General features: G+C 42.1%; 8 protein-coding genes and 1 long non-coding RNA gene across 10 annotated transcripts; 3 read left to right on the top strand and 6 right to left on the bottom strand.

The window, feature by feature from the left end:
* Positions 1–14,774: 14,774 nt before the first annotated feature.
* Positions 14,775–19,732, bottom strand: LOC306929470 (chemerin-like receptor 1). The gene is made up of 2 exons (XM_079510010.1): positions 19,710–19,732; positions 14,775–16,858 (listed from the first exon to the last, which is right to left on the bottom strand). Exon 2 carries the CDS (start codon positions 16,826–16,828, stop codon positions 15,773–15,775), a length of 1,056 nt encoding a protein of 351 aa, XP_079366136.1. The 5' UTR covers positions 16,829–16,858; positions 19,710–19,732; the 3' UTR covers positions 14,775–15,772.
* A 25,017-nt stretch (positions 19,733–44,749) lies between these two features.
* Positions 44,750–46,668, bottom strand: LOC306929909 (chemerin-like receptor 1; the record flags this gene model as incomplete). The annotated part of the gene is made up of 1 exon (XM_079510641.1): positions 44,750–46,668. The coding sequence occupies one exon, from the start codon at positions 46,666–46,668 to the stop codon at positions 45,619–45,621; it is 1,050 nt and encodes a 349-aa protein (XP_079366767.1). The 3' UTR covers positions 44,750–45,618.
* Positions 46,669–58,687: 12,019 nt separating this feature from the next.
* On the top strand, positions 58,688–60,111 carry LOC306929466. Its single transcript, XR_013790795.1, has 4 exons — positions 58,688–58,989; positions 59,311–59,577; positions 59,687–59,812; positions 59,993–60,111. It is a non-coding gene; the product is annotated as an uncharacterized lncRNA (long non-coding RNA).
* A 795-nt stretch (positions 60,112–60,906) lies between these two features.
* On the top strand, positions 60,907–65,779 carry LOC306929187 (receptor-type tyrosine-protein phosphatase C-like). The gene is made up of 10 exons (XM_079509633.1): positions 60,907–61,306; positions 61,628–61,894; positions 62,004–62,129; positions 62,310–62,432; positions 62,549–62,695; positions 62,875–62,994; positions 64,378–64,589; positions 64,688–64,748; positions 64,897–65,005; positions 65,642–65,779. Exons 1-10 carry the CDS (start codon positions 61,225–61,227, stop codon positions 65,709–65,711), a joined length of 1,317 nt encoding a protein of 438 aa, XP_079365759.1. The 5' UTR covers positions 60,907–61,224; the 3' UTR covers positions 65,712–65,779.
* On the bottom strand, positions 65,742–79,378 carry LOC306929186 (uncharacterized protein). Its single transcript, XM_079509632.1, has 10 exons — positions 79,051–79,378; positions 75,498–75,893; positions 75,183–75,351; positions 73,682–73,815; positions 71,968–72,234; positions 71,158–71,340; positions 68,826–69,092; positions 68,609–68,692; positions 67,803–67,934; positions 65,742–66,647 (listed from the first exon to the last, which is right to left on the bottom strand). Exons 1-10 carry the CDS (start codon positions 79,298–79,300, stop codon positions 66,373–66,375), a joined length of 2,157 nt encoding a protein of 718 aa, XP_079365758.1. The 5' UTR covers positions 79,301–79,378; the 3' UTR covers positions 65,742–66,372.
* Positions 79,379–81,005: 1,627 nt separating this feature from the next.
* trim107 (tripartite motif containing 107) lies at positions 81,006–86,970 on the bottom strand. The gene is made up of 3 exons (XM_079509341.1): positions 86,866–86,970; positions 82,933–84,508; positions 81,006–82,112 (listed from the first exon to the last, which is right to left on the bottom strand). Coding segments are annotated over exons 2-3 (1,566 nt in total). The 5' UTR covers positions 84,498–84,508; positions 86,866–86,970; the 3' UTR covers positions 81,006–82,111.
* A 2,899-nt stretch (positions 86,971–89,869) lies between these two features.
* LOC306929057 (phosphatidate phosphatase LPIN2) lies at positions 89,870–117,449 on the bottom strand. 2 transcript variants are annotated; one of them, XM_079509423.1, is made up of 19 exons: positions 117,330–117,449; positions 108,401–108,601; positions 108,216–108,311; positions 106,418–106,671; positions 103,312–103,425; positions 100,996–101,948; positions 100,600–100,693; positions 100,241–100,428; positions 99,093–99,186; positions 98,918–98,987; positions 97,777–97,869; positions 96,954–97,036; positions 95,929–96,079; positions 95,312–95,460; positions 92,640–92,726; positions 92,342–92,494; positions 91,891–92,005; positions 91,021–91,124; positions 89,870–90,135 (listed from the first exon to the last, which is right to left on the bottom strand). In XM_079509423.1, exons 2-19 carry the CDS (start codon positions 108,590–108,592, stop codon positions 89,985–89,987), a joined length of 3,141 nt encoding a protein of 1,046 aa, XP_079365549.1. In that variant the 5' UTR covers positions 108,593–108,601; positions 117,330–117,449; the 3' UTR covers positions 89,870–89,984. The 2 variants fall into 2 exon arrangements, with proteins under 2 accessions (XP_079365549.1, XP_079365550.1); XM_079509424.1 differs by lacking the exon at positions 117,330–117,449 and adding an exon at positions 116,697–116,806.
* Positions 117,450–120,177: 2,728 nt separating this feature from the next.
* On the top strand, positions 120,178–126,821 carry myl9b (myosin, light chain 9b, regulatory). Its single transcript, XM_079509205.1, has 4 exons — positions 120,178–120,286; positions 124,633–124,836; positions 124,970–125,131; positions 125,622–126,821. Exons 2-4 carry the CDS (start codon positions 124,653–124,655, stop codon positions 125,795–125,797), a joined length of 522 nt encoding a protein of 173 aa, XP_079365331.1. The 5' UTR covers positions 120,178–120,286; positions 124,633–124,652; the 3' UTR covers positions 125,798–126,821.
* A 343-nt stretch (positions 126,822–127,164) lies between these two features.
* On the bottom strand, positions 127,165–137,242 carry tgif2 (TGFB-induced factor homeobox 2). The gene is made up of 4 exons (XM_079509953.1): positions 136,812–137,242; positions 134,666–134,907; positions 131,813–132,121; positions 127,165–131,102 (listed from the first exon to the last, which is right to left on the bottom strand). The coding sequence occupies exons 1-4, from the start codon at positions 136,828–136,830 to the stop codon at positions 129,921–129,923; spliced, it is 1,752 nt and encodes a 583-aa protein (XP_079366079.1). The 5' UTR covers positions 136,831–137,242; the 3' UTR covers positions 127,165–129,920.
* Between the last annotated feature and the right edge of the window lie 6,937 nt (positions 137,243–144,179).

Raw genomic sequence — 144,179 nt, 5'->3', positions numbered from 1 at the left:
TCCAGAATGGAAGATGGTAAAATCATTTTTTTTAGTGGACAAATTATAAGCTTTCTTTTGAGGTATGCGGTGTGCTTCTCGCTATAAGAGAACATTTGCTGTCGGCCTTGGAAAAGGTATAGATGTAGATATGTGTGTATATGTATATATATATGTATATATATATATATATATATATTATTATTATTTATTTATTTTTTTGTATTGTAACTTATGTAAAAAAAAAAAATTAAAAAAAAAAAAAAAAAGGAAGGGAGGGAGGAAATTAGGCATTTGGGCGTTGGAGTGGGCGTGCGGATAGACACACATCGCACCAAAGGATGGTGCTGTTTGCTCGCACATTCTGTCGCCTAGATGTCTGTTCTGATGTCTGTTGTTCCTGTTCCGGTTTATACTTTTAAAATGAAATGCTTATACTGAGTGTGTGGTTTTGGGGGTGTTGTTATGTGCTTGCGGACAGACACACATGGCACCAAAGCATGGTGTCTGTTGGCGCATGGCAGCACCTTCAGAACCACACACTCGGTGCTCATCTAAGTATTTGTTTCTGAATTTGTATGTATGTAACTTTGAAAAAAAAGGAAGAGAAGAAACCCTTTTGTATTGAAATGCCTTGATAGATTTTTTGTACTTTGTAATATATGTATACATTGTAAAAACCCTGAATAATTTTCAATAAAGTATAATATAAAAAGTGAAAAGGTTGGTCCACCAATGCTATCAGCATCAGAGCTTCCAAGGCTGCGGAAATCGTTGGCAAGCTAAGTGTTAAAATATGTAGGGTGGCATTTTATCCTTGGCCTAGTGGGAATGTGTATACCATATACAAAAGGAGGGACTGCACATCCGAGAAAAAAAAACGTAGAATATATACAAGTCTAGTCAGAAGGCATAACTGTAAGAAAAGGACACAGAGAAGAGATGGGCAACTTACTACTGTATTAAAGGGATAGTTCAGATTTTTTTAACTTAAGTTGTATGAAATACTTGCCATTAATATAGTGGTTGCAACTGTATTAATTGATTGCCCGAGTCCCGTGGTGGGAGTTCTGCTCTGGTTTTGGTCAATATTAAGTAGTTCTGGTCATTTTGTGGGGGGCACTGGGGCCACGCAGTAAAAGTAAATTAATCCACAAAACGAACGTAATTTGTATTGTTGACCTATTTCTAAAATATTAGCGCGACTTTCGTTCAACTTTGACCCCTCTATCACATGGAACTATTTTTTGGGCGTAGTGATATGGACACAAAAAACATAGTTCTGGGTGATAGAGGGGTAAAAAAAGAACGAAAGTTGCACTAATATTTTAGAAATAGGTCAACAATACAAATTACGTTCGTTTTGTGGATTAATTTACTTTTACTGCGTGGCCCCCAGTGCCCCCCACAAAATGACCGGAACTACTTGATATTTCACCAAAACCAGAGCAGAACTCCCACCACAGGACTCGGGCAATCAATTAATACAGTTGCAACCACTATATTAATGGCAAGTATTTCATACAACTTAAGTTCAAAAAATCTGAACTATCCCTTTAAGTGATTTTTAGCAATTGTGGAAAAACTGGTAACATTGCTGAAAAAAAATTACATTATTTATTTTGACATAATCCTTTTGAAACACATGTAAACTAAAATAAAAATAAAGCTTAATAGGTGAAGGCCCGAAAGTATACAAACAAATAATAATGTGCAAGTAAGGATGACTCACCTCACACAAGACGTCTGCCTGTTGAGAACAGATCTGGGTATGCAGTAGTAAAGAAGAAGTAGCCTATCTTATCTACTTCTCAAATGGTTCACTTCTCAAAACACTTCTATTTGTATAGGACATTTCAACAACAAGGCAATACAAAGTCCGTTACATAAATCAATAAGCATGATTAGGAAATATATTATTCAGGAATATTCAGGAATCATTATTAGGAAATATATATTGCATGTATAGAGGGTATGCACGTGACATCATCATCATACCCGGAATTTATGCGGGAACGCCTACTGAGTGGCAAAAACTACTTTCTGGCCTTGACAGCCCATACATCCACACAGAAAAGTCATATTTGATTGCATTAAATTACTTTAAACAACATTAAATTCACTTTGTCACTCACTTTGCCACTCGATCTGCCATTCACTTTGTGCATGCGCATACCCTCTATTGTGTGTACTTGACGCTCATACAATCAGTATATCAGTTAATTTTGTGCTTTCTGCGTTTTTGTTTATGTTATACACCGATGACTGTCGCAGTAATCATGACAACCGCTTCATCATAAAGTACGCGGACGACTCAGTCATTGTCAGCCTTCTCGACAATGACGAGGTCGGGTATGGCCAGGTCACAGATAGTCCATGAGCCAGACAAGTTTTCATTACGAAATGAGTGGGCAAAACCATACCTATATTAAATTGTTTAGAAGGTCAATATAAGTAAATTAATATATGATAACACTTCCACAGGAGCAGCTTTTTCATATTTATCACACATTTTGTTATTTTCACCTATATACATGATGGGTGAATAGGATGAAAAAAATTAAGAACTAGTGATCACCATGAAACTTCCCTAGTTGATTAATTACATGAAAACAATGATTTATTGTATTACAAGTTTTCTGAAATTGTATATTTAAATATGCAAATTAGGCATTATATAGGAAAATATGCCTGATTTTGCCTGACTCTGTCAATTGAATATTGTATTGACAGAGTCAACATTCTTATTTCATTTTGTTAACATGTCAAAGTCAAAGGTTTTAAATGAGGGAATATTCAATGTCCATTTCACTAGTTGGAATGAACACACATTGTGGAAGGTTTAAGATTTTATTGAATGAAAGAATGGAATGATGAGGAGGAGAGTGGGGGGAGCGGGGCGTGGGTTCCGGGGGGGTCGCCGACCCTGGAGTCTTTGGGGAGGGGGTCGTGTGGCGGTCAGCCCGCGGCACACATGGAGGCGTGATCCCCCCGTGGGAACTCTGAGGAAGGGAGGAGGTGAGGAGAGAGGGAGGAGGAGATGGAGCAGTGGAAGTGCTGCTGGTCCTGAGGTGGTGATGGGGATGGAGGTGGGATACGAAAGCATAGAGGATGCTGGGTTGTATTGGGCGGGTATAAGTAGGCTCAGGTAGATTGGCGTGGAGGGCGGAGATTGGCGTGAAGGTGTGGTCAAGGTGTGTTCCTCCGCCTCCTGAACATCAGTTGTTCCAACTCCATTTCACTAGTTGGAATGAACACACATTGTGGAAGGTTTAAGATTTTATTGAATGAAAGAATGGAATGATGAGGAGGAGAGTGGGGGGAGCGGGGCGTGGGTTCCGGGGGGGTCGCCGACCCTGGAGTCTTTGGGGAGGGGGTCGTGTGGCGGTCAGCCCGCGGCACACATGGAGGCGTGATCCCCAAAAGGAAGACGGGGGACGACCACTAGGCCAGGGAGTTGTGGGCCTGTCTGATGTCGTGGAGGGAGGAGCGGATGTAGGTCAGGTAGGCTTGGGAGGACCATCTGCCGAGCAGGCGGACAGTGTGGTCCTGGAGGCCTCGGCTGGCGGCGGTGGAGGCGGCGCCGATGCGGAAGGAGTGGCCGGAGAAGTTTTCTGATGGGTAGCCTGAGGTGGTGAGGATTTGGCGGAGGTGGAGGAGGAACCAGCAGCGGGTGGCGACGGTTCCGTGTTCATTGGTGAAGAGGGGGTCAGTGGGGAGAGCGTGCTGGGATTGTCTGAGGCGGACATGGTTGACCAGGGAGTCGAAAGGACTGGTGGGGGAGTTGATGCGGAAGAGGTAGATGGGAATTGGGCGATGCTGGGAGGACTTGCTTCTTTTCAGGGTGAAGACCAACGTGTCGTGGTCGTGGGAGGTTAAGTCGGAGAGGCAGGGGTGGATTGCGGGGTCGAAGTTATGGTTGGCGGCCGTGAACTCAGAGCAGCGGAGGAAGCCGTAGAAGGCCAGGAGGAACATGGATTCGAGGGTGGAGTTGAGGGTTTGGTTGGCGTAGCCGGAACGGATGGTGTGGATGCAGGAGGCCAGGATCTCTATGGTGAGGGGGAGGCGCCGGGGAGGAAGCCGCGGTTCGCCGCGCTGCAAGCCTTTGAGTTGGAGGATGATTTGGGGGTGCTGGGTGAATGGATGGGGCGAACCGGTTAGGAGTTTGGTGAAGAAGCTGATGCCGCATAGGTAGACTCTGATCGTGGAGGAGCGGGTGGAGAGGGTGGAGGCGCTGTAGCTGATGAAGGCGGAGAGGGAGAGGAGATCGAGTGAGGGGAAGTGTAGATTGTGGCGGAGGTGGAAGGACCGGAAGTTGTGCCATGCTGTCCTGTAGGATGAGAGGGTGGAGTCTGCTACGCTCAGCAGGATGGAGCGCTGGGACTGGAGGATGAGGTGGTGGAGAGGGTGTTCTAGGGGAAGATGATGTCGGAAAATGGAGGGACCGGGACTGGAAGGGGATCGGATAGCGGGGCCAAGGTCTTGAATTTCTGGAACAGAAAACGGGAAAGGGAGTCAGCGATGGAGTTGTGGTGGCCTGGGACGTGGGCGGCGCGGAGGAGAAACTGGTGGGTGACGGAGAGCCAGGTTAGGCGGCGCAGGAGGGACATGACGGGGAGTGAGGAGCAGCGGCCTTTGTTGATGATGTGGACCACGGCCTGGTTGTCCGTGTGGATGAGGACACTCTTGCCGGTCCACTCTGAGCCCCACAGGGCTGCGGCGATGATGATGGGGTAGAGCTCGTGTAGGGTGGAGGACTGGGAATGGTCGGGGTCGAGGATGCGGAAGTCGTCGGGCCAGGGGGAGGAGAACCAGCGTCCTGCGTAGTAGCCCCCGAAGCCTACTGAGGGGGCCGCGTCCGTATACAGTTGGAGGTCTTCGGGGGAGGAGATGAAGTCGTCATAAAAGAAGGTGATTCCGTTCCAATTGGAGAGGAGGAGGTGCCAAAGGCGGAGCTCCATTTGGCAGGGGGTGTCGAGAGTGACCTGGTGGTGAAGGGAGGGGACTGAGGCGGAAAGGTGGAGGAGGTTGGAGATGAAGGAGCGGCCTTGGGGGACGATGCGTATGGCGTAGTTGAGATGGCCGAGCAGTGAGAGGAGCTGTTGCTTGCTGCACTGGGGGAGGTTCAGGTAATTGGAGAGGAGGAGTGTGATGCGGTTGAGCTTGTCGGGGGGTAGGGAGGCTTGGAGTGATACGGTGTCCAGGGTGATTCCCAGGAACTCAAGGGAAGTGGAAGGGCCCTCTGTCTTCTCTAGGGCGAGGGGGACGCCGAGGTCGTTGAAGACGGAGGTGAGTGTGGTGAGGCCGGAGGCGGGGGGTGCGTGAGGGGGAGTGACGACGAGGAAGTCGTCTAGCAGGTGGGTGACGTAGGGGAGCTTGTGGTTGTTATTGAGGATCCAGCAGAGGGCTTCGGCTAGTGTGTCGAACAGCTTCGGGCTGCTCTTGCAGCCGAAGGTGAGGCGGACGGCGAAGTAGTAGGCGTCCTGCCAGGAGACCCCAAAAAGGTGCCAAGAATCTGGGTGGAGGGGGAGGATCTTGAAGGCTGCGGTGACGTCGGCTTTGGCCAGCCAAGCGCCTTGGCCGGCGAGTCGGATGAGCCTGATGGCGCCGTCAATGGTGGCGTACTGCAGGGAGAAGGGGGGGCTGGGGATGAGGCTGTTGACGCTGGGGGTGGAGGTGCCATGGGGGGAGGAGAGGTCGAGGATGATCCTCTTCTTGCCTGAGTACTTCCTGGTGGCGATGCCTAGGGGGTTGATGCGGTAGGTGGGGAAGGGTGGGGTGGAGAATGGGCCGATCATAAAGCCGCTCGCCACTTCCTTGTTGAGCAAGGAAGTGACGGAGTCTGGGTCAGTGAGGGCGGACTGGAGGTTGTGGCAGGTGTGGGTGGTGGTGGGGAGGGTGACGAGGCCGGGGGAAAAGCCATAGTTAAGGCCTCCGAGGAGGAAGCAGGCAGTTGCGGGGTCTGGGTGGCGTGATAGTGCAGCGGCCAGGGCGGGGATGTTGATGGGGGTGGAGAGGTGGACAGAATGTCAGCTGGGTTTGGAAGGTTTGGTGGGGTGTTGGGGGCAGGTGGAGCGGGCATGGGCGCCCCCGCAGTGGGTGCAGACGTGGAGGAGTCTGCAGACAGCCGCGGCGCACCCTGCCTCGTTGAAATTGTTACAGATGGCTGAGGAGCCACAGAACAAGACAGGGCGGCCGCGTCTGTCGAGGGAGTTTTGGGAAGCTGGGTAGGGTTGGGGGCGTGGCGGGGGTGCGGAGATGGCGAGGAGGGAGGGGGGGCCGGGAGTTGGTCTGTTGAAGGTGGGGAGGGAGGAGGGGCCAGGAGTTGGTCTGTAGGTGGTGGGTTTGGCGGCGGGGGGGGGCGGCGTGGACGCACTGGCTGGCGGGGTGGGTGGGGTTGCCGCAAAGGCTGCAGGCGACGGCGAGCCTTCCGGCGAAGATACGGCAATACAGTTCTAGGTCCAGTTGGCCCCAGTAGGTATTTGTGTTGAGCTGATGGAGTCTGGCTGCGGCGGTGGCGGAAAACTGGCGGTGGTATTCTAGGAAGAGGGAGCCGCCGAACCTCACGGCTAGGTCGAGGATGATGGTATGGTAGTCGTCCAGCTCCTGGCGCCGAGCTGGGTAGGCGGAGCAAATCACGTCTCTGAAGATGGAAAAGGCCAGGCCGAACTCGGCGACGGTGAGGATGGCGGAGCGTGAGGGGGTGGGGTTGCGGAGCTGAATGGAGATGTCTCCGCATTCAATGATGCGAGACTCGGAGTTGGTGATGGAGGGGCGGAGGAGAGTGGCTAGGTCAAGGTCGTTACCTAGTAGGATCTGGGTGCGGAGGGCGGCGCCGATGTTCTGTGGGTTCCTGGCGGGTGCGTTGGACGGGGCGAGTGCCGGGGTTGCTGTGGAGAGAGAGAAAAGGGGGGGACGGGGGGGAGGGGGGAAGGAGGGGTCGGAAAAGACGCTGGGGGGTACCAGCGTAGAGTGAACGCTGGGGAGAGCCAGCGTAGGGTGGTGGGGGGCCGGGAGGGAGGGGCAGGCGGGCAGAGCCTGGGGAAAGGCGGGCAGAGCCTGAGGGAAGGCGGACAGAGCCTGGGGGTAGGCGGACAGAGCCTGGTTCAATGTAGCCACGAGGGCGGCGAGGGATGGGGGGACGGGGGAAGTTTGAGTGGGGAGGAGGGACGGGGGGGGGGGGGGTTGGGGGGTGGTGCAGCCTGCGAGGCAAAAGAGGACAGGAGGGACAGGAGGGACGTGAGGTTGTGGGGGGCAGGCGCTGAGGTGGGGGGGTTTGGAGGGGTTTCGCTGATTGGTGAGAATGTACTGGTGGAAGGGAGGGAGCTTGGAAGGGTTGCGCTGTTAGAAGAAATGTGCAGTATGGGGGAAAAGTGGTGGGGAGAAGTGGCGGGAGTGGAGGGGAGGGGAGGGAGGAGGTGGGTGGTGTTGGGTAACTAACACTACATGGGCTTAATGCTTGGCAAGTTAAAGTAATGGCAATACATATGGCATATGTATTACCTCATATACAATATATATACATGCATATTAATATACATATATATAATATATATATTCCAAATGTAATGTAAGACACCCGACGCTGGAGGGTGGGTAACTGACACCACATTAAAACTTAAAACTTGACAAGATTAAGTAATAGTAATGAAGTATGTTCCAAATATAGTGTAGATACCCAAAGCTGGAGGTAGGGAGGGGAAAGGAGGCTGTGTTGACTCTGGAACGTCTGGAACGGCGGGTGACGTCAACAGCAGTGGTGGTAGCGCGAGGAGCGCGCCTCGTGACGTCATCGGGGAGCGCCTGGCTCGAGGAAGGACCCGGCTGTGTTGTTGTTGTTGTGGTGGTGGTGGTGTCGCAGAACAGCTTGAATAATCCCGCTTTGTTGGTGGAGCGGGCAAATGGGACATTGTGAGCGCGGAGCTGCTTGTGGAGTCCCGCTACAGTCCAGTCTGTGATGGCGGGTTGTGGCGGGCTTGGATTGCTGGGGAGGCGCGAGGCGGCGGAGCTGCGGTGAGCGCGCCTGGAGCGCTTGGTGCCGTCGGAGGGTGGTGGTGGTGGGAGGGTGGGTGGTTGGTGGCGTTCCTTCGTCTTGAAAGAGCGGTGTTTGGAACGTGAGGTGCTGCTGCTGCTTTGAGAGCCGGTGCGAGACCGACCTGAGGAAGCGCCGGAGGAGCGGCTGGAAGCAGAGTGGTGGGATGCGTTGGATGGCGGGGCGGCGGCGGTCTGGGAAGCGGTGGTGGGACTGTTGTCACCACTGTTGTCGTCTGGGTTGGAGGTACTGGATGTGTCGGGGACGAAGGAGGGCGAACGCCCGGCGCCGGCAGGCGTCGGGCTTCCCTGAGCGTCCCCGGGGGATTCGTCGCCCGAGTCTGGGGACAGCGGGACGTTGGAGGAGGCCATGGTGGCAGGTGAGCAAGTTGGTATAACTTTTTTGCTGTGGTTTTTTCTTGGCTGTGGTATGGGTACTGCGGGTACGAGCATACGAAAGCATAGAGGATGCTGGGTTGTATTGGGCGGGTATAAGTAGGCTCAGGTAGATTGGCGTGGAGGGCGGAGATTGGCGTGAAGGTGTGGTCAAGGTGTGTTCCTCCGCCTCCTGAACATCAGTTGTTCCAACTCCATATAGTAGCCAATGTATCATCTAACTATAAATGCAAAGTCTCTGTGTCTGTACAGCTGTACGTCTGTAATACATGTCACACGAAAACCGTTCGCCCCACCTACTTCAAATTCGACATACGCGTTCTACACCCCCACAGGGAGTGCAGTGCCCGGTGTCGAGTTGGTCGGACCCATGGTTGTCCAGAACCGCCGCAAAAGGCCTCTGCCCGGGCCACAGCTGACATCACAAGGCCTCTGCCTCTGCAACTCCATATTTGGGCATGCCTAAATACGGGTTCGTCCCACCGACTTCTGACATCTGCATAGACCCCATATTTGGCCATGCCTGACAAAGATGGGCATAAAAGGTGATACTGCTGACATCACTTCTGACATCACCATGACTTGACCAGCTCAACAGAACGATGAATTGGCTAATAGATGGCAGTTACAGATCACCTTTTTTACATGCCGGATGTGCGTGACGCACAACAACGTGCACAGAGAGATAACGGTCGAATCCGCTGGTCAGACAAAGCACGAGATGCACGCCTAAAGCTGCAAGATCTGTGGTTGGTGTCAATGCAGGATGCAGTCTCAGTCCACGGCCAAGCATCACCCTGTGTCCAACCAACATCATCTATCCATTCACTCTGCCCCACCAACAGTTTACAGTGAGACCCTGCTTCGGCATGACTGTCAATAAGTCTCAGGGCCAGTGTTGGGGTCTTCTGCATGAGGAACTTCTTCAGCCAGCCCGGTGTCGAGTCGGTCAGACCCACGGTTGTCCAGAACCGCCACAAAAGTCCTCTGCCCGGGCTCTAGGCAGGGCCCCTGCCCAGTGATCCCACGGGCACTGGCCCGTGGGAGCACTGGTAAATTCAGTCCTTTATTTCCGAGTCAGTCAAGGCTGCCTCTGTGATAATCAGGTCCTCTTCTTGGGGTTGGTTATTGCATGGATCATTTGTGTGCAGAATTTTGCATTAAAAAGCCATTTAAGCATATATGAAAGTATTGAATAAGTAAAATTACTATTCCAATCAATTACCCATACTTGAATTATGCAGAAAGGTGTGATTATAGGTCTCTACACAATAATGGCTCAAACGTTTATCATATATTTTTGTAATAATGTGGGTGCAGGTAATATAGGGGGCCACATATTCAATGCATGATAACGACCACTAAGCTATGTGTATGCAATGGTTATCATGCCAAACTGTGAAGTAGAGATGCACAACAAGTCAAAAAAATCACACCAGCTTTGCCCACCGATTTGATTCTATAGCTATGGCCCTGGCTCGTGTTATCACACTATAATAGTGTTTCTGATTGTATCTCTAGAGTTAAAAAACGTACAAACACATGTTACCACTCATATTAAAGCTTAGAATGGTGATCAGTTTTCTATAGCCATTAGGAACATGTTGGTTCTTAGCACACACTTCCAAAATATCCATATTTGCAAGCCTTATTTTAAATTTGTGTGTAATGTGTGTGCAAAATACTGCATTAAAAGCCCATTTAAGCATATATGGAAGTTTTGTGGAAGTAAAATAACCATTCCAATCAATTCCCCATATTTGAATTATGCAGAAAAGTGGTTTGATTGGTCTGCACAAAGTAAGGTTCAAAAGTTGATCATATATGTGTTGTCACAATTTGCATGTGGCAATATAGGGGTGCATGTACTCAATGCATGATAACTACCACTAAGCTGCTAGTCTGCGATTGTTATCATACAAAAATGTGAAGTAGAGATGTACAGCTAGTCAAAAATTCAAACAAGAATTTGCCCACCCATTTCGTAATTAACGCGCAAATTAGGGGGGTCTGGCTCATGGACTTGTTGCAATGATGCGTTCCTTGAATTAAACATCTCAAAAACAAAAGAGCTCTGTATTGACTTCAGACGTGGTCCCCATCCCACCCAGAACACCGATATCTGTGGCCAGCCAGTGGAAATCGTGCCCAGTTATAAATACCTGGGCACGATTATTGACAGCAAACTGAAATTTGATGTAAACACTGACATGCTGTGTATAAGAAGGGCCAGCAACGCCTTTTTTGCCTAAGGAAACTAGCCAGGTTTAATGTCGACAGAGACCTGATGAAATTGTTTTACAGTGCCTATCTACATTCTATTATCTCCTTTTCTATCATCTGTTGGTTTGGCAACCTCGCCATTAAAGATAAAAATTCTCTTAGAAGTATTGTGAAAACTGCCTCCAAAATGGCATTCAGTTGGAGAGCCTCGATCCTTTTTACAATAGACAGCTGCTCATGAAGGCCAGGGCCATTCGGCAGGATAATGCCCACCCACTCGAGTCAGAGTACAGGCTGTTGCCATCGGGCCGTCGTCTGGGTGCCCCCGTTGTCAAAAACAACAGATATAAGCACTCCTTTGTCCCTGCCTCGATTCGTGCAGTCAATGCTTAACCGCTGAACCATAGAATAAAGATAAAAAATAAGGAGGGCAAACAAATGGTAGATGCGACCAGACCTATGTTTATGCTATGGTGTCTCATGTCTGTTGTTGTCCTGTATTGTATGTCTGAAACCACTACTGTTGCTGTAAACACAATTGCCCTTCTAGGACATTAATAAAGACCTTGAACCTTGTCCCCAGGTTGATTCTTAGTCAGGGGGGTGGTCCCTGGTTAACTAACAATCAGTTGAAAACCCCTTGTAAAGTTGCCCGAACGGCCAAGGCTCCAAGAACAGTCAGAAATGCAGTTTAAGGGTCTTTATTGTCCCCCAAAACTCCTCCACCAAAGTCCAGTACAGATTCCACGGTATGAAGACAGGAAAATAACAATAATAATAATACTGAAAAATGAAATAAACACTTGAGCACACACTACTGAACAAAACCCAACTGGCTAAGAGCTCTCTTCAGGCTGTACCTTGCTTATACAAGGCCCTGTAGCTCTCCCTCAGGGATATTGCCCACTTCTAACTAACTAGCCTGTCACTGCCGCCTCCTTTAAATAGGAGTGGATCCTACCACTGGGCACAGACTCAATTAGCACATTTCTCCTCAAATACTTCACTAATATAAATACTTTGAATAACAAGTAACCTAAACATTCTCAATAATGTGTTACAATTAAACAAGTATAAACCTCTCCTGCATAGCACTTGGCCCCTTCCTCATCAAGGGAAATGCCACCAGCAGTGCAGGAGAGACAACTAACCAATCAGTGATTACAATTTCAATAAAGTTTGTAACAAGAGATATAGAACATCCAGAAGACATAATTGCAGTATATAAAACAAAAAAAAACCCAACAAGAACATGATTAGAATTATTGGTTATCTACATGATTAGAGAAAAGAAGAGATGATACAAAGAAATATAATTAAGTAATCTGGTCAATTAAGTGGGTCCTAAACTTATGTTTGAAATTATTCAATGAAGTAGAATTCGATGAGATTGCTGTATAGGTGTTCCATAGCTGGGCCCCCCTGTATCTGATGGAGAACTGACACAGACCAGTACGGAACTTTGGGAGATGTAAATGATTTGCCTGTCTCGTATTGAAATGGTGCACATCACTGTTGAACTGGAAAAAGTCTTTACATGGCAAAGAAAATGAAACTGGCTGGAACAATACTTTGAAAATAAAGTTGCAGGTTTGGTATGTATTTAAATTAAAGATTAAAGAATATTGAGTTGTTTGAAAAGAGGGGCAGAATGAGCAGACCAATCACTGTATGTGGCAATCCTGCAGAATCTTTTTTGACATGTGGAGTTTGTGAAGATGAGTATTATAAGTAGCTCCCCAAATGATATTGCAATATATAAGATATGGATAAATTAAGCTATAGTAAAGAGTTGGGAGACAGTTTTGATTTACCAGACTACGGCATTTGCCAATAATGCCAATAGATTTTGATATTTTCTTACAGACATGGCTAATGTGGTTTGTCCAGCTTAGTCTTTCATGGATAATTACACCAAGGAAGGTTGTTGATGTAACCTCAGAAATTGGATCATCTCCTATAGACAGACAGGTGTTAGAATTACAATACTTTTAATTTTTTGATGTAAATATAATAAAATTCGATTTTTTTATGTTCAGTGATAATTTGTTTAATTTAAACCATTTTGAAATATTTTCAAGATCGTGATTAGCCTTTGCCATTAGAGCTGAGAAATCAGTATGTGAAATAAATAAATTAGTATCATCTGCAAAAAGTACAGGAAACAAGAAGGACAAAGCCGCAGCCAAATCATTAATATAAATCAGAAATAAGAATGACACTTGAAGCTGCTGGTTCCACAAATGTGGCTTCGGAGGCATCCTGAACTGTTCTTGTTTTTCCACTGCCACCACATGTAAAGTTGCCCGAACGGCCAAGGCTCCAAGAACAGTCAGAAATGCAGTTTAAGGGTCTTTATTGTCCCCCAAAACTCCTCCACCAAAGTCCAGTACAGATTCCACGGTATGAAGACAGGAAAATAACAATAATAATAATACTGAAAAATGAAATAAACACTTGAGCACACACTACTGAACAAAACCCAACTGGCTAAGAGCTCTCTTCAGGCTGTACCTTGCTTATACAAGGCCCTGTAGCTCTCCCTCAGGGTCATTGCCCACTTCTAACTAACTAGCCTGTCACTGCCGCCTCCTTTAAATAGGAGTGGATCCTACCACTGGGCACAGACTCAATTAGCACATTTCTCCTCAAATACTTCACTAATATAAATACTTTGAATAACAAGTAACCTAAACATTCTCAATAATGTGTTACAATTAAACAAGTATAAATCAGGATGAAAACTCAATGACAATTACTCAATAACTCAAAGCATAGGAAGAAACTGCATAGCACTTGGCCCCTTCCTCATCAAGGGAAATGCCACCAGCAGTGCAGGAGAGACAACTAACCAATCAGTGATTACAATTCCAATAAAGTTTAAAACAATAGTCCTTGCATGTTATAGAAACCAGTTTCATGTGTGTTTGTATATAGGGCACGGGTTGCCCCGTGACACCCCTGGTCTGAATTAATGGGGAATTTACTTCCGGTCACTCACTGCGACGCTCTATATGTCACCCTGTTTAGCCACGAACCCCACAACCATTAGCCAAAGGGTGGTGCTACAGCGAAGGCAGCAGTGGTGTGGAGGTTGGGGCAGAGGCCCGGGAAACAGGCAATAGTTGGCATGCATGTATCGCCAGTGTATGGGACCGACTGATTTAAAACCCTAATGAACTTAACGACTACAGACCTTAATGAAATTAACTCATCAAAGGCACCGCTCACTTCACACTCAGTGTGATTTTTTATTATAGAGAGCACTGCCATGCTGCTGAGACCACACTCAACACACTTCAATGTCAGGAAACATGCTGCGGTTGCAACAGACGTAAGTGTAAATGTGACAGGAAAACCTATATCACGCTGCCAAGAAACAGTCAGCAGGCTCAAATAAGCAGGAGGACAACACACTATCATGTCACTTTACAGACATTTAACCAGAAAATTGGAATATGAAAGCACGGTTTAAAAGGTAATTTGAAAATAACAAAAATTAAAAGTGTAAAGAAAACAGAACATTAAAGAGCTCCTGTTGAGTCAAACCTGCATTACATTTTGCAGAGTTTGTATAAGAAAGAAGGAAGTAACATATGAGCAAGGGCTCCATCATTCTCATATAAGGATATTGCTAATGCAGCACAATTCTTGTTCGCCAATGCTTTTAAGGTCCTTCACTTCATGAGGATCAATCATTACTATTTAGACACACCGCCCCTATTTCTTGTCATCTAATGATGGGGTGTGAGAGAAGCAGATCAGTCCAGGTCACGTTAGGTCTACAGCTGTGCCACAGCTGTGCTGGTCAAGGCAAGGTACAAATGCCTGCCCTTAAGACGAGATGTAATCTAACGTTTCTATAACTGCTTATGAGAGAGGACTATATAGTATAGTATGTTTGAGTTATTTTAAATGTTCATGTTCACATCTCAGAATTCCCATCTTATGTTTGATGACTTTGCTTATATTGAATGGGCATGACTATATGTTATTTTGTTGCTTTGTCTAATAACAAGCTACTGTGTACAGAACATTACCACTAGTGTATGACCCATGTAAATTATGTATAGCCTCTATATTTGTATGTTTCACAATGAAAAAACAACAGCAGCAGCAACAATAACAATACAACATAATGCAAGAACATAATGGAAGAAATATTTTTTATTCTTGCCCTCACAGACCACCACTTTTGGAATGTAACATTTAAATGTATTGTATTTTCTATGCACTAAATATAATTTCATATGGTCCAATGAATAAGAGAAGAGATGCAGTATCATGCGATTTCAATGGTATGCATGGAAGACAAACCTTTTTATTCAAAAAGAACAAAATGTCATTGTTTCTATTCTGTAAAATGAACTTGATCATAATGTAAAAAAGGGAAAAAGTACATGCTTATCTCAATTACCCTGTCCAGCCACCACAATACTCTGTCTCTGGGTTGGTAAAGCAAGTGTCATGTATTGCATCACATCTTACAATAGAAGCATAATTACATCAGCAGCATCATTCAAATATACACATTGTTGTGCAGCTTGAAATGCATTGTATATGTGCCAAGTGCCAACGTTGTACACTGTTAGCACTGTACAATTGAAGAAAATAGTCTCATTAGACCATGGTATAATTGTTGCATTCATGCTATTGTGGTAAGAAATTGGTGAGAAATGTAAAATAATATAAAATGAATTCTCTCTTCACTTGTCAATACAGACAACTATGGCTTGGACCCAGGGGTTGGGGGAGTTTCAGACCCCCAGGAACGCACCCAGGGGCCGGGCCGGTGCCGGTGCCGCCCCGCGTCCGAAACGGTTGAGAAATGACAGAGTTACCGTGTGGCGGTCCCTCTACTGTACCCTCTACTGTATTGTACTGTACTGTCACTGTACTGGCACACCCGAAAGCATTATATATACAGTTAATACGTGCATGTGTGTTTGTGTGTGCGTTAGGTTGCTCAAAGGTGGTGAAAAACAACCATGCTGTTTTCGTGCTCATACCCAGACACCCACCCAGCCAGCTACCCACACACATAGCTCCGTAGTTGCACCACTCAAAAATTCAGCTATAGTCAAGCGTTCAACAACTCATTATGTATAATGGCAGACTGGCAGAGAGAATGAAAATGAATAACCTATTGAATACTTAAAGCTTGAGATGTAGATGTTATTTTACTTCCAGAGGGCGTGTCCTCAATGAAAGCATTTTCAAATATGGAAAGGAAGGAGTTCCGCAATTTCTGCTTAATGTCTTTGCCCATGAATGCATAGAGAAACGGGTTCATACAACTGTTTGCACTTGCGAGAGTCGCTGATGTTATTGATACAACTTGTGTTATGTTGTTACTAATACTGCTGTAAATGTCTAGTAAATTGAAGATGTGGTAGGGAAGCCAAGAGATGACAAATGTGACTATCAGGGCAGTCATGACTTTGAAGGGCTTAGTGGACCTGGTCATCTTCTTGTTCCTTAGCCTTACAATGATAATAGTATAACACACAGTTATGATTACAAGTGGAAGTACAAAGCCTAGAACAAAGCGAATGACAGGAATAAGTATTTCGCTGCTGGGTAGAATTTCAAAGTTGTTGTAACATTGAATAACCTCCTTATTGTCAGATGTAACATTAGGGACAGATGTATCACGAATCACTACGGCAGGAATGCTCATCAGCATAGAAAAGACCCAGGCAACAACAACTGCAACTCCTGCCCTTTTCAATGTACGATTGTTTTGGGCCCAAACTGCGTATATAACAGCCACACAACGGTCAACACTGATAAGTACCATTAGGAAAATGCTGCTGAACATGTTCAGGACCAAAACAAAGGAAGTGAACTTGCACATGAAACGTCCAAAAGTCCAAGATCCGCCTGTTGCTGTCAGAGTGATGTGGAAAGGGAGAGTTGCACAATAGATAAAGTCAGAGATGGCCAGGCTGAGGTACCACATTGTGGTGACGGTCTTCTTTTTCATCTTGAAGCCAATAACCCACATGACCAGGCCGTTCCCCAAAATCCCTAGCAGGAAGATGATCACATCTATCACTACCAGGATGACACACCATGCTTGGTCAATGCACAATGGTATTTGGGAAGGTTTGTTTAAATCGTATGGTTCTTCAGTCAGATCAGTCAGGTAGTCATAATTTATATCAGTGTAGGCTGATGGCGGTGGCACAGATGTCATGGTAGGTAATGGTGAAGGCACAGATGTCTCCTACGGAAAAAAAAATGTGTTCAAGTTAAGTAACATTTTGTCATACCACAATGGTGCATGCATGTGTAGGCTTAGGCTATCAGTTGCACATTTTTATATATATATATATATATATATATATATATATATATATATATATATTGTCACCTATCCTGTTTGTGATTTTCATGGACAGGATCTCGAGACGAAGTCGTGGCGGAGAGGGTATTCGGCTCGGTGACCTAAGGGTTGAATCACTGCTTTTTGCAGATGATTTGGTCCTGATGGCACCATCGGTCCAAGACCTTCAGCTCTCACTGGACCGGTTCGCAGACCAAGGCGCAGTTGGAGGAAATACATCGACTCACTGGCCTTGGAACGTCTCGGAATCCCCCAGGAGGAAGTCACTAATGTTGCTGTGGAGAGGGAAGTCTGGAGCACTCTGGTGGAGCTGTTGCCCCCGCGACCCGACTACGGATAAGCGGTTGAAGATGGATGGATGGATGGATATATATATACATATATATATATATATATCGGCGTTATAGAGCCACTATGAGGCTATTTTAACACTACGAACGCGATACGCGTATACGTTCTTAATTAGCCATGCGTCCGATGCGAGACACGTATCTATACGTTTTGAGCACTTTTGTATTTATTACTTTCAATCGCCTTTCTACACACCCGGACAATAGATCAAGCAGCCCCGATTCATACCACAACACTCCGGTCACTTGATCCAAAAAACAAATAGAAATGCCTATCCCCCTCCCTTCCTGAAAACAGGACGGGAGGGGCGCATTGTGTAGAATAGTCTCTGTAAACGTAATGGCGGCGCCCATGCGAGCGCGACAACTCCAGTCAACAGAATCAAACTGCATAACATTCGATCGGCTTGCCTCCACTTCTCCTCCTGTTTTTCCCTCCTCCCCTCCCCTCCTGTTTGTTTCAGGGGAAGGGAGGGCGTCTTGTGTGTAGTGTCTGTCGGAACATGGCGTCCCTCGGCGAACTTGGCGAGGGACGGTGGATGGTTATTTTTTATGATGATGATCATCGGTCAGATGGAACAATGCAAATACGCGCTGTTGTGTTACTGGAGGGGCACAGCAACACCACCGTCCCATTGGCGAACTCGGCTAGCCGAGTTGGAACGATACACAGTGACAGACACGTACATAGATGGATAAATAATGACAACGCGTCTTTGCATCGTTTCATCTGCCCGCCTGGCGTCTGCCCGATCCGTCATCATCATCATCATCATAACAAACGTAGCCCCAATATGTCCTCAGTCCCTATGCTCATTCTGTAGCTCATACAAAAGCCAATTACCGACGATGGGTAGATGGGATCAATGTGTACATTTTTCCTCGTAAAAGTAGACATTCAGGGCTTTCATTCGGTGTATAGTATGTATAGGATATTTTTTGTCTTCATTTTTATAACTGCCTGTCAATGTCTGACATAAAACGGTCCCTAACTTGGCTTTCTGTTCAAGAAGAGCACGTTACTACAAAAGCAGGTGTTCCAGAATGGAAGATGGTAAAATATTTTTTTTTAGTGGACAAATTATAAGCTTTCTTTTGAGGTATGCGGTGTGCTTCTCGCTATAAGAGAACATTTGCTGTCGGCCTTGGAAAAGGTATAGATGTAGATATGTGTGTATATGTATATATATATATGTATATATATATTATTATTATTATTATTATTATTTTTTGGTTGTATTGTAACTTATGTAAAAACTTATGTAAAAAAGACACACATCGCACCAAAGGATGGTGCTGTTTGCTCGCACATTCTGGCGCCTAGATGTCTGTTCTGATGTCTGTTGTTCCTGTTCCGGTTTATACTTTTAAAATTAAATGCTTATACTGAGTGTGTGGTTTTGGGGGTGTTGTTATGTGCTTGCGGACAGACACACATGGCACCAAAGCATGGTGTCTGTTGGCGCATGGCAGCACCTTCAGAACCACACACTCGGTGCTCATCTAAGTATTTGTTTCTGAATTTGTATGTATGTAACTTTGAAAAAAAAGGAAGAGAAGAAACCCTTTTGTATTGAAATGCCTTGATAGATTTTTTGTACTTTGTAATATATGTATACATTGTAAAAACCCTGAATAATTTTCAATAAAGTATAATATAAAAAGTGAAAAGGTTGGTCCACCAATGCTATCAGCATCAGAGCTTCCAAGGCTGCGGAAATCGTTGGCAAGCTAAGTGTTAAGTAGTTCTGGTCATTTTGTGGGGGGCACTGGGGCCACGCAGTAAAAGTAAATTAATCCACAAAACGAACGTAATTTGTATTGTTGACCTATTTCTAAAATATTAGCGCGACTTTCGTTCAACTTTGACCCCTCTATCACATGGAACTATTTTTTGGGCGTAGTGATATGGACACAAAAAACATAGTTCTGGGTGATAGAGGGGTAAAAAAAAGAACGAAAGTTGCACTAATATTTTAGAAATAGGTCAACAATACAAATTACGTTCGTTTTGTGGATTAATTTACTTTTACTGCGTGGCCCCCAGTGCCCCCCACAAAATGACCGGAACTACTTGATATTTCACCAAAACCAGAGCAGAACTCCCACCACAGGACTCGGGCAATCAATTAATACAGTTGCAACCACTATATTAATGGCAAATATTTCATACAACTTAAGTTCAAAAAATCTGAACTATCCCTTTAAGTGATTTTTAGCAATTGTGGAAAAACTGGTAACATTGCTGAAAAAAAATTACATTATTTATTTTTACATAATCCTTTTGAAACACATGTAAACTAAAATAAAAAATAAAGCTTAATAGGTGAAGGCCCGAAAGTATACAAACAAATAATAATGTGCAAGTAAGGATGACTCACCTCACACAAGACGTCTGCCTGTTGAGAACAGATCTGGGTATGCAGTAGTAAAGAAGAAGTAGCCTATCTTATCTACTTCTCAAATTGTTCACTTCTCAAAACAGGGGGTGGGGTGGTAAAAGGGTGGGCCATCAAAGCAGCAAGTTTATTTGTATAGGACATTTCAACAACAAGGCAATACAAAGTCTGTTACATAAATCAATAAGCATGATTAGGAAATATATTATTCAGGAATATTCAGGAATCATTATTAGGAAATATATATTGCATGTATAGAGGGTATGCACGTGACATCATCATCATATAGTCCATGAGCCAGACCCCCCTAATTTGCGCGTTAATTACGAAATGGGTGGGCAAATTCTTGTTTGAATTTTTGACTAGCTGTACATCTCTACTTCACATTTTTGTATGATAACAATCGCAGACTAGCAGCTTAGTGGTAGTTATCATGCATTGAGTACATGTGTAACAGAGTTTAGTGGGTTCCACTTGCTCCATCAGTAATGACGTTTCTTATTGGTTAGTGGGCGGCGCCTCATTGAATAACACTGGTGTCCACGTTTAGAGTGGTGTCAGTCTAACATGAGACATGCCCATGGTAAGATGTGTTCCTCAGCACACTATATTTTCAACAAGAGTCTGTATGTTTACTGTGATACTGTGATGAATACTAGGGGCCCTATTAAGCAAGTGGAATCTAATTACATATAATTTTACAGTTTTTAAGACGTGGGGGCGGGTGCAATGTCATATTACAATTATGGGCCAGGTGAGAAGCGCTTTCGACACCCCGTGGTGTGAGCAAAACGGCCTTGAATTAGTCATGGGAGTGTTTAAGGGAGTTTTGAGGCTTACCCAATGAACATGTCCGTACTATTCTCTTTACGACACCAGCTGATGTCCTCATGGAATGCGCCCTTTTCGGCAAGTGGTATTACATTTCTGCAGACTGGCACCATATAGACATGACATGACTTTGTCCCATTTGGGTTAATTATTCATATTGCACTGCATGCTGTCACCTTTATGCCTCAAAAGAACAGATCCACAAGCTGTCACAGCCATGATGTGCATAGCTTGTAGGCCTATGTCTCTATTTTGTTAAGTAACTTGCAGTTTTCATTGGAAAGTCATTACAGCGGCGCAGCCATATGCTAAGGGAGGGAGATATACACACATCGTCACTTAATTTGTTTCTGTTCTAAGCATGAAAAACAGCTGTAAAAATCTTTATTCTAGTTCATTTGATTCATAAATGAATAACTAAGACTTTGAAATGGCACCTACCTATACCTTTCAGATCGGAATGGAACTGCGAGTAGATACGCAGCATTGGCTGGCAAATTGGCAATCCATGCGTAATGTTCCCAGAATCGTCTAACCCCCGAACATACAAGTTCGTTTGATATTGTTTAATTCGATAAAAATAGAACCATGTACCATACAGCGAATGAAAGCAAGATTCCTAAGGAATATGGGGATTTTTACATTTTAAAAAACGGTTGAGAAATGAGAGAACCATGAGTGTTTATAATATCAAATATTATAAGAATAATATGAAAGACAAACGGGCTGTGAAGAGCTCAGCTCACCATCCCGACAAGGAGGAAATATAGCCTATAGTGCATGCACGTATATGCACTGACTGTTGCACACACGCTCTTTATTTGTTTCTATTGAAAAACACCAGTAAAATAACGTTTATTTTATTTTATTTCATTCGAGTCACGACGAAGGAATGAGTTGAAATGCCATACGTGCGCCATGCGTATTGCTGCGGCCCCAATGTTATGGTCTTCGCTCGTAGCATATTATTGAAGAAGAATTGAGTCGGGTGTGATACAGCGTATGAAAGCAAACCTCCCAATGAGTATGGAGATGTTTTAATTTCTAAAAAAGGTTGAGAAATGAGCGATATATGACCCTTTATAATCTCAACGAGAAAGCCAGAAAACTCGCTGTTGCCATGTGTCATAGAAACAAGTAAATAGGTCTATAAACATACTCCCAAAAGAATCGCATATAACAGGGGTCTACAACCTATTTTAAATGAAGTGCCATGTTTTTATTTTCTAGATAGTGAGTCTGCCATATCAAGATTCCTTTTAATGACACCACATTAAAATTTCCAGCATATTTTGATTGTCCACAAATATAAAGTTCTTCCTTCTTTTTACATATTTTCTTGCACATTGTTAGAATGATCATTATAAATATATATCCCCCTGCAGTCAGAGTTCATTGTTTTAATGAATGAATGTGATGCATTGTGAGCTGGTAGATCTGCTATTTTCAAAAGTAATCTTTGAAAAAAGTGACAATTGTGGAATATTTTTGAAAAATGTTATTGAAACATTTAAAAACACAAATCTGTCATGGGGGTCACTGGCTTAGTTGGGCAAATGCATTAATCTGGGGGTCCTTGACATGGGAATGTCGCTGTGTGAGGATCACTGGTTTAAACAACATTAGGAGAAAAGCCCAAATAAGCACTTTAGAAACAAGAAAAGCAACCACAACTACCAATATTTACAAGCATCTTTGCAGAAAAAGAAGCCGCTTATAATAAACAGACATGGCAACACTCCAGCAGCACTCCAGAGCCGCTCAAGTGTAAAATGAAACAGTGCTTTTTGCTTTTAAGACGTGGTCAGACCCAGGCGGAATCGGTATGCGCTGAGTGTTTTTAGGTCAAGGGGCTTAATAGCAAATTAGCGCAAAGCGAAAATAATTAACATATGGACACTCCCCCAATGCTAAATTATGCAGGAACGTGGTATTCCATATGAGTGAGCGCTCACCACGGCTTCCATAATACGAAAAGGCGCAGAGCGAGGGCGAAATCTGTATTACCGCATGGGTTTTTCGTCTTGCTTAATAGGGCTCATCATCACTTAATTTGTTTCTGTTCTAAGCATGAAAAACAGCTGTAAAAATCTTTATTCTAGTTGATTTGTTTCATAAATGAATAACTAAGACTTTGAAATGGCACCTACCTATACCTTTCAGATCGGAATGGAACTGCGAGTAGATACGCAGCATTGGCTGGCAAATTGCCAATCCATGCGTAATGTTCCCAGAATCGTCTAACCCCCGAACATACAAGTTCGTTTGATATTGTTTAATTCGATAAAAATAGAACCATGTACCATACAGCGAATGAAAGCAAGATTCCTAAGGAATATGGGGATTTTTACATTTTAAAAAACGGTTGTGAAATGAGAGAACCATGAGTGTTTATAATATCAAATATTATAAGAATAATATGAAAGACAAACGGGCTGTGAAGAGCTCAGCTCACCATCCCGACAAGGAGGAAATATAGCCTATAGTGCATGCACGTATATGCACTGACTGTTGCACACACGCTCTTTATTTGTTTCTATTGAAAAACACCAGTAAAATAACGTTTGTTTTATTTTATTTAATTCGAGTCACGACGAAGGAATGAGTTGAAATGCCATACGTGCGCCATGCGTATTGCTGCGGCCCCAATGTTATGGTCTTCGCTCGTAGCATTTTATTGAAGAAGAATTGAGTCGGGTGAGAAATTAAAAGGTTGAGAAATGAGCGATATATGACCCTTTACAATCCTAACGTTTGAACGTTTGAGACAGAAAGCTCGTCTCCTGCTGTTGCCATGTCTCATAGAAACAAGTAAATAGGTCTATAAACATACTCCCTAAAGAATCGCATATAACAGGGGTCTGCAACCTATTTTAAATGAAGTGCCATGTTTTTATTTTCTAGATAGTGAGTCTGCCATATCAAGATTCATTTTAATGACACCACATTAAAATTTCCAGCATATTTTGATTGTCCACAAATATAAAGTTCTTCCTTCTTTTTACATATTTTCTTGCACATTGTTATAATGATCATTATAAATATATATCCCCCTGCAGTCAGAGTTCATTGTTTTAATGAATGAATGTGATGCATTGTGAGCTGGTAGATCTGCTATTTTCAAAAGTAATCTTTGAAAAAAGTGACAATAATAATATTTTTGAAAAATGTTATTGAAACATTTAAAAACACAAATCTGTCATGGGGGTCACTGGCTTAGTTGGGCAAATGCATTAATCTGGGGGTCCTTGACATGGGAATGTCGCTGTGTGAGGATCACTGGTTTAAACAACATTAGGAGAAAAGCCCAAATAAGCACTTTAGAAACAAGAAAAGCAACCACAACTACCAATATTTACAAGCAACTTTGCAGAAAAAGAAGCCGCTTATAATAAACAGAAAACAGACATGGCAACACTCCAGCAGCACTCCAGAGCCGCTCAAGTGTAAATCAAACAGTGCTTTTTGCTTTTAAGACGTGGTCAGACCCAGGCGGAATCGGTATGCGCTGAGTGTTTTTAGGTCAAGGGGCTTAGTAGCAATTAGCGCAAAGCGAAAATAATTAACATATGGACACTCCCCCAATGCTAAATTATGCAGGAACGTGGTATTCCATATGAGTGAGCGCTCACCACGGCTTCCATAATACGAAAAGGCGCAGAGCGAGGGCGAAATCTGTATTACCGCATGGGTTTTTCGTCTTGCTTAATAGGGCCCTAGTTGTTCTAAAAACATGCTCTTGGTCACACTGTTAATTCTGTTATAGACGTGCTGAGGATTGGGTGTGTTACACAGACAGAAACTGACCAGATACGTCTGTGTATTTACCAGGTACATTGTGTTGTTATTTCATTGAAAACTGTGCGGTATGTTTATTGATTTGGTCAGTCTAACATGAGACATGCCCATGACGTGCTGAGGATTGGGTGTGTTACACAGACAGAAACTGACCAGATACGTCTGTGTATTTACCAGATTAAACTGCAGTGTCAACAAAGAGAGAAGTCGTCCGGAACTTCATTATTCCACAACACAACGCAGATCACACGTTACACATGCACCCCTATATTGCCACATGCAAATTGTGACAACACATATATGATCAACTTTTGAACCTTACTTTGTGCAGAGACCAATCAAACCACTTTTCTGCATAATTCAAATATGGGGAATTGATTGGAATGGTTATTTTACTTCCACAAAACTTCCATATATGCTTAAATGGGCTTTTAATGCAGTATTTTGGACACACATTACACACAAATTTAAAATAAGGCTTGCAAATATCCCCATTTTGGAAGTGTGTGCTAAGAACCAAAATGTTCCTAATGGCTATAGAAAACTGCTCACCATTCTAAGCTTTAATATGAGTGGTAACATGTGTTTGTACGTTTTGTAACTCTAGAGATACAATCAGAAACACTATTATAGTGTGATAACACGAGCCCACGGGCCAGTGCCCGTGGGATCACTGGGCAGGGGCCCTGCCTAGAGCCCGGGCATAGGACTTTTGTGGCGGTTCTGGACAACCGTGGGTCTGACCGACTCGACACCGGGCTGGCTGAAGAAGTTCCTCATGCAGAAGACCCCAACACGGTGTAGTGTCTGGCCCTGAGACTTATTGACAGTCATGCCGAAGCAGGGTCTCACTGGAAACTGTTGGTGGGGCAGAGTGAATGGATAGATGATGTTGGTTGGACACAGGGTGATGCGTGGCCGTGGACTGAGAGTGCATCCTGCATTGACACCAACCACAGATCTTGCAGCTTTAGGCGTGCATCTCGTGCTTTGTCTGACCAGCGGATTCGACCGTTATCTCTCTGTGCACGTTGTTGTGCGTCACGCACATCCGGCATGTAAAAAAGGTGATCTGTAACTGCCATCTATTAGCCAATTCATCGTTCTGTTGAGCTGGTCAAGTCATGGTGATGTCAGAAGTGATGTCAGCAGTATCACCTTTTATGCCCATCTTTGTCAGGCCAAATATGGGGTCTATGCAGATGTCAGAAGTCGGTGGGACGAACCCGTATTTAGGCATGCCCAAATATGGAGTTGCAGAGGCAGAGGCCTTGTGATGTCAGCTGTGGCCCGGGCAGAGGCCTTTTGTGGCGGTTCTGGACAACCATGGGTCCGACCAACTCGACACCGGGCACTGCACTCCCTGTGCGGGTGTAGAACGCGTGTGTCGAATTTGAAGTAGGTGGGGCGAACGGTTTTCGTGTGACATGTATTACAGACATACAGTTGTACAGACACAGAGACTTTGCATTTATAGTTAGATGATACATTGGCTACTATATGGACATTGAATATTCCCTCATTTAAAACCTTTGACTTTGACATGTTAACAAAATGAAATAAGAATGTTGACTCTGTCAATTCAATTCAATTGACAGAGTCAGGCAAAATCAGGCATATTTTCCTATATAATGCCTAATTTGCATATTTAAATATACAATTTCAGAAAACTTGTAATACAATAAATCATTGTTTGCATGTAATTAATCAACTAGGGAAGTTTCATGGTGATCACTAGTTCTTAATTTTTTTCATCCTATTCACCCATCATGTATATAGGTGAAAATAACAAAATGTGTGATAAATATGAAAAAGCTGTTACTTTAAACAACATTAAATTAACTTTGTCACTCGATCTGCCATTCACTTTGTGCATGCGCATACCCTCTAAAGACCGCCGCCCGGCCTTTGTGTTTTGTTGATCAAAGGAAAGTGGGTGTTACGGTTTCGAACCCAGGTTCGAACCCTCCACCTCCACCTTCCACTTCTGGTGTTCCTGGGCACAACCCACTGCGCCGTCATCACTCTTCCACCTAGTCAGGTCCACCTCTGTGTTCCCCTTCCCCTCTGACGAGCTGCCTGGGTGTGGCACTGCACACCTGTTTCCATTCTACATGATCACCAGAGTCTTCAAAAACCCTGCCTTCCCCCCACTCCTCGCCAGATCTTCCCATAGAAACGCCTGACCTGGCAATCTGCCGTGCCACTCCTGGATTTCGTCACCCCTTTGTTCTGGACTGTCTGTTTGGCTGCCTATCTACAAGCTCGTCTTCGACTACTCTCTTGGATTTCCCCTAAGTATAGTTTTATATTATATATATCCTCATAGATACATATCTACCTATTTATACTATAGAGTATTTATGTATTTATATGGATTTATATATATATCTATACATTGTCATTATCCTGCTTTATTTGGACATTAAACTGCTTAATAGTCTTCCTGTCTCTTGAGTGGTTGCATTTGAGTTCAGAACACTACTCAGTCTTAACAGTGGGGGTGCTTTTTCTTTCCGTATATACGATACGTGTGACTACGAAACGTGTCTTGCAGCAGGAGGATGTCTAAAGAGTGTTGACATTCCAGTGTTGATTGTTGGCGAGATGGCCATGGGGGGATTTCTGCTGGACATGTTGAAACGGTCTGGGACAGGATGGTCACATTTTGCTGCTTCTCAGTATGCAGTATTGACTAAATTGAAATTGTGCATGTGTTGAAATTGTGCATGTGTTGAAATTGTGCATGTACGCCGAATGTTATCTTGCTGTATTTGCAGGAAAAAGTATCAAAATCTGTGAGTATTACGTGGGTAAGTTATGCAACAACTTGATGTTTCCTGGTGGAATAATTGAGCATAGGAGGATGTTCTAAATCATGTTCTGTTGCAGTTATGCGATTAGTTCTGAACAACGGTATTGTTTGATGATGCCATACTAAAGAGACATATAAGAATGTGTTCAGAGATAAGATATCTACGCAATAGATAGTTGCACAAACACACATATGCTTACTGAGAGTTAGAGTTGTACGTTAGAGCTGAGCATAGCTGCCTGGTTGAGTCAGAAAGGGCATTGAGAAGTGGTGGACTAGCAGTAAATGAAATTCGATAATACATGTTTATTGCTGCTGTAGCTACGTAGTATAGAGTCCACCATCAACATTCAAATTAGTAGTAATGTGACTGTATCTGAGCTGGATATGACATAGCGAAGGAAATGTGATCCAGGTAGAGTAGGGTTTTTCAATGGTGTTGTAGTTTTTCTTTCAGCTCCATAATAATGAGAAGAGTCGTGTTGGAATAACATGACGAATGATGAAGTGGATCTGATGACATGGCTAAGTATCGTTTGGGGATGATATGGAATATGTATTAATGAGAAGTTGTCAACTAAGTCAACTAACTAAGGTCCACTTAGATGCGGAGTCGGGTTGAATGAATGATAGTATGTATAGACTGGTTTATGAATGAATAGTTCATTTTGGTACTTACATTTCCGTGTTTAAAAGACAGTTGTGTTACATGATCAAGCCAAAGCTTATTATGCCTATCCATGTTGAGATAACACAAGGTAATAATGTGCCAGCTGATTGTTGTGGACAGAAGATAAGTACGATTGATTAATGCAGGTTAGGTTCCAGACCCAACTTCGCCTACCCATAATATAATTGACGGAATAGGCCAGGGGTTTGCTGTGACTGCTCCTGCAGGCTGGGGGCTGTGCAGGCATGCCCACGGAGCAGGACCCGTGATTTATATAAGGTCAGGGGCCATCTCGAATGAATGCCCGGCTCCGGTTAGGTGTGGTTAATGACATATTACTCGCATTGGTTTTCTTTCTTTTTCAGAAATGAGTGGTTAGTCTGCTGTCCGCGACGTCTCCACGCTGATTCAAGTGCCGTTTGCACTCTGGACTCTGAATTCTGCAATCATGTGCTTCAGGAGCCGTTTCTGAATGATGTTGCATCACCTGTGCGGTGACAATTTCTGGTCTTTTGGAAGGCTGTGACGTGTGCAGTTCTGTCAAATGGCCGATCTGCAAGCTCACGACATGTCTGGAGCTTGTGGATGTAGTGCACATTGGTGCTTTGAGCTCTGTGAAAGAGCTACTTCCGGTTTGGATTGCTCTGTGCGGTGTTGACCACATGGCACCTGCAAGTGGACAGTTCTGAACGGACATTTTCTGATGCTGAGATGTTTTTTGGTCTGAGGGCTACAACGTTTTGCTGTATGTTTAATTTGGCTTTGCCTTGTTTTGTTTGAAACTATTGTACCACTGTGTATCGCTCACAGTCTTTATAGTTTCACTCCCACAAGAGACAACCCCCACATAGCCCTAAGGAATTTGGGACAGTAACAAAGTAACCAAAACAGCACCACAGGGGTGTCACAGATAAGATAACATCAGAGTGCAATAAAGGGGTATTATTATATGTTTGCAGTCTAAGGGCCTGTACAGACGAGGACGTATTCGGTGTTTCTGGGGCAAGTAATTAGCCGATCTACCCTTTTTGTCACACGGAGACGGCGTTTTGGGGGACTTTAACGGCTAATTTTGAAACTACCTTCCAGAGTGGGAAAGTTTGGAGACGCGACTTTCACGTCTCCGTGTGTACAGCGAATGCCGCCTAATTTGCTGAAACGGTGATGTCATAGTCCCCTCGCCCCTCCAAACTAACCAGTGTTAATGGTTTATTTCACCATAACCACTTACATATAAGTATCACAGCTATTTTATATTTGCACATAATGTCTATAAATCTCTTCTCCAAAAATAGCCGATCTGCAGCCCGCACGCATGCAAACCGTTGTTGAGATTGAGCAGGCATGCACGAGAGAGGAGTTGTGTGTGAGGAGCTGATCACAGATAGAGGGAAAGTGTTATATTTGGCCTATTATTTATGCTATATATTATTGACCGAGTCACAGTCACAGTCACAGAGAGAGAGAGAGAGAGAGAGAGATGCTGCGTGTTAAAAAATAGAAGGGGCGCGCTCTCTCTCGCTCTCTCTCTCTCTCTCTCTCTCACACTTACTTTGTGCTTGCTGCTGTTTTCAGAAGAATTAATCCAAGGTTTGTCATATATTATGGTTTAGTAGGCATACACTTTAGCTGGTCAGTCAGTGTGTGCAGACTCAGAGAGAGAAGCAGCACTGCTCTGCTCATTAAATTGATATGACGCATATGCGCATCTGATCAAGATAATTAGTTATTTGGCAACACCAGTGTGAAATACCAACGCTTTCATATAGCCTTTAGAATAAGCTTTTTCTTTTTTTTGTGGCCATCTACAGGCCAGCCATGTGTACTGCATCTTTATCTTGAAAACGAAGCAGTTTACCGGTCTCGAGTGGACGTCGTACATAATTAACATAACCGCAATGTAGACGCAGTAAAGTTTTATATCGTTCACAAAACTTAGGCGGGGAACAGCCCGCGACGTCCTCGTGAAGGCAGCCCCTAAATTTCTATGACAACACTCATACAATCAGTATATCAGTTAATATAAAATTAGATTAATATGGAACGTTGGATAAAGTAAGAAAGGAATTATGGTAATAAGAATAGATCAGTGGTTCTCCAACTTTTCTGAGCTCTGGACCACTAGCATATTTCAGGTCAATAATGACCGATAATGGCTTTATATAATTTGTTGTTCGTACTACCGCGTATCGTGCAACGAATTGTTCATTTTCAAGCCTTTCGCCCCACGTCTTATAATTCTTGTTTATCCCATATCCCCACCTGAACAATTAGGTCCTATTTTTAATTCTATCTTTAAATTATCTCTTAGCCAGCAGAGATTACCCTCCACTGTTGTACCCATAGCCAAGAGCATGCAGCAATCCTAAAATACTCAACGATTTCACCACTTCCCTGGTCATGAAACAGTTTGAGAGGCTCGTCAAGTCAGAGCTTGTGGCTAAAACTGAGAGCCTGCTTGACCCTTTTCAGTTTGCTTATAGGGAAGGTAGAGGCGTCCAGGACGCAACAGCCACTCTTCTCAACCTAGTTTTCAAGCATCTTGAGGGCAGTAAAAAACATGCCAGGTTACTTTTTATTGATTTCTCCTCTGCGTTCAACACGATCCAGCCCCATGTTCTGGTTGAGAAATTAATGAACACCTTCAGTGTGGACCCATGTCTGGTAGGCTGGATCCTCGACTTTCTAACCAACAGATCTCAATGTAAGGGTGAATGACACAGTGTCTAGCCTTCTGCCCACCTCCACTGGTTCGCCACAGGGCTGTGTTCTTTCTGCGTTTTTGTTTATTTTATACAACGATGGCTGTCGCAGTAATCACGACAACCGCTTCATCATAAAGTACGCGGACGACTCAGTCATTGTCAGCCTTCTCGACAATGACGAGTTCGGGCATGGCCAGGTCACAGAGGACTTCTTGTCCTGTTGCAATGATGCGTTCCTTGAATTAAACATCTCAAAAACAAAAGAGCTCTGTATTGACTTCAGACGTGGTCCCCATCCCACCCAGAACACCGATATCTGTGGCCAGCCAGTGGAAATCGTGCCCAGTTATAAATACCTGGGCACGATTATTGACAGCAAACTGAAATTTGATGTAAACACCGACATGCTGTGTATAAGAAGGGCCAGCAACGCCTTTTTTGCCTAAGGAAACTAGCCAGGTTTAATGTCGACAGAGACCTGATGAAATTGTTTTACAGTGCCTATCTACATTCTATTATCTCCTTTTCTATCACACCCGCTTCGAATGGGATCAGTGTATTGAAACGGGGAAAATCAGGTGCAATCAGGCCTTTCAATAGACTGAGTAGACGTCTACCCGTCTACTCAGGTGCTCAGTAGGTTGATTCCTTCCTATTGTGTAGGTTGATCTGTGCAGTTTAATGCATCGCATGCAGCTACTGGAGCGGTGCCGTGTCGTTAGTCAGAAGGTTCCTTGTTCCGAAATTACTATCCCTATCGCTAATCCTAACCTAAACATAACCGCAAGCACGGGAGCAGTGCATGTTCGATGTTCGACGCGGTAGACACCACGGCTGCATTGAAAGGAATGATCACCTACTGAGCTCCAGTAGCTGCATGTGATGCATTAAACTGCACAGATCAACCTACACAATAGGAAGGAATCAACCTACTGAGCACCTGAGTAGACGGGTAGACGTCTACTCAGTCTATTGAAAGGCCTGATTGCACCTGATTTTCCCCGTTTCAATACACTGATCCCATTCGAAGCGGGAGCACCATCATCTGTTGGTTTGGCAACCTCGCCATTAAAGATACAAATTCTCTTAGAAGTATTGTGAAAACTGCCTCCAAAATAATTTCAGTTGGAGAGTGTTGAGTTTCACAGCTGTCTTAGCATGTGTACCAGAAATATAAGAAGTGAAGAAATAGACGAAGCAATAATACTCAAGTAAATAAACAATACACCAGGATGCATCAGCTTAGTGTTGCTGGATCTCAGTACGACACACGTCACTGAGCAAGTTTAATCACACCTGGTTATATACAGATCAGTTAACAAGCACTTCCGGTCTGGGGTTTGTTACTTCACAATAAGAGTCCATAAATAATAAAATATATATAAAATTCAGATCATAACTTCCAACAGAGAGCCTCGATCCTTTTTACAATAGACAGCTGCTCATGAAGGCCAGGGCCATTCGGCAGGATAATGCCCACCCACTCGAGTCAGAGTACAGGCTGTTGCCATCGGGCCGTCGTCTGGGTGCCCCCGTTGTCAAAAACAACAGATATAAGCACTCCTTTGTCCCTGCCTCGATTCATGCAGTCAATGCGTAACCGCTGAACCATAGAATAAAGATAAAAAATAAGGAGGGCAAAAAAATGGTAGATGCGACCACTACTGTTGCTGTAAACACAATTGCCCTTCTGGGACATTAAGACCTTGAACCTTGTCCCCAGGTTGATTCTTAGTCAGGGGGGTGGTCCCTGGTTAACTAACAATCAGTTGAAAACCCCTTGTAAAGTTGCCCGAACGGCCAAGGCTCCAAGAACAGTCAGAAATGCAGTTTAAGGGTCTTTATTGTCCCCCAAAACTCCTCCACCAAAGTCCGGTACAGATTCCACGGTATGAAGACAGGAAAATAACAATAATAATAATACTGAAAAATGAAATAAACACTTGAGCACACACTACTGAACAAAACCCAACTGGCTAAGAGCTCTCTTCAGGCTGTACCTTGATTACACAAGGCCCTGTAGCTCTCCCTCAGGGATGTTACCTGTGTCATTGCCCACTTCTAACTAACTAGCCTGTAACTGCCGCCTACTTTAAATAGGAGTGGATCCTACCACTGGGCACAGACTCAATTAGCACATTTCTCCTCAAATACTTCACTAATATAAATACTTTGAATAACAAGTAACCTAAACATTCTCAATAATGTGTTACAATTAAACAAGTATAAATCAGGATGAAAACTCAATGACAATTACTCAATAACTCAAAGCATAGGAAGAAACACCCCTCTCCTGCATAGCACTTGGCCCCTTCCTCATCAAGGGAAATGCCACCAGCAGTGCAGGAGAGACAACTAACCAATCAGTGATTACAATTTCAATAAAGTTTGTAACAAGAGATATAGAACATCCAGAAGACATAATTGCAGTATATAAAACAAGAACAAAAAAAAACAAAAAAAACCCCAACAAGAACATGATTAGAATTATTGGTTATCTACATGATTAGAGAAAAGAAGAGATGATACAAAGAAATATAATTAAGTAATCTGGTCAATTAAGTGGGTCCTAAACTTATGTTTGAAATTATTCAATGAAGTAGAATTCGATGAGATTGCTGTATAGGTGTTCCATAGCTGGGCCCCCCTGTATCTGATGGAGAACTGACACAGACCAGTACGGAACTTTGGGAGATGTAAATGATTTGCCTGTCTCGTATTGAAATGGTGCACATCACTGTTGAACTGGAAAAAGTCTTTACATGGCAAAGAAAATGAAACTGGCTGGAACAATACTTTGAAAATAAAGTTGCAGGTTTGGTATGTATTTAAATTAAAGATTAAAGAATATTGAGTTGTTTGAAAAGAGGGGCAGAATGAGCAGACCAATCACTGTATGTGGCAATCCTGCAGAATCTTTTTTGACATGTGGAGTTTGTGAAGATGAGTATTATAAGTAGCTCCCCAAATGATATTGCAATATATAAGATATGGATAAATTAAGCTATAGTAAAGAGTTGGGAGACAGTTTTGATTTACCAGACTACGGAATTTGCCAATAATGCCAATAGATTTTGATATTTTCTTACAGACATGGCTAATGTGTTTTGTCCAGCTTAGTCTTTCATGGATAATTACACCAAGGAAGGTTGTTGATGTAACCTGAGAAATTGGATCATCTCCTATAGACAGACAGGTGTTAGAATTACAATACTTTTTATTTTTTGATGTAAATAATAAAATTCGATTTGTTTTTATGTTCAGTGATAATTTGTTTAATTTAAACCATTTTGAAATATTTTCAAGATCGTGATTAGCCTTTGCCATTAGAGCTGAGAAATCAGTATGTGAAATAAATAAATTAGTATCATCTGCAAAAAGTACAGGAAACAAGAAGGACAAAGCCGCAGCCAAATCATTAATATAAATCAGAAATAAGAATGACACTTGAAGCTGCTGGTTCCGCAAATGTGGCTTCGGAGGCATCCTGAACTGTTCTTGTTTTTCCGCTGCCACCACATGTAAAGTTGCCCGAACGGCCAAGGCTCCAAGAACAGTCAGAAATGCAGTTTAAGGGTCTTTATTGTCCCCCAAAACTCCTCCACCAAAGTCCAGTACAGATTCCACGGTATGAAGACCGGAAAATAACAATAATACTGAAAAATGAAATAAACACTTGAGCACGTACACACAAAACCCAACTGGCTAAGAGCTCTCTTCAGGCTTACCTTGCTTATACAAGGCCCCCTCAGGGATGTTACCTGTGTCATTGCCCACTTCTAACTAACTAGCCTGTCACTGCCGCCTCCTTTAAATAGGAGTGGATCCTACCACTGGGCACAGACTCAATTAGCACATTTCTCCTCAAATACTTCACTAATATAAATACTTTGAATAACAAGTAACCTAAACATTCTCAATAATGTGTTACAATTAAACAACTATAAATCAGGATGAAAACTCAATGACAATTACTCAATAACTCAAAGCATAGGAAGAAACACCCCTCTCCTGCATAGCACTTGGCCCCTTCCTCATCAAGGGAAATGCCACCAGCAGTGCAGGAGAGACAACTAACCAATCAGTGATTACAATTTCAAAAGTTTAAAACAATAGTCCTTGCATGTTATAGAAACCAGTTTCATGTGTGTTTGTATATAGGGCACGGGTTGCCCCGTGACACCCCTGGTCTGAATTAATGGGGAATTTACTTCCGGTCACTCACTGCGACGCTCTATATGTCACCCTGCTTAGCCACGAAGCCCACAACCATTAGCCAAAGGGTGGTGCTACAGCGAAGGCAGCAGTGGTGTGGAGGCTGGGGCAGAGGCCCGGGAAACAGGCAATAGTTGGCATGCATGTATCGCCAGTGTATGGGACCGACTGATTTAAAACCCTAATGAACTTAACGACTACAGACCTTAATGAAATTAACTCATCAAAGGCACAGCTCACTTCACACTCAGTGTGATTTTTTATTATAGAGAGCACTGCCATGCTGCTGAGACCACACTCAACACACTTCAATGTCAGGAAACATGCTGCGGTTGCAACAGACGTAAGTGTAAATGTGACAGGAAAATCTATATCACGCTGCCAAGAAACAGTCAGCAGGCTCAAATAAGCAGGAGGACAACACACTATCATGTCACTTTACAGACATTTAACCAGAAAATTGGAATATGAAAGCACGGTTTAAAAGGTAATTTGAAAATAACAAAAATTAAAAGTGTAAAGAAAACAGAACATTAAAGAGCTCCTGTTGAGTCAAACCTGCATTACATTTTGCAGAGTTTGTATAAGAAAGAAGGAAGTATAACATATGAGCAAGGGCTCCATCATTCTCATATAAGGATATTGCTAATGCAGCACAATTCTTGTTCGCCAATGCTTTTAAGGTCCTTCACTTCATGAGGATCAATCATTACTATTTAGACACACCACCCCTATTTCTTGTCATCTAATGATGGGGTGTGAGAGAAGCAGATCAGTCCAGGTCACGTTAGGTCTACAGCTGTGCCACAGCTGTGCTGGTCAAGGCAAGGTACAAATGCCTGCCCTTAAGACGAGATGTAATCTAACGTTTCTATAACTGCTTATGAGAGAGGACTATATAGTATAGTATGTTTGAGTTATTTTAAATGTTCACATCTCAGAATTCCCATCTTATGTTTGATGACTTTGCTTATATTGAATGGGCATGACTATATGTTATTTTGTTGCTTTGTCTAATAACAAGCTAAGCTACTGTATACAGAACATTACCACTAGTGTATGACCCATGTAAATTATGTATAGCCTCTATATTTTTATGTTTCACAATGAAAAAACAACAGCAGCAGCAACAATAACAATACAACATAATGCAAGAACATAATGGAAGAAATATCTTTTATTCTTGCCCTCACAGACCACCACTTTTGGAATGTAACGTTTAAATGTATTGTATTTTCTATGCACTAAATATAATTTCATATGGTCCAATGAATAAGAGAAGAGATGCAGTATCATGCGATTTCAATGGTATGCATGGAAGACAAACCTTTTTATTCAAAAAGAACAAAATGTCATTGTTTCTATTCTGTAAAATGAACTTGATCATAATGTAAAAAGGGAAAAAGTACATGCTTATCTCAATTACCCTGTCCAGCCACCACAATACTCTGTCTCTGGGTTGGTAAAGCAAGTGTCATGTATTGCATCACATCTTACAATAGAAGCATAATTACATCAGCAGCATAATTCAAATATACAAATTGTTGTGCAGCTTGAAATGCATTGTATATGTGCCAAGTGCCAACGTTGTACACTGTTAGCACTGTACAATTGAAGAAAATAGTCTCATTAGACCATGGTATAATTGTTGCATTCATGCTATTGTGGTAAGAAATTGGTGAGAAATGTAAAATAATATAAAATGAATTCTCTCTTCACTTCACGTCAATACAGACAACTATGGCTTGGACCCAGGGGTGGGGGGAGTTCCAGACCCCCAGGAACGCGCCCAGGGGGCCGGGCCGGTGCCGGTGCCGCCCCACGTCCGAAACGGTTGAGAAATGACAGAGTTACCGTGTGGCGGTCCCTCTACTGTACCCTCTACTGTATTGTACTGTACTGTCACTGTACTGGCACACCCGAAAGCATCATATATACAGTTAATACGTGCGTGTGTGTTTGTGTGTGCGTTAGGTTGCGCACAGGTGGTGAAAAACAACCATGCTGTTTTCGTGCTCATACCCAGACACCCACCCAGCCAGCTACCCACACACATAGTTCCGTAGTTGCAAATTCAGCTATAGTCAAGCGTTCAACAACTCATTATGTATAATGGCAGACTGGCAGAGAGAATGAAAATTAATAACCTATTGAATACTTAAAGCTTGAGATGTAGATGTTATTTTACTTCCAGAGGGCGTGTCCTCAATGAAAGCATTTTCAAATATGGAAAGGAAGGAGTTCCGCAATTTCTGCTTAATGTCTTTGCCCATGAATGCATAGAGAAACGGGTTCATACAACTGTTTGCACTTGCGAGAGTCGCTGATGTTATTGATACAACTAGTGTTATGTTGTTACTAATACTGCTGTAAATGTCTAGTAAATTGAAGATGTGGAAGGGAAGCCAAGAGATGACAAATGTGACTATCAGGGCAGTCATGACTTTGAAGGGCTTAGTGGACCTGGTCATCTTCTTGTTCCTTAGCCTTACAATGATAATAGTATAACACACAGTTATGATTACAAGTGGAAGTACAAAGCCTAGAACAAAGCGAATGACAGGAATAAGTATTTCGCTGCTGGGTAGAATTTCAAAGTTGTTGTAACATTGAATGACCTCCTTATTGTCAGATGTAACATTATGGACAGATGTATCACGAATCACTACGGCAGGAATGCTCATCAGCATAGAAAAGACCCAGGCAACAACAACTGCAACTCCTGCCCTTTTCAACGTACGATTGTTTTGGGCCCAAACTGCGTGTATAACAGCCACACAACGGTCAACACTGATAAGTACCATTAGGAAAATGCTGCTGAACATGTTCAGGACCAAAACAAAGGAAGTGAACTTGCACATGAAACGTCCAAAAATCCAAGATCCGCCTGTTGCTGTCAGAGTGATGTGGAAAGGGAGAGTTGCACAATAGATAAAGTCAGATATGGCCAGGCTGAGGTACCACATTGTGGTGACGGTCTTCTTTTTCATCTTGAAGCCAATAATCCACATGACCAGGCCGTTCCCTAAAATCCCTAGCAGGAAGATGATCACATTTATCACTACCAGGATGACACACCATGCTTGGTCAATGCACAATGGTGAAGGTTTGTTTAAATTGTCTGGTTCTTCAGTCAGTTCAGTCAGGTAGTCATAATTTTCCTCACTGTAGGCTGATGGCGGTGGCACAGATGTCATGGTAGGTAATGGTGAAGGCACAGATGTCTCCTACGGAAAAGAAAATGTGTTCAAGTTAAGTAACATTTTGTCATACCACAATGGTGGTATGACACAATGTGTAGGCTTAGGCTATCAGTTGCACATTTATATATATATATATATATATATATATATATCGGCGTTATAGAGCCACTATGAGGCTATTTTAACACTACGAACGCGATACGCGTATACGTTCTTAATTAGCCATGCGTCCGATGCGAGACACGTATCTACACGTTTTGAGCACTTTTGTATTTATTACTTTCAATCGCCTTTCTACACACCCGGACAATAGATCAAGCAGCCCCGATTCATCCCACAACACTCCGGTCACTTGATCCAAAAAACAAATAAAAATGCCTATCCCCCTCCCTTCCTGAAAACAGGACGGGAGGGGCGCATTGTGTAGAATAGTCTCTGTAAACGTAATGGCGGCGCCCATGCGAGCGTACATACAACTCCAGTCAACAGAATCAAACTGCATAACATCCGATCGGCTTGCCTCCACTTCTCCTCCTGTTTTTCCCTCCTCCCCTCCCCTCCTGTTTGTTTCAGGGGAAGGGAGGGCGTCTTGTGTGTAGTGTCTGTCGGAACATGGCGGCTCCCATGGACACTATCATAACAGATCTAAAGTCGGTCAGATTCATGTCTCCTTTTCTTCTGCATACTCGAACAAACAAGAAAACTATCACGGATTGTATCGTCCCTCGGCGAACTTGGCGAGGGACGGTGGATGGTTATTTTTTATGATGATGATCATCGGTCAGATGGAACAATGCAAATATGCGCTGTTGTGTTACTGGAGGGGCACAGCAACACCACCGTCCCATTGGCGAACTCGGCTAGCCGAGTTGGAACGATACACAGTGACAGACACGTACATAGATGGATAAATAATGACAACGCGTCTTTGCATCGTTTCATCTGCCCGCCTGGCGTCTGCCCGATCCGTCATCATCATCATCATCATAACAAACGTAGCCCCAATATGTCCTCAGTCCCTATGCTCATTCTGTAGCTCATACAAAAGCCAATTACCGACGAAGGGTAGATGGGATCAATGTGTACATTTTTCCTCGTAAAAGTAGACATTCAGGGCTTTCATTCGGTGTATAGTATGTATAGGATATTTTTTGTCTTCATTTTTATAACTGCCTGTCAATGTCTGACATAAAACGGTCCCTAACTTGGCTTTCTGTTCAAGAAGAGCATGTTACTACAAAAGCAGGTGTTCCAGAATGGAAGATGGTAAAATCATTTTTTTTTGTGGACAAATTATAAGCTTTCTTTTGAGGTATGCGGTGTGCTTCTCGCTATAAGAGAACATTTGCTGTCGGCCTTGGAAAAGGTATAGATGTAGATATGTGTGTATATGTATATATATATGTATATATATATATATTATTATTATTATTATTATTTTTTGGTTGTATTGTAACTTTAAAAAAAAGGAAGGGAGGAAGGAAATTAGGCATTTGGGCGTTGGAGTGGGCGTGCGGATAGACACACATCGCACCAAAGGATGGTGCTGTTTGCTCGCACATTCTGGCGCCTAGATGTCTGTTCTGATGTCTGTTGTTCCTGTTCCGGTTTATACTTTTAAAATTAAATGCTTATACTGAGTGTGTGGTTTTGGGGGTGTTGTTATGTGCTTGCGGACAGACACACATGGCACCAAAGCATGGTGTCTGTTGGCGCATGGCAGCACCTTCAGAACCACACACTCGGTGCTCATCTAAGTATTTGTTTCTGAATTTGTATGTATGTAACTTTGAAAAAAAAAGGAAGAGAAGAAACCCTTTTGTATTGAAATGCCTTGATAGATTTTTTGTACTTTGTAATATATGTATAGATTGTAAAAACCCTGAATAATTTTCAATAAAGTATAATATAAAAAGTGAAAAGGTTGGTCCACCAATGTGTATACCATATACAAAAGGAGGGACTGCACATCCGAGAAAAAAAAACGTAGAATATATACAAGTCTAGTCAGAAGGCATAACTGTAAGAAAAGGACACAGAGAAGAGATGGGCAACTTACTACTGTATTAAGTGATTTTTAGCAATTGTGGAAAAACTGGTAACATTGCTGAAAAAAAATTACATTATTTATTTTTACATAATCCTTTTGAAACACATGTAAACTAAAATAAAAATAAAGCTTAATAGGTGAAGGCCCGAAAGTATACAAACAAATAATAATGTGCAAGTAAGGATGACTCACCTCACACAAGACGTCTGCCTGTTAAGAACAGATCTGGGTACTTCTCAAATTGTTCACTTCTCAAAACAGGGGGTGGGGTGGTAAAAGGGTGGGCCATCAAAGCAGCAGGTTTATTTGTATAGGACATTTCAACAACAAGGCAATACAAAGTCCGTTACATAAATCAATAAGCATGATTAGGAAATATATTATTCAGGAATATTCAGGAATCATTATTAGGAAATATATATTGCATGTATAGAGGGTATGCACGTGACATCATCATCATACCCGGAATTTATGCGGGAACGCCTACTGAGTGGCAAAAAACTACTTTCTGGCCTTGACAGCCCATACATCCACACAGAAAAGTCATATTTGATTGCATTAAGTTACTTTAAACAACATTAAATTCACTTTGTCACTCACTTTGCCACTCGATCTGCCATTCACTTTGTGCATGCGCATACCCTCTATTGTGTGTACTTGACGCTCATACAATCAGTATATCAGTTAATATAAAATTAGATTAATATGGAACGTTGGATAAAGTAAGAAAGGAATTATGGTAATAAGAATAGATCAGTGGTTCTCCAACTTTTCTGAGCTCTGGACCACTAGCATATTTCAGGTCAATAATGACCGATAATGGCTTTATATAATTTGTTGTTTGTACTACCGCGTATCGTGCAACGAATTGTTCATTTTCAAGCCTTTCGCCCCACGTCTTATAATTCTTGTTTATCCCATATCCCCACCTGAACAATTAGGTCCTATTTTTAATTCTATCTTTAAATTATCTCTTAGCCAGCAGAGAGTACCCTCCCTTTGGAAACGGTCCACTGTTGTACCCATATAGCCAAGAGCATGCAGCAATCCTAAAATACTCAACGATTTCAGACCCGTGGCTCTTACTTCCCTGGTCATGAAACAGTTTGAGAGGCTCGTCAAGTCAGAGCTTGTGGCTAAAACTGAGAGCCTTCTTGACCCTTTTCAGTTTGCTTATAGGGAAGGTAGAGGCGTCCAGGACGCAACAGCCACTCTTCTCAACCTAGTTTTCAAGCATCTTGAGGGCAGTAAAAAACATGCCAGGTTACTTTTTATTGATTTCTCCTCTGCGTTCAACATGATCCAGCCCCATGTTCTGGTTGAGAAATTAATGAACACCTTCAGTGTGGACCCATGTCTGGTAGGCTGGATCCTCGACTTTCTAACCAACAGATCTCAATGTGTAAGGGTGAATGACACAGTGTCTAGCCTTCTGCCCACCTCCACTGGTTCGCCACAGGGCTGTGTTCGTTCTGCGTTTTTGTATATTTTATACACCGATGACTGTCGCAGTAATCACGACAACCGCTTCATCATAAAGTACGTGGACGACTCAGTCATTGTCAGCCTTCTCGACAATGATGAGGTCGCATGGCCAGGTCACAGAGGACTTCTTGTCCTGTTGCAATGATGCGTTCCTTGAATTAAACATCTCAAAAACAAAAGAGCTCTGTATTGACTTCAGACGTGGTCCCCATCCCACCCAGAACACCGATATCTGTGGCCAGCCAGTGGAAATCATGCCCAGTTATAAATACCTGGGCACGATTATTGACAGCAAACTGAAATTTGATGTAAACACCGACATGCTGTGTATAAGAAGGGCCAGCAACGCCTTTTTTGCCTAAGGAAACTAGCCAGGTTTAATGTCGACAGAGACCTGATGAAATTGTTTTACAGTGCCTATCTACATTCTATTATCTCCTTTTCTATCATCTGTTGGTTTGGCAACCTCGCCATTAAAGATAAAAATTCTCTTAGAAGTATTGTGAAAACTGCCTCCAAAATTACTGGCATTCAGTTGGAGAGCCTCGATCCTTTTTACAATAGACAGCTGATCATGAAGGCCAGGGCCATTCGGCAGGATAATGCCCACCCACTCGAGTCAGAGTACAGGCTGTTGCCATCGGGCCGTCGTCTGGGTGCCCCCGTTGTCAAAAACAACAGATATAAGCACTCCTTTGTCCCTGCCTCGATTTGTGCAGTCAATGCTGCCAGTAATCATGTAATGTGATGATGACGATGTTGAAACATGCACTTTATGCAGCACTTTATATCTTAGCACTTTTTTTGCCCTCCTTATTTTTTAATCTTTATTCTATACCTGCACTAGATGCGACCAGACCTATGTTTATGCTATGGTGTCTCATGTCTGTTGTTGTCCTGTATTGTTTTGTATGTCTGAAACCACTACTGTTGCTGTAAACACAATTGCCCTTCTGGGACATTAATAAAGACCTTGAACCTTGTCCCCAGGTTGATTCTTAGTCAGGGTGGTGGTCCCTGGTTAACTAACAATCAGTTGAAAACCCCTTGTAAAGTTGCCCGAACGGCCAAGGCTCCAAGAACAGTCAGAAATGCAGTTTAAGGGTCTTTATTGTCCCCCAAAACTCCTCCACCAAAGTCCAGTACAGATTTCACGGTATGAAGACAGGAAAATAACAATAATAATAATACTGAAAAATGAAATAAACACTTGAGCACACACTACTGAACAAAACCCAACTGGCTAAGAGCTCTCTTCAGACTGTACCTTGCTTATACAAGGCCCTGTAGCTCTCCCTCAGGGATGTTACCTGTGTCATTGCCCACTTCTAACTAACTAGCCTGTCACTGCCGCCTACTTTAAATAGGAGTGGATCCTACCACTGGGCACAGACTCAATTAGCACATTTCTCCTCAAATACTTCACTAATATAAATACTTTGAATAACAAGTAACCTAAACATTCTCAATATGAAAACTCAATGACAATTACTCAATAACTCAAAGCATAGGAAGAAACACCCCTCTCCTGCAAAGCACTTGGCCCCTTCCTCATCAAGGGAAATGCCACCAGCAGTGCAGGAGAGACAACTAACCAATCAGTGATTACAATTTCAATAAAGTTTAAAACAATAGTCCTTGCATGTTATAGAAACCAGTTTCATGTGTGTTTGTATATAGGGCACGGGTTGCCCCGTGACACCCCTGGTGGCAGCGGTGGCCGAACGGATAGCGGCGCGGTCTAGATACCGGAAGGTTCCCAGTTCGAATCAGCCGTCCGACACGTTAAAATTACCACCGCTGAAATGCCCATGAACAAGGCATCAACCACTACGATGAAATGTGTTCTATGAGCAGGGCCTGGCTGGAAACAAGTTCTTGAGCTTAGCCCAGATACCCTGGGTAAATATAGATTTCATTTCATTTCATTTCATTTCATTTGGTCTGAATTAATGGGGAATTTACTTCCGGTCACTCACTGCGACGCTCTATATGTCACCCTGCTTAGCCACGAAGCCCACAACCATTGGCCAAAGGGTGGTGCTACAGCGAAGGCAGCAGTGGTGTGGAGGTTGGGGCAGAGGCCCGGGAAACAGGCAATAGTTGGCATGCATGTATCGCCAGTGTATGGGACCGACTGATTTAAAACCCTAATGAACTTAACGACTACAGACCTTAATGAAATTAACTCATCAAAGGCACCGCTCACTTCACACTCAGTGTGATTTTTTATTATAGAGAGCACTGCCATGCTGCTGAGACCACACTCAACACACTTCAATGTCAGGAAACATGCTGCGGTTGCAACAGACTGAAGTGTAAATGTGACAGGAAAACCTATATCACGCTGCCAAGAAACAGTCAGCAGGCTCAAATAAGCAGGAGGACAACACACTATCATGTCACTTTACAGACATTTAACCAGAAAATTGGAATATGAAAGCACGGTGTAAAAGGTCATTTGAAAATAACAAAAATAAAAAGTGTAAAGAAAACAGAACATTAAAGAGCTCCTGTTGAGTCAAACCTGCATTACATTTTGCAGAGTTTGTATAAGAATGAAGGAAGTAACATATGAGCAAGGGCTCCATCATTCTCATTTAAGGATATTGCTAATGCAGCACAATTCTTGTTCGCCAATGCTTTTAAGGTCCTTCACTTCATGAGGATCAATCATTACTATTTAGACACACCGCCCCTATTTCTTGTCATCTAATGATGGGGTGTGAGAGAAGCAGATCAGTCCAGGTCACGTTAGGTCTACAGCTGTGCCACAGCTGTGCTGGTCAAGGCAAGGTACAAATGCCTGCCCTTAAGACGAGATGTAATCTAACGTTTCTATAACTGCTTATGAGTGAGGACTATATAGTATAGTATGTTTGAGTTATTTTAAATGTTCATGTTCACATCTCAGAATTCCCATCTTATGTTTGATGACTTTGCTTATATTGAATGGGCATGACTATATGTTATTTTGTTGCTTTGTCTAATAACAAGCTACTGTGTACAGAACATTACCACTAGTGTATGACCCATGTAAATTATGTATAGCCTCTATATTTGTATGTTTCACAATGAAAAAACAACAGCAGCAGCAACAATAACAATACAACATAATGCAAGAACATAATGGAAGAAATATTTTTTATTCTTGCCCTCACAGACCACCACTTTTGGAATGTAACATTTAAATGTATTGTATTTTCTACACTAAATATAATTTCATATGGTCCAATGAATAAGAGAAGAGATGCAGTATCATGCGATTTCAATGGTATGCATGGAAGACAAACCTTTTTATTCAAAAAGAACAAAATGTCATTGTTTCTATTCTGTAAAATGAACTTGATCATAATGTAAAAAAGGGAAAAAGTACATGCTTATCTCAATTACCCTGTCCAGCCACCACAATACTCTGTCTCTGGGTTGGTAAAGCAAGTGTCATGTATTGCATCACATCTTACAATAGAAGCATAATTACATCAGCAGCATCATTCAAATATACAAATTGTTGTGCAGCTTGAAATGCATTGTATATGTGCCAAGTGCCAACGTTGTACACTGTTAGCACTGTACAATTGAAGAAAATAGTCTCATTAGACCATGGTATAATTGTTGCATTCATGCTATTGTGGTAAGAAATTGGTGAGAAATGTAAAATAATATAAAATGAATTCTCTCTTCACTTGTCAATACAGACAACTATGGCTTGGACCCAGGGGTTGGGGGAGTTCCAGACCCCCAGGAAGGCGCCCAGGGGCCGGGCCGGTGCCTGTGCCGCCCCGCGTCCGAAACGGTTGAGAAATGACAGAGTTACCGTGTGGCGGTCCCTCTACTGTACCCTCTACTGTATTGTACTGTACTGTCACTGTACTGGCACACCCGAAAGCATTATATATACAGTTAATACGTGCATGTGTGTTTGTGTGTGCGTTAGGTTGCGCACAGGTGGTGAAAAACAACCATGCTGTTTTCGTGCTCATACCCAGACACCCACCCAGCCAGCTACCCACACACATAGCTCCGTAGTTGCACCACTCAAAAATTCAGCTATAGTCAAGCGTTCAACAACTCATTATGTATAATGGCAGACTGGCAGAGATAATGAAAATTAATAACCTATTGAATACTTAAAGCTTGAGATGTAGATGTTATTTTACTTCCAGAGGGCGTGTCCTCAATGAAAGCATTTTCAAATATGGAAAGGAAGGAGTTCCGCAATTTCTGCTTAATGTCTTTGCCCATGAATGCATAGAGAAACGGGTTCATACAACTGTTTGCACTTGCGAGAGTCGCTGATGTTATTGATACAACTTGTGTTATGTTGTTACTAATACTGCTGTAAATGTCTAGTAAATTGAAGATGTGGAAGGGAAGCCAAGAGATGACAAATGTGACTATCAGGGCAGTCATGACTTTGAAGGGCTTAGTGGACCTGGTCATCTTCTTGTTCCTTAGCCTTACAATGATAATAGTATAACACACAGTTATGATTACAAGTGGAAGTACAAAGCCTAGAACAAAGCGAATGACAGGAATAAGTATTTCGCTGCTGGGTAGAATTTCAAAGTTGTTGTAACATTGAAAAACCTCCTTATTGTCAGATGTAATTTTAGAGACAGATGTATCACGAATCACTACGGCAGGAATGCTCATCAGCATAGAAAAGCCCCAGGCAACAACAACTGCAACTCCTGCCCTTTTCAACGTACGATTGTTTTGGGCCCAAACTGCGTGTATAACAGCCACACAACGGTCAACACTGATAAGTACCATTAGGAAAATGCTGCTGAACATGTTCAGGACCAAAACAAAGGAAGTGAACTTGCACATGAAACGTCCAAAAATCCAAGATCCGCCTGTTGCTGTCAGAGTGATGTGGAAAGGGAGAGTTGCACAATAGATAAAGTCAGAGATGGCCAGGCTGAGGTACCACATTGTGGTGACGGTCTTCTTTTTCATCTTGAAGCCAATAACCCACATGACCAGGCCGTTCCCCAAAATCCCTAGCAGGAAGATGATCACATTTATCACTACCAGGATGACACACCATGCTTGGTGAATGCACAATGGTGAAGGTTTGTTTAAATTGTCTGGTTCTTCAGTCAGATTAGTCAGGTAGTCATAATTTTCCTCACTGTAGGCTGATGGCGGTGGCACAGATGTCATGGTAGGTAATGGTGAAGGCACAGATGTCTCCTACGGAAAAGAAAATGTGTTCAAGTTAAGTAACATTTTGTCATACCACAATGGTGCACGCATGTGTAGGCTTAGGCTATCAGTTGCACATTTTGAGCTGCAGAAAAAAAAGTTATTATATATATCTCTCTCTCTCTCTCTCTCTCTCTTGATGGAATATAAATCAGACAGATCCATCATAATCACGTCTATAGAGAAAGATGTGTATATTTGTGTTATGTTTGGACAAAATCTGAATCATAGTTATATAAAAAAATAGGTTTTGCAAAAACCTGGCTCCATTTCTTTAGCCTCTAGGCTAGGAAGTGTGTCTGCATTTCACACAGTAACAGTCCAGTTGTACAAAAACTCAAATCGGCGTTATAGAGCCACCATGAGGTTATTTTAACACTCTGAACGCGATACGCGTATAAATACGTTCTTAATTAGCCATGCGTCCGATGCGAGACACGTATCTATACGTTTCGAGCACTTTTTTATTAATTACTTTCAATCGCCTTTCTACACACCCGGACAATAGATCAAGCAGCCCCGATTCATCCCACAACACTCCGGTCACTTGATCAAAAAAAAAAGCCTCTCCCCCTCCCTTCCTGAAAACAGGACGGGAGGGGCGCATTGTGTAGAATAGTCTCTGTAAACGTAATGGCGGCGCCCATGCGAGCGTACATACAACTCCAGTCAACAGAATCAAACTGCATAACATCCGATCGGCTTTCCTCCACCTCTCCTCCTGTTTCTCCCTCCTCCCCTCCCCTCCTGTTTGTTTCAGGGGAGGGGAGGGCTCCCCTCCTGTTTGTTTCAGGGGAGGGGAGGGCGTCTTGTGTGTAGTGTCTGTCGGAACATGGCGGCTCCCATGGACAATATCATAACAGATCTAAAGTCGGTCACATTCATGTCTCCTTTCCTTCTGCATACTCGAACTATAATACCAGGCCAGTCTTTAGGGTAAGTTTGTCTTTACTGTTCAACTGTGAACATCACAAAACGGGGCCTCAAAGCATACTGAATGGAGAGCAACCTGCATGTGGCCACACCCCCCCAGCCCAGCACTTAAAGGAACAGAGACTATACTTACACAATAGCCAACAACAGCAACTATGCATGATTAATACACAACACGAACAAACAAGAAAACTATCACGGATTGTATCGCCGAGTTCGCCGAGGGACGGTGGACGGTTATTTTTTTATGATGATGATCATCGGTCAGATGGAACAATGCAAATACGCACTGTTGTGTTACTGGAGGGGCACAGCAACACCACCGTCCCTCGGCGAACTCGGCTTGCCTAGTTGGAACGATACACAGTGACAGACACGTACATAGATGGATAACAACGCGTCTTTGCATCGTTTCATCTGCCCGATCCGTCATCATCATCATCATAAATAATAAACAAAACAGTAGTAACGTAGCCCCAATATGTTCCCTCAGTCCCTATGCTCATTCTGTAGCTCATACAAAAGCCAATTACCGACGAAGGGTAGATGGGATCAATGTGTAATTTTTTCCTCGTAAAAGTAGACATTCAGGGCTTTCATTTTGTGTATAGCCTACTGTAGTATGTATAGGATATTTTTTGTGTTCATTTTTATAACTGCCTGTCAACGTCTGACATAAAACGGTCCCTAACTCGGCTTTCTGTTCAAGAAGAGCACGTTAGTACAAAAGCAAGTGTTACATAAAGGTAAATATCTCCAGAATGGAAGATGGTAAAATAAAAACAAAGTGGACAAATTAAGCTTTCTTTTGAGGTATGCGGTGTGCTTCTCGCTATAAGAGAACATTTGCTAGTCCGTCATAGTCCAGTCCAGTCAAGTCATCTTAATCCATTAATAAATATTCTAATGTTAAAATAGTGAAATACACCAATACAATGATAAGATAAAATAAGGGGGAACACACAATCACAAATGTAAGTAGATAGAACAGAGTCCGAAGTTCATGTGCAAATTCATCATCAGTAGGGGGGGACCATGGGGGAATATATTATATACTATATCCTATTGCATTTGCCGATATGCTATTGCATATTATATACTATATACTATTGCACTTGCCCATATGCTATTGCATATTATATACTATATACTATTGCATTTGCCCATATGCTATTGCATATTATATACTATATCCTATTGCACTTGCCGATATGCTATTGCATATTATATACTATATCCTATTGCGTTTGCCCATAGTCTAGTCTGAGCTGTGGCGTTCCACAAGGGAGCATACTGGGACCTTTACTGTTCCTAATATATGTTAACGACATGACTTCAGCTTGTGACTGCAACTTGTTCCTGTTCGCAGATGACTCGGCACTGCTAGTCTCGGACAGGAACAAACTGCAGGTTGAAAAGGCCCTCAGCTCTGAACTCGGTAGAATCTGCACCTGGCTCGCTGATAACAAACTATCTTTACACCTGGGAAAAACTGAATCCATTCTCTTTGGCTCTAATAGTAATCTCAGCAAGGGAAATGGCTTCTTGGTTAGAGTGGGTGACAATGTTATCACACGTAAAGATGAAATTACCTACATGAAATTACCTACATGTCATTAAGACATGCGAATCCCTTGACTCTTTCAAAACCGCTCTCAAAGGGCACCTACGGACGGCTGCAATTCGAAACTGGCCCCTGTAAATTCGGAATCCCTCAAACACGAACGCAAGGACAACACAAGAGACGGTCGCGGCCACACAGCCAACTCAAGGTATGGCCACTGAGCCGACTTGGGGACCCAACGCAGCTCCTCCAAGGAAAACAAACAAATTAACGGAGCTGAACGTGAATCCCCCCCACCGCCCACCCCTTTTTTCCCCCTCACTGTATATGTTTCTTTTCCCTTTTTACCTCCTTTATGATGAAATCCTGTTCTGTCTATAGAAGTGTCTATCTGTACGTCTCTAAATGTTTTGATGATTTGAACATGGTGGACCCTATTGGAAACAAGTGTAATGCTTAATTGGGTCGTCCACTCACAGTTAACAGCCTTTGTATTGAGTTTGTGCTTGAAATGTACTGTAATTCTGCAAACTGTTAATAAATTCTTCAATCAATCAATCAATCAAAACCTAGGTTCCATCCTGGAGGCTAATCTTTCCGGTGATAAAATGGCCACCAACGTAATCAAAAAGGTCAACCATAGAACAAGATTCCTTTACAGGATCTCCTCACTGGTCAACAAAAACACCTTGAAGACCTTAACAGGAGCCCTTGTACAGGGTTTCTTTGACTATGCATGCACCTCCTGGTACCACAGCACCTCAAAGGCCCTTAAAACCAGGCTCCAGACTTCCCAAAACAAACTGGTCAGGCTCCTACTTGACCTCACCCCCCGAACCCACCTCACCCCTGCCCACTTCGACAGGCTGGAATGGCTTAGGGTCGACGACAGAGTACAGCATCTTGCAATGGGTCTGGTCCACAAGATTCGATACACCACCAAGATACCCATGTACATGTCTAGATACTTCCTTAATGTTAACGAAGTCCACACCCACAACACCAGAGGGAGTGCAACGAACCATGTACAACCCAGATTCGGCACAAACAAGGGACTAAATTCTTTTCGCTCCTATGCCACCAAAATGTGGAACGCCCTACCAACTGTCATTAAGACATGCGAATCCCTTGACTCCTTCAAAACCGCTCTCAAAGGGCACCTACGGACGGCTGCAATTCGAAACTGGCCCCTGTAAAATCGGAATCCCTCAAACACGAACGCAAGGACAACACAAGAGACGGTCACGGCCACACAGCCAACTCAAGGTACGGCCACGGAGCCGACTTGGGGACCCAACACAAGGACAACACAAGAGACGGTCACGGCCACACAGCCAACTCAAGGTACGGCCACGGAGCCGACTTGGGGACCCAACGCAGCTCCTCCAAGGAAAACAAACAAATTAACGGAGCTGAACGTGAATCCCCCCCACCGCCCACCCCTTTTTTTCCCTCACTGTATATGTTTCTTTTCCCTTTTTACCTCCTTTATGATGAATTCCTGTTCTGTCTATAGAAGTGTCTATTTGTACGTCTCTAAATGTTTTGATGATTTGAACATGGTGGACCCTATTGGAAACAAGTGTAATGCTTAATTGGGTCGTCCACTCACAGTTAACAGCCTTTGTATTGAGTTTGTGCTTGAAATGTACTGTAATTCTGCAAACTGTTAATAAATTCTTCAATCAATCAATCAATCTATATTGCACTTGCCAGTTAGGAGTAAGTTAAGTTAATTAAGTAAGTTGACTCACCTTACACAAGACTGCCTGTTGAGAACAGATCTGGGTAAGCAGTAGTAAAGAAGAAGTATCTTATCTACTTCTCAAATTGTTCACTTCTCAAAACAGGAAGGGGGGGGGGGGGGGGTGGAAAAAGGGTGGGCCATCAGCAGCAAGTTTATTTGTATAGGACATTTCAACAATAAGGCAATACAAAGTCTGTTACATAAATCAATAAGCATGATTACATCAAGACACAGAGCAAAACTAGAAAATGGGCTCCTTGGAACGCAGATCTCCACCAGTTTGGGTTGCCTACCTACAGTATAGGGCTGTATACGTGTCAGTCGTGGGGTTAAGCCACCAGGACACAAGTATAAGCTGTGGGGGGAAATAGCGTTTGTACGACAGACAGTGCAGTGCAACTGTTTGCTGTTGGGGTGCTTCCAGGTAGGCTATGGGGCTAAATCCCAAAGGTCTAGTTCATTTTAAATATGTGTCTGACCCAAGGACATGTCACACCAAATCTTTGCAACTGCCATTGGGGAAAATGGTTGCTTGCAACTACTCGGTGTTGCATGGCGAATTATTGGTGTGGTTTGGGCCTTACATAATCAATTAATTAATTATTGTATTCATTCATTTATTTAGGCAATATTACACGAGAGGATATGCTTACCTTGATACCCGGAAGAACGCTCTACTTCCGCACCATGTGCGGGTCCCCGCGGGGGTCCCCGGAAGTTCCAGACCCACAGGAACGCGCCCGCCGCCCAGGGTGCCGGACCGCATCCGAAACGGTTGAGAAATGACAGAGTTACCGTGTGGGGGTCCCCGGGGGGTCCCCGGAACACCCAGACCCCCAGGAACGTGAGTTACCGACAGAGTTACCGTCCCCAGGGGGTCCCTCTACTGTACTGTACTGTACTGTCACTGTACTGTTACACACAAAATCATTATATACTATACAGTTAATATGTGTGTGTGTGTTAGGCTGCGTAACAGTGACACTTGGCTGGGCCATGGCTCAGTGGTCCAGGCACCTTGGCTGGCAATCCAGTCTGGCAGTGTGCCGCGGGTTCGACTCCCGATCCCGACGGCCTTTACTGCATGTCTTCCCCCCCCATCTCTCTCCCCATTTCCTGTCGGCCTACTGTCTGTCCCTCTATAAAAAAATAAAATAAAGCCACAAAAAAAAAACATTTAACAGTGACACTTGGTGGAGAAAACCAACCAAACGCTATTTTCGTGCATGGAGGGACGGACGGACACAGCCAGCCAGCCAGCCAGGGGCCCAGGGACACACAAAGCTGTCTAGGAGTGACTCAAAAATAATATGTACATTGAAACCATACAAGCTATAGGATGGCAGGCCAACAAATGAACATTGCATGACTGTAAGACTGCATGGTCTAAGTAGACTCTGAAGAAGTGAGATTACAGCGACAAATTAGGGAGTGAGTCAGCAGTTCTAATTAATTCGTTTTAGTTATTAGTAGTGTTTTCATGTTTGTTTTCTTAGAAGTTTTTTTTTCTTCTCTAAAGTGGTTAGTATTAGTGTTGGTGGAAAACTTGTAAGCCACAGGATGTGTTTAGCAAGGGCATGCATGTTTTTTCTCTCTCCAGTTCCTACTCTTAATTTCAGTTGAAAATGGTTTCCAAGAAACGACTTTTTTTATCTTCTGATCTTCGCACCTTGAGAAGCGTGTTGGTCTGCCTTTATATAGAATCTATATTCTCATTGGAGGCAGGGTTCAGTGTCTTGCCCAAGGACACTTCAACATGTAGACAGGAGGAGGAGGAGCCGGGATTCGAACCTCAGACCCACGGATCATTGGACGACCTGCTCTACCTCCTGAGCCACAGCCGCCCCCTAGCTTTGTGTGTAACCAGCTAGAGTCAGACTTCATTCGCATTTATGGAAATGCGATTTCTTTGACGTGGCCAAAAAAGGCAGAAAGGTGGATCGAGCAAATCATAACAATTTACTCATCGGGAGATCTAAAGGTCAGAGGTCTTTTGACGAATGTGTTCAGTTCCTGATGGATTCTCTCTACCATATTGCCGAATTTCGTGAAGAACGATTGATTGATTGATTGATTGATTGATTGAAATATTTATTTACAGTTTGCAGAATTACAGTACATTTGAGCTTGATTCCTAATAATAATAATAATAATACAGAGCAAACAAGGGTAAACAAATAAGGTGTCTATATACAGTCATATGAGTGCGTCATAAGAAAGACAAGGAAAGACAGGGAGGAGGCCTGCAGGGAGGTGGAGGGAATTTGAATGCCGACATCTGAACAACTACTGTGTCTACTGCTACAGTAGCATGTATACAGAATGACCGCTTAAATGGACTGCCTGATTTAGACAGACTAATTAGTAGCTATATGAATTAACTATTAGTGAATGATGGGGGGGGGTTCCAGGGAGAGATAATTAGAAGTAGCCTCCTGACTTCCGTGGCTCCATGAACTATCGCTGCGCTGGGTATGTTTTTCAAAATATAAAAAAAAGTCAAAGAAGTTTAGGGATAAGGGTAAGGCACTGACCAAAAAATGGTCCAAGTCTCTCCACTACCTCTGACCATAAACACACCTGAAGTTAAAGGAGAATTCCATACTAAAGGGCTTTCTTACCTTTCTTTGTAGTTGTTACGTCCCCACCAAAGAGGTCCAGGTGTTATTTTGTGCAAAAGCTCCTTATTGGCTATTTCCCCTACCAAGAATTGCATTGAACTGAATGGGAATTGAATGGGGATATGGGGTGTTGTGCCAATTCGCTTATTTCCATTGCTCAAAAATTTAAAAGAATGTATATATCCTCTCTTCATAATGTAAATAATATCCCAAGCGGCACACTTTACCACTTATTTTGATGGAAATAAGCGAATTAGCATAACACCCCATAGCCCCATTCAATTCCCATTCAATTCAATGCAATTCATTGAGGGCTTATGGTAGGGGAAATAGCCAATAAGGAGTTTTTGCACAAAAAAACACCTGGACCTCTTTGGTGGGGACGTAACGACTACAAAGATAGGTAAGAAAGGTAAGAAAGCCTTCTAGCATGGAATTCTCCTTTAATGGAGTTGGAACAACTGATGTTCGGGAGGTTTGACCAAGCAAAGACAACCAACCACCACCCTCCTGCCACCGTCAACTCCACCCTGTGCCACCCGTGCCAACCACTCACCCACCTCCAACCAGGCCAACCACTCCTACCTCACCAATCACCCTGGGTACTTAAACACAAGTTTGAAAAACGGCGGCGTGCATAGTTTCCAGTAACCCACCCTCCCTCCCCTTTCTCTCCTACCTCTATCTTCTCTGCAGGTTCCAGAGGGGTTTCTACACATTTCGCACAGGCACACGCCTCGACCCCCAAGCCAAAGTATCTGGGTCCACAACCCCTCGAACCCATCAGTCCCACTACCGCCCACGTCCCGTGCTCTTGACCATCTAAGCCGCACGCCGCACGCTTGCGTGTGGCGATGACCTTAGATGATCACACCGGCACCTCCCGATGCCATTCGTGCCCCTGACTATCTAAGCCGCACGCTACACGCTCGCGTGTAGTGATGACCTTAGATGTTCACGCCGGCACCTCTAATGGCATCCTCCCACGGCCAGACCATCTAAGCTGCATGCTACATGCCCATGTGTAGTGATGCCCTTAGATGTTCTCGTCAGCGCCCCACACGTCGTTTGTGCCCCTGACTATCTAAGCCGCACGCTACACGCTCGCGTGTAGTGATGACCTTAGATGTTCATGCCGGCACTTCTAACGGCATCCCCCGCCCCTGGCCATCCAAGCCGCACGCTACACGCTTGCGTGTGGCGATGACCTTAGATGACCATGCTGGCTCCCCCAACGTCCTTCCATGCCGTGGCCGCTTATGCCGCACGTTCCATGCTTCGCATGCGACGTGCCCATAAACGACCATACTCTCTGTCTATTCAATAAACAACCCTAAAGGTTCCTATGTCTGATGCTTGGTCTTTCTTAGTGAAACCTTTTTCTGGTGGAAGATAAGAGATGCAATGCTTTAGGTAGGAGACTTCCTGTTACTGTCAGAAAAAGAAGTAATAAAAGGCAAACCAAGGGGAAGGTTTTAGAGTTTGGGCTGAAGGAAGCTGTGTAAGACTACACAGAAAACAAACATAACTTTAAAACAAGGACTTTTAGACCCCATCTAGGCGTATTTCTCGGTTGGAGCTGTGTTTATTGTAGGAATAAGATATAGTGGTTTTGATTTGGTGGGTGACAATCCCCTGTCGGAACTCACTTGGTGGGACATAACATAAGTCCCTAAGTCCTGGATATGGCAGGACTCTACAGACTGAAGATCTTGCTTCTCCTGGCCGGGCTGACTGGCTTAGCTAACTGTGAGTATAAGGAAAGACAAGGCAAGGTCATTTTTTTGTAGCACATTTCAACAAAACACCAATTCAATGTGCTTTACACTTACACAAAACATCAAGCAAAGGAAATGTATACAATCATAAAATGACATTAGGACATTTGCATGAAACAAAAGTAAAAAATAACAGATTACATTGCAAAAGAGAAATAAAAAGAAAAAGAAAAGTAACAATCAAAGGCAGCGCAGCAGCAAATGGAAAATGGTCTTTAAAAGAAGTGTTAATACCTGCTGGAACGCATGTGTCACCTTAGCTTTTAACAACCATTATTTTAAACTTCAGCTATTGAAAAAGTACGAACTTGTAGATCTGCTATTTTTGAAAAATCATGAAAATGTGTGAAAATCTTTGAATATATATTCTTTCACAGCAAACGTTTTTAACTCGAACAACATTATTTTCAGATGGGGGTCGGCTGCCAATTAGATATAATTTTGGGGGTCCTTGACATGAAATAGTTTGAGAACCACTGAAAACTGTCGTTTTAGGGACAGAACGCAGACCTTTATCTTTGGTTGCAGGGACAGAAAGCAAAACTTTCCCAGATGACCTGAGAGATCTGGATGGTTGATATCGCACAATATCAAATAATAATAATAATTCAAAGCTTTATAGACCAACAACAGAAGTATTCCCCCCAAATTGTCAATATTCAATGTTTGAGAGACAGAGAAACTTGTCACTGTGTGTGTGTGTGTGTCATTATTATGCGCATATATACACATTATATAATGACAGTAAACCCGTCAGCTGTCACCGCACAATATTTCCTGATGTCACAAGTATTCTGTTATTTTAACCCTGCAAGACCTGTATACATTTCTACTTGCAAAAAAGAGATTTCAACCTTACTACTACTTCTACTACTAGGACTTAGAGGAAATTATGTTCAAAAAAGGACATTTTATGCACATTTATAATAATTATTAAAATAATAATAATAATAATAATAATAAATTAATAATTTACATTTGGGGGATATCTTTCACAATAATAAATAAAACATGTTCTAGACATTCTAATGATCACAAAAATACATATATTACAGGCATTTACTGTAATAAATACTTACTTTTATCAGGGTTAAAGGTCAAAGGTCATAGGTTAAAAATGGTTCAAAATTCCAGAGATTTTTAATTTGTGTGAAATTCAGCCTCTGTGGGGGGTATTTATATGCAAATATCATGACCAATGGCATTGCAATAAACACCAATGATGACGTTTAGGTGAAAAAATATATTATTTTAAAAATATATCTAATAGACCCCCACACCTGGGGGTCTATTAGAGTAATGTTAACTCCATAGACACATGCAAAACAGAAAAAGTACACAAATCACGGCACTCCATCTTTAACAGTAGCGTAATATAAAATAAGCATGAAATATTCTTTTTTTTAAACTTAATTTTTATTGATTAAAATACAAGGACAAACAAAAAAGAAAAAAACATACATTATCGCTAGGCTGAAAGAAGAGATCCCACTTTTACCACTTTTTATAGAACTTATCTTCTTGTGGTCTAAGTATGAATGTTAAGCATGAAATATTCTAAATATTATTACAGGGGCTTTGCTGTAATAATATTTAGAATATTATTATTATTATTATTGTTCCCTGAACAAGCACTCTATAGCAATGAGTACCGTCTCTACGGCCCTGTAGTTTGTAAACAGAAAACACATGTTCAGGACTGGATACCAATTTCATCCAATCTGGAGAAGAACTCACACAGGATAAACAATTGGAAAATTGGAACTTGGATACATAGAAATGAGCGGATCAAATTGGAACTTTGTTTTAACAAAGACATTTCAATTACCCTACCTTTAAACATAACATTTGAGCAAACAGAAACCAAATATATCATAGGCTTGGGGAGAACGTTCAGTGCAAGACAGGACATTGTGGTTTGGGTTATCATGCTCTCTCATCAGGTCACTTCCCACTACCTCAAAATTTCAGCTGAATATCACTCTTTCCTCTGGCAACTAACTACAGTTGACACTTTCAGCAACACACACACACACATGCACACACACACACGCACACACGCACACAACTCAACACAAGCTGCAAGTGCCACACTTCTTCTTATCTACATGCACGTTCCTGTTGCAACTCTGTATATTTTGCCTAGTGTCACAGAGGCATGACGGGTCTCCTGACGTTTTTGTGTTTTGTGTTCTGCAGTATTTTAGTGTTCCTAATTCCTATGTACTATGTATGCTGTGTTAGCATCATGAATGTCATTCTGTCACCACACCAGCAGTTGTGGAAAGTAACCCCTGGCCACCTCACTTCCTGTAGGCTACTTTTATAGCGGTTCCTTGTACCTAATTTTACAGTCTTTGGTATGACCCGGCCGGGGATCGAACCCCGATCTCCCAGTTTCAGGGCGGACACTCTAAACACAAGGCCCAGTATGTTACTGTATGTTTAATTTTCTTTCCGTGCAATACTCATAACAGGACAGGAAATACATTTCTTCACACATTTATGTGGCAGCTAGTGTCACATCTCCACCTCAGAAATTCAGCTGAATATCTCCAGTTGTAGCATCACTCTTCCCACTGGCAACTAGCGGACACTTTCACCAACATTAACTCAAACAAATTAACAAACAAACAAACAAATAACTGTGATGATTTTTTATTTTGAGAAATTGATTGCTGCGTAATGACATGATTCAAAGGATGTGAAAGTAATGACATTACATGTTATTTTTATTCTAGGTTCAGGTGTAAATTTAACTGGTAAGTTAAGTCTTCAATTGTGTGTGCGTGTGTGTGTGTGTGTGTGTGTGTGTGTGTGTGCGTGCGTGCGTGCGTGCGTGCGTGCGTGCGCGTGTGTGCGTGCGTGCGTGCAACTTTTAGTAAATATTCAGACATGCATTTGGTTAGGTTAGGTTTAGACTCCATTTTCATTATATTACGTTACTAAATATGCTGTAATTGTGTTCTAATCTGTATTTTTAATCTTTACTCTACACTACAGATCAACCAGTGTGTGAGTACCAGTTTCAATATTACATGTTTTAATCCATTTATTTTAATAAATTCCTTGTAAGGCTTGCAGTGATGATCATGTATGTGTACTTATAATATAAGTACACATACATGTTCATCACTGAAATATTATTTCATACTGGAGGTATGATTATCTCCTGCCAGAACATGAGTGTGTTCGGAAACTACACCAGCCAAGGGGTCTGATGTTGAAAATACAAATAAATATGCTGGTTTACATTCCTCTGTCTACAGATTAATATTTCTCAATGTTTATTGTTTTGTGCAGGTTCATACACAGTTCAACCAGAGAAGTTTGGCTTTAGGATCAACATCACCATCAGCCATAACTATGCCACAAATCGGATTAAAGCTAACTCCATCAGTGTAACACTGACTGAAGCTAACTCTACCATCAGTCATAACTACACTGAAACTCTGAGTGAAGCTGACTCTGTAAAAAACATCTCATTAAATAACAGTACAATATTCCATAAGGTTTACCTGAAGCCTTGTACCCGCTATGATCATAATGTGATTATGACTACGGCTATTGATAATAACAGCACAGTCAGACGTTGTGAACTCCGTGGAAATAATCCTACAATGACAAATAAAATGGGTATGTTTAAAAAGAAATACCATTCATATGCACGTATATCTACAGTATAGAGGGTATGCGCGTGACATCATCATCATACCCGGAAGTTTTGCGGGAACGCCTACTGAGTGGCAAAAAAGACATACATCCAAACAGAAAAGTCCTATCTGATTGCATTAAACGACGATTAATGCCACTCGATTTGCCATTCATTTTATGCATGCGCATTCCCTCTATATATCTGTATCTACAGTAGTATATACTATATACAGATACACTACAGTATATAATGAAATATGTATTTATTGACAAGAATGCTCTGCCAACATTTTTGCATTTCAGAACAAAACGACATTAAACAAGTCCAATGCAATACCCCTGGACGTCTTTGCTATCAGAGTGATTGGGATATGAGCAGCGTGTCAATCGGAAATGATACTCTGGACAAACTCCAGTCATGCACACGAGACAAGAATAATCAGACTGTGTTCTGTAGCAATAACACATTCAATGTCAATTACAATGACATATGCTCCAATGTTTCTGTAAATATCAGTGTAAAAGACTGTACAGACTCTACATTCAGCCTAACTCAATATATCACTTCAGGTAATGTATACTGTTAAGGTAATTCTGTTTCTCACAATTAAAAAAGCAACTCCTGTCCAAATATAATCAGATAGGATAAAGTGCTCTTTCTCTAACATTCTTTCAACAGATTTCTTAAATTCTCTTAAAAGTAAAATCACACTGAAACCTCCTGATAGATTTCCTGCTGAAATACAATGGACAAATAAACCGCCACAATGTAATGATACTTTCACCATTGAATCCACCTGTCAGGGTAAGTGATTGTGATGTTCCATTGTGTAAAACTTGATTGAAGGGACTCTTGTTTGAAATGGCTGTCCATGCAGTAATGATGACAGCAAAAGTGATCTCCCCAAATTGAAGTAAGGCTATTAATTACACATGCATAGGTGGAGCATTTCTAACTGTGTCATAATTATGTCTTTACCCTCAGAACATAATGAATCCATGAAATTGTCTGACCTGAAGCCCTACACAAATTACACTTGTAATGTTACAATCAAGTACAACAGCAGTACAATAGTTAAGACAGTTCCAGTTCCTAGCATTGATTGTGGTGAGTCGATATGATAATCTAGTAAAATGTCATTGTATGCTGTTTTCGTGCAATACTCATAACATAACAGGACAGGAAATACATTTCTTCACACATTTATGTGGCAGCTAGTGTCACATCACCACCTCAGAAATTCAGCTGAATATCTCCAGTTGTAGCATCACTCTTCCCACTGGCAACTAGCGGACACTTTCACCAACATTAACTCAAACAAATTAACAAACAAACAAACAAATAACTGTGATGATTTTTTTTGGAGAAATTGATTGCTGCGTAATGCCATGATTCAAAGGATGTGAAAGTAATGACATTATTGTTATTTTTATTCTAGGTTCAGTTGTAAATTTAACTGGTAAGTTAAGTCTTCAATTGTGTGTGTGTGTGTGTGTGTGTGTCTGTGTGTGTGTGCGTGCGTGCGTGCGTGCGTGCGTGCGTGCGTGCGTGCGTGCGTGCGTGCGTGCGTGCGTGCACGTGTGTGCGTGCGTGCGTGCAACTTTTAGTAAATATTCAGACATGCATTTGGTTAGGTTAGGTTTAGACTCCATTTTCATTGTATTACGTTACTAAATATGCTGTAATTGTGTTCTAATCTGTATTTTTAATCTTTACTCTACACTACAGATCAACCAGTGTGTGAGTACCAGTTTCAATATTACACAATATACATATTAAATGTACATGTTTTAATCCATTTACTTATATTTCATACTGGAGGTATGATTATCTCCTGCCAGAACATGAGTGTGTTCGGAATCTACACCAGCCAAGGGGTCTGATGTTGAAAATACAAATAAATATGCTGGTTTACATTCCTCTGTCTACAGATTAATATTTCTCAATGTTTATTGTTTTGTGCAGGTTCATACACAGTTCAACCAGAGAAGTTTGGCTTTAGGATCAACATCACCATCAGCCATAACTATGCCACAAATCGGATTAAAGCCAACTCCATCAGTGTAACACTGACTGAAGCTAACTCTACCATCAGTCATAACTACACTGAAACTCTGAGTGAAGCTGACTCTGTAAAAAACATCTCATTAAATTCCAGTACAATATTCCATAAGGTTTACCTGAAGCCTTGTACCCGCTATGATCATAATGTGATTATGACTACGGCTATTGATAATAACAGCACAGTCAGACGTTGTGAACTCTGTGGAAATAATCCTACAATGACAAATAAAATGGGTATGTTTAAAAAGAAATACCATTCATATGCACGTATATCTACAGTATAGAGGGTATGCGCGTGACATCATCATCATACCCGGAAGTTTTGCGGGAACGCCTACTGAGTGGCAAAAAAGACATACATCCAAACAGAAAAGTCCTATCTGATTGCATTAAACGACGATTAATGCCACTCGATTTGCCATTCATTTTATGCATGCGCATTCCCTCTATATATCTGTATCTACAGTAGTATATACTATATACAGATACACTACAGTATATAATGAAATATGTATTTATTGACAAGAATGCTCTGCCAACATTTTTGCATTTCAGAACAAAACGACATTAAACAAGTCCAATGCAATACCCCTGGACGTCTTTGCTATCAGAGTGATTGGGATATGAGCAGCGTGTCAATCGGAAATGATACTCTGGACAAACTCCAGTCATGCACAGGAGACAAGAATAATCAGACTGTGTTCTGTAGCAATAACACATTCAATGTCAATTACAATGACATATGCTCCAATGTTTCTGTAAATATCAGTGTAAAAGACTGTACAGACTCTACATTCAGCCTAACTCAATATATCACTTCAGGTAATGTATACTGTTAAGGTAATTCTGTTTCTCACAATTAAAAAAGCAACTCCTGTCCAAATATAATCAGATAGGATAAAGTGCTCTTTCTCTAACATTCTTTCAACAGATTTCTTAAATTCTCTTAAAAGTAAAATCACACTGAAACCTCCTGATAGATTTCCTGCTGAAATACAATGGACAAATAAACCGCCACAATGTAATGATACTTTCACCATTGAATCCACCTGTCAGGGTAAGTGATTGTGATGTTCCATTGTGTAAAACTTGATTGAAGGGACTCTTGTTTGAAATGGCTGTCCATGCAGTAATGATGACAGCAAAAGTGATCTCCCCAAATTGAAGTAAGGCTATTAATTACACATGCATAGGTGGAGCATTTCTAACTGTGTCATAATTATGTCTTTACCCTCAGAACATAATGAATCCATGAAATTGTCTGACCTGAAGCCCTACACAAATTACACTTGTAATGTTACAATCAAGTACAACAGCAGTACAATAGTTAAGACAGTTCCAGTTCCTAGCATTGATTGTGGTGAGTCGATATGATAATCTAGTAAAATGTCATTGTATGCTGTTTTATGAAGTCCAATGAATGAATACAGAATATCAGCTGAACTTGACAGATCTGTTATATTCCATTTTCAACAGATGTTAACATGTCAAACGAACCGGTAAAAACAACCAATCACTCCTTTGAGATCAGCTTCAAAGCCATCAGCAAGAAATGTCCAAATTTCACTCAGTCTCTCTTTTCATACAACTGTAATTACGCAAATGGAACACACATGGAGCACGGTACATTATGTCTGTCTTAATTCCAGCCTCATTTAGTCTTCTTTGTAGCTGTATAAATGTAATTTTCACTCTAATGATGTCCAACTCTTGCCAAGCCTGCTTTTCAAATATTAGACTATTTCAGGTTTTTACGTTTCATGTAATTTCTTATCTATCTTATCTATTTTATTTTCTACCAGAACACAAATGTGAGTGGCTAAATTTGAAGCCTTACACTCGTTATAACTGGACAGTAGAAGTCACCTACAAGAACAATACAGTTAACCGAACAGCAGGGCAAACACTAACAGCTGAAGGACGTAAGTAACCCACTACATATTTAGATACTGATTCTTTATTGAGAAATGTATTTTTATGCGTGCTTCTCAACAAGAGACAGAATTTTACAGTTTACACAGGTGGATGTCAAAATACTAGGTATTGTAGTGCCATCATATCATATGTGTACAAGCCGTCTACGCCAGGCTGGAGTGGCCAGGGCGGGGGATTATGTTTTCTGAGGGGCTTTCATAGAGCGCACATCCAAATCCACTTTCACTTCTGCCCGTACTGTAAGAGGCCCCACAACCAAGAACAGTTGCACCATCTGTCGTACAAACTCTTTCTCTTCATGCCCCGATGCTGCAACCCACTCACACAGCCCTAGGTTATAGCAACCCCGCCTTGCGGAGATGCAGACTAAATCGCACTGTTCTAGTTCAGTCAGACAACTCACGAATAGATTTACCAATATTTATTACAGAATGAGTAATGAGTGTGCATATGATATTTGACTTGGCGTTCGGCTCTGCTGGATTTTCTCCCTGCTCGGCACGATTAAGCACCAACATAAAACATTAAGAGCAGGGAGATAGATATACAATAAAACCCCCCATGGGGAGCATAAATAGCAGAGCCCACCGGTGGTGCTGGGGTGGTGGTGGGAGAAAACATCACATACAACCAGGAACCATGTGCAGAGGAAGGCAGGAAGAGCATGCAGTCTAGTGAGCTTAAGTAGCCCGCCCAATTGGTCAGCTGACTGCCGCATCGGCGAATGACGTGTGGGACTTGCACACACTAACGGCCGGGCTCCACCGGATGCGTCAGCGTCGCGTCAGTGTCACGTCTCCGTCACCGTCAGGGAATGTTCCCTTTTTAATCAATGAAGGGTGGCTCCACTGCCCGCGTTGCGTTGCGTTGACGGAGACGCGACGCGTGCATTCAAATTGAACCGGTGCGTTTTTTGACGCACGCGACGGAGACGCAACGCGTCCGGTGGAGCCCTGGCGTTACACCAGGGCTCCACCGGGCGCGTCAGCGTCAGCGTCGCGTCTCCGTCACCGTCAGGGAATGTTCCCTTTTTAATCAATGAAGGGTGGCTCCACTGCCCGCGTTGACGGAGACGCGACGCGTGCATTAAAATTGAACCGGTGCGTTTTTTGACGCACGCGACGGAGACGCAACGCGTCCGGTGGAGCCCTGGCGTTATACACCCACATAGTAATGCAGCATGTTAACCCCTTGAGTATAGTATGCGCCTTGAGCATGGCATGAACCCCCTCGAGTATGTCTGAATGAACTAACTAACAAGCTACGTCTCATTTATTGTTCCATTATGAGTCGATGTGTGATTAAACACAGAGAACCAAGAATGAAAATGATGTAAATGTTTTAATTCCTCCCCATACTGTATCTCACAGAACCGTCTACCCCTGAGCTACTGCAAGTGTTTTATCCAGAGAATAACGCAATTATAGTAAAGTGTCATATTAAGGATGAGGATTGGAATGGACCGAAGGGAAACTTTACTGTGTGCCTTTATAGAGGAGATCAGTGGATGGAAGAAAAAACTCATAAGATGTGCAATTTTGAATTCAGGGATTTGAGCTACACAACAAGCTACACCGTGGAGGTACAGGATGCATGCACTATTCTTGTTCAAATAATTAAAGTGCCTCACATTTCAAGAAATGCCGTGACTCCAGATAAAGGCATGTCCTTTCTTGCCAGGTGTTTGCTCACAATGGAAAACATGGAGGCAGCTCCATAAAGAAGCAAATTTCCACTCTGTGTATGTGCTTTCACTTTCTAAATGTTTTTGTCATGTGAAATTTCTCACATTGCCACATTCATTTCACGGCACAGCTTATATTAGATATTGTTCTTTAAATGTAAGTCTAGAATAACAGTTTTTTATATTTTTATGCCATGTCTTGTAGACAATAAAAAAGCCCTCATTGGATTCCTGGTGTTCTTCACCATCCTTATATCTGCTGCCATGCTCTTTTATTGCTACAAGATCTACACTCGGAGGTGTTGGAATTCCCAGTAAGTATTCACATCTTTTCTTTAACAAGTCAGACCCCCACGTTACTTGAGCTTTACCCTGATGGAATTGACTGTTGAAATGATAGAATCCAGAACCACAATGTTGCCAGTCAATATTTCTCACCGAAGAAGTTTATGGAAAGTTAATTGCATTCTGTAATTCGCCTGTCAAAGGTCAAACACTACATGACCGTATTCAGTATAGGCTTTAATGAACCACTCTATTATATCCCTTACTCCAGTGGTTCCCAAACTGGGGGTCAGGATCCCAAATTATTTTGGGGGTCCTCAGATGATTGTTTATCACATAATCAACAGTAAACAAACCAACATACAGTACAAGTGTATGGGTATCTGCACATTTCTAAAGTAAACTTACAATCTAATGACTTGTAATGTTAAATGTTTTAATACCAAATTGGCCAAATTGCCAAATATTCTGTATATAAAGAGGCAATTTTCACAATATTTATCTGTGGAACCGAGTCAAACTAAATATAATGCCTACAATCCAAGTGCTAGTCAGGGTGGGGAGTCCCCAGTTCAAATCATTATTTTGGGAGGTCGTGGCCTGAAAAGTTTGGGAAACCTTGCCCTAGACTGCAAACTAACCGAACTGTACTGTTTGCTCCACAGTGAGCTCTTAGATAGTGTGGAGCTGCATCAATACTTACTCATTCGCGGTGGAGAAGAGGTCGTTGAGTAGGTAAAATCCAACGACATATCAGCAGACCACAGTCCAGCACATCAGACTGCAGGGTAGCCTGTCAGATGTGATGGTCCCCAAGGAACCGTGCTGTCTTCTTTCTTGTTCACCGTATATCTCCAAATTCTGCTTCAACTTGGGAACGTGCCACTCTGAAGACTCCTCTGTTGTCTTTTTTAAATGTATTGTTATTGACTGAGTAGTATATAATCGGATCACATCATTTATTTTTTACACGTTACGTAATTATTATTTCTTCACCCCTTCTTCGCCCTTGAGCTGAGCATCAACCTGCTCCTGTGGTGAGCTATCAGCAGATTCAGCAGTTTACATTATCAATAGGCCACAAGAAGACATCAACCTTCAGCAGCAGGCAAAAATGTTAAATCTAATCACTGTTGGGCAGAAAACCTGCACTGTATGTGTTCCAATACATCCAATATATTTATTCATTGTTATTGTACATGTTTTAAGTAATAATGTTCTAAATGTTTGTACATAACAGGAGAAATCACCTGAAATCTGAAACGATTGATTTAACAAATGTATTGTATAAACAATCAAGACCTAAGAATAACTCTGCATTCTCTTAACATGAGGATACTTGAGTATCCCAGCAAACCTTCGGAGATCATGCTGGATTCTTAATGATCCATGTTCACTATAACAGAAAGCCACTGAAGGTGGTATGGCCATAAGCGTCTTCCCAAACGTCCGCATTGACAGCCATGTGCACATACACCTGATCATCTTGCTGCAACTGCAGGGTGACTCCATTGCCACCATTACGAGCCCCTTCAGATCCAGTGGAGTGGTCAGAGGTGATAGCCATACGTTGACCGTTCTTGTAAAGGTAGAGTGTAGCATCCAGTTTCTTCCCAGTGTGATAGAAGAATGTGAAGAAGTACACGCCAGCTACAGGTGCTGTGAATATACCTGTTGATGCAAGAGATTGTTAGCCTTGGATTTACGCCTGTTGACATATTTTGGGTTTGGTGACCGATGATATGTGAAGTATGTTATTTACGGCCAGCCGTATTTGATTCTGTATTAGTATAATTATTTCTTATTTAGATTCATTATATTATAGTATTTGTGTTTTGCTTTTGTATTTCAGTGGCAAAGCCATAATTGAAATTTTGGGTGGGCCTGAATCCGATTGAGTGTGTGTTAATTTAGTTGTTTTCTGTTAAGGTTAGGCATCTTCAGTTTACTGTATATATTTTTGTAACTTTTTACTAATTTTGGTGTATTCAGTTTTAAATTCCTTGTCCTTCGAATTATTATGTTGCAACCTTTTACCCCTAGACAAAGAGTCGTAACAACATATCTCACAACATATCAACATTAGGAAGCAGAGAATTTCCGTTTTCTTTTATTGGATCACATTTTTCCCTCACAATACTATCTATTGACTGATGCTTGCAATGTTATCCAAATAGGATAGAGTCCTATCCCACTGCTATTAAAAGAGTTCAACCAGGCTGTTGGATTTATATGTAACACTGTTTTGATCCATGGCACGTGGAGGCTAACATATGATTGTTGGTAATGGATCAGTTATTTGATATTTTGTCCAAATTATAACTTTGTTGTTGTTGTTATTGTTGTTGTGCAGTAGAGGCTAAGCAACTCTATTCAAATAAATTCAATATTGACGTAAAATGGTCTGTGCCTCTCTCTATAGCCGTCAGAATTTATTACAGAAAATACAATTTGGCAAAAATGTTGGTCGCTGCTTTATGAGCTGTAGACAAGAATCTATAAACAGTTGGTTCTCAACATTGGGTTCGGGGACTACCAGTGTGTCCAAATGGACGATTACGGGTCTGTAACTCTGTAATTCTGGGTCTGGACCGTTACGGGTCATGTTGGTTCGATTTGTACACTTTCAGAGTTAAATTAACACTGAGAATATTATGGTGTAGATTGGGGTCCGAAAGATTAAAATAAAAAATGGTTTAATTTGTCCAACCTCAGATTTACAGACCCGTAAGGATCCATTAGGAACCCTGGTGGGCCCTGGGCCAGACATTGAGAAACATTGATATAAATAAATAAGTATGTTGCAGCCCTAACAGGATCTTTTACCTGTAGTTTCATTGTAGGCAAGGCCACTGTTTGTGATAACCATTCTGTAGATGAAAGTGGTGTTATTTTGCAAGGCTGCAATCGTTCCATCTCCTCCGTCGGCTGCACTGAATGCAATTGTTGGACTTTTTTCTATAACAAAGAAAACATCCATATTTTATTCTGACAAATAAATACTTGTACAATTGACACAATCAACATATTTACCACGATTATTACATCTGTGTGAGATTTGTCTAATACGGTGTAGAAGAATGTGTTTACAATTCCTGGTGGCCTGCCGTCTGATTGGCCTGGCTATCGAAAGAGAACATGGCGAGACATGGCCAAAGCATTTCCGGGGGTCAACGTTGTGTCAACGTGTGTCAACGTTTAATGTTACTTAAATAACATCAAATAAGTTAAAAGATGCTTTTGACATACTACTGTAGGTAGATATGATATCATTTTGGGTGATTACTTAGCCCATGTGGAAATTAATAATGCTGTAACTGTGATTCATATGGATTACTCCTTCTACTGTGCAGTAGAAGTGAGTGTTATAGTGACTACTACTGTAGGCCTACAGTGTGGGTGTGGTATATGTTAAATAAATAAATAAAACAAAGGTAAAATTGACAATTGTTATGGTCTGAAGCCCTGTCAGGCTGTCATGTGTGCACGTGCAAGGCATGTGTCTGAGTGTAGGCACATTCATGTGTGTTCATGTAGTATGTGGCTAGGTTGGCCTGGAAGGATATATGACTCCCGGCCTGACATTTTGACCCATCCGGCCCTTGTGTTTGCTAAACCTGAAGGTATAATACCTGTATTTTGTTTGTTCAGTTCCTCTGCTTGGCTCTCGATTTCAATGAGCCTCATTAATACGGCGGACAGCTTAGCAAGGCAGTCTGAAATCAGCACATCATTAGCACAGAGTCACTATAAATACTTGTAGAATTGTGTGAATTTTTGATCGAACATTACATACATAACAATATCCTCTCTTGTCAATTCTCAGAACAATCTCCTGTTCAAAATCACCTGCACTTTCTTCCTTCAAGTCCTCCACCTTGTTCTCACTTGCACCCAGTCTTTTTGTCTGATCTTCCACCTTGTTTTCACTGACACTCAATCTGGACATAAGGTCATCCACCTTGTCCTCAAGTCTGGCAATTAGGTCATCCACCGTGTCCTCACTGGAATGCAGTCTGCTATGAAGGGCTTCCAGGACTCTCAGTCTCTTCTCAAGGTCATCCACATCCACAGCACTCAGTCTGATCTCCAGGTCTTCCAACCTGATAGCCAGTTCTGAAGAATATCACAGAAACGTATATGTCCACAATGGATAGGCCTAATACTTTAGAATAGAGCACCGAAGTCTGACGTCAATATCAGTAGAGGGCACTAAGTCCACAGGTTTGTGTACTTTTTTTTACTTGTATTATAATACCCATAGCGGGGTCTTAAGCCCTAACCACACCAAAGGGTCACCATGCAACTCCTTGGGTCCAAACGGTTGCAAGGAGTTAACGCTAAAACCGCCTCGACCCTTTGGTGTGGTTTGGGCCATTGAATTCCATGCGTTGAATCACTAGGGTCAACGTGGGTCAATGTGGGTCAACGTGCAACAAGACATATCACACCGCAGGGACAACGCTAAAACCGCCTTGACCCTTTGGTGTGGTTAGGGCTTTAGGTCACCTCATATAAGAACTGTGTTTGAAAAATAAACAAATCATCCTGGCGGTTTCACTCATCTGGATATGAAGAATCAACTGACTGCGAGAAAACGCTAATGTTACTGTTGCCGAATTAGTTACATTTTCACTAGAAACAGACTGTATCAAATATGACTGACTGACTGACTGACTGTCGTAAAAGATACAGAGACACCTCCCTGACAATATCGCCAAGACAGTTTGTTTATTTTTGGACCACAATTTTTATGAGACAAGATGACCCCGCGGACCCCTTGGAAGTTGGAACCAGGGGATGAGCGAGTGACATCAGGACTTCGGCGCTCTATGACAATTTGTTAGAAATAGTTAATAGATCATGCCAGATACCCTTGGCTGGGTTTCCCAAACGCATATGGTGTAAGACCTGTAGTGCTGCACATGCTCAGATGCTCCTCTAGGCCGCACACAGAAGCCTGTGAACATAGACATTCCGTGCATAGATGTGGCACGCAATGATAGGCCTCAGGCCTGAGGCCTGGTATGGTAGGCCTCAGGCCTCAGGTCTACCATTCTGAAATTTAATTGAATAATATTTGGACTGCTGGACAGCTGACAGTAGGCTCTCTTTACTCTTAAAAAATAAAATAAAAAGTGGTATATATATATATATATATATATATACAGTATACTGTACATAAATATAATATATATTATATATATATATATATATATATATATATTTTTTTTTTAAGAGTAAAGAGAGCCTACTGTCAGCTGTCCAGCAGTCCAAATATTATTAAATAAAATTTCAGAATGGTAGACCTGAGGCCTAACATTGCATGGCACATCAATGCACGGAATGTCTATGTTCACAGGCTTCTGTGTGCGGCCTAGAGGAGCATCTGAGCATGTGCAGCACTACACGTCTTACACCATATGCGTTTGGGAAACCCAGCCATTGCCTTTAAGAGAAGACTGCATAAGCCATTATCCCCAGTGCAATCTTACGCTCTCTACCTCTCTGCCCATGTTAGAGCGAAATTGTATTTGTCTTGCTGCTGATAAGAACACAATATATTTGACATAAGGAATTAACAGTGACACTTTTGTGGATTACAGTAAAATTGTAACGACAATTACATTCACTTAATTCAGAAGTGCCGCCATGCCACACACTCTAAATTTGCGGCCGCACCGAGGCGCCATGACTCTAGCCTTTCATTGCCTTTCAATAAAACTATTATTTGCTAGACATAAGTATCACCTACATGTTACTGATTATATCGAATGTTATATTATTGTAATCTGTTGTTTCTTTCCTACTCAATGAATCAATAATCCTGCACACACTGAGACACAATAGCCAACATTTTCTTCATACGCTCAAGCCTTTGATTGCCTTTCAATAAAACCATATTTGATCGACACAATTATCACCCACAAGTTACTGATTAAAGAGAATTACATTATTGCAATCTGTTGTTTATTTTGTACTCAATGGATTAATACAAACTGAACTGTAATTTGGAGCGAATGGCACCACACGGCAGTGGCACAAATTGCCTTAATTGAATTGACTATAATCTTATATAAACACAATTGACACTCACTTCAGCTGATTATAGGAACATTTTAATCACAGAGAAACAAGACAAAAAGTAAGCCTAATAATATGAAACTAAATATTCACTCACCAGCAATAATAGACATATCACTGTCAATGTTACTTCGGTCCAGGTGCAGTTCCAGTTCCAGTTCGTTGCTGTCGGTCAAGTCCGACCACGACCACGCCTCATGCTTTTCATGGCCTTCATCCTGCTCTCTCACAGGTACAACACGTTGCTCTCGGTAGCCCATCTTTCCAACAACCTCTCCCTCTGTTGGACACACCACATTATCATTACTAGAAGGATTCATTGTGCATTGTTCAATGATGTTTACCCGTGGTTAATGTTTGCTGTGGCTATAACTGTCCATAGTACATAGACACTGTTTGTCATTCAAGCTGACGAAGGCCGAAGGGCCGAAACGTTCGTTGTTGCTGCTGCTGTGGGGAGAACTCTAAATAAACAAAGAATCCTAAATGGATGCTGGTATTCCTTTCTATAGACTATTGATGTCATAGTGCAGACATTATTCTTGTGGATGACTGATCATAGATTGACCACACATTAAATCCCACGGTCGAGGCAGATGGCCGCCCACCATAGAGTCTGAGTCCGCCTGATGTTTCTTACAGCTAAAGGGGGGGAGTTTTTCGTTACCACTGTCACAAAATTGCTGGCTCAGGGTGGGATCTCTGTCGGGTTTCTGCTCTACATGTAAAGTGTCTGGACACAACTTGTTGTGATTTGACACTTTTGAAATTCAAAAGTGAATTGAATGTGCCGTTATTAGACCCCGTCTCGTTTTGTCTTGATACCCCTATCACCATCCCAATTGTATTGATTGTGCATTGTGGGAGTTGCAGTCCTTCAATTCCTGGCTCACTCTAAAAGATTCACCTCTTAAACACACTGCGTCGTGTCGGGAGTTGGTGTCCAGATCGATAGTCATCACTCCGACCAGCCCTTGTCCACACAGCGAATTGGGGATGTTTATGGGGTAGCGGAGAGTCTGGTCAGCCAGCCAGCCAGCGCTACACACATCCATGCCTTCCTTCCATGCCAGGTACAACTCTCCAGTTGTCGCCAAACGGCCGCCCAGTTTGGCACACTGGTCTCCAGCTTCGTCGAAGGTGACGTTTGCACCTCCCGCGTAAAAGACCCTGCCTGGGAGGACAGAGAGGAGGGTTTAGGACTTTGGGTTAGGCTACATTTTGATACATTTATGTTCTCAGAACAGGGAGGGAAATAAGAGAGAGACTCGGCATGTGATTATAATATATATTAATATTAATATTACATTACAGTCATACTTTCTATGACTCTAATTTCTATCAATTAGTTCATCAACAGTTTAGTGCCTGAAAGACTCTAGGTACCAGGTAAACAATAAATCTAGCATCTGTCTAAATAACATTCTCTGGAACACTGGTATTGGGGTTTATATTTTTCTTTTATATAGTTTTTCATCAGTATCCTACCACAGCAGTGTCAGACAATTCTATGTTATTCTTTTTTTTAATACAAGGTAAATAGTAATTATGTACAAGAACAGTATACTTTTATTTTTATTGATGCAGACTTCATAAGTCATCATAAGTTCTCAGGTTTTTGTTTCAAAAATTTGTCTTTCTTTACCACAGATGTTACCTGTTACCTACTGTATCCACTTTGTGCCTTGTGGCACATACTGTAACCACAAATGTTAAGTATGTTGTTATGGTACAGTTGGGTGCCACCGATATTGTCCCTTATCATTTGACCCATTTAGGCCTGACCTCAAAATTTAAAAAAATACTTCTAAATCCTCCAGTTTTCTGAAATAAATATTTTCACGATTTTTCAAAAATAGCAGACCTACAAAGCTCGTAGCGCGCCACTCGGTGGCGCGCTACGAGCTTGTAGATCTGCTATTTTTCAATAGCTAAATTATAATGTTTTAAACACCAAAAGGGGTTCCCGCCCAAAATGGGTTAACTGTCCTTTTGCGCAGATCACGCAAACCTCAGCAAAAAGAAAAGGACAATATCGATGGCCTCCAACTGTAGATGCTATTTAGACAGATGCTAGGTTTATTGTTTACTTGGTTGGTGCCCTAGTGACCTTGAGGCAATAAACTGTTCTCTATGCATGCTATTTATGTGATTATTAAAGTAAGTGATGGTAAATGGTAAATGGTGCATTTATATAGCGCCTTTATCCAAGGCGCTTTACATAGATTGTGCATTACATTCACCCATTCACACACACATTCATACACCGATTGCGGCGGAAGCCATGCAAGGTACCAACCAGCACATCGGGAGCAATTTGGGGTTCAGTGTCTTGCCCAAGGACACTTCGACATGTAGACAGGAGGAGCCGGGATTCGAACCGCCGACCCATGGATCATTGGACGACCTGCTCTACCTCTTGAGCCACAGTCGCCCCATTTATATTATATTATTTGGTTAAAACAAAACAAAAATTGGTATCCTGACCTAAAAATGCAATTTCTGAGACAGGGACACTCCTGTTACTGAACAATGGCAGTATAGCAACGAGGACACAGCATTCAAAATATAGAGCTCAGCTAATGTAATACTTTTTTTTAACAAAACAAAATCACTTGTACCTGACATTTCTGCAGCAAAACAGTACACATCCCAGGTTTCATCGGGATAGCGTTCTCCATATGATCTCACTCCAGGAGATAACTCTTTGCCCACCCCCCAGTTGCAGCCATCCCGGGGTTTACGGATGGGGTAGCTGCAGTGAAGCACACAGGAATCAATTCATGAACTGACATTTTCAAGTCGATACAAGGAAATGTTAAATGTATCTTATCTATTGTGAAGGTCATATGTTGATGGTTCTGGAGAGTATCAAGGGCCTTCAGTGAGTTCCAATTGTTTCTGCTGTTGATTGAAGGCACTGCATGTCCTTCTTGTACTGTAGGTGTCTAAATAAAATTGCGTTGTGTCTGCTTTGTATGCAGTTGCAGACATAAGAGGCCTCGGACAAACTTCAACTTCTACTACATTTCCAAAGAGAAATCCCTACTGAAGGATAAAAATCACACTTGTGTGAAGTGAGGGGCGCTCTTATCATCATACATCATCATACATCATATACAGTACATCACATTCCGTGCTCAGCCAATCAAATCATCACAAATGTCATTCCGGCCAATCACAATTTGGGTCTTAATTTTTCTGTCCTCACTTTTGTCTTCAATGTTTGTGTTTACACAAACAGGGAAAGCTGGGCATAGGGAGCCCCTCAAAAATATATTTGTTGAGGAGTGAAGTGACTAGCCAAGTCTACGAGTGTGTTCAAATAAATACAAATTTTAAAATGTTCCAACTCTATTCTGATAGTAGCCATTGCTATTACAAGTGAAATAGGGTCTCATCTCTCCCAATCTGGGAACCCATTAGGCAAAACAAAGGAAAAACAACGAGAGACATCTCTCCTGCTCTTTAATAACATTTTCAGGTGGGTCACCAATTTGATCCAATCAGGAGAGAGAACCCATGTTTCCGCTTCAATTTTATAGTGTTCCAATTCCAATATCGTCTGGTTATTGATTGATTCATTACTTTTAGTAAGACAGAACTGCAAACAACACTAGTACAGTCAAACACACTCTCTCTCTCCTGATTGGATGAAATTAGGGGGGATCCATTGCATACTGGGGTTTGTGAAGTACTGGCAGAATCAGCTTTGTTTGTGTTGATTTTTTGTAGTACTGTGTTTTGAACTTGTAGATTTCCACTCTTTTTGAAACCGTTTGAAGCACATTTTTCAACATGATAATGATTATAAATTATAATGATAAAGCAAAAAATAATAATTGCAATTATCTCAAATAATTGCGACTAGGCTATTATGTAATAGTGACAGGCCATAATGACAACTATACAACCTAAACCTCTATCAAAGAGTCTATCCTATCCTGTATTAATACATCTGATGTAAATATTATCATTTTTTCTTTCTTTTTTAAGTTTGAAAAAAAAAATGCTTTAATAATGTGTAAAAGGTCTATAGAGTAATGCGCAGGTTTTACTTCATATTTTGACTTTGTGTAGTCGTCAACGACTTCGGTAAAAGTCTGTGAAACTAATTCCTACCTGACAGTCTGGTCAGACAGCCAGCCAGCATCACACTGATGGAGGCCATCATGATAAGCAGCCTCCAGCTGAGCAGGTGTAGCGACGGAAGCACTGTTCCTAATACATGCTGCCTTCGCCTCCTCAAAGGTCATGGTGTAATGACCAATGTTGTAGTGGAACACAATACCTGAGAGAGAGTGTGTGTGTGTGTGGGGGGGGGGGGGGGGGGGGGTCGGGGGTGTAAGAGAAGTGTGCATACTGATTGACATTTCCTTCTCTCAATTACTTTTGGTCTTAAAGACATTTTATAACTTAGGCAAATTGGTGGTGTACCTTGCACCCAAATGTCCACAGAGGCATGTTGTTCCTCGGCGCCATAGATCACCTCACAGCGGTACATTCCTGAGTCTTTGGACCGCACCTCTGTGATCTCCATGGTGCCGTCGGTGGGGAGCAGCAGGTAGTTGTCCATGGTCACGTGGCCTTCGTACTCTGCCGCCACAGTAACTTTGCCGTTGGACGCCGTCAGGATGAGCATGGAGTTGTTCTCGGTGATGTGGGTCCACTTGATGGTGAGGGAGGAGTGATGGGGGATGGCCTCCGACCTGTCCTGGATGTTGCACGGCACTACGACCTTACTGCCCAGCAGGGGACGGAGTTGTTTCTCCACAGGGATTCTGACACTCAGTGTGTAGATGCATTTCCTTACAACATCACACTGATAAGAACCTGTATGCGCCCGCATGTCGTGGGCAAAAGAAACCGATCGATTAGATGCAATGTAAAATTGGTCACAGTACCGACGTGTAAAAAGTCATCCCATCAAACTTTCAGATGCTAGTTTCCTCCCAGTGTGGAAGAAGAAGGTTTAGGGTGGATGTTTACTGTGATCTCTCGCTCTTGAAATATATACCGTGGTTTATGTTGTGTCAACTTGTGTGTAAACAATAATAGCGAATCTCAAAGCATTTGTCCCCCAAACGGCCAAACCCAACCTCCAGTCACCGAGGGAGCCATCCCTAGGATCACGGCTGCTTAATCACACAGCTTTATCCCCTCAAACCTAATTTCTGCTCCGCTGTGTGAAGGTGTTCCAAGCTCACAGCGGCCGCATCCACTAAGCAATGTGACCTCCTAACAGGTGCAAGAAAGTTCAACCATATTACTCCCATCCTTGCCACCATCTCTTTTATAATTAATTTTAAAATTCTACTTTTTACTTTCAAGGCTAGGTCCGGCCTTGCTCCGTCCTACCTTTCAGACTTACTTGACCCCTATGAGCCAGCCCGCAAGTTGAGATCCTCGGGAAAAGCCCTTCTCACCATAAAAACAGGCCGCAAAAAGACTATTGGCGATCGGGCCTTTGCAATCCGTGCACCCTCACTGTGGAACGCCCTGCCACTGGAGATCAGGCTTGCCGACTCAGTTCCTCGTTTTAAATCACTCTATCCTGAAGACCCATTTCTACAAAGCTGCTTTTAATCCTTTATCGTTGTGATTTCTTTGCATTTTCTTATGTATTTTTCACATCATTGTGTTTTTGTTGTTGTACTACTGCCTTTCGATGTATATGTTCTATGCTCTTGTTGTTCAGCACTTTGTGACCTTGTACTTGAAAGGTGCTATATAAATAAAGCTTTATTATTGTATGTCAGCTGTTCTCGGTACGCAATACCGCTGCGGGGTGAAGTAGTCTCGCTAGGAGTGTCTCACCAGCCAACAGACAAGAGGAGGTTGAATGAACTGATATCAGTGATCCCCAAAACAACAGGTTTGGGGATCTGTTGGGAATTGATTACATGAAACCGGCACCTGCGCGTACAGTCTCAATGTGTGTAAACAAGAGATCCATCTATGATCTTTGAGGTGGACAGGGGGTGGAGGTGTTAGTGGTAATAAATAATAGCTGGTTTATCCCCCAAGGTTGTGATTATCTTTACCGCATGATGCATCCATGTTGTACTGTAAGCAGCATAACATTTAAAGCAGCTAGCTCCCCATGTGTTTATTGTTTTAATATCTTAGATGGCCTGATAGACTCCCCATCATGTTGATAAAACTTTTTTTAATGTTTTAATGTTTATGTTTAACTTTTTATGTTTAACTAAGTAAATGTAGTCTACTTTACTTTACTTTACTTTATACCACTGGTATTTCTTTACTTCATTATGCATTTGTTTTAACCTATTGGAAAATAATCAAGTGTATTGTGTCTACAAATATTAGTGCTGTTAGATTGTGTTCTTGTATCTTCTAAACTTATTGTGGTGTCACGGTGCCCTTTGATTGATTGATGAATTTATTAACAGATTGGAGAATTACAGTACATTTCAAGCACAACTCAATACAAAACTTTTAACTGTGGACGACACCATAAAGTATTACACTTGTTTACAATAGGGCCCACCATGTTCAATTTATCATAACAATTAGACGTGCAAATATACTCTTCTATATAGCTAAAATCAGGAAATCATCATAAAGGAGGTAAAAAGGGAAAAAAACACATATACAGTGAGGGGAAAAAAAGGGGTGGGTGGGGGATTCAGGTTTTACGGGGGCCAGTTTCGAATTGCAGCCGTCCATAGGTGCCCTTTGAGAGCAATTTCATCTTAACGTGTGATTGTCACCCACTCTAATCAAGAAGTCATCAGCATTGCTGAGATTACTATTTGAACCAAAGATAATTGATTCAGTTTTTCCCAGGTGTAAAGATAGTTTGTTATCAGCGAGCCAGGTGCAGATTCTACCGAGCTCAGAGCTGAGGGCCTTTTCAACCTGCAGCCTGTTCCTGTCCGAGACCAGCAGTGCTGAGTCATCTGCGAAAAGGAACAAGTTGCAGTCACAAGCTGATGTCATGTCGTTAAGATATATTAGGTACAGTAAAGGGCAGGCCCTAGTATGCTTCCTTGTGGAACGCCACAGCTCACTGGGGCGGGGGGTGGGGGGGTTCAGTGTTCCGTTCACCTCCACCATCTGTTCTCTCCCCTCCAGGTAGGATTGGATCCAGCTCACTGATGTGCTATCAAAACCAATTGCTTTCAGCTTGTTTACCAGTATGGAGTGGTAACTCCATACTGTCAAAAGCCCTTTGGAGGTCCAGCTTGACCATGCCGCAGTATTTGCCAGCATCCACCTCTTGTTTGATGTGGTCGCTCAAATAGAGTAGGCATGTGTCAGTGGAGTGGGATGTTCTGAAGCCAGATTGGAATTCATACATTAATTATTATGTGGCAAGATACTTTTCAACCTGTTCATAGACTATATTTTCCATCACTTTCGAGATGGAGCTTAGAATAGAAACAGGGCGGTAGTTGCCAGGGTCTAATTTGCTCCCTTTCTTGTGTAGGGGGGTTACTTTGGCCAGTTTGAAGTCTTGGGGGACCTGTCCCTGTTTGATGGAGAGGTTTATTATGTGGGTGATGATTGGAGCTATAGTATATTCCTTCAATGAGGAAGTGCTGATTAAAGGCTGAACTAAATCTTGTGTAGTCCGACTTGGAGACACGCTTGGGGCTGAAGAACTGAATTTTAATTCTGTGACATCACCGAATTGAAAATCTAATTTATAAACAATTTCAGAATAAAATAACTCAAAGTATGCTAAAGTTGTTAGTCAAAAAGGGTTGAAGATTGCTGCCCATCGATCCCACTAAAGTTTCTATCTAGGTCAAAGTATGAAGAAGGAGGAAGGGTCCAAAAGTTTATGAATATGAATTAATGATAGTGGAAAAAAAATAATGTTCTTGCTTCCCACTAATAATAAATACATTTATTATAGTGAAACGACTATTTACAAACATTTTATACACATTTCAGCCTGCAGGAACTTTACAACTTCTTCAAATCACTTTTCCGCAAGAAGCATAGCCTCTTATGAACTAACCTGCATATTCTTTCATTTCCTGTTTGGTGATGTTGAGCTCCTCTTGAAGACTGGCCACCAAGTCCCTCTGCTCCTTGAATTCATTATTGCTGGCTTCCGCGTTGGCCTCTAGGATCTTCACCTTGGCTTCCAGGCTCAGCAGCATGAATTCCAGCCCTTTCAAGAGGTCAGGTGGGTCACCGCTCTCTTCCTGAACCCCAGCCTCAAACAGACAGAAGAGCAAAACAAGCAAAGTCCCACAACCCTTCATTCCAAACCAGAGTCACTCTAGATACTGTGTGCGGCCGCCTTACTCATCCACGTTATAAACAACCATCGGACACACGTCATTGTTTATCCAGCGGAAAGTTACTGCACAAGCTAAACACAAAATAAAGTCAAGGACCATCTGAGAGCTCAAACATGATAAGAGGTTGGTTGGCATGGTTCAATTTTAGTTCAAGTTTATTGTAACATCACAGGTTTACATGAGTAAATGATAGGGTGAAATAATGTATTATTTAAGATAATTATAAGAAATGTCAAAGTAAGTTGTGTGTACTTTGAATGTAGCCTACTGGCTCTGAAAAGAGTAGGTGCAAATATAACATCATTGTTATTTTATAAATTTAGTAAGGTTTCTTTTCTGGTGTGGGCCTCACTGACTTTATTTAATTTTTTAGTTTATTTGCATCAGGGACCATGTGCAAAATACATTAATCTCAAGCAAATGGACCAATCATTTGAGATAGATATTTCTTCAATAGACATAAACCGCAAATGTTTTCTGTGTGTGCTGTGCTGTGTAATGATGTATTTATTCATTATTGACCGAGTATGTGTAAATTGAATTCCGTGATAGTGCAAAGTACAGCACACCAGCATAAAGCACACAACGTGTGTCTGTGTTTGTGTGGTGGAGGGTGGTAACTAAGGTTGTGCGACGTGTAAAATGAAATAATTTCATTGAAATCATCAATATGATGCTTCAGGAATGAAAGTCATCAGTAGGGAAAGAGGAATGATGTCAAAGTCGTCAGATTGCTGTGCACTGTGCAGTTCACACTACTGAACTAACTTGAAAATCGGTGTCTCGCCTTGTTGTGGCTTAACTTTGCACACTACTGTACATGATAAATCGATGACGGATTACAAGATCATTCACGAGGATGCCTCATACTCCGTCTCTCTGTAACTCTTTGAACTCCAAAATCTCAAACAATGCCACTCGCATAGGCCAGCAGCTTTGCATTCCAGTATAATAACACCTCATCTAAAAACCCATTATCCTGCACACATACACCTACTACAGATTCTAATTAATGCCATCCTGACATGATGGCATACATAGACCTTTAGCCCACACAATGTTGACTATATGCAAGTGCATGTCAACATACATACAGTTGGGTGCCACCGATATTGTCCCTTATCATTTGACCCATTTAGGCCTGACCTCAACATCCTTCTAAATCCTCCAGTTTTCTGAAATAAATATTTTCACGATTTTTCAAAAATAGCAGACCTACAAGCTCGTAGCGCGCCACTCGGTGGCGCGCTATGAGCTTGTAGATCTGCTATTTTTCAATAGCTAAATTATAACATAATGTTTAAAACATTTCGCGCAGATCACGCAAACCTCAGCAAAAAGAAAAGGACAATATCAATGGCCTCCAACTGTACACACCTTTTCGGTTGACACAATACCACACATCCCTGCCAAGTGCCAATGTCACACCCTGCATCATATCAGATACATTTTACTAATGGAAAAGCAAAAAAGGAGAGAGCCGATACCATAGAAGTGTAAAAGCGAAATTACAGCTGTAGGTAATCCATCAGAGATTTGTTGATCTACAGCTGCACTTTGATTGGTAAAAACAATAAGAGGACTGAGACCTATAATGCAAATAGTTTTAATGCCTTCAAACAGCTATTTTACTACTTTTTAATTAAGTTAAGCAATTGAACAAACATTGATTGATTGATATATTTATTAACAGTTTGCAGAATGGGTACATTTCACATGAAAGCACAACTCAATACAAAGACTGTTACTGTGGCGTGGACGGCACACTGATAAACGTGTTTACAACATGGTCCACCATTTTCAATTCATCAGAACATTTAGAGACAAACAAATATTACAGACTACAATGCATTTCGAGTATGATAACTCCTCCTCTGGCAGCAATGGTAAGCGTGTGAGATCAGAGATATTATCAAATATATAGGGAAAGGGTCATGATTATGACATGAGGGCATTCATCCTGATAATCAGAAATATTTTAATTCAAGACGCCACTTCCTACAGACCTGGTACAGTAGAACATTTATTGTTATGAAAACAGCTTGTGACTAAGACATACTGTATGCTTCCTCTTATCTATGTTTGCCTTTGGCAGAGCAGAGAACCGCTTGACTGTAGCCTACTGTATTTAATTCTCCAGTGAGCTCATGCAGTAAAGATATAATATAAAGTACTTGCACAATATTAAAGATGCACTGTCTTTTTGTCAATTTATATTACTGACAGTGTCTGTGAGTTTGTGTTAGACTATTCTTATGTATCAATCAAGTGGGTTACAGTAAGGGGTTTAGTGTCTTGCTCAAGGACACTTTGACCCCAACACAGGGGGAGCCTTGGATCGAACCATACAGAAACCGTTCTATTCTTCTACTTCTACTCCCTGAGCCACTGTCTATAAGACACAATGTCGCAAGGAGGCTGACTCTTACTCCGCCATGTAACTATTTGAGCTCCATTACTCAAACAATGCCACTATCATAGACCAGCAACTTTGCACTCCAATATTATATAACGCCTAATCTAAAAACACATTATCCACGCATACCTTACACTACAGATTCTAATCAACACCATCCTGCCATGACATACATAGATCTTTAACCCACATATTGTTGACCATGAAGTGCATAAGTCATTCGAAAACAGTTGTCAGAACATGATGGTGATAAAGGGTTCAAAGTCCATGATCCAACACTTAGGAGTTACACAATGTTTTGTGACTATAAAAAAACATTATCTCCACCTCCCGGCCTTTCAGCCTGGCAGACATGATCTAAAGATGAAAAGGGAGTGCAAATGGTAAATTATCATATAAACTACATGGAGCTACAGTAGGCGGACGTCAGGGTCTGCTATATAGTATGTCCGAGCTGATGCTATGGTCTGAAAAGTCTGAATATGGGCCTATCACTACTAGGTCATTCACTCTCATGTGATCCAGAGAGGTGATACTGTTACAGAAAAAGCCATTATGAAATGTTCAAAGATTAAACATTTTGTTTTCTTTCTAACTGGGCTACAAGAGTTTGTAACGAATGTTGCTAAGATGATACCATTGTGACAGACACGGTTTACATCCTCCTTGTTAAACAAAAATAATGCTTCTGGTTGATTTGAAGGATCCTGTATGGCAAGACATCAAGGCATAAGTAAAGTGAAAGGGTACAGTGTATTAAGAGTACTTATAACACAATATACAGTACAGTAGTACATTATAATAAACTAACAATAGCCTATAGATTCAATCTTTCGTACATGGCTCCTGCCTTTGTGAGACATTATGATGAATTAATGCATTTTGAGTGTTCCAATGCCTCCATTAATTACTAGTACAGTGGGAAGAGGGATTTATCATGCTCCTCCCCTTTCTTAGCCCTTTCTTAGTCTACTTCCTCCCAGGTGCTTCTGTGTTTATTCCTAATAACAACAACACTACATGTTTAAGTTATTTAGTGTGATATGTGATTAGAGACAGGGTAAGGTTAGCCAGCTAGGGAATGAGATTGCAAACTCACTGATTCCAAGCTCATTGCAATTGTGTACTAGACAGTACCATACCAGTTCAGGAGTCACAACCTTCTTATTTTCCTTACTATGAGTTGACAGTGACACGTGCCTTGGGTTGTCCTGACATCATCCTGTAGGCCAGGTGCACAGGCTCGGTCAGGTTAGCCTTAAAGGTGTACACGAGAGTCTTGCCACTGATGGGACTGACATTGTAGAAGCTCAGACTGTGGGTCTTGAAGCTCAGCTTGATCTCCAGCCTGCATGCCACTGTTGTCCTCTTCAGTGGTACAGCACGTCCCTCATCAGAGGCTCTCAGAAGGTTTTCAAACCACATCAGACACCATGAGCCGCGGCTGCTTTCCAGGGCACTGGGCAGCCCACTGCGTGCTAGCTTCTCACTATAGCACACACCAATGATCCAGGGAGAGCCATCCAATTCTACCTCCCAGCAATGCTCGCCTCCAAAGAAGCTCTGCGTGCTGAGGACCTGGAGGAAGCTGCTGAACCTCTTGGGAGAGGCTGGATACGGCTGTTTGGCAGCACTAAAGGTAACCGTCTTCAAGTCCGCTGATAAGACAAGGTTGGGGTGAGCCGTGTCCAAGTCAAATGTCACCTCTGAAGGGTTGAGGACATTCCGAAAGGAGCGCAGAACTTCCGTGAGTCCTGCCTTCAACTCACCATTTATGTCCTCGAGCTTGGAACAAGCCTGTGCAGAATTGATTTTGAATTCAACAGGATCTTCTAACTCACCCAAAGGTTTGGAAAGGAGCTCCACAATGTGTGGTTGCAAGTCGTGAAGATGCTCACTGAACACTGTACAATCTTCCTCAGTCAATAAAGATTCAGCTCGGAGTAAAGCCTGTCTCAGCTGCTCTGTTTCTTCCGTTGCTTGCCCGACTCGACCCCTCATGCTCACTTCACCTGGATGTAGCTCTGTCTCAATCAGCTTCATCCCCTCTGCACTGTAGTTCGAAGACAAATCCATCACCCGCTTCAGAAGCATGGCTGCTCCCTCTCTCAGCTGAGCATTAGCCGTATTGATCTCCATCTCCTTTTCCTTCTCTTTCTTCAATGTACTTTCAGCCATCTCCAATTTGAGGGTCAATTCTGTAACTTGAGATGCTAGTCTGAACTTTGGTTCATACATTGCTTTGGCCCGACCTTCTTCCAACGACATGGGGCACTCTCTCGCTCCATTTTTGTCAAGGGCATCGACAGGATCTGATTTAAGGTTTTTTAAGGGACTTCTTAAGGTGTCCTCTTGGCTCTGGGTGGATTGTAATGGTTGCTGCGGGTCTGTTGTCACTGGTCTTCCTATTACACCATCATTAGCATCACTCTGAATTGTTACTACTTCAGACAGACTTGTGGTGGAGTTAATTTTCTCATGTGTGGCCGCTTTATAATTCTCAACAATGCTACACATTTTGAAGTTCTTAGCCAATGCTTTGATTCCATCATAGTCCGCCTGGCACTCAGGGCAGCAGTGGTGGTCAACATCTGCCTCCATGGTCTGAAGGCAAGCCGAGCAGTAGATATGACCACAAGGCAGAGACATGGGCTCAGAGAAGAGTTGCAAGCAAATTGGACATGAGAGCTCCAGTGCCAGGTTATTTTCGGCATGTGCTGCTTCAGGTTCGCCCTCTGACATGATGGCAGATTCTAGAAAATGTAAAATTTAAGGGTAATGAGTTAAATCAAGAGCTTAATGAAAAAACAAACAAATATCTACCCATTGTAGGCAACTAATAATGTACTGTATATACCGGCACTATAGGCTGGACAAGAACCACTGCCCTACGTGTCTAACTGGAAGTACAGGACGTATAGTCAAAGTCGTACGATTTGTCACACACGTTACTGCGGTGAAATTTGTTCTCCGCATTTGACCCATCTCTTGGAGCAGTGAGCCGCAGCCAAGGAGCGGTGAGCTGCAGCCGTGCCGCGCTCGGGAATCATTTGATTAGTAGATTTGACGCCCCAATCCAACCCTTTGATGCTGAGTGCCAAGCAGGGAAGCATTGGGTCCCATTTTTACAGTCTTTGGTATGACCCGGCCGGGGATCGAACCCCGACCTCCCAGTTTCAGGGCGGACACTCTAACCACAAGGCCACTGAGCTGAGCTGGAAGCAATTCAAGACCGACCACATACTGTAGTAGTCGACTACTGTACTTCCGGTTAGACATAGACAGGTAGTTATTTTGCCGGCTTATCTCCTTGTGAGATGGAGAAGTTTTCCTGGTTAGGATAAATAGCTACATTATAGATCCAGAAGGAGCTAGTTAATGGCATACACACTAAAGATAGCCTGAAACATAATCCAATTTTAAAGGCCTGATCTAGGATTGTTTGAGAAAATTAGACTATAAAGATTTTGTAGATTAGTCCAGCAGCCGAGGTGGACGGTGGGAAATTTGGTATATAGTCTTTTTTATTGGCCTAAAATATTGTCTAATATACATACATTCATGAATCCACTTGCTGACCGGCTGTCAGTATTGGGCAATTTTTTTATAGGGGTTTCTTGTGACCCTACCATTAACATCCTATGGCAGGCAAAAATGTCAAACTTTCCTTTTGCTTTAAGTAGCATGTGACATGTCAAACTAGGGGTTTTTCATGATTCTGAATCCATTTCCAAGCATTAGTTTTGCACAAAATACACTCCTTGGGTTAAAAACGGCCATAGATGTCATGACAAATGTGATGAGGTTTTTGATTGATTGATTGAAATATTTATTAACAGTTTGCAGAATTACAGTACATTCAAGCACAACTCAATGCAAAACTGTTAACTGTGAGTGGACGTTTTATATCACAGGGCCATTTGCCTGTGTTGTGGTCTTGTTGTGGAGTAAGCTCTATGGTGGAGAAATGCTACGATTACGAAATTGCACAATAGTTTAGTTTCCTGGATGACGGTTGTTGTTGGTGAGCAGAAGTGTTTGTTTAGCAAGGCAGGAAATCGAAACTTTGGCATTGGGCTCGCAAGAATGCACGAGTTTTACATATTAAAACTGGATTTAAAGACTCACTCTGATACGACTACAAGTACAATTTAATAAGGAATTCTCTAATCTATTTATCATCTAATTAATATATTAATTAGAAACATAATCCAATTTTAAAGGCCTGATCTAGGATTGTTTGAGAAAATTAGACTATAAAGATTTTGTAGATTAGTCCAGCAGCAGAGGTGGACGGGTGGGAAATTTGGTATATAGTCTTTTTTATTGGCCTAAAATATTGTCTAATATACATACATTCATGAATCCACTTGCTGACTGGCTGTCAGTATTGGGCAATTTTTTTATAGGGGTTTCTTGTGACCCTACCATTAACATCCTATGGCAGGCAAAAATGTCAAACTTTCCTTTTGCTTTAAGTAGCATGTGACATGTCAAACTAGGGGTTTTTCATGATTCTGAATCCATTTCCAAGCATTAGTTTTGCACAAAATACACTCTTTGGGTTAAAAACGGCCATAGATGTCATGACAAATGTGATGAGGTTTTTGATTGATTGAAATATGTATTAACAGTTTGCAGAATTACAGTACATTCAAGCACAACTCAATGCAAAACTGTTAACTGTGAGTGGACGTTTTATATCACAGGGCCATTTGCCTGTGTTGTGGTCTTGTTGTGGAGTAAGCTCTATGGTGGAGAAATGCTACGATTACGAAATTGCACAATAGTTTAGTTTCCTGGATGACGGTTGTTGTTGGTGAGCAGAAGTGTTTGTTTAGCAAGGCAGGAAATCGAAACTTTGGCATTGGGCTCGCAAGAATGCACGAGTTTTACATATTAAAACTGGATTTAAAGGCTCACTCTGATACGACTACAAGTACAATTTAATAAGGAATTCTCTAATCTATTTATCATCTAATTAATATATTGATTAGCCTATGCTCACCTCACAATGTCGCAACATAGCCCTGAGCCCTACCTACACACACGAACATTATCTAAACGTAATAAACCACTTCTTCACTTTGAAATAAATTAATATCCTTACCTGTTAAATACGTAGCCTACTCTGCAGTTGCAAGTCACCTGCTGTGTTGCGCGCTTGACTTCCTGGAGGAACCACAACGCACTGTGACTGACATGAACACACCCATAGTTACCACGGTTACATGGAATGATAGTCCCATATAGCAGGAGATGTTGATTTAGTAGGCCACAATCCTGAGTGTAGTTGTAAACTCTTGGAAGATACAAAGTGGATAAATCAAGATGATTTATATATCCACTTTGTAACTAATCAACACAGGATTGTAGCCTACTGTATCATATATGCTTCATTGCACTTAATCATTCAAATAGATTAAAATCTAACACTCACTCAGAAAAGAAAAGCTCTTTTTGGCACATGCTGCTTAAAGGTGAAGCACACAAAACACACACACACACACCTGAGGGCGAGAAGCACGCATCCATCCACCTGGGTGACAGCAGACTGCTGGGCGAGTGCTGGTGCTTTGGAATGGGGGGGGGTCAGATCAACATATCTGCCTGGGTGAGAGCAGACTGCTGGGCGAGCGCTGGCGCTTTGGCATGGGGGGTTAGATCTTAATTTTCGGGCCTGTTGAGAACTCTAGTTTTCGCCGGCTGCCGGGTGCGGCTGCACTAATAACTTTGGGGCAGGCCCGTCTAGAGTTTAAATGGACAGGTATCAGTCAAAAAGGAGACATCGAAGAGGAAGGATGGATGGGGAAGGATCAACATATGGAATGTCAGAACAGGTCAACTCCATATATGGAGATCTAAGGGTTTGAGGCTTGAGGTCAGATGTACAGTTGCTGGCCAATATTGACATCCCTGATGTCACATGTCCCCTGCTCCATCCCTGATGTCACGTGATGTCACATGCTCTCTCACCCCGACCAACCAACACACACACAGACAGGAAATGCATGATTCCATAGTTAACTGCGACCTTTGGTCGCAATAAATAAACTTAGAATTACATTAAAACTGGAAAATGAAACAGGGGATACGTTAGGTTTAGATTAACTTTATATACAGGTATGTAGAGAAACATTGTTTTTCTTTGAAAAGTAACAGTAGACACGAATATTCTAAGTAACATCCCCACAGAGTTCATGTTGTGACTACAAGACACAAAGAGATCTTAATATAAAAATAATCCCTGAATATGGTCTAATTAAAGCACAATTGTGTGAGTGCCAGACCAAACCAATATTCTTCTTTACCGTTTATCGGTCTCTCCACATCTTTGGAGTTTGGAATGTATCCGATTGAGAATCAGAACCACCATTCATGTTATAGAAAACCATTTCAAAACGTTGTAGTGCAGGAAAGTATAATGTGCAAACTACTAACTTAGCCATGGCTATGCAGTGGCCATCATTTGATCCTATTGCATACTATGTGTGAAGCATAACTGACACCAACTGTGCATCACTATCAAATCCAACCCTCGATCATTCTATAGATGAACTTTCCATCTAACTATGTCCACACAAATCTAGCTTCAGTACCTTTGGGTCTAAACTTTAAAGGGGTTCCACTCACTGAGTCAAGATGCTATTTGAAAACACTTCTGCCCAGAACCCTCAGTCAGGAACAAACTGAAACAGCATTGTTCAATTAGTGCAAAACCCAGTCATATACATTAGGGTCAAGCACAATCTCAAATAAATCAAAAGTATTTCATTCATAAACCTACCCAGTATTCGATGACTACATGATGATGGTTACATGTTATGATGGTTACATGATGCTTTTAAACAACTTTTCTTTTATCACATAAGGAGTGAGGGAGGCACTTCTGACTTCAGCCATACTGAGACACAATCTAGTCATTGTCCAGTGATTTCTTTACTTTTCTCATAAACAATGTGCTCAACCAATTTCAACATCAGGCACATCACATCACACAAAACAGACATTGTCGTCACATTGTTTTGCCATAATTTAAAATCATAACAGCCTCTAAAATACAGTAGCTCATATGTCTGTTTGTATTCATCGCTGTCCAGCAGAAAGCAGCTAACTCCATTTTTATTTTTTCATACATCAATGCTATTGAACACCCTTTACATCTGTGTGTTGGTTAAAAAAATATTGAACCAATGAAAAGTATTACAAAGTGCTTCTGACAAAACCAGCTAAATCGATTGGACCCTCAAACTGTCTGCGAAACCAGCTAACCCCACCCCTTCTCCTGCAGGTTTCTCACAATATAATAAAGTCACAATACCAACTGTGATGAGGGAGTATTGCTTTGTTTTAAAAAATATAAGGCTTTCATAATTTCCTGAAAAATGAACAGCTGGTTTCTGCCAGACAGCAGAGATACAGTATGTAGTGTATATGGCCTGGTTTTGGTCAGTGTTTTACTTTAATAATGGGCTAAAAGGCAGTAATTTATCAGGAAATTGCTATGAGACGCCCATTAGTCCGACATCCCGTTAGTCCGACTACGTGGCGGTTCAGACTCACTCACCTTGTGGCTTCTGCGTGCAGCTATAGTTAGAGTTTGGGATAGGGTTAGTAATGGGTCGGACTAATGAGTGGTCGGAACGATGACACGTTACGTATGAGACAGGTAGTCTGAAACAGATATGGATATAGTAACCAGAAGTTCATGGTCAATCTCAAGGAAATCAAAGGCATAGTTGTCCAGTTGTGTTCTGGTTCCTTTCTTTTTAGATACTATGTAAAAAACAGACAGTTCATAGAGTACTGTAATCAAGTATTGCACAGTTGTCTGAAAAGCTTTTTTTTTAAAATGCACTGTCCTAGAAACATGTTATGACTTAAATTTGTATATTTGCATGAGTGGAAGAGGACAATGGATTTGCGTCGTTATTCTGACTTCGTTCATCATCTGATAAAAAGGCAATGCATCGCCAGTATTTGATCCCATTTCAGTGTATCAAAGGAAATATTCAGTAATGTCTTATTTTTTAAAACCTCAAACTGGAAAATAGCAAGACATGAAGAAAAAAGAGAAGTGCTTGCAAACCAGCAGAAACAAAAAGCGAGCCAGATAACTCAGAGTACAAATTTAAACAAATTTCTTTCATTTGTACACTCAGGATTTGTGACAATTTGTGAGGATTTCACAGTGTATATGTGCTCCACTCTGTGTGTGTGTGTCAGTCTCTACTGCAGTGCGTCGAGGTCCAGTGGAGGCAGGGGTTCCTTCCAGTAGGAGAAGTGGCTGTATTCAGGGCAGTCAAAGGACGAGGATGTGCAGCCGTTGATGGACAGAGCAGGGAAGAAGTGATCCACCAGCTCACCCAGGTGACTGTACCTGCACGTGCACACACACATTTTAACCATTTATTTATGTCCACACAAAGGAGATGCATACAAGGACACAAATAGTAAAGGTGCAGTAGAGTTACACTTACAAAATCATGGCATGTGTTTTCATGGTACAAAAGGCATGTCACTCGGCATCTATCTATCGGTATAAGTAGCAGCGTCTCCGCCATATATGACGGCTGCCGATTATAGCAGAGACACTACAATACTTTGCCAGCCTTTTTGGGCATCCCAAGTTGTTGGAACCCTCTAACAACCAGTCTGTGGGTATGCCCTAGGCTGCCGAATATAAAAACAAATAGTCTGCACCTATAGCCCAGCTCTGAGATGGTATTTATAAGTGGTTGGTAATGGTATTTAATGACCGTGGTCATAAAGGCTTCCTCTAGGCTGTGGTCAAAGGTGCAGGCCATCTCTAATACAGACAGTCCCCTGGACTCTTCATCAACCATAACAACATCTGGTGTATTAGCTGTCAAAGATGTAAGCATGTCTGGGTTATAACAGAGTTGATGGAATGACCCTCGAATGTTTGTACATTCTCACTGAAGATGCATGCAAAACTTTTTCTTGTCAAGGACCCCCAAAATGATACAGCAAGTATTTGGCAGCGGACCCCTAACTCAAAAGATTTGGTTCCAGGGACCCCAGAAGCAACAATTTGAGTAAAACAATGTTTGATATATATCCACACACACACACACACAAACACCCACACACACACGCTATTTAAAAATAGCAGTAAAATCCTCTGTTCATTTAGCTCCAAAGAGTGTACAAATTTTAGTTAGTTAAAATAACACTAGATTTGACTGTGTGAGCATTGCAAGGTGATATATCACTGTGCTTCCACATTGTATTCTATACTTACGAGGACTTGTTTCCTTTGGTTTTCTCCTGAATGAGCTCTCCTTTGGGGTTCACAGTGAAGATTCTGGTGTCAGGAACCCCTACCTGTTTATATGCATAGGCATCCTGCAAAACACAAGGCAGTGCACAGATATGGGCACTCATGCACAGCAGCATTGTTTCACATTTTTGGAGCATTCCTTTACACATTAAAATGGTACCTAAAGATCAACACTTTAAGACAGACAAAATAATACAACCAGTTGCTGACTAGATAGAAGTGGTTAAAAGTAATGAAAAAGTGACAAAGACTGCTTGAGGCCATGGCATGCATGTCATGATTAGGTTTTAGCTATATATAATCTATGTTGGGTGGAAAGGTGGAAAGCTCTGTATGTCCAAGAATTTCCGGATTCAAATTCAAAATGAGCAAAACTAGCAAAATCTACAAGCGCAAAACATGTCATGATCTGCTACTTGTGATGCTTTTGTGTGACGCTGTTGTAAGGTATTCAATTACAATAAAACACAAAAAGGATAGAAGAGGTTTCTGTCAGCAATTTACCTCCATAAGAACAATCAGAGTTAAATAGAAATTATGGATTTTGCCGTGGAGGCGGTGGTGGGGCTTCAGGCAACTACTACCTACTATGAAGTGGATGGGAATCACATGTTATAATATTCACAAAACAATAATAATAATTTTAAAAACATGCTGCTGCTCACCAGCCTTTCATCATTGATAATGCATGCTTGACACAAACCAAGACTTATACTTCCAGCTATACTTTAAAAGCACTATACTTTTAAAGCACTCTTTAGTCACTAGAAAACACTCCAAGATATGAACAAACCAAAACACTACTGAGAGCCATTGCGCAGCATAGCTTACATTGGTCCTGTTGCCAAAGGCAGCAAAGAAGGGCCGCTTCTGTGGGTTGAAGAGGTCTCTGATGTCAGTCAGACAGGCGATCTTAAACACTTCAGGCTTCTTCTCAATCACCTCTCTAGATATGGAATGGTTGGAAGGCCTGCCCAGTTATTTCATATCCTCTACATGTGATTTATACAGCACATAACATGCAGTTGCGTAGGAGTATGTAGGATGGATACTATTGTGGTGTATTGGAGGAGATATGGGTGACTGGAGGCACAGCCAGTTAATGCACTGACCATATGCTCCTTGTGAATCGCAAGCATCTGAGTTTGAGTCCAACTCCCATCATGTGTACCCTCTCTATGGCCTACGTTTCCTGTCTCTCTACATTATCCTATCTTCTATCTAAATAAAAACTGCATGTGTCATAGTGTAGTGCAGTATGTAGTATGTATGTATTGGATACCTGTGTAAAGCTGAAAAGAGGCTACTGGGAGCGAGCAGTACAGGGCCTTTAGGGAGGACAGTGCCTTTGTCATTGACCCACTGGAGGTAGTCTTTAGTGATGCCAGCCATGCCGATAGCACGTGCCGAACAGTACAGGAACTTGTAGCCATTTCTGGAAGAGCGGGCAAACATGTCCGTATTCAAATTTAAAAGTAATAAGATAATAGTTAGGTTTCAGACTGTTGCTTTTTTTTTTACTGTCTACCAATAATATTTATGAATAATTAATAATTATGAAGTACTTAGTTTGTACTTACTGGTGTATTTTGTGGTAAAGTTTAGCGATGCCTTGGTGAGTCCAGTCCTTCCCAAATTGTGGCAAAATGTGACCCAGAGCATCAGACCTATAGAAGACAGATGTACATTTACTAGAATTTCGCCGCCCTTCGGGCGGCTCATCCTAGTTCCGTTGCAGCGCAATGGGAAGAAGGAAATTGCGAGATTTGACAGACTCCACTTCATGTTTCAGCTGTGTTTTTAAACCCAGTATTGTGCCCTTCACATGTAGTAAGGGATGGGTATTATTATTATTTGTTGTATTTTATGTTGACATCAAAGCAAATTAAAATAAATTAAAATAAGCACACATGAAACTGCTTTTTACTGGATAAACTATCAGTGTTCTCCTAAATCTGTCAATCTTTGTCAACTCAGCACGTGTTGACAACGCATTGTAAACAGAAGCCGTGTGTGTGTCACACCAAAAGTGGTGACCTATAGAATCCTGTACATAGAAGCATCACGCAATCGTCACCCCTACACAGCTGTCATTAATTAATGGTCTTGACTTGATTGCCTATGCGTTCAAGTTGGCTGGCTGCCAGTGCAGGCAACATGCACATTTGCAAGAAAGTTTCAGGGCACACTACTTTGTCTAACAATGTGGATTATAGGTTGCTCACTTTTCTGCTGGTCAATTTGAGGAAAAATGTAAGGACTGGAAAGCTCTGTCTTTGTCTATCTCTCTCCCTTTCTCTCTGTCTCCGGGTGAAGACGTGTGCTCTCTCTCTCTCTCGCTCTCTTCTCTCTCCTCCCTCTCTGGGGTGTGTGTGTGGGGGGGGGGGGATTAGTTGCGCTGCCTTCGACAGTGCTATACTTCTCCAGCAGCGGTGCAGAACCGAGAGAGTGACACATTGTTTTGGATGTAAACTGCGCAACTGTTAGCTTGAAAGATCGGATTCTGTAGTCACACCGGTGCTACAAAGTGAATTGTACAACTCGCACGGTGATATTTTAAGTCGCAAATGCGAGTACCTAGTCGCACTGTCGAGCCCTGTGTAGTGTAGTGCCATTAGCGCTGCATCGCGAGGCGATCCAAAATCCCCCCCCGCGCACGCACGCGCGCACGCACGCACGCACGCACGCACGCACGCACGCACACACACACACACACACACACACACACACACACACACACACACACACACACACACACACACACACACACACACACACACACACACACACACACACACACACACACACACACACACACACACACACACACACACACACACACACACACACACACACACACACACACACACACACACACACACACACTGTACGTAGCTGTTTGTTGTTGCAGCGCGCGCGTGTGCGTGTAGTGTTGGTGGTGTTGTTCTTATCCATATATGCGCCTCGGTTTGTCCCGCTTGTACCACGCCAGGTGTCGACGCGGTCGTGGGTGCATTATTTTAACTGTCCAAGTTAGAATCATTGTGTGCGGTGTGTAGTTCTTCGTCGTCTACTTTTGGTATGTGTGTGTGTGGGTGACGTGGTGGGCTTTGAGCAAATGGGAGAGGGAATGTAGTGTTGCCAGGACCGCGTATTGTAAGCGAGTGGTAGTGTGTGTAAGTAGCGTGTTGAATGGCATTTTTTCTGTGCTTGTTTGCATAGACGTGGCAACAAATTAGGCGGGGGTGTCGGTGCTTGTGGCGTGTTTGTGTTTATTATTGATATTGATATTGTGTGTGAGTCTGGACGGGAGCCGGCTTTAGTGGCAGTGCAATGACAATTTTTACGCGGGTGGTGTTGAGTGTGGGCGTGCGGCGCGACATGAGGAGATAGCCGTGGATCGACGCGGAGGGTAAGTCTGTGGCGTGTTAGTGTGTTGTTGCAGTGTGTGTTGCAGCGTGTTGCAGCGTGTCAGTGACGTGGTAGCTGGTGACTTTGGTTCCCTTTTCCTGGATTGCGCACATGTTTTCAAATGTATAATAGATAGTAGCATACTCTGGTGAATATGCACATATATTTGTACTACTATGGTTGTTAGGATGTTTCATTGTCTTATATTATATCATTCCCCAAACACTGACCTCAATTCTATCTACTGATGTGATCATTAATTAACTTCACTCAATATATAACCTCATATATATATATATATATTAAATATAATTTTACATGGGCGAAGGGAGTTATAAAAGGAGCATTATGGTGATAATGTGCCGATTGGTCAACTGCCATATTTTTCCGTGGGATATAGCAGCTGGACAATCAGTCCAAGCTAGAGCAACATCTAGCTTGGACATCAACATCTAGTCAATACATCAGTGCAAGCAAAATTGCCAGTGTTCGGAACAGTCACTGTGAGTGACAGAACTATTAATATTGTCATACATGGATGAAACCTGGCCAACAAAAGTTGTTGATAATGTAGTACAATTCATGACTGAGAAGTCACTGAAGTTGTGTTGGGTGCAAAGGAACCAAAACAGAGCCGAAAACAGCGACATTTGAGGTTCACAGAATGGCTGTGTAATGGCGAGGCCAGCCTTGTTAAGGTCAACCAACTCCATGCCCACATTGTTGGGATTTGAGAAGTCATTGTATTCTCTGGGGCAGCTCATTTACATACAATGAGTGCTGGCATTTTCTTCACCTCAGCTACATCCCACCTTTAAAGAAAGCAGGTAAATGTTCTTACTTGGTGATAGTGCCGTCTATGTCTGAGATGATGACATGGTCGTTCCAGTTCCACAGGTAGATAGCGGCCTCACAGCGACAGGTGCCTTGGTACTGAGTAGTCACACTGAACACTACCTTGTTGGCCCCTTCACGCAGGTTTAGACTTTCCTGGATAAGGAGTCATTGAAATGACATACAGCAAGTGTTAAGAATATATTGTAAATGAGATAAATGGAGCTAAGTTGTAATCCCTAAACCACGTCACATGAAATTGTTGATTTTTTAAATTAATTTGTTTCATTAGCAAATGTTGATTTTCATTACTATCCTACCAGATCTAGGCCTACTTGCATAGTCCTTCCATAAGAACTAGTGTAACTAGAACATTACAGAATGTGAAGATATTTTCAACGTTTTAGTTTTATTCTGCTATTTCTTGAATTATTATATTATTATTGACTTATTGGTCTTAATAGGGGGACCATCTTCTAAGCCTTTGGCTTTTATAACAACAACAATAATAATCATCTTTATTTGTAGATTACTTCAAAACAAAGGATAAAGTGCTTTACATAACAGAACGTGCATTTCACAAGATAAAACGTTATTTTCATGTGTGTATGTATTGTATCATACTATCTGCTCAGATGTGAGGCGCAGTGACTTGAAGTACATCTGATTGATACACTGGGCTGTGCTCATGTCATCTGTTGATAGGCTGTCTGGTAAAGTGGCTTCTCTGCCTAGCCCCGCCTCCTCATCGCTGTCCATGTCATCTAAAGTGGCCCTGCAGGAAACAAACCACTCATATATCAACTCTCTCTCTCTCTGTGTGTGTGTGTGTGTGTGTGTGTGTGTGTGTGTGTGTGTGTGTGTGTGTGTGTGTGTGTGTGTGTGTGACCTTGATTTTACCCTTAATTATCATAGAATGAGATATCTGGTGACACCAATAGTTTGAGCAACAATATACAAGTATAAATATACACAAGAAAATAAGAACAAACACAAGATACAAAATACATTAAACAACATAACGGTAAGTTAAAAATGATCATATTTCAGATTTTCCTTGAGATGGGTCTTAAAAGTAGAATATGTAGCACATTCCCTTATTGCAAGTGGCAGGCCATGCCAGAATTGAATTCCCTCAACCCATTTTGGGCGGGAACCCCTTTTGGTGTTAGCATTATGTTATGCTTTAGCTATTGAAAAATAGCAGATCTACAAGCTCATAGCGCGCCACCGAGTGGTGCGCTACGAGCTTGTAGGTCTGCTATTTTTGAAAAGTCGAAGAACGACTGACATAGAAACATAGCTTTTTCAGAAAACTGTCAGGATGTAGAAGACACTTTTAGAATCTGATCTCAGGTCAAAATGGGTTAAATGACAGCACATTATGTCAAAATGTGGTGCGCCAGTTTATGGCACCTCAGTTCCCTCTAGTGGTGGCCCTAGTGCCACTGCCCTCCCTAAATTAAATGAAAGGAGGTACAGTAGGGTAAGCCCATGCAAAGTCACAGGCAAATTATTTGAAAGAGTTGTCTTCAATTAAAAAATAGTAAAACACAGAAACAATATGATTTGTTTTCGTACTATTTTATCATACTACTTCTACTTGTATATCATTGTGATGTTATGTGCATTCAGGTGTGTACACTTGCTTCATTGTGGAAGGGACAGTGGCTGATGTGGGTATGGAGTCCTCCATCTGTGCCTCCTCTTGTTCCTGCTTTGAATTGTTTGCCTGAAAGGACAGAACATCATTAGCAACCGTTTCATCAACAACTTTCAAGTGCCCATAGTGGTTTCTTCATCTGCATGAGACAAATGGGGAGTCTTCCTCTTGTACCTCATATGGGTGCACACTGCACAGTATCTCCATAGGACTGATTACAAAGAAATACAAACATACCATCTCTTATTAGTCAAGTAGGCAAACTGGTAAATCTGAATGAAACTGTGTAGGCATGCCAGACTACATTATTGGATGGACTACTTGCTGCTTTCTGCACAGCGTATTTCAGACAGAAAATGGCTGTTGCAGAGTTTTTCAAATGTCCGTTTTTTGGTGTTTGAGGGCCGAAAAATGAATTACTATACAATAATAAACACTTTCGGACACTATTCTCTTTTCTTTTAGCACAATGCATGACATATAGGGTGATAGTGACTACCTTTCAAGATGCACTGTGGGATAAGATGAGTCCACTATATAGGGTATAATAATTAGCACTATACATTACCACTACCATTATTACTTTATAATGCACTATATAGTGAGTAGACTCAGAGTGTGATTTCATACACAAAATATCTCAGATGAGTTTGAGTACATGGACGTTGTCCATGTCTTTATAATATTAATATCTCAGATGAGTTGAGTACCTGGACGTTGTCCATGTCTTTATAATATTAATATCTCAGATGAGTTGAGTACCTGGACGTTGTCCATGTCTTTATAAATATCTCAGATGAGTTCAGTACCTGGACGTTGTCCATGTCTTTTCTCCTCCAGGAGAACCACCAGCGGCCAGACTTCTTGGGCATCTTGTCTTTCACCAGGTGCTCTATGGTACTCTGCATGGAAAGCACAAGGCCAATGTGCCCAGTATACACAGAACAATGAGTATGGTTACTAAACATAATACATAGAAGGAAAACAAAGACAAACTAGGTAAATCAGTAGCAGCAAGTAACAATAACGTAGTAACATACTTTACATAACGGTCATGTTACAGTATTTCTGTCATTCATTCACATGTCAACATTGTAATTTTGGCGAAAGGGCCTTTCTGTGTGGAGTTTGCATGTTCTCCCTGTGTCCCCTAGGGTAGGTACCCTCACAAAAACATGCAGTAATCCTAGTCTCTAAACTACCTCCCCCTGGCCAGCCGGGGCACCTGATGGAGCAGAAAGGAACTGGTCTGAATAACGTGTTCCTTCCACGCGCTACGTCTGCCTGGGGAAACTCTCCCCCGTCAGGTGAAAAGAAGCAGCTTGGACTCCTCATGCATTAGAAGGAAGCATGAGGTCAGTCCGCTGCCCCCCCAGGTTGGCAGAGGAAGTGTAGTGCCCAGGATTACATTAGATAATTGACACTGGGTGAAAAAAATGGGTTACAAAATCATGGGATAAAAAATAATAAAAAATAAATAAAATTGTAATTTTAATAATACACTTTAATGTGGCCACGGAAAACACTGGATACTGGCCCAACTCAAACATAGCCCCGGTCAATAGTTCAATCACTGCTCTATATCAATGCATGCTCATGATATACCGGTATGTATTATATTAAACTGCATGCAACCATACAAACATTAACGTAACTGTAGCATTTGTTTGTTGGACTAGAAAGTGGTTACCAAGACAACACAGCTTTAGTTCTTCTCAATTATGAAAGTGAAACAAATATAAACTCAGCCTCTCTTTTCTTTTTTGAGGGGCGCTAGACCCTCCTATGCCCAGGCTTTGTGTGTCTGTGTGTACCACGGAATGTGATGATTTGATTGGCTGAGCACGGAATGTGATGATGTAAGATGATTTTCTTTGTTAAGTGGCCATGGTTTAAGCATGATAATTCACTCTATACATCTATATACTGTACAGTACTCTTGTACAATACCTTGGGCAGATTCTTCTGGAAGGCTTGCATTGACAGTACCATTGGGGCAGCCACTGCCCAGTTATAATAACTATAAAACATAATGAAGAAAATAAGAAGTCAGAAATAAATGCATAATGAAAATACTAATGATTAATTCATTGTAGGCGAGCTAAAGATAATTTCTGACTCTTACTTTGAGTTGACGCAGATAACCAGATTTGGATCCTCGATGATCCCTGGGTTGTTGACAAAATCTTGGAAGGTCACAATGTGCTCTATGAACTTTTCTAGATAATGCACAAGACCAGAAAGCAAAACATAGAAATTACACTTTGTTCAAGTGAAAGAGTACAATTAATCGACACACACACACACCAGAGGGTCATCAACTCATCATTGCCCCCTGCAGGTCATACAATGGAACAGTCTTACTGGTAGGCACTGGCAGTCATTTTCATACAGGCTTCAACACACACACACACACACACACACACACACACACACGAGGGTCATCAACTCATCATTGCCCCCTGCAGGTCATACAATGGAACAGTCTTACTGGTAGGCACTGGCAGTCATTTTCATACAGGCTTCAACACACACACACACACGAGGGTCATCAACTCATCATTGCCCCCTGCAGGTCATACAATGGAACAGTCTTACTGGCAGTCATTTTCATACAGGCTTCAACACACACACACACACACACACACACACACACACACACACACACACACACACACACACACACACACACACACACACACACACACACACACACACACACACACACACACACACACACACACACACACACACACACACACACACACACACACACACACACACACACACACACACACACACACACACACACACACACACACACACACACACACACACACACACACACACACACACACACACACACACACACACACACACACACACACACACACACACACACACACACACACACACACACACACACACACACACACACACACACACACACACACACACACACACACACACACACACACACACACACACACACACACACACACACACACACACACACACACACACACACACACACGGGTCATCAACTCATCATTGCCCCCTGCAGGTCATACAATGGAACAGTCTTACTGGTAGGCACTGGCAGTCATTTTCATACAGGCTTCATAGCACAGCTTTCTCTTTAAAAACAGCAGCAGCAATGCAGTATGCGCTGTAACAGTAGTATCCAGAAGAGAGGGAGCAGGCACTGGGAAGGCCCCAAAACTACTTCTAGGGGAAACACAGTACACACTCTCTAGTCTCTACCAGACGCACCTTTGTTGATTTGGCTGGTGTTGCCCTCCCGTCCACAGAGCGACATGCTGACATCCATGTGATCGGTGGTGGAATCTGACATGTACTCGGTACCGCTGTCCATGGCTCCACTACCCACTGACTGGGGGGACTGGTTTCCAGAGTGGGAGCCCTGCTCGGCACCAGGCCGAGCCGCTCCCTCCGCCTCACTGTAAAGACAATAGATAGTACTTAAGTAAAATACTGTTCACTTGTTGTTGTGTGCCATGTCAGCTGTGTGTGTTATGCTAGATTATATCTGTAATATAACTCAAACAATTGATCATTCAGAGGTGATTCAAGAAGGAAGTCAATATACTGTGGGTTACAGATGACCTTACCTCTTAGGGAAATAGAGCGCAGCCATGTCAGGGTTAAGCTTAGTCAGGTCTTCCAGGTAGATGTCTGCAGGTCCTAAATGCTGACTGCGTTTACCTACAACATAAGAATGATCATATATAGCTGCTGGGGTCTTCCAGAGAGTAGCTGATTGGCTAGAGTGCCTGCCAAACACATAATTGCAATGTCCCATTTCATACCCTCAGCTATATATATAGCTATATATATATATATATCCGGCTTGAAAAGGTACAACAAACAACATATAGGTGTTCCAGGTCTAAATGGCAAAATCAGCAAACAAAAGTATTGAAAATGAAATCTGTCTGCAAACAACTCACCAAAGGGGAAAAATATATATTCTGTCACTAAAAAGATAATTTAAATGGATAGTTCACCTTTCTTCTTGTCCTGCTGCTCTGTTTTCAAGGCAGCCTCAGAAGAGAATGTCGACTCTTCTGCAGCATCTCTCAATTCAACTGTCTCTGCAGTCTGGTTTACCAGTGAGCTTTCTGTTCCAGGCCCACCCTCATCCTCCCCCCCTTCGGTGCATGGATCGAACATGTCCCCCTCACTGACTAGAACAGCATTGCTGGGTCCCTGTTCTGTTGGCTCAGGTAAGGCACTTTGTCCGTTAGCCTGCGTTTCCGTAATTCCTGTAATGTCTGTTGTGATTACAGTGTCGGCATCAGCTACTGTTTTGGGTCGTTTTTGTGCATTATCCATTTTTGCAACGTCGATTGTGCTTTTCTTGCTAACAGAGCACATTGTGTCATTCACAGCACTGCCAGTCTCTACGATGGCTGCACTCTGTTTACTGGCTAGACAGTTAGCTGGATCAGCATTACCAGCTGATAAACTCTTATGCTCCTCCTGCCACAGCATGGATGGGGGGTTTTCCGTTATCTCCTTCCCTGCCAGCAGGGTATATGTCTGGGTTATTTGTGTGACCTTCTGGGGTGCGTCCAGATGTGTGATCTCCAATGATAGCAGGGACTCACATGGCTCATTGGGAGTGGAATGAGAGGGCGTGTCAGGGGGGAGAGGGGTGGTTTGTATGGTACTATCTAAGTCCAGGGAGAGAGTCCTGGGCTGTGGCCGGACCACCGTCACGCTGCCAACTCGGCCACAGCTAATCAAAGTCTGGGAGTCCGCATCGAAGGGGTCCTGTCTTTGAATGGTGCGAAAACGAGAGCTGTCAGAGATGGGGACACGCTGTCTGCATGCATCTTGATGTACCTTGGGGAATGCTCCCCAGTTCCACTGCATCTGAGGTCCATACAAATCTTGGGGTTTCACCACAAGCTCAGAGTCACTTTTAGGAGAGGATGGACGACTGTAGAACACACAACTGTAAGGTAGGGAGACACAGACAAATAGAAAGACAGAACTGGTTTGAATGATTCGAAGAGTGAGTGTGTGAGCTGTCAGGAACATTGACTTGTTTGAATGTAAATGTGAAATGTAGAGTCAGGTGGTATGATCAACTGATGAGTTGTCAAACAGTCAGCTGATGCATGCATGACTTCAGTACCCTGCCTCAACTAACACCATGCTTCACATATGAAATGAGGGGTGAATAAACATAATTTTATAAAACTGTATTCTCTGGCAAAAGTTAGGCTGATGTTTGGTCATCAGAATGACAAAACCTGAATGAAGTGGCATTATGTAAGCACTAGAAGCTGTAAATGGCAAGCAAACATGGGTTAATTATTTTGATTGTAAGAAAGAGTTCACTCCTTAGTCCTTGTGAGAGTCTGCAGTGATGTTAAGAAACTGAACCGGCAATCTGTGTAAATTTGCCTATTTTTAGTATCTGAATATACAGTGTATATATTGTCTTTTAACACAACGATGTTACTCTCTTTGATTTGTGGTAATTGATTATTGCAGGAAAAATATATTTGGTGTCACTTGACTTAAGCTGCTGGATTGGAATTTACAGAAGCAAGTTGAGTCTGGTACTGTGTCTAGTTTAAGTGCCTAGAAAAGCTATGCAATTGAATAAGTAACACTATTCCTCCCTCAATAAGAATGATGAAAAGCATTTTCACTTAATGCACTTACACTTCACCCATTTTCAACCTTGAATGTTAGCAGCCTGAAATTGAAGGCAGCCATTGATAAAACTCCAGAACTCAGCAGCCAGATTATTAACCAATTCCAGAAGGCGTGACCACATTACCCCTGTCCTCGACTCCCTCCACTGGCTGCCTGTTCATTTTAGGATTGATTTTAAAATTTTAAAATTTTAATTACCACTTTTAAGGCACTAAATGGCTTGGCCCCCATCTACATACAAGATATGCTGGAGCCCCATAGGCCAACACGTAGCCTTAGATCGGCAAGCAAGGCTCTCCTGGTAGTTCCAGCTACCCAGCGTGTCACCATGGGTGACCGGGCTTTCTCGGCCCGTGCACTTAAGCTGTGGAATGCCCTACCAGAGGCCCTAAGACAAATCACCCTATTGAGCTCTTTTAAATCACAGCTAAAAACCCACTTGTTCACGATGGCTTTTACTTAAATTATTGATCGTTTTATTTTGTGTTCACCTGTTTGTATTAATATTGCTTATTGTTGTTGTTTTATTCTACTACTGTATTTTAACCTGTATTGGAAAGCACTTTGTAACATTGTTTTAAAAAGTGCTTTATAAATAAAGTTTATTATTATAAGTTTAAAAAAAAAAAAAAAAAAAAAACGTTCCTCACCTTTCTGAGGGTGACCATTCACATTCACCTTCAGAGTGTGGGTGAACATCTCTGATTGTTGTAGTTACCAGCTCGTCAACAGGCTCCTCAGACATAGAGTAGTACACCGATTTACTGTTAGAACCAAACAAAGAAAAGTTATGATCCTGGGTTATTAACGTCAATACAATTGTAAAATCGCAGCCAATCAAACAGAATAAGTAGACATTGCTTTTATTTTCTGGAAAATTGTTTGCTAAAATAGGAGAAAAACTAAACAGAACTGAGCATGTGGCTTTGGGTGAGTGAGTGGTTAATATATAAGAGATATATTTGATATGATTATGATTATGATTATGATTATGATTATGATTGTGATTATGATTATGATTGTGATTATGATTATGAATCACCTGTTAAGACCTTAACAGGAGCCCTCGTACAAGGCTTCTTTGACTATGCATGCACCTCCTGGTACCACAGCACCTCAAAGGCCCTTAAAACTAGGCTCCAGACTTCCCAAAACAAACTGGTCAGGCTCCTACTTGGCCTCACCCCCCGAACCCACCTCACCCCTGCCCACTTTGACAGACTGGAATGGCTTAGGGTCGACGACAGAGTACAGCATCTTGCAATGGGTCTGGTCCACAAGATTCGATACTCCACCAAGATACCCATGTACCTGTCTAGATACTTCCTTAATGTTAACGAAGTCCACACCCACAACACCAGAGGGAGTGCAACGAACCATGTACAACCCAGATTCGGCACAAACAAGGGACTAAATTATTTTCGCTCCTATGCCACCAAAATGTGGAACGCCCTACCAACAGTCATTAAGACATGCAAATCCCTTGACTCCTTCAAAACCGCTCTCAAATGGCACCTACGGACGGCTGCAATTCGAAACTGGCCCCCGTAAAAATCTGAATCCCCCCCCCCTTTTTTCCCCTCACTGTATGTCTCTTTTCCCTTTTTACCTCTATGATGAATTCCTGTTCTGTTCTTTGTCTATATAGAAGTGTCTATTTGTACGTCTCTAAATGTTTTGATGAATTGAACATGGTGGACCCTATTGTAAACAAGTGTAATGCTTAATTGGGTCGTCCACTCACAGTTAACAGTCTTTTGTATTGAGTTTGTGCTTGAAATGTACTGTAATTCTGCAAACCGTTAATAAATATTTTCAATCAATCAATCAATCAATCAAGTAGCATGTGATGTGTCAAACTAGGGTGTTTTCATGATTCTGAATCCATTCCAAGCATTAGTTTTGCACAAAAAACAATCCTTGGGCTAAATTCGGCCATAGACCCAAATGTGCTGACCTCGTCACATTTGTGATGACAGCTATGGCCGTTTTTAGCCAGTGTTTTTTGTGCAAAACTAATGCTTGGAATGGATTCAGAATCATGAAAACACCCTAGTTTGACACGTCACAAGCTACTTAAAGCATAATGTTTGCCTTATATAGATTGTTAACGGTGGCCATATGGATTTGCCCGCTGTGGCGACACCGAAGGTCATCGGCTCGGGCGCCTAAATCATTCAACATACAGTTGGAGGCCATCGATATTGTCCTTTTCTTTTTGCTGAGTTTTGCGTGATCTGCGCAAAAGGACAGTTAACCCATTTTGGGCGGGAACCCCTTTTGGTGTTTTAAACATTGTTATAATTTAGCTATTGAAAAATAGCAGATCTACAAGCTCATAGCGCGCCACCGAGTGGCACGCTATGAGCTTGTAGGTCTGCTATTTTTGAAAAATCGTGAAAATATTTATTTCAGAAAACTGGAGGATTTAGAAGGATTTTTTTAAATGTTGAGGTCAGGCCTAAATGGGTCAAATGATAAGGGACAATATCGGTGGCACCCAACTGTACATATAGCGCCCCATCCGAGTTGCGACCCGACTGCCAACCTGGCAGTAGGCACAGTATAGTAAATCCTCACCCACCCCTACAATGAACACAGTGGAGCGCTATATGTATGGTAAACGCCTACAATGAACACAGTGGAGCGCTATATGTACAGTTGGGTGCCACCGATATTGTCCCTTATCATTTGACCCATTTAGGGCTGACCTCAACATTTTTTAAAAATCCTTCTAAATCCTCAAGTTTTCTGAAATAAATATTTTCACGATTTTTCAAAAATAGCAGACCTACAAAGCTCGTAGAGCTTGTAGATCTGCTATTTTTCAATAGCTAAATTATAATGTTTAAAACACCAAAAGGGGTTCCCGCCCAAAATGGGTTAACTGTCCTTTTGCGCAGATCACGCAAACCTCAGCAAAAAGAAAAGGACAATATCGATGGCCTCCAACTGTATGAATGCGATATGTGTACTTCAATGATTGATACATCTGTGCAAAATTTGGGGCTTTTAGACAAATTAGAGCGAAATATCACTATGCTCCTCCAAGCCTACCTACTTTGAAAATGTGAAGTTCTATAAAAACAAAACACACATTCTTCTACAGTGCATTACAACTGTCCAACGTGTGCTGCCTATAATATACAAAAAAATTAAATAATATTAATCACATAGCAGCTGTAAGACAATAAGACAAGGGCACTTTAGAAACACACAGTACTCAGTGTAAATGTATCTCTTTGAGTACCGGTATTTAATTAACAAAGACCTGTGATGCTACTAAACAAGTCACAGATGATGATTTGACTGAGAATTGTGCCCAGATTGTCCGCTTTGAAAATACTGACTTTTATGACGTCCATGCAGATACTGTGTAGTTTGTTTGTGATAATGAACAGCAAGAAATCAGAATGTTAAAATAAATGTTTAATTGATTAATTTAAGTAAATTTAACATCCCTAGTCAGTCCAGTGCTTTGTTGCCTTCAGAAGTAACCGAAAGATTAACAATTAACATTTTTAATGTCTCTGCATCAATGCAGAATCGCGATTATAACCATAATCATCATAATATCTCTGAATCGATTAAGGTAATTTCCACACATGTACTGTGAGGCTGTAATTCTTTCTTGGTTTTTACACCATAAACACAATGTGAGTAGAAAAGCACAGGGTAAAAGTTATCTGAATAAATGGACCGATGACTTTCCGTGCACCCTCTTGCACTGATAAAACAGCTCTTCTGATTACTGACCTGTTCTGCAACGGCGTGGTGGGCTCCTCTGCAAGGCCCTCCTGCTCCCTGTCTCTTTCCCGCTCCCTTTCTCTCTCGTCAGACGAGGAGCTGACCTCCTCTCTCGGGTGTGTGTCGGAACGCATTCGTTTGCGACGGCGTTTCTTTCGCCGGGTGACTCCCCCCGCAACGGAAGGCCCTTCTGTGATCTCTTCTGTGCCTTCAGGGAGCTCGATGGGGATCGGAGAGGTACAGAGATGGGCAGGGACGCTGGACTAAAGCATGGAAGAAATTAAATGAAGTGTAATCATGAAAAGAAAGGTTAAAGGGTAAGACCACTTTTTTAGAGGTTTGGGTTGTTTTCTTACCTTATTATGGGCAAACTAGTCCATTCCATGAGTTATTTCGCTCCGTTGTGTTGTTTATTAGAAATTTGAGAAATAAAAAAGGTCGCTCATTGACTTTTATTGTAACAGGGAAACAGCTCTCAAAGTCAGTCTTTTAGCACATGAACCAACGCAACAAAAGCTGATTCTGACAGTTTATGACACCAGGAAAACTCATACGGTTTTATTTTTAATACAAAATGTCAACTTTGTCTTGTTTTGATTAATTTGTGTAGAAAGAAGATCCGGTAGGTATGCCTACACCGACCGAATCACTGCTGTGAAAAACGATCTGATTGGACCAAAACTGTACACCACTTCCTTATTGGAAATGACGGGGATGTAAACACATGGATTTGATCTCGTCCGCTTGTCACTAAAAACATACACAATGGACGTGTTTGAGGGAGACACTTTAGAAGACACTTTAGAAGAAGTGTGTAAAGTGTCTGTGTCTGGGACTGCTCATATGCGAGGCTGCAGCTGGATGCATCTCAAACAGCGTGGAGACTTCTGTTTACAAACGAAACCTCGCAAGACGACCCGCGAGAGTTGGGAACGCCGCAGCACTGCTTCAGTCTATCTCCGACTAAAATAGTAACTTTATAAATCTATCTTAAAAGACGAAAATAAAACCGTATGAGTTTTCCTGGTGTCATAAACTGTCAGAATCAGCTTTTGTTGCGTTGGTTCATGTGCTAAAAGACTGACTTTGAGAGCTGTTTCCCTGTTACAATGGAAGTCAATGAGCGACTTTTTTTATTTCTCAAATTTCTAATAAACAACACAACGGAGCGAAATAACTCATGGAATGGACTAGTTTGCCCATAATAAGGTAAGAAAACAACCCAAACCTCTAAAAAAGTGGTCTTACCCTTTAAAGGACAACGTCGATTTTTTTCAACCAAGATTCATGTTTAGCCATTTTAATTTTTTTAAGTAGCTAAATATGTATTTTTTACAAAATTGTATGGCGATTTCTTTATTATGATTTACTATAATCCTACTAGACCCCAGGAAATTACATCTGGCCACAAAAGATCACAGGATCTACTGAATGTGAAGGGGTAGGTGACAAACTGACATATAGAGCCTACGACACACTGTATGGCATCCCCCTAGTATCACAAATGAAAAAAATTAAAATAACACTCATCTAATAACCTTTCCTCTAATAAACTAAAACATAAACCTTGGTTGAAAAAACCCAAAGTTGTCCTTTAAAAAGGAATACTCCAAATTTGTGGAAGTTGAGTGTGGCATTAACTGTTTCGATCAACACAAAACACCTTTCAGTTACATGCAATAGTGGTTGAGAAAATGTTGTAGCGATACAGAGAGCGTTGACATACTTAGCACAATTGCATTCATAATTACTCCTAATGAAAAACAGTAGAGTATTCCTTTAAGTTATCAAATATCAATCATCCAACCTCCATGTCTTCAAATTCCTCCACGAAAAAGGCCTCTCCATTGTCCCCCAGTTTCATGTGCAGGTCAACTGGCTCTCCATTGATCTCAATGTCCACCTAAATCATAATGACAGTTGTCAATCATTGAGTGAGACAGAGAGAGAACTCTAGAGGGATTAACAAGGAGGAGTGGAAATAAGACTCACAACTTTTTCCTTAGAGCGCAGCACGCCCAGCTTGCCGAAACGGACGTGAAACGGCGAGCACAGGAGTGAACCATCGGGCTGGCGCACCACGATAACGTCGATGCCTCCTGTGAGTGTGGCGGGATTAAGACCACGGTACAGCTCCTTCACCGTCACAAACACCGTCTCCGCCAGCTGGCCCACAATATTCATCGTCTGAGACTATAGGGACAACAAAGGACAATAGCACAAATTTAGTGATAGTGGTGCTATCTGGGTTAGGCTTCATTTTGTTGTGAACATAATGGTACCTGTAATACATTTCATACTCTGACTGTACTCGCTTAGCCCATGCTTCTGTAATTAATGCTGCATGTAACTTCCATGTGCTACCGGGGATTCGAACCTGCCCCCCATGCAAATTATGACATTTCTACCACTGAGTTAGGATTGCTATACCCCAATAATTCATTATTTATCACGCCTGCTTTCTGAGGGGATACAGTATATAGAATTTTGCCTTTCAGTTGTTTCACCTGTTAACCAGTAGTGGTCCTATACTACCTGGCCACAGGATCTACATATTCTTAATAGAAGAGCAGGGAGACCAAATTTTGCAGTTGTGTTACACACTTTGTATTAACATATTCTACCATAGCATACATTGTATTAATAACATAATCTACCAATTGGTCAAAATAACGTTTTAGTCAGAAACATCAGTCAGTTTACCTAATAAGACAAATCGTATTTTCAATAAAAGAAAACAGACAAAAGAAAAAGACAACTGTTAATGTAGGCTAACAAATACTTCAACACACACACACAGCTTCCTATGTATTCCATTTCCTTACCTGAGGAAAAGACGCGAGCAACTCAACAAATAGTTCTCAAATATTTAATCCAAGCTACTAGTAAGTTTACTGCTTCCTTTAAGCAATCTCAGAAAGATGCTTCTAGAATGAGCTAAATAAACCTTTGGACTAGATCTTATTGGACAATGGGCTAAAGATCAATGTATGTGAGAGAGAACAGCATCTAAATTAGACTCTTATCTACACTGAAATCAATGCAACATGAAAAGGGCTGAGTGACTCATTTCCTTCGTAGCCTGTCATTATTAATGATCAGTGGACTGAAGCATTTCTTTTTGAACCATCCGTCTCTGAAATCCATGAATGACGATGTACTGTGAATTAAATGTAACTCACAGTAACAAATTAACACATTTACCTAAATCACCTTGAAGAATGTATCTTTATTCTGTACTTTGTGTGACAAGGACGGTGGAATGTTTTATTACATATTACCCAGCCTTTATTTGCCATGGGTGTGGGGAGTGATAAAAAAATAGAATATGGGATGAACTTGCATTGATATTTTAGAGATTATGTGGGAGTGAGTGACCTCCCAGTTTAAGGAACATCACTGTGTCAAGCATGGGCAAAACTCTACCAAAGACCACAATAACATTCTCAGTTGAGGAGACATTTTTAATGCAAGCGGTTTTGCGTACCAATAAAGTTGAGGCACACAAGCTACACTTTCCGTTTTCTGATTCTGAGCTAACTCTTTCTCCAAGGTGGAGAGTCCAAGCGGGGCTATACAATTCACCGGGGTTCCTCATTGACATTCATGTTAATCGATTCGCCTATTAGGGCAGCCATATTAACTGAATGGGGAGAGAGGATGTCTGGGAAGTGACAGATTTCCGCCCGACGAAGGGAGGGACTTTCGGCCTATATTTTTAGACATAGAGGCGCAACGTTCAACACGGCTCGCGTTAGCTCGCTTGGTGGTCTCTCTTGTGGCTCAAGTTCGCTTGAGCCGCCCCATCCGAGTTGCGACCTGATAGGCACTGGCAGTAGGCACAGTATAGTAAATCCTCACCCACCCCTACAATGAACACAGTGGAGCGCTATATGTATGCGATATGTGTACTTCAATGCTTGAATATTCTAATTATTTTATTGTTATTATTATTCCTATTATTATTTTGTATTAGTATTATTGTTTGTTCATTGTTTCATTGCAGATGTTACTGGTCTTAAGCCCTAACAACACCAAAGGGTCGAGACAGTTTTAGCGTCCTGTTGCACGTTGACGCACCTCGTCCCACGTTGTCCCAACCCAAGTGATTCAACGCATGGAATTCAATGGCACAAACCACACCAAAGGGTCGCCATGCAACTCCTTGCAACCGTTTGTACCCAAGGAGTTGCATGGTGACTCTTTGGTGTGGTTAGGGCTTTAGATGTAGAGTGTTTTGAGTGGTTGGGAGAGCCTCTATGTGTATGTTCTCGTTGATGTTGTTATGCTTACTGTTTGTTGACATGTTTGATGTAATGCTTTGTCTATGTGTTGTGCCCGAGGACCCCCTCTAAAACGAGATGATGCATCTCAAGGGGCTTATCCTTTAAATAACATTTCAATATGTTATGCAGTGGACAAATTTCACCTATGTACAAATGTACAGTGAGTCAGTGACAGCACAGTTATTATAATTATATAATTAGTGATTAAGTGTTAATCAAACGCTATTTATTTTGTCTGTGTGATTAAACAACGCTATGGTTACTGGTTAAGAATATGGTTAAGAAATTATAACCCAGCATGAATCAGACATGCCCATCAGATCAGTTGGCAATGGCTTGTATAGCACTTTGGTCAGCTCTGATTGTTTCAAATGTGCGTCAGTTTAATTTGATTTGAATGATGTTAATTAATGCTGTATTATTAATCCAACTGCAGGCAGGCAGGTCCGACTGTCATTAGACCGACACTCTACCCAAAACCCTAACTTAACCCTAATGATAAGCAATATGTATTCTCACTAATGAAGCAACACTTGTAAATCTGCACTGCAATCTCCTTCACACTATAAAAAGAGTATCTGTGGACTAAGCACCTTAATGGTTTATGTACCAAGAAGACCAAAACCCCTACAGACTTATTATAAGACCAAACAAGACAACAGGTACAGTACCATAAGCACCTAAACCCTATACTTCATTGGCCAAAATCCCCCGGGATCTATACTACATTTTCCCCTCAACCCTGAATCTCACATCTACAAGCTCACATGCATGTTTGTGACATGTGGTGAACTTGTAGATCTGCTACTTTCGCAGAATGAATCGATAGGTTAAAGACATTGCAAGTCAGCTCACAGAAAGGAATAGATTATAGACTCTTTCTCTCACAACATTCTATAGAGACTGATAAGTAACTCTAGACTATAGTGGGAAAAGGGACCAAACAGTCAGAAAGTCACGTTTTGGCTAAAAAGCTAATGACAACATAACATCTGACCTAGTTTGTTTGTGCCTGTATCAACATTACTAGACATTCTCGTTTCGATATGCGTAATTCAATGCTGCTCTGAGTAAGGGTGTAGCACTTTCTCAGTAGCTTTATTGGATTTTACAGCCTTGTCATGCCAAGAATAGCATGTTATTTTGAACGAATAACACTCACTGAAGAGAAGACTTAACTTCACGGGTTAGGTATTTGGAAAGTTCTTTTGAAGTGAAACTGTTATATCCATATTGCAATAAATGGAAGACCAAAACAGACAACCACACTGTCTTGAGTAATTAGTTTGATTATCATAATCTGCTTCTCTGTCAGTATGAAAGGACATTAGAAACATTTTAAAACTGAAAGTATGTTTTGTCTGAAACTGTCAATCCAGACCTAACCTAATCTGAGTTCCCAGAAGTAAAAATATAACGCTCACAATTCGCCAATTGGGAGGCGTTCAATCTTGGATGCAGACAGAAGTACATCTTATACACTCACATTTGACTGACAGGAGAAAGGGCTCTGTGCGCCATGATGCACTACGTGCCCGCCCCCCGGGTATAAAAGGCACGTACTCGCGCATGCGCAACATTCGTTTTCGCCAGCGGGCAAGGAAAAGATCCAGACCCTACACAACAAGACCCAAGGAAAAGATCCAGACCCTACACAACAAGACCCAAGGAAAAGATCCAGACCCTACACAACAAGACGACTGTGGCTCAGGAGGTAGAGCAGGTCGTCCAATGATCCGTGGGTCGGCGGTTCGAATCCCGGCTCCTCCTGTCTACATGTCGAAGTGTCCTTGGGCAAGACACTGAACCCCAAATTGCTCCCGATGTGCTGGTTGGTACCTTGCATGGCTTCCGTCGCCATCGGTGTATGAATGTGTGTGTGAATGGGTGAATGTAATGCAAAATCTATGTAAAGCGCCTTGGATAAAGGCGCTATATAAATGCACCATTTACCATTTACCATTTACCAAGGAAAAGATCCAGACCCTACACAACAAGACCCAAGGAAAAGATCCAGACCCTACACAACAAGACCCAAGGAAAAGATCCAGACCCTACACAACAAGACCCAAGGAAAAGATCCAGACCCTACACAACAAGACCCAAGGAAAAGATCCAGACCCTACACAACAAGACCCAAGGAAAAGATCCAGACCCTACACAACAAGACCCAAGAAAAAGATCCAGACCCTACACAACAAGACCCAAGAAAAAGATCCAGACCCTACACAACAAGACCCAAGAAAAAGATCCAGACCCTACACAACAAGACCCAAGGAAAAGATCCAGACCCTACACAACAAGACCCAAGACAAGGAAAAGATCCAGACCCTACACAACAAGACCCAAGACAAGGAAAAGATCCAGACCCTACACAACAAGACCCAAGGAAAAGATCCAGACCCTACACAACAAGACCCAAGGAAAAGATCCAGACCCTACACAACAAGACCCAAGAAAAAGATCCAGACCCTACACAACAAGACCCAAGAAAAAGATCCAGACCCTACACAACAAGACCCAAGAAAAAGATCCAGACCCTACACAACAAGACCCAAGGAAAAGATCCAGACCCTACACAACAAGACCCAAGACAAGGAAAAGATCCAGACCCTACACAACAAGACCCAAGACAAGGAAAAGATCCAGACCCTACACAACAAGACCCAAGACATGTGGCAACTTGTACATTCTTTAGTCTAAACTAAAGTCCCACATTACCAACTTGGATGCAAACAACTTATTAAAACATATTCGATGAATTAGTAAATTATCTTTTGCGATTATTCAATGAATCACTGTGATACATGTTGACACCAAAATGATCATCACACGTTATCTGAACACATACATACACACATGTTGTTTACCCAGCAATCACAAATCTAACTTTTAATTTAATAAGGAACAAAGTCAAGCATTCGTAATTTGGTGGAGTTGCAGGCCTAAATAACAAACACATTATTAGAAATGTGTACAAGATAAATCACTAAGAAGCTGATTATTCAACTACTAAAATTAAATTGATTTCCTGTCATGGAGTCCCTTCTAGTGGTATACTAAGTCCCCTCCTTTTCTGCCTTTACACCAAAAGGTTTCTCACCTGTTCCAGTCTTACCCAGAGTGAAGGATGTAGGTGTACCGTCCCAACCAGACCTTGTTCCTCTGACCCGCCTTCTGCCATAAGATGCCCTAATGTCCTTCATTCCGCAGGATCCTCGGCTGTCTGTCTTGGCTAACCCCCCCCTCTTCCCGAATTCTAGGCTACATTTTGCTAGATTTGACAGAACTGAGGCCTGTAGGGCCTGTAGATTGCTAAGCTAAACTTGGCTCTCTGTCAGATCTGCGGCTAAATGTTTTGACAGCCCTCTCTAGTGCTCTCTGTTCCTAACTGGGCAGCAATATTGTACATCTATGAGAGAGTCCCAGACTATTCACTCACACACTACTGCTCCCTCTTTCTCTCACAAGCACACACTCCTCCATGTGCACACAGCCACACAACCATCCTCTCACACACCTCTCACACACTTGCATCGAATTCACACTTCCCCACTCACACACTGCACATGACAGCCAGACCAGCAGTTTCTGAAAGGGTCGGGTGATCTATTCACATTCGCTTTGCATGGATATGCCCCACACACACACACACACACACACACACACACACACACACACACACACACACACACACACACACACACACACACACACACACACACACACACACACACACACACACACACACACACACACACACACACACACACACACACACACACACACACACACACACACACACACACACACACACACACACACACACACACACACACACACACACACACACACACACACACACACACACACACACACACACACACACACACCAGCTGATCACATTCTGGGCTTGACCACAGTGCACTAGGGCGCCGAATAGGCAGTCACATATGAGGGACGAGGGGACGACTGTCCTCTACAAAGACTGTGTGTGTGTGTGTGGGGGGGGGGGGGGGGGGGGGGCAGTGAATTCCTTCACGGAGGAGGCTTTTTTTACACAGCTAGACCCTGACAACATGGAACTACCTGAAGATGGTTACTTTCGAATATCAATGTCGGTCTTTGCCAACGCTGCATGTGGAAGAAAACTGCATAGAAAGGTCAGTTTAACTTTAAAATGTTCCAACTTGTCTAAATGAAAAAGCATTCCGCTAATCAATCACCTTCATTCACAGTGTAGCCTGGCCCCAGAATATTCCAGGGCAAGACAACAATTAGTCGAAGCTTACAGTATCTATCAAGACACTGGGATTTCTAGGTCCACTCGATTTAAGGTGATACTGATATTTGCCTGAAACTGCAAATAGTAGTTAAAAACCAGGCCAGAATAACATAGCTTAATTGGAGTCATGGGATTTCTGGTAAGTCAGGGAATTCTAAAAATGTTGTCATGGGTTCTCATTTACCTAGAGAAAAAGTCAATGATTACATATTTTGTGCATGGCTTCTTGCACTATGCGTTAAAGCTGCATAATCTACAATCCAGGACTTATTTTAATAAATACAATGTTAAATCTGTACTGTACAATATGTTAGTGCAATATAACTAGTACATCTGCAATGATTGGTGGTCTCCCTACTCTTCCACTGATTTTAGACCCTGGTGTCAGGTAGGACACCTAGTTGACAATGACAATGTCCTTAAAGTTAATTACTCACGTTAATTAATAAAATTGGAAGCATACAATAAATATGCCACAATTTTTATTGTAGTTCAGAAACTTCAGACATGACTGCAATTACCAGGCTCTTCGTTTGGGGAGGTAGACAATGGAAATATGTATATATTATAAATCATGGGTTGCAGCTTTAAGCACTTTAAGTCATTTACTGGCTCGAACAAAAAAACGAATATTAAACAACTCTAGTCTACGTCAGCGCAAAATTGAAAAAGGATGTATTGTATTCAGTCCATCACCTGAAAATAATCCATTTCATAATCATCAACAGGTGACAGGTGCGTAGGAGAAGGACAGCCCGAAGTACCCGACGTATTGAAAAAGAAGGGACTCCCACACACTGTCTTCAAATGCAGTGAAATAGTTTATTAGGGAACGCTTGTAAATATATAAGACTAGTGTAGAAACCTCATATATGGATATGCACGCCTGGCATCGTCATGGTTATACGTACTCAGCTGGCGGGCATCGTCATCATGACACGCATCTAGTGAACCATATATAAGAAGAATCTGAAGAGGTTCTGTGGGGGATTGCGACTACACTGCTCAGCGAGATCTCAAATCCTCATAATCTACAGGACCAAAGCTGGGGTGAGTGACAGGGAAAGAGTGACAGGGAGAGTGTGACAGGGATTGTGGGTTAGGTGTCAAAAACGCAAGGTTTCATAGTTAACTGCGACCTCCGGGGCGTTTTTTGTCACTGTGTACATTTGCACATAAGTGAAATTTGTCCTCTGCAATCTGCATGTACCCATCCTCTAACTACTAGGAGCAGCGAGCAGCCACTTAGTACAGCGCTTGGGGAGCAGTTAGGGGTTAAGTGTCTTGCTCAGGGAGTCCTAGCAGGGATGGGCGATATGACATGGCCATTCAGGGCTAGGTCTTTATGCGTTTCTAGTAATATATTATTTTGTATGACAAAATGTCCACCAGCATGGCGATGACCCCTGCCGATATTGCATTTTAAGGCCAATATTGGCCGATACCGATATGATCATGATGCCCGATAAATTGCCCAACCCTATCAGGGGGACTTGTGATTATGAATCCCACCAACGTTCCTGGGTAGACCCGCCTTACCACATGTCCGATTGGCTCCCTGGCAGTTAGGGTTAGGCATAGTTGTACTAAGGGTTAGGGTTACGGTTAGGTTTAGGCATAGTTGCAAAAAAAAGTTGCCAATCACAGCGACTACTGGCCAATCACAGCGGGGCTTCCCTAGACCTGTAATAATAATAAACGCATCAGGGACACTTACTTGACAGGCCTTGTGGAATGGATGCCAACTGGGACAAATGTTCCTGTGTCCCAAATATGCTTTGAGCCAGTCAAGTGTGTAGGGAAATACTGTACTTGTCTTTGCTGCAATCTGCCTCCCAATGGATAGGTCAAAGTTTGTTTCTTTAGACAACCAATGAGGAACTGTCAGTACTTCCAAGAAAGAAAGACAAATATCTGAGTCTATTTCACCATCACTGATTCTGCCAGGACAATGCCCAGTAGGCTACATTAAAACTCTAACCAATGTATCTACCATTCAACATGGAAATTAGCTCATTGACAAATTACAAGCTGGATATCAATCTGAAAATCATCAAAGATTCCGACGTTTACAATACTAGCTAGATACACGGATAACTTAAAACTGAAATAGTTGTTTTTTTCCCCGCTGAGAAAGTGAGTTGTCAATGTCAGGGGATGTCATCATTCCACTTTTTGGGGACGTGTCTCAAAACGATGTCTCAGTTTAGACAGGAGTACAGTATGTAGAAAATAGTTCACAAGTTCACTATCTCTGAACAACTGTCTGCGTATTATAAAAATCACAATAATAGTGTTCGTTTCGTACTAATATAGACATTATGGACATATTGTGGTAATAAGAGCTTACCTTTTAGGCTGCTGCGTTCATGCCTGGGGCTGCTTTTCAGAGCTAAAGCCAGACAGATGCTTCCTGGTCTGTTGTTGGTCTGTTGCGCCTGCGCATTGCGCGACCCGCCCAGTGAAGAACCGAATCATTAAATTGTCCAATGAGCGACAAGAACCCGCCTCTTACATTTGTTTTGTAAACACAGCGTGCAGTCATCCCTGGCGGTCATAAGTAAGCATGGGACCGAGGCTAGGCAGTCATGCACAACATGGACGAAGAAGATTAAATTGCCATTATCCCATTATATATTATAAAACTTAAAAACTTAAAGGACTAATCCGTGAGTGATGGTATTCTCCTTCAATATTATAAAACTTAAACACCGTTTTATTTTAGAAATGCATTAGCCACTTTATTCACAATGAGCAAGTACAATTGTTATTTAGCTGGCTTCATATCACCATAAAGTTGTTCCTCATCAAAGTAGGTAGGTGCTACCGTGCTGCGAAATTCCTCATCCTCACAGCTGACATGATAATCTTTGGTATTCTTGAATGACTGCATCACCTAACTATGAGGTCCAGCCAGCCATAGCTGAATGGGTAAAGAGGCTGCCTGCAGAAACAGTCAATCCCAGCCAGGTTCAATTCCTGGCCTCAGCTATTATGAAGTTATTCACCCTGACGGACGGGCCCTGAGTGCTAATCACATCAGAACCATCTGAGCAGCCATCAGCTGGGTGAAGTTGAAAACTGAAAACCTCACCAGCCCCTCTCTGCATTGCTTTGAGGTTGAGGTGAGTACAGTTCCCATACCACCAGGCAGTTATCATGATACTCTCCTGTGGTACCTGGCCCCAGGCCAGTGGGCCCATACCAAACTTCTTCATTCACCTGAAATAATGGTGTTGCTGTGCTTTTGTCATTACTTAGTCAGTGTACAATACATGCCAGATGAGTTTCTCAGGGAATACAATACATACATCATGTATCCCAGGTGAGTTTCTTAGTGTAGATGCTGAGGGATTTGAAGTTGCTGACCCTTTCCACCACAGTGGCAGTGCCATCTATGTACATGGGGGTGTGCTCTCTGCTTCCTGTAGTCCATGCTCACTGTGTCAGGTTCTCTCTTGTAGGCTATCTTCAGGACTATCACTGTTGTGTCAAGTTGGAGCTGTGCATCGCCATGCAGTCGTGGGGTGTACAAGCCAGGAGTAGAGAATGGGGCTCAGAACCCGTGCTAGGGCGCTCCTGTGTTGAGGGGGGCAGAGATGTTGGACCCCATCCCTCCTCACCTCCTGGTGTCACTCTGACAGAAAGTCCAGGATCCAGCTCCACAGGCTCAGGCTGGGGTTGATTCCGGTTAAGTGTTAGTGGTGGTCTTGCTCAGGGACACTTCGACAAGTTCGACACACAGGGTGGGCCACAGGACAAAACTTCTGATTTCCAGGTGGCTTCTCTACCCAACCCATGCAGTTGCTGTCTGTGGCCTCGGTACCCAGGGGTTTATTTCCATTCGCATGTACTGGGAGAGTGCTGCACAACATTAAACAAATGGTACTATGGATGTCCAGCAGGGGGCAACCCTACTCTCTTTCCCTTGTTTTGCAGGTGGCAGATTCACTGAATGCATTAGATCAATGCAACATTGTCTACTACTAACATTTTCCCAAATGTCCACAACTCAATTTCAAATCAGCAAACTTGTGAGATGAGAACAAAGGGACAAAACTTACTTTTGTTTTTATTTTATTTTATTTTTCAAATCAGGAAAATAGAGACAGTTTATATATGTGTGTGTGTGTGTGTGTGTGTGTGTGTGTGTGTGTGTGTGTGTGTGTGTGTGTGTGTGTGTGTGTGTGTGTGTGTGTGTGTGTGTGTGTGTGTGTGTGTGTGTGTGTGTGTGTGTGTGTGTGTGTGTGTGTGTGTGTGTGTTAGACCAAAACTTTAATTCAGGTTGGTACTTGATACAAAGATAGAAAGTAAAGACAACATTGCAACACTGAAAACAAGCAATATTTTGTTATGTAATCTAATATTTATCTACATGAGGCTGTGAATGATACTACAAGTACAATCAACAAATATTAATTCAAAAACTAAACACGCACGCGTGCGCGTGCACACACACACACACACACACACACACACACACACACACACACACAAAGTAGTCTACAGATAAGCCTTTATGGCTACTGAGGCACAATTTGTATTTGAAAGATACTGCCTTAAGGAGATTAAAGTTATATAAAGTTCATCATAGTAGCTTACTGATCATGATATTCAATTTCATGTTTTTCTTCTTTTTGTTGATACAGTGGATATTGGATGCTGGTAATTTCGTACAGGGACCTAAAACTGATATAGAAATGATGAACTCACACATCTATTACACAATAATAAAGCATGTCCAATTTGTCCATTGAATGGGAGAGAAAGTGTGCAATAAACAGACACCCACAGAGGGAGAGAGGCCTTAGGAACCGTAGGGCCAGACAGCCAAACTGACTATTTAAGGAGAGCCATATTCTAAAGACCTAACAAACAATAAGCAGGCTCTTGCTTTTACAACTCTAGCATCTGCTCCCGATCTTCCTCCATCCTTTCCATCCACCCCTCCATGCCATAGCGAGCCCCCCTCCAAAAAGTTTGGACGCTTTTCTCTAAATAAGGCTGCCTTATCGTAGTTCCTGTCATTTCAGCCTTTTCCCAAACATCCCAAGCAGTGTCTGTGGCAGCAGCAAAGTACAGCCTGCACATTCTTTCTCCTTGTATGGAGAAATGCCCTGGACCTGCGCCGCCTCTGTTTGGGACAGCCTAGACTCGCCATTGGCTGGGGTAGTGAAGGGAGGGGCATGTGGGGACTCTGATGCTTTAAGCAAACTTTTCAGTAGGACTGCCTGTTTCCCTTCCCACTCTCTGTCTGAGACAAAAGGGGGCTTGAAGGACTCCGACAATTCACTACCTGAGACCAAGGTGAGATGGATTTGAGTTTTCTACTACTCTGTTGCATGTGTAGTTCAATCTCACCTCTGTTTTTTATTGTCATTTCAGAGCATTTGAAATCAGATTACTGAGTGTTCAGTTGTAAACTGTCAGTTGGGTGATGGGTTTGTTTGTGAGAGCTGGTTCAAAGCACCAGGTCAGCTGCTCCAGGGGTTGTCCTCATCAGTTGAAATAAGTAGCCTAACCCTTCATCTATTTTGATTGCTCTCTTTCTCTGTGTTCTCTCACAACACACACACACACACACTCACACTTGTGATTTAACAGCTGTAATTTTTGTCTTTTTATAGTCCGCTATACAGTACTACAGCTTGCGTCCTGCTTGACTATGTTTGGGGTCAGGAATTCCCTGCTCTTGGCCCCTCTAGTTGCTTACTCTGACTGTGAACAATGGTGACCTGTGGTCAGAGCTTTAGGGTGCAAGTTCACTAGCTGACTGCTTGATGACATCAGGTTGAGTGTGCGTGTGCCGGACACATGGGCTCTGTCATCCAAAGGGATGGGAGGACATATCTCAGTACAATCCCAGCTTCAAGCCCAACCGAACGATTGAGTCACTGACTTTGTTTGTTTTTTGTAAGTGGGGGGGGGGGGGGGGGCATGATTAAAGCAAAAAAGTCCATAGACTTGGCTGTCACATGACGTCAATGGGGGCATGCTGATGTTTGGCGGGGCATGCTGATTTTTGGCGGGGCATGTTGATTTTTGGGGGCTTGCTAAATTTTGGGGGAGAAAACATTAAAAGTCCATAGACTTGGCTGCAACATGACGTCATGTCTGAAAGTCAGACGGGGGGCATGCGCCTCTCAACATTTTTTTTTAAAAATAGTGCCACTCTGTGAAACACCGTTGACCCACATTGTCGAGAATGCTCAAAGGTTTTCTAGGAATTGGATTTTTTTTTGTTTCGTATATCCTAAAAAGGCTGTGGAAAAAAACCCTGTAGTGATGAGATTATCACACTAGTTAAAGAACTTAACGTGCTTTTTGATGACTTTAGATCGATTGATCAATAATTAAATTAGGCTAATTATGGAGATGCTGGAAGAATACACAAGAGAGAGATAGTGGGATTACCACATTCCAATGTTTCCACTTGAACTTGAACTGCTTTATGAAAGCCCCCAAGAAACATCTTAATGAGGTAGACCTATACTGCTAATAAGTTACATCACTGCAGCACATTTAAAACAGTCTGGAAAAGCAAGGGTGGTGGGGGTCACTAACCAGGGAGGGAGAGTGAAAAGTCTTAATCAGATTGGAGAATTCCTCTGTGCAAGAAACCCTGAAAGGGAGTTGGATTTGTTTTGCCTGCAGCTTCCTTGTTGACTGCGTTACATAGCAGCTGGGAGAATGGCTGGGCAGGTGTCCAGTAACATAAAGTACCTAGCAGTATTGTCACAATTACAACATTTAAGTTGATTCATTGTCAGACAAATAATTGCGATTAATGATTTAATCGTGTTTTTGCCATTGAACACTGGAACATGTGAATAAAAATTACATTCTGTTTGCCCTTTAGGCTTCGTAAACAAAAATTGCACTGTGCAGATATGACTTATAACTGAAATATACTGTATAAAGAAATGACTAGGACGGGAACCCCTTTTGGGGTTTGTACTTTTTACCCTTCAAGAAGGGAACCCCTTTTGGGGTTCATGTTGCTATGTTCAGAAAACATTTAGGCCTCAGTCCTAAATGAGTTAAAAATACATTGTAAAATTAGGTTATAGCTTATGTGTCACGAAGTGAAGTGGCATTGTAAGCTTGTAGATCTGTTATTTCTGGGAAATGTTTGAAAATGTATGAGCATTTGTCAACATGGAGACGATTATGCAAAAATAATTGTGATTATCTCAAATAATTGCGATTATGCAATTATACTAATTGGCCTACCTGTCAGATCACAAGAACTACAGATCACAAGTAAACACTGGTAACAGCCAGTTCAGGAGGAGTTGTGACATTGTTGTATTAAGTATAAACCTAATTTGTCATTCAAATGATTAAGACAATGCAGAGACTCTAGAGTCTGTACAGACTAAAGTGTACACTACTTGCAGTTGTAAATGTAGGCTAATATCCATTTGTGGGTGTATTGGGGGGATATAAAGGCTATTCTTGTCACTTGTGAGGTTACTTTGTTTACAGTGATCCAGTCCACATATTATTCACAAGCTATACTATACTGGACAGCGGAGTAGGTGATTGCTCTACTGTGCATTGGCAATACAATGTACACTATTGGTGAGAGCATTAATTTGAATATGGATTCACTGAGGGAGAAGAGATAAAGGACCATGTAAAGTAGATAGGCAAACCAGATGTAATTTGTGGGGGCGGCAGTGGCTCAGAGGTAGAGTGGCTGGATGTGAACCGGTTCCCAGTTCAAACCCAGGCTCCCCCAGAGTTAGTGTCGAAGTGTCCTTGAGCAAGACTCCGAACCCCCAATTTCTCCCGATGTGCAGGTTGGTGCCTTGCATTTATGTAAAGCGCCTTGGATAAAGGCGCTATATAAATGCACCATTTACCATTTAATTATCCCAAGCTTCGTGTGAAGCTTCTGTGAGTCATACAAGTCTGACATGATGGACACTTTTACCCTGTTAATAAAATAAAAAATGTCTGCAATTTGGCAACCCCAAAATGAACTCAGACCATGTGCTGCTTGGTAAGATTGACTTATTCACTTCTGCTGCTTGATAAGATAAGAAGGACTAGGCATATGTGCTTATATGATTTAATAGTTAATTTGCCATATAATCTATAGATTAAGAAAAAAACATTTGTACATATGGGTGAACTATTCAATTATAACATGGTACCACATGTTAACATCACCTCAGTGCCTCTGAATGCATGATGTCATACCTCAATACTGTTCTGTTCTTTTACATACGAACATATGAACAATGTGTGACTAAATCTATATCACAATCACCTGTTCCTTCCTGTAGAGCGAAATAGTCAGACATATTTGTCTGTTTAGCCTTCCCAGAATACATCAGAGAACACTAGATGCCAAATATACATATATATATACAATATATGTATGTATATATGGTGCATACACACGCAGATGCAGAAAGTATGCTTGCAGACCTGTGTTCGAGTGAAAACAGCTTCATAGTGATGGTCTAAATCTGGCTGCCTCTCAAGGTAACCCTGGTGTGCAGCAAGTGTCATTTTCATTGGTGGAAGAAGTACCGGCGGTACTCACATTGTTCAAGTATCATTACTGCAATGTGGAAATACTCTGTTACAAGTTAAAGTCTGGTATTAAAAATGTACTTGAGTAAAGGTATAAAAGTATTGGCATCAAAATATACTTAAACACTTAAACTTAAATACTTTTACAAAGGTAAAAGTACTAATTATGCAGAATGTCCCATTTCACAAGTTTTAAAATGTTTAAAAATCATTAGAAAATAGCAGATCTACAAGTTCACAACTCTGTGAACTTGAAAATAGCCAAAGTACTGTATAGGGCTGAAGTGGTTAATGTATGTTTTAATAATAATTGAAATCTACAAAATAACTAGTACTTTTCAAACAGTAAAAATACAACATTTGCCTCTGAGTCTGAGATGTAGTGGAGTAGAAGTAAAAGTATTGAAATGGAAATACTCCAGTAAAGCAAAAAGTACTTCAGAATTGTACTTACTTACTTACTTGTCACTAGTTTACTCTCATCACTGGTCATTTTCACAATCAACTGTGAAGTGGTCTGCAGCAACTCTGGTGCGTATTCAGGGAGAGTTTATTACCTCCCTTCTTCATAAAAGAAAGGTTGAGGAATGGCGAGATAAAAGCGAGAGGGAGAGAAAGGGAGAGGCAGACATAAAGAACAAGAGTCAGGCTGAGACTGACACTAGCGGAAACAATTTGTGAAATGAATGATTTCATTTTACATTTCATTTCAAGTTCAGAGGGAACTCGTTTGGGACAATCTTTGAATCCATACTGGATCAATGAACTGGGGCTAAAATAGCTGGAACATAATGTTCTAATTTTCAGTGTGCTATTGCAGAAGTTAGGGGGGAAAAGCTGTGGTTAGATAAATGGAATCCAATGAGTGTTATAAAATTGATGTTGGTGAAATTAGTAATGAGTGATATTCTTATGCAACAGTCATTCCTGACAAGAATATGCAATGGTGCTCTGCCAATTGGTGACCAGTGCATTGACTGCATGCCTGGTTTTACGGCGAGCCCTGTCTCCTCTATCTACATAAAGCAAAAACTGAAAAAGCATTGTGCGATCACTGTTGGTTGCTATGATCTAACCTGTGACCTGTACCTTTTGATAACCTGCAGGTCCACATCCAGCTACCACCATGTCAAGCAAGCGTGCCAAGGGAAAGACCACCAAGAAGCGGCCCCAGAGGGCCACTTCGAACGTCTTTGCCATGTTCGACCAGTCACAGATCCAGGAGTTCAAGGAGGCCTTCAACATGATAGACCAGAACAGAGACGGCTTCATTGACAAAGAGGATCTTCATGATATGTTGGCCTCCCTAGGTGAGGGGACCGTTGACGCTGTACTTCAGTTGTATGTTGAACTGTCTTGTAAGTTGTAACAATAGAAAGTGCTTTTTAACATCTGAAAATACATGGCCCATCTAATAACATAGGTTTGTGCCCCCCACCCCAGGAAAGAATCCCTCAGATGACTATCTGGAGGGCATGATGAGCGAAGCACCAGGGCCCATCAACTTCACCATGTTCCTTACCATGTTTGGAGAGAGGCTCAATGGCACAGATCCAGAGGACGTCATCCGCAATGCATTTGCCTGCTTTGATGAGGAAGGGTCTGGTGAGGCACAACAAACTGGATGTATTAGAGACAGAAAAACAGCAGACAGATAGATCGATCAGATGTGTGAAATGTTGTTACATGCATTTGATCTATATTGCACTTCATTAAGTACAACACAGCAACAAAGGCATGAATTAAATCCATGCCTTCATTAAAAAGGATAAGAATATGAATATTCCCAATGGTGTGCCATTTGAGACAATTCCAGGTGTCTTGGGATTTTGTGGCAACCACACAATATTGCAATATATAGAACTAAACAAAAAGTTATGAATATTACTGTATCAGTAGAGTGATAAGACTGATAACATGTTATATAGAGGTACTAATTTGCATGCATGGATATAGATACAGGTGTGCCTTGACAGGTTACTTTGATGCCCTTTGATGTGCCATGGGCACAAAAAGTTTGGAAACCACTGCATTAGCCTGGGGTTTAAATAGAGAGTAACGCATGTGTTCATTCATGTACGTGCACGTATTCCAGGTGTGATCCATGAAGACCACCTGCGGGAACTGCTGACCACCATGGGGGACCGCTTTACAGACGAGGAGGTCGACGAGCTGTTCCGCGAGGCGCCCATTGACACGAAGGGCAATTTCAATTACGCTGAATTCACCCGCATCCTTAAACACGGCGCCAAGGATAAGGACGACGAGTAGGTGTCAGTGGGGAATATCTGCCTTGCGTCCACAAAGACTCCACATATACTGCAACCCAAATAAATCCTTTCTTCCTACCTCATAGACACTACAGATCCCAAGAGAAATTGGCTAGGAGGAATAGTGAAATGAACGAAACCCATGAAAATATACTGGTAGCTGTACATGTCCTTTTGTGAGGCAAAAGGGGTCGATCTTCTTCATTCATATCTGCAAAGTTTTATGAAATGTAGGGACTTGGGATTAATTTGGGATCCAGGGCACTGTTCTGCAATACACTCCTTTTCAGCTTTTGTCAGTGCTGTTTATCCATGAACAGAGGTGTAATACAGTATTTGCAGCTTCATACTGATTCCTCAGAATCCTCACACTCATGTATGCAGAACCAGGATGGATGAAGTGTGTCAAAGCAAGCTTCAGCCACTCTGCTTTCATATGCTATTATATTACATAGCTGTTGCAGGACAATGCAGGGGAGGCCAGTTTGACTTTTGAGATTATATTGAATGCCAGTATGTGCATGAGCTGCCAAAGTCAGCACTATACAGTACATAAACAGCACAGAGACAATTAGCCCTCATTTTCTTTTTTTTTCTTTTTATGAAACGATATGTGCGGGAAGATAAAGACGTCTCATTGACCTTATGGTCCGTTGTAAAGTTTTGACAATCAAGTGTGGCTTATGTTGTGTGTTACCGTTTTGTGTATCATTCCAAGTTCATCTAGAAATTGTTGGTAGTAACATTCCCCCATGTACAATGCAGGTTATTGAAATATATGTCAGCACTTCTGATGGAATTCAGCCTTGAAAATTGTTCAGTCAAGGCTGTTGAACGGTCAGTGGTTAGGGATGCCACTGACCACAAGGAATCTTTGGCTGTTTGCATCTGTTATTGTATAGCGTTGGGAAATCAATGTACCATGTCTGAGTGAGACCACTGTTCCAGTCTTTACAATTCCAGATGTCACTTCAGTGCAACTTTACTTAATATGGAGAAAATTAAAATGTTCCCCATTCTCAAAATGTGTCATTTGTTGTGTGAAGTTGTGATAAGACTTTTAATGACCAGTTTCAGTGTCATGAAAGTGCCACTGTCTAATAATCCAACCAGGTACAGTATAATATGGCAACAGGGGAGTGGGTGGGGTCCAATGCCTAATGTCTTTCTATAGCCAATCCATACCATATCAATTTAAGAGCATTATTCAAATGATGCCATGTTTATTTTTCTTTGATTTAATATGCCTTTATGATTTGAGTATCAAACAACACTCAAGGAATCCCTTTGGCTGTGCTTTAATGGGCTGCTAACAAAATGCTTGGCTTGCACGGGGAATAAGTCAAGAAGCAAGAGCGGAATCTGGACCATTATGAAAAACTGAACTTTTATTTCTCTGAAATGCTTATACAAAAACACATTTAAAATTTAAGGCATATATTGCACAGACTATCCAAAGTTTCTATGTAGAACGGGGTAGGCTCCCTTGATCCTAGGTTTAAGGCACAGTAGCCAGTTATACTGCCCATGGTGAAATTAACTTGAAAACATGTTTTAGAATGCATTTGGTCATACAGAAGCTACAGTTTGAGATAGAATCATGCCAAAACAAAATGTACAAGAAAACAAACAAGCAGAATTTACATGCATTTTTCACATTGTCTGCTATGACCAAAGTGTCACTCAATCTTAAACCTGATATTTAAAATCTGCCTAAACCCATATCCAGTATCCAGCCTTTTTCCAGTATCACCACACCATGTGTCACAGTGGCATGATTTAGCATTAATAATCAAAATAAAAACATTATAATATTTATATGACCCATGCCTGGTCATGACCTGTGTAAATTGAGGTATAAATGCACATTGCTCTAGTGCAGAGATTCCCAAGCTGTGGGTTCAGGGCCCACTGGTGGGCCATGAGGATATTGCAAGTGGGCCCCCAAATACAATAACATTTGAACGATAGAATATAAGTAAAAACAAAATGTCATGGTAAAAAAAAAAAAAAAAAAACGTTTTCATCGCGATACCAATAAATAGGAACTTATAGTATGCTACATTAGTTCCATTTATCCAAGCCAGAACACAATCAACTGATCATTAAAATTAACAAAAGCAGCCACTTGGCTGCTGTGTTAAGTGGCCAGATGGATGGCCGGCAAACGCTTTTTCTTCTTCGATTTTCAGGTGGGCCCTGATCCTGAAAGGTTGGGAACTGCTGCTCTAGCAAGTACCTGTAACATAACATCCACGTGCATGCACAACTCAGATGAGGTTGAGTTGAGGGTTTCCTAGCTGACAAACCCAAGACGAGAAGAACACGATATTGGCGGTGTGTCAGTGCTTGTCAGTATGCTAGTCTAATAAAAATAGCAACACAGAATTACACCTCCAGTCTTGTCCTACTCGACATCCAGTAGAAATAGAACCCCTGTAACAGACCATAGTACAATGGCACATGTAAACAAACCATTATGAGAGGTTCTCTAGTCTGGACCCATGTCAACATATTTCTAAAAAGGCGATTCACCTCACAATGTTGCTACTATATATATATTCACCAAGGAACGCAACTTCAACTTTTTACCTTGCAACTTTGAAATACATCCTAGTCAGCATTCGGCCATATAATGTGGTAAGCGATAAGACAGTTTCATGGAAACTACAACCTTTATGTATGACTAGAAATTCTACTGAATCCATTTTACTACGCAGATAGAAAGCATGGCTGATTTTGCTCCACAGTAAATGAACGGCTCGAATAGCACATCCAAATGCATAATACATTTGATTGGCCATGATGCTAGATGCATTGAGCACCAACTGGCCCCTATGTTATTAAGACAGTCTGGTTTGAAACACAATGACCAAATTGTAAGGCCCCAATAACTAGGACATCGAGGACACAAAGCTTAAAATGTTTTGTGTAATGCTTCATCCACTGATGAAAGGATACAAGCGGCACATGCCATCTCAAGTATACTGTACCATTGCACCCCCATAGGAACGATAAGAGCCTGGCGGTGTCAATTCAGCTGCAGCGCCACCACTGAAATTGATTTCTGCCACAGAACCAATGTGACCTTGTCCACTTCATCTTACACTGACATGTGCAACCCCCACACTCCAGAGTGTGCACCAATACACACACACGGTCTGCACTGAAAACTAAAACTAAACTCTTTTCTCATATGTACACATTGAAAATACTGGCTTGCTTGCAATGTTAAGATTATATATATTGCAAACAAAACTAATACATTGGAAGCGTACCCGACAGCATGTTAATTTAGGTGGGTGGGGTAGTGGAAGTTGTAGGTTGAAACGATAGACAGAATGCATGCATGCCACTGAAGGCCAGTAACTGTAAGACAGGAAGATTGAGAGGAGATATGGGGACAGGCGCATGAGTAGTATTTCCTTCTGCCTGCCACACAGACTGGGGGGGGGGCACTAAAAAATGAAGGCCAATTTAAACAAAAACAAGATGTCTAAAGTGCACAACTACATTGGAGCATGCAGCTGGTATAAAATTCATGTTCAGCTTATTTAGCCAAGATGGGGGGATGATTGACAGACGCCTAGTCAGTGACATCATCTACTGTCTTTTGTCTTTTCTTTTTTTACATTCAATAAAGTCTGGTACCGCTACTGATGAGGCTGGATCTGCTGGTGCTGGACATTTGAAATCAATTAAAAACGTGCTACAATTCAGGGATATACCTCCTCACCTCTCACTAAAAAAGTTTAAATAGTGGTGAGGGTCTTAAAAAAATTATCCTGCCTTCTGGAATGTTGAGTTTTAACAAATTGTGTTGAAATGTCGTGACCAGAAACTGCTTCTATCAAGGTTATTATTATTTAAAAAAAAAGTTGTTTCAGTCCCCCCCCCCCACCCCTTCCAAAAAAAAGTCTTTAAAACACTTTTACGTCCCGTCCCGACTTATGACCCGTTTGCAAATGTGACACTGTGAACCTTCCTGAGGCAGACTTCCATGTCAGAAGGACTATTGATGAGGATGCACTGTTCCCTATACTATATACAAAGTAGGCCAGTCTTTGGGTAGTGTTCGGGCCTCTTATCATTTCCATATGATCACAGCAAAAAGCCGTTAGTTTCTAGTTGACCGTTTCGCTCACTACACACAGGCTGCGTTGGTGCCCCCAGACAGCTGCATTGGGAGATTTGACCACAAGATGGGAGCTACTGGGCTGTCTGGCCTCACCAACCATGCTCCATACACTGGGGACAGGATTTTTTGGGGCGGTGCCGCCTGAAGGGATGGGATGGAGTTGTGAAGTCAGGCCCAGAAACGGAGTGATGGTTGTATCGGAGGGAGATAAATTGGGGAGAGGAGCGGACGAGGCTGAGGTGTTAACCAGGGCTGTGGTTGTAGCATGTAGTGGCCTTTGAACTGACAGTGGGTTTAACATGGGGGATTTGTGGAACGGGGTCGGCAAGTAAACTGGAATTCTTCTAGGGACTTGGAAAGCGGCAATATGTGGGGGAGGGCCAGCTGGACGGGGGGCTAGGGTCAGAGAAGAGGTCTGGCTCAGATTGGTGGATGTCCACTGGGTCCCTGGAACAGGGGCTGAGCTGGAAGTTGAAACTGGAACGAAGACTGGCGTGGCAGGCGAAGACGACAACAAAGGGCACATAGAGAAAGCTGGGGCTGTTGCGACGGCTGACTTTGTAGGTTGATTTTGTCCTGTGAAAGCAGCAGACACTGGCATTGAGGTTGGCACAAGGTCTGGCACCCGTTGGAGTGGATTCAGATTGGGAAGTTTAACACTTGTCTTCTCCACCGCGTTCCACAGGACTTTAGCCATGGGAAACAGAGGTCTCTGAGATGATATGGCTGGAACTGAAAGCGACGATACTGAAGACATTGTGACCGGGGCCTTTACGTGGTCAGGTGCTGGGGTGGAGGATGGCACCACCATGGCCTTCTCCATCAGACTCTGCACTCTGGAAGGATCCATCACCTGCTGGCTGTCGTCCGGAGGCGGTGTGGGACCCATGTCACTGGCCTGCGGCTCCAGCAACACCTCCTCCTTTACTACAACGTCTGTGGATTTGTTCTGGTTCTCCTGAAGCCTCTTCAAGTTCTCCTGTTCCGCTGCCCTCTGCAGGGCTGCATCCATCAGCAGCCTCAGGTCACTGAAATCCTGAGTGGGGAACAGCTCTGGTGGCGTGGGTGGAGGCGTGTTGAAAATCCCAATGTTGGGGCTGGCCGCACCCCCCGCACTGCTGATGACCGTTGTGTTAACCCATTGTTCCTCTGCTTCCCTCAGGAGACCCTGTGCGTTGGGGCAAAAACATTCAATTAATCTATCAGCAGAAAATGTACTGAACTACATTTTTGTAATCGAATAATCAGTTTAGTGATGCAGCATGTACTGAATAATGTGCTACAGTATACATTGTTTGTCTTTGTTGTATTGCATATCGTAAATTAGGTTATGTTTGGGCTGCCAGGTAAACAATTTCAAGATGTTTTTACATCATCATTTTTACATGTTTTTGCAGTATTTTGTCCCAAAGGGGATTCTGTAAACAGCGTACATGCTCCGAGCTGCGGTACGCTCTGGATGTTGTTTTTGAGTGGTGCAAACCACTCCAATAACCAGCTTTGTCTGTATGTTTGTGTACGTGTCCGTGCAATGTTTGTGTACCTGTGTACGTGTCCGTGCACAGGTGAGCATGGTTACTATGGTCACTGACATTACGTCAGACCACAGCTGATCAGGCTATATAAGACCTTGCACCACTCAGTTCACACGGGTGTGATTTTTATTTTTACCACTGGTTGTTGGGTATAATATAATCAGATTACGGCAGAATCAGAATTCTCCTTTAATGAACCTTGTGTGGAACCCCATGCACATGTTCCTCACTTGTGCACGCATGAGAAGAGTTTATAAAAGGGATTTTATAAAGTAGTGATTTAAAAAGTAAACTTTTCTGCAAATTCTGGATATAAAAAGAGAAACATTTGTTGCCTGCCTACCTGCGTGTCAAGCTTCATCAGGGCCTGGACTGAGCCTTCCCTGCCTGGGTAGCCTGCTCCTGTCAGAATGGCGGTGGCTGTATTTCCTAGGAGACTGAGGTCCAGTGTAGGAGTGGAGCGGATGACAGAAGGGCGTGGCTGAGATGAAGGGCTTTCCGGGGAGCTGGCCCTCCCTCCCCCAGGGGAGGGCCGTCCTTCCACCTTGCCACCGGCCTTGCGAGAGATGGTGAACTTGGTGGGGTCTTTCCCGTCTTTGCGGAGTAGGTCGGGGAGGAGGCGCCGGCGTGCATTGATGAACCAGTTACAGATCTATGTTGAAAAAAAAACACTGGTGTTAGAACCATAGACATATAAACGTAGACGCCCTTTCCGGCTCTGGAGCGTATGTGCTCAAGGGAGGGCAAAACTTTCCCGAGATTCCTTGCGAAGCCCCGTGGAAGCATAAGCGTGCGTCACAGAGTGCATGTTCGGGTCTGTAAGTCCCAGAAAAGATGCGCTGTGATTGGCCAGTAATCACTTGGCAGTGTGACGTAACGTGCCTTCCACACTTCCAGCGTACTTCCTCTCCTAGTGTAAATTCTTCCGCCTCCTTCAACACACATCGCTCCAACGAACTGCAGCGGCCAATGAGGCATCTATTTTTTGGTGCAAACCACTCCAACAACTAGCTTTGTCTGTATGTTTGTGTACGTGTCCGTGCACAGGTGAGCATGGTGGTGCAAACCACTCCAACAACCAGCTTTGTCTGTATGTTTGTGTACCTGTGTACGTGTCCGTGCACAGGTGAGCATGGTTGCTATGGTTAGTGTGTGACGTCACTGACATAGCTGATCAGACTATATAAGACCTTGCACCACTCAGTTCACACGGGTGTGATTTTTTAATACCTATGTTAGAACCACTACAAATTATAAAGTCTGAATATACCTGTAGATGTATTATAATATAACACATGCTTGGAAGAGAAGACGCATTTAGCATTTCTAAACTAAATTTATATTTCTTTTTAATTTCTACAATAGTTTTTCTCCCAATATGACAGGTCAGAACACTTTACCTCTAAAGCCTTACATACTTTGTCAACGACTGTCAGAGCCTGTGATTTGAAGTAACTTCCACCCACACATTCACAATATAGGCCCTCTAGTGGTACAACCTCCCACACAGCGAGAGATTAAAGGAGGCAGAGAGAGAGAGAGAGAGATGAGGGCCTTCAGACAGCTGGCATTAATTAAGTTCTGAACTGAAATATGCTGAGCCACATAGAAGCCAGCCAAAGGCATTCCATTCAACTGACTACAGAATAGTATAGACTGCTGCTGCACTGCTGCCTCACTCTGATCGGTGGGGCTTTAATGTAGGCCTAACTTGTATACAAAACTTTGTGTGTATGGAAGTACATGGAACAACAAGTACAAGGAAAGAGGAAATGTCTACTGATGATGAAGTGAAAAGGGAAGGCTGAGTAAGTGTCACACTCACTCAGAAAAAACAAGAGTACAGTTGGAGGCCATCGATATTGTCCTTTTCTTTTTGCCGAGGTTTGCGTGATCTGCGCAAAAGGACAGTTAACCCATTTTGGCCGGGAACCCCTTTTGGTGTTTTAAACATTGTTATAATTTAGCTATTGAAAAATAGCAGATCTACAAGCTCATAGTTATGTGAGAGCAACTTTCCCTTTCAGTTATTGTTTTCTTCTTCACAGTAAAGTTTAACAGCATTTTATTTAGTTTTACACATGGTAGTGTATCAAAGTACAATACAAATCATATCAGAGGATAATAATGAATTTAATCTAGTACACCTAATAAACATGATGTTTAGCAGGGGAAGGAATGTCCTCTCCTCCAAGCATTCACACTTCCATTCATAGTCAAATGAAAAGCTCACACCAATCAATGCAAATCAAGGACTGATCAACAACCTGGAGAAGTGCCTTTCAATCGAAGTGAAAAGGGAAGGCTGAGTAAGTGTCACACTCACTCAGAAAAAACAAGAGTACAGTTGGAGGCCATCGATATTGTCCTTTTCTTTTTGCCGAGGTTTGCGTGATCTGCGCAAAAGGACAGTTAACCCATTTTGGGCGGGAACCCCTTTTGGTGTTTTAAACATTGTTATAATTTAGCTATTGAAAAATAGCAGATCTACAAGCTCATAGCGCGCCACCGAGTGGCGCGCTACGAGCTTGTAGGTCTGCTATTTTTGAAAAATCGTGAAAATATTTATTTCAGAAAACTGGAGGATTTAGAAGGATTTTTTAAAATTTTGAGGTCAGGCCTAAATGGGTCAAATGATAAGGGACAATATCGGTGGCACCCAACTGTACATCTTTACAGTACATGCCATTAGAATGCTGTTGTTTTGCTTTCACTAGCTGAACAGGATGAGAAGACCTGGCTAGTGTTATGACAAAAGCTTAGCTAGCACAAGAATGTGTATTGTGTAGCCACACTAGTGCAGCACCACTTATTTGACCAAATTGTCTCTGCAACAAAATGCAGAGGAACCATGTATACAGATTCTACACACATTTTATTCAATACATCCTGACTCTCCACATCCACCCACTAAGCACTACCCTTTAGTATCCTAATTTTAAACATACTAGCTTATAGCAGAGGATAATTAGATACTGGAACAGAATTGCCCATCATCAAATTACATTCAGAGAAAAAATAATAAATGTAATTCCAAAGAGGAAAAGGGTGCTCTCCATCTACTATTTAGAATAGATGGATGCTCCCCCTGTTGTTTGACATGATGGGATCATGCTGCTTACTACTTGGACCTTACAATTTGTGAAGTTGTCCTGGACAAGAGTGTATGCCAATTATAAATTGTAACATCTCTCACCTGCAGCACAGAGAGGTTGGTCTGTCCTGACAGGCTGAGTTTCTCCTGCTCTGAGGGGTAAGCATTGAAGCGGTGCTCATATAGCCAGCTTCGCAAAACCTGCACCGCCTCCTTAGGAAGGTTACCACGGCGACGGCGCTTTCCCGAGAGCCCCCCTCCTGACAGGTCGAGGGCTGAGCCGTCATCACTGTCTGACATGGCCGAGGAGAGCTCCTGTTCCCGGAGATGCTCTTCTTCCAGGGCTAAAGAAAGGGGAGAGAGTGTCAGTCACTGTCTATTCATAATATTCCACTAATTACAATTTTGTAATTTGTTATAACCACCGAACATTAACATTTGGAAATTCAACTGGATAGATGGACGATCCATAACAGTAGAGCTTTTTGTCCAGTGGTGACAATAGTCAAGCAATTGGTGACTAATCAAGGAAATAAGGTAATTTAGGAGTTATATTTAGTCACATTTTTCTCCAAAGCGAGTTAGGCACTAGGCAGACTGGCTAAAGTAAACCAAACAATAGGTTGGTTAGTGGCTGGGACTTTATTGAGGTACTCGGATATCTCTGGTTGGCCACTGGAGGGAATCTCTCCTCAAAATGGAGCATGCCTTGTCCTAGGGGTGGGCTATAGAATGCAGTAAATGTCTTTCTCCAGGCCTGGCTGAAACCTGACCCCTGGGGCAGCGCCTGTCTTCACAAAGGAGATTGTGTGCATATCAACATCACAGTGGCCAGTAGCCAAGGAATCTATTGACCATGCATAGGGGGCTGTTTTCACCTCATGTCAGTGCACAAGAAGTCATGGGAGGAGTTTACAATATTTTGAATTCTTCTCAGTTAGATTTATATTAGACTAAAATTAGACAATGTTTAGATTATGGAAGAGGTAATACAAATCAAATATTTTAAAATCCAGCTGATCCACAGACCATGCTGTATTTATCTGTACTGGCCTCAACAATAGCTACATGTCTTTATAGGATAATAATCCCAAAGCCACGTATTTAAATACCAGTTCCTGTGCCCTAAAATAATCAAAGTATGTCTTCGCTTCAAATTATGATGTCACAATGTAAACATTCATTGGGATTTAACAGGAAAGGGTGAAGCAGGGGGTGTAGTCTCCATACCCAACATCTACACTACAAAGGTCCATTTCGGCATAAAAGTATTCTGTATGCAACTATGCATCAGGGCTCCCATTCATCAACAACATGCCACATTAATGGCACCTCTCAGATTATTCTCAAATGTCTAGAGTGTTGCCTCTCTAGCTTTGCGAGGTAATAAAATAACCACCACTTTATCTTAAATACACCACGTTCGTAGCCTACCACAACCAGTGCATTTTAGTAATAAAGTTAAGTTTAGTGAAAAGAAAAGAATATCCCACCTAGAACGCAGTATATCTTAATAGCATGCAATTTAGTTTTGTTTGAACAAAACACCTCAACTTGTTATCATAAAATGTAAATAAGCCAGTCTTAAGTCTTAACATAACATCTGTCGAAATGTCAGCGCGTAAACTGTGAGGCCTGTGACCGTGTGGAGTGTTTTATTACATCTTTCCAGATAGTATTAAAGCAGCAGCCTTCAGTAACGTTACATTCCGCTGCCTGAGGAGGACATGACGTGCTACAACCAAACCAACACGGGGGGATTTTGCTGTGAAGTGAGTTTGAATGTGATTGTTTGGAATGCGAGTCCTCCAGACATCATCCAACCTCAACTTCAAAACAGAGTCGTGCGTTGTTCTGGAACGATGTCCGTTACAGTTTACACTGTTCAACATCAGCACGAAGGATCAACCGTCACCACAAATTAATTAGCCATCTCTCCGAGCCGTGTTTGTGATTGAAGCGCACAAAGAAAGAACCGTGGATCGCACACACAGACACACGCACACCCTCTCTCCCTCATGCACGCCAGAGCCAGATGGACACCATGCTTGTAGCTGCTTAGCTGTCTTCTCGTTTGTGTCCCTCCAAATTCAAACACAAACGATGGTGCGAGCAACACAAAGACACACTCCATACATACACACTCACGGCCACGCACGTACATAGATAGTACGCGCGCACACAGAAAATTGACCGCACATTTAAATGAAGAAAAACGGTTGGGGTTGGGGGGGGCGCCAGGGCTCACCTCGTTTGAACGGTTTCATTCTTTTGTTGGTGGCTTTGCTTGAAAACACGCAGCTGTGTGGAAGTTCCTCCTGTCCTGGTGGTACAATCACTGCGTGGCCGTGCGTGCCGACCGTGGGCCAAACGTTCACACACACAACGGGATATTTTCTTCCAGTCGGGACGCTCAAGGTGTTGCGCGTTTGCAACGGATAAAAAAAAAGAGGAAAAAGAAACTTCAGTTGATGGACTCAGTCAGTCAGTGACATTGATGTGTTTCTTTCAGGGAACAGCGTGTTTCCATCCTCTCTCTCTCTCTCCCGTCCTTTCTTTCGCCCCCCCTCTCTCTCTCTTTCTCTCTCTCCCTCTCTCTCTGCAACAAATGTTTAGTGATTATTGTCGCTTCTTCTTCTTGTCGCTTGTTGTTCTTTTACCTGCAGCTGCAGCGCCAGCCAGCAGCCTCGTCTTGACAGTCTGCGCTGTGGCGGCCCCGCCTCCCAGGCGCCGTCCCCATCCAATCAGCGCTCTCCGTTTCCACCAGACAGGCCTGTGTCATCCCGTTGACTGACAGCCGAATGTCGGAGTTGTGTTCCGTCGCGCGACGGTGTCGCGCGTCGAAGATAGCCGATGTACAAGCTCAGAAACACGCCGTAAACAGACGCCCTGTGAGCTTGTAGCTCGGCTATCCTCACCACGCGACGCCGCCATGCGACAAAATATAAACCCGGGACTGAAACGTCTCATTCAAAATTCAGTATCGCTAGTACAGTGATTGAAGATCAAATATTTTTCCACAATTCCCCGACATTATTAGGACACATCGTCCACAGCCCCAAGATTGTGTGTGTGTGTGTGTGTGTGGCGACATTGTAAGGTGATGTAGTGGATTGTAATGTTTGTAGACACATTAAAGGCTATTCTGTCTGGGCTACATCGCATGGAAGCGTTTACGTAACGTATAGTCAAACCATGTTGTTATATAAAGGTCGAAAAAAGCCATGGAGATGGATTCTGCGCCGCATCGAGCCAGACAATGCCTTGTTGACACTTACTAGTTACTAGTACCCAGGTTTGGACGAGGGCACGAGGCATTGTTGTTTGTTTTTAGCCTATATTAACTTTAAAGGAATTTGCAGCGCTGACAGACAGCTCGTCCGTCTGAGGCTCTGAGCGCTATGCACCACATGATGATCATTTTGGAGTCTGTGTATTTGTGAATGGTATTCAATGAAATTCAATGATAAGTTAAAGGAGCCTATCCATCAGACCATCATTGTTCCAGCCTGATACATTGTGTTATTGTCTGTTATATAGGCATAGCCTATGTAAAGAAGCTATATCTCACAAAACATCCCAGAACTGTAAACACATTTTGTATTTTTGAAACATAATTATTGTAGCTAGGCTATTTTATCAACCAAATGTAGGCCTATTACCGACTGAATTAACAGCTTTAGCTATAGAAACTATAGTCCAAGGTTGCAGAAATGCAATCAATTTAAACAAAACAAAGAGAACAACATAGCAGTGATCATGTTTTTTGAGAAAGTATTGTGTGCATTTTATTGAATGTTACCTGTCTCCATTATACATTTGAACAACCTTTGAATTTGAAATAGTATAAATACAGCTACAGCATTGTAAAATATGATCGAGTTTTCAGTCCCATTCTCTTATTTACACAGGGTGATTTTAACAAGCATTGGGGGAATTGCAAGATTATTGGAATTTAATCCAGGAAGCCATTTACACAGCTTCAATATTGCACATATACTTTTAATGTTACCAGAGTAGATATAATGACAAACATCTTACATTTTCTCATTTTATGAACAAAACCCATCCAGCCCTGCCACACATTAACCTCATATAACCCTTTATACTCTAAACCCAAAACCCTGACATACACAAAGCCTATAGAGCAATAATGATATATAACAAATCCTAGTCATTAAAATATGTGCTTCATAAAATATTTTTTCTATTATAGACATTTTTTGCTACATTATATCTCGTATGCTAAGAGCATTGCCGGTCCCTCTGCCCCACTCCTAGTTCTCTAAGTTTTATAGCCATGTAGTCTAGTGCAGTGGTTTTCAACCAGTGGTCTGGGGCCCACCAGTGGTCCTTAAGGGGGTTCCAGGTGGTCCCCAGCTAAATGATGGAGAGTTGGTAAACAAATGGACCCTTGTAGATCTTTAACTCTTTAGGTTACATGAATGTTACATTAATGTTAAACATTACTTACTGCATTACTTAATTTACAAGAAGTCTACACAATTAGAGAATGTAGAAGAATTGTTATTTTGATCAACGTTTGCCAACAGTATGGAATTGTGTGTCAACTCAACAATAACAGAATATTCTTTAGTTTTGTGTCTGAGAGGCTAAATCTCATCAAATGGTGGTCCGTGGCTCAAATGCTGAATAAATAGCCTAATGGACCTTGATATGAAAAAGGTTGAAAACCACTGTCTAGTCTAGTGGAACACAGAAGACAGATACTGACAATTAGTTGTTTTTTTCTAGTATAGGCCTTTGGACAGGGAATCAATCCACTACCACTGCTATCCCAACATTCTCCAGGGGATTGTTTAGTCTCTATAATTGATCAGAAGTGAATTCAGTCTCAGTTTGCAGACAGTGTGGAAAACAGGGGTGTCATGGAAAGTCAGTTTCAGGGTAAAAGAAAATCACACCTGTGTGAAGTGAGGGGCACTCTTATCATCATGCATCATCTCATACTGGCCAATCAGAATGCCTGTTGCCACAAATGTATGTCATATTTGGCGGACATTTGACCTAATTTCTCCTTTCATTGTCAATGGCAAATATTGAGACGTGTGGGGACAAGATTTGGCGGACATTTGACCTAATTCTCCTTTCATTGTCAATGGCAAATATTGAGACGTGTGGGGTCAAAAGCTAGAGCCCCTCAAAAAAAGGTTTAGGTATTTAAACACGGGTGCCCAGTGGCTGATCAAATCAAATAATCGCAACGTCCCTGGTTTGACTGTGACTGATAGATAGACCGTTATTGATCCCACAAGGGAAATTCAATTTTCATTTGCCAGTAGGAAACACATGACAGGTACAGAGGGGGTAGATTGATACATCAAGCTTCAAGAGTAAACATAATAAGAGAGATAATGAGAGATGACATATGAGACCTGAGTTCTGAGTTGCATGTCTTACTCCTCTAAGTCTTCTGTTTCCTGTATCCATGCTATCTAACTATCCCATCTAAATAAAGCAAAACAGGGACCGCTGAGATTATGACAGTTATATTAATCAAAACCATACTTAACAACAGTAGAAGGGAAATATTCTCCCCATTTATAACAGATGAATGATATGCTATGTGTTGTGTTTCATGTGTTGCATGGATAACATTTCCCATAGCTTCATTGTTCCTGCTTGTCTTTAGTCTTTACACATCCAAAGAATAAATGCAGGGAAGAGTAGGCCTATAGGCGCTGATAGTATAAAGACAGAAAACATCTTGGGGCCATTATCACCTCTGAATCAATAGCTTACAACAACAACAACAACAAGCCCTCAGTGGAACTGTTGTGGCTTGTGGGTCATGGAATAACCTGTTCAGGAAATAGGCCCAGGTGAGCACTAGTGATGGCTATGGGCCTGAAGTGTATTGGAATGGAGCCCTGTTTAAATACATGAGATAGTTGTTCTTTCCCACTCCATGTAATCAACCTGACGTTTTACTCATACCCTTTACCCAAGTTTTATCAGGATGGATTGGATATCTTTCCATGATCTTAAAACATCTGCCCCCAATTCTAAGTTTAATTTAAGTGTAAGTCTCCATGATGCCACACATTGTGTTGACATAGATTTCGTTACAACACGAGTTACTTTGTGCAGTAGGTTGCTTGGAATTATAAAAGGCTATACAATGATGTTCTGAACAAAAGCCTAACCTGAACCCACATATTAAGAGAATGCATTATTCCCAGAACTGTTTTTATGGTTTCCTCCAATAAATATATGACATAATACAGATGATAGTACAGTATAATACAGCTAAATCCTGATTTTTCTGGATGTTATGCAGAACAGAGGCTTGCCATAAAACAGTCAAGCCACAAAGTAAATTCCAGGACAACTTGTCAGACAGACATTGTTTTCCCAGCTTTCAGAAATCAAATCAAGACTGCAACAGGGGACATACAAAATGTCACACAGCGTCACTATGCCCCCCACCCCCACACAGGCAGTGGGGGAGCCATTGAGAGCAGTCAGGCTATTGACACCCACTGGCCATTTACCTAACTGACAGAACTATCCCCAGCAGGCAATCAACAGCAGACAATGGCCTGCCATAAAGAGAAACAGAGAGTAGTGGTCAGTGGATCTTTCCAATGCAAAACCACAGGCTATTGTGGATCACAGTGGGTGAGAAAGCACATCCCAGATAACGCTGCAGATTAATTACATATAGCAAGGAGGAAATCCAGTTTATTTGCTGACCATTAAGAAACAACCAATGTGAGTCGAGGGCCGGTAGGCCTACATAACATTTGAGTTTGATCTTGTGTCATTAGTCATGGGCTCTATTATGGCCAGTCAAATAATGTTGTGTGGAAGTTTAATGACTAACTAAATAAGTTGAGTGGTGCAACCACTCCAAGGAACAGCAATGTCCGTCCCAACCTATGTGACTATGTTTAGAGTACCAGTAGGGGCAAAAGTGGCGCTGTTGTGCCAGAAACAGAGAGAGAGAGATAGTGTTGCACTGCTGCCTGCTAATGAGAGAGAGAGAGCGAGAGCGAGAGCGAGGGGAGTTGCACCACTCAGTTCACACAGGTGTGATTTTTCATGTGGAGGGTGTCTTAGAACAAAATGATACAGACGACTAATTTACTAATCCATGTAATCCAGTTGTGCCCCATCCACTCAAAATTATTATTTGACAGAATTAACTTGATAGTTTGATCATGTAAGTACATATAGTCTACCTTATCTATTAGCAAAATGGTGACAGATGCCCTCTAGGGGTCAGTGACTGCAATGTATTCAAGTGTCAAATGGTAGGTGTTCAACTTAAACAGAGAACTGTGCTGCACGGTGAGGCATAACACATGTTAGTCCACTATGCAACTTTTGAAATCCCTAGTTCACCACCCTCTCTCTTCAAATATGTCTGGTTGGATGTAAGAACCTCCTGGTTTCCCACCACATGCAGAAAGTGGGCTGTGTTTCAGTGAACAATGAATCAAGTTAGAAATCAGTTCACTTATTTGGATAAAAGTGAACATCTCAACACCTGAAACACAACTATTAAGCAGCCTGCTGGTGACATTTAAACAGAGGAAGAGATGGATTTTGAAGCAGTGCATTTATCTTTGGCTTATGTAATATGTAAAACAAAAATGTTGGCAGATGTAACACAAAAATAAAATCACTGGAAAACACAATGCTCATGATAGGTAGGGCTTTAATGAATCTTTGGGATGAAACTTAATGGGTGGGAAGACTCAATAATAAAGAAATATTTTTGGGCAGCTTTAAAAAATGTCTCATGTAGCAAAACTGCAAAAAACTAAACAAAAAAACACAAATGATAGCAAACAATAATGCTCTCAAAATCCCTATTCACCAGACAGTGGTTTCACATGGGCTGAATGCTAAAGCCAGGCCAATCAAAGCACTCGTCTTAAAAAATCGATTATTACGAAATATAAATGGAACCGAAAACACTTAACTCATGTCACTGATAATTATTGCAACACAAATGGCAATGTAGATGAAGTGCATAAATGCCAAAGCTTTAACAATTTACAACCTACACTTAATTGACCGTATTCCCATGGGCTACACAAAATTGCAGATCTATAAGCTCACAACATGTTGCATCGCAATGCGTTGTGACACATTATGAGCTTTTAGATCAGCTTTTTAAATCCCTAGAATTCCCCCAAGAACAGGGATGCCAGGGTTCAAGTTAAGGGTGTGTAGAGTAGTTCACTGTACTCTCACCTATGGTCATGAAGTGTGGGTCATGACCGAAAGAATAAGATCGTGAATACAAACGGCTGAAATTAGTTTTCTTTGACGGGGAGTAGTCACTGCTTCTTCGCCTGGAAAGGAGCCAGCTTAGGTGGTTCGGGCATCTGGTTAGGCTGCCTCTCGGGCGTCTCCCTAGGGAGGTCCTCGAGGCACGTCCCACTGGGAGGAGACCCCGGGGCAGACCAAGGCGCAGTTGGAGGAAACACATAGACTCGGGATCCCTCAGGAGGAAGTCAATAATGTTGCTCTTGACAGGGAAGTCTGGAGCTCTCTGATGGAGCTATCCGACTACGGATAAGCGGTTGACGATGGATGGATGGATGGATGGACAGTAGTTCACATTCCTGATCCAATATTTGATGAATTTAAGTAAATAGGAGACCATGGCAAAACTATATAAAACTGCGGATGTTCAATTGTAGTATTGCTCTTATTAAGCTTGCCCTCCTATTTATTCAATTCATCAAATATGATCAGGAATGCAACAAAAACAAATCTCAAGGTTTCATGAGTAACTGAAAATAAATAAGTCAGAAGCAAATAAAATACTTTTCAGTGTGATATTTCTTTGCAAAGAACATTTGCTTGCACAACACTGTGCTTGCTGGCTTAAATCCTCAGCAAAATCATCATGCCTGGCTTGTCCATGATCACATTTATATCAGGATGTGCTTTAATTCAAAATCGCCTAAAATTACCGTAAGCTTACATATAGCCTATATTTGTTAAAAAAAAATATATACTTGGACACAAAATGATTTGAAGGATGGATGCAAAAGTGAGATTTAGTGCTCCAATATAAATACCTATGACAAATAGCCACTTTGGACTCTCAATTTGGAAACCGAGATAGTGGGCATCTGAGAACTCTAAATAATTGAGGGGGTACCGTAAATACATATAAGATTTTTGAATGTCATTTAAGGCCAAATATGTATTTTCTACAAATTGATACAAACCTGTATCCGGTCATTTGGGGCATCTGATTATGACCTATCCACTATAGTCATTTTGGACTGGTTGATTATGACGTACCGTGCATGTATGCTCAAATCATACTTATTTCCGACCATTTCCCAAAGAATACCTTTATTCTCTTTCTTTTTTTTCTTCCTTTTTTATATTAAAAAAAGAAAAAAAGGTGCCCACAATGTTTAGGTGTCTACTCAACCTGTATGCCTCCATTTCAGTACCCTTCAGTCAAAAAACTAGAAAAGAAAAAGGGAACCTCTCCCACGGACAGACACAAAAATATAACAAGAAAAACCCAAAAGGACACAAAACATATATACTTAAAAAATATGACAAGAAGAGACAGAGATAGCTCTCTCTCTGTGCGGATACACCTCAAGGTGAAATT

Source organism: Electrona antarctica (genome assembly GCF_951216825.1).
Source record: "Electrona antarctica genome assembly, chromosome: 9".
NCBI lineage: Eukaryota > Metazoa > Chordata > Actinopteri > Myctophiformes > Myctophidae > Electrona > Electrona antarctica.
The sequence above is the reverse complement of the archived record's forward strand: the minus strand, read 5'-3'. Positions and strand labels throughout refer to the sequence as shown.

Excerpts from the sequence above, each read along its gene's own strand:
- LOC306929470 (XM_079510010.1), bottom strand. The coding sequence starts at position 16,828 with ATGACATCTGTGCCACCGCCATCAGCCTACACTGATATAAATTATGAC.
- LOC306929186 (XM_079509632.1), bottom strand. The coding sequence starts at position 79,300 with ATGAAGGGTTGTGGGACTTTGCTTGTTTTGCTCTTCTGTCTGTTTGAG. Across the intron at positions 73,816-75,182 it reads CTGTCTGACCAGACTGTCAG|CTACCCCATCCGTAAACCCC; the intron begins GTAGGAATTAGT and ends GCTTCACTGCAG. Across the intron at positions 69,093-71,157 it reads TGATATGTCTATTATTGCTG|AACTGGCTATCAGGTTGGAA; the intron begins GTGAGTGAATAT and ends GATATTCTTCAG.
- LOC306929057 (XM_079509423.1), bottom strand. The coding sequence starts at position 108,592 with ATGAATATTGTGGGCCAGCTGGCGGAGACGGTGTTTGTGACGGTGAAG. Across the intron at positions 100,429-100,599 it reads GCGCTCTATTTCCCTAAGAG|TGAGGCGGAGGGAGCGGCTC; the intron begins GTAAGGTCATCT and ends TTGTCTTTACAG. Across the intron at positions 90,136-91,020 it reads ACCAAAGGAAACAAGTCCTC|GTACAGTCACCTGGGTGAGC; the intron begins GTAAGTATAGAA and ends GTGCACGTGCAG.
- trim107 (XM_079509341.1), bottom strand. The coding sequence starts at position 84,497 with ATGTCAGAGGGCGAACCTGAAGCAGCACATGCCGAAAATAACCTGGCA.
- myl9b (XM_079509205.1), top strand. The coding sequence starts at position 124,653 with ATGTCAAGCAAGCGTGCCAAGGGAAAGACCACCAAGAAGCGGCCCCAG. Across the intron at positions 124,837-124,969 it reads TGATATGTTGGCCTCCCTAG|GAAAGAATCCCTCAGATGAC; the intron begins GTGAGGGGACCG and ends CCCCCACCCCAG. Across the intron at positions 125,132-125,621 it reads CTTTGATGAGGAAGGGTCTG|GTGTGATCCATGAAGACCAC; the intron begins GTGAGGCACAAC and ends CACGTATTCCAG.
- LOC306929187 (XM_079509633.1), top strand. The coding sequence starts at position 61,225 with ATGACTACGGCTATTGATAATAACAGCACAGTCAGACGTTGTGAACTC. Across the intron at positions 62,433-62,548 it reads AGTTCCTAGCATTGATTGTG|ATGTTAACATGTCAAACGAA; the intron begins GTGAGTCGATAT and ends CATTTTCAACAG. Across the intron at positions 62,696-62,874 it reads TGGAACACACATGGAGCACG|AACACAAATGTGAGTGGCTA; the intron begins GTACATTATGTC and ends ATTTTCTACCAG.
- tgif2 (XM_079509953.1), bottom strand. Across the intron at positions 132,122-134,665 it reads CCAACCTCTCTGTGCTGCAG|ATCTGTAACTGGTTCATCAA; the intron begins GTGAGAGATGTT and ends TTTTCAACATAG. Across the intron at positions 131,103-131,812 it reads TGATGAAGCTTGACACGCAG|GGTCTCCTGAGGGAAGCAGA; the intron begins GTAGGCAGGCAA and ends CCCAACGCACAG.